We start from the raw sequence: 139,530 nt of genomic DNA on the forward strand, positions 1-139,530 counted from the left end.
ATAAGTTAAGAGTTTGTTTGGTTTGAGGGATAAGACGGTCTATCTTCTTCTCGCTCGTCACTTTTTTGTTTGGTTTGTGAAATAAAATATTTTCCTCTGTTCTAAATTATAAGTCGTTTTGACTTTTGATACATCCATTTTGCTATTTATTTATATATAACACGATTTATAATTTGAAACGAATAAAGTATATTGATAGATATAATTGCTAATAATTAATATATGCATAAAAAATAAATTGATTTCACTAAAATTTATAAGACGAACTTATAATGCACCATCTCATAAAAAGCGTAAGATTATTATACCAAACACATATAATTTAAAATTTGACGGGAGGTTCTAGCGTCGATCAACCAACTGCTAATTGACATTTTTTCAAAAATAAAAAAAACTCGTGAAACAAAAGAGGCAACGAACCAAACAAAACCGAACAAGTCAAACCCGCGGGGATGCACGACCAAAAATGGCGGTGGAGAGGCGCCCAAACCCCGAAGCCTCGACCCAAGCAAAGTGCCACACGGCCGAAGCGGCCATCCTCGTCACGACGCGCCCTGACTCCAATGAATGCGAGTCGCCTACCCCATCCCTTCCATCGTCCCCGACTGCGGAGTCCCGAATGCTCCGCCACCAAACCACCACCTCCACCGACGGCACACGGCAGGCAGCCCCACAACAACGACACCACCTCGAGGCCCCCCACCGAAAAAGACCATCTCACCCCCGGGTCTGGACCTACTCCCTCCCTCGACGCGCCCCTGGATTCTTGACCCGGAACCGGCTAGTTTCGCCATTTCGTAGTCCGATCAAAACCTCCCCAAACCCAACGCACCGGCTAGTCGCTACGCTCGCACGTCGCGCACCCGACCTCCTCCGTTCCTCCTCCCCTACTCTTCCCTTCTCTTCCGCCCGAAGTCTCCACGCTCCTTTTCTCCCGTTTAAAACCTTCGCTTCGTCTCGACTCTACTTGGCCGGCCATTTCCTCTCGCCCAATCCTCGCTCACGTCAAACCCTAGGGCCCCGCGCCTCCTACTTGGAGGGGGCTCAGATCCAATGGGCGCGGCGCCGTCGACGCCGAGGCTGGGCGCGGCAGGCGCGCCGCCGTCGCCCAGCGCGGCGGAGCAGATGTTCGCGGCGCTGGTAGGCGAGAAGGCCTACCCAATCTCCTCCGAGTTCTGGAAGCAGCTGCTCGAGCTGCCCCTCACCCTGCAGTGGCCGCGCGACCGCGTGCTGCAGGCGTGCCACGCCTTCGGTGAGTGTGGCCAGGGCCCCTCGAGATCCACGTCCCGCCTGAGGAAATTTCGCGGCTGTGCTGATTGCTTCCTTGCGCTGTCGTGTCTGATGATGATTTTTACTCCCCCTTCCTTTGAGTGTTTTGATCCGTGGGGCAATGCGGATCATGATCATGTGGTTTGTGTGTCTGGGGATCGTGGTCTGGACCGTGCGGTGGGTTCACGCCTTTGAGGCGAACTGCTAGATTGGTCAGGGCGTTTACGGCATGCTTGCTACGCTGATTTTGTCGTTGGGAGGGTTTTTTAGGTGACGATTTTCTGCGGATTTTGAGGTTTCTGTGTGTTTATTTTATGATGAGGATCCTGCGGGGTTTAGTTGCCGTTCCGGCGAATTTCATACGGGCTTGTTGGAATCGGTGAGACATGTTCCTAATTACTCCGAGTCTAGCCTGACTGGTTTTGATTTTGTTGCAAATTATCCCATATTGGCATGTTCGTAATTTCTGAGTTTCCGTGCGTCTGGCTTACCGGTTTTGTTTTTACTTGAACCAGTTCAGCGAGTAGACTGTGCATCCCTCGTTTTTGGTAAGCTGACCGCTTGAGAAGGAGAGAAGTGATGATTAAATGTGAACATTAGGTGCTAGCTGCCTAGCTCCAATTTGGACATTTGATGGAAACACTGTGATTTACTGTATAATTGATGATTGGTTTTGGAGTTCATGGCGTCAAATGTTTGTGGCTTGAACCACTTGGGACCTACGATTGTGCTTCACGTTCCCAGTAATTAGTGACCTTGCTGATGTGCCAATGCAATGACGATACACTGTACACTGTTTCAATCTCCCACTTTAATTCGCTTGATGCCCTGCTTTAACATTTATATGATTGGATTTTAACCTGCAGTTATCTATTCTTATGGGTGTTAGTTATGTGCACCTGCAGCCGAGAATAACTACCAGACAAAGCATCTTGCAAAGATTTTGATCCATTTGGTTTGGTGCTTGCAAGAGTGCACCTCAACAACTTCTGTATCTTCTGTTGTTTATCGGAGGGCGATCAATGCGGCATACATGTCATCCATATTTCTCAAGTTCATCATTGAAAACGCAAAAACCGACAGTTGGCAAGAGCTATGCCTTGACATTGACAGGAGTGAGAAGGGGTTGGAAAACTTTCCTGCAGGTAATTGATTATCTGCATCCAGTAAGATTCTGTGTCTGGTCTGTTGCAAACGTGCTTCTTCTGTAAGCTGCAATATCTATATTGCTATACGAGTGAATTGGCTAGAATTCTTATGATCTTTGATGTTCCCTTGATCCTTGAAGAAAACACTCTGGAGTATTTTCTGATGAGAGGTGTGCTGGACTATATTGGTAGTGTGGATGTAAGGTATCTTATTCATCACTTCTATATATTAATGTTTCCTGTTTTCATGTATGTTTTATTTATATTTGATCTAACTGTTATTTTTTACTGTATTAAGTCCGGAGTCATGCTACCTACATCATGAACTCTTGAACTTGATGCTAGTTCTTATGTCAACTCAGTTATGTTCTGGACCATCTCCAGAGCCAAAGGATGTGCATCCTTTCATTGATGCAGCTATGCTTCAGGTAGAAGCTGAAACTAGTGGTGCCTCATATATGATAATTTATTTCCAGACATTCTTGGGATAAAATTTGAAGTTTATCTCCATGTGGCCTGTTTCATCTGCAGGACAGCTCAATAGTGGCTTCCGTGGTGCAAAAATTGTTGCTCAATTTTGTAACACGGCCGAAAATTCCTCTAAATGCTTCACACCCTGTTTTCTCTGATGATGGTAGGCCTGGTGTTCTGCAGCGAGTTGGCTCAGCAGCTGGTAACATGGATCCTTTTCTTCAGCGACATTGTTTCTATGAATGAGTTACTATATTATCTTCATGATTTGTGTCATGTCAAATGTCCTAAGGACTATGTCGCCTCCCAAGTTCAGCTTAAATATATTTAAAATATGTCAACAGTCTTTCAGTTTTTTGTACTTCTCATGATGGTTTAGTTGATGTTCCTCCTATGCTCTGCAAGAATCATATTGTCCAACCCTTGTTCCTAATTTGCAACAGTATGCCAGTTAAAGTTATAATGCTCACTTTAGGTCAGATGATGTTAGGATATGTAATATTTTTTACTATTAGTCTATTATGAGATATCTTAGAAAGTTCTTGTATCATTTTAGCCAATGGGGCATTCTTATAATTCTTAGTTTCTACTAAGGGACTCTCTTATCTTGTTCTGCAGCAAATATTGTCTTATTGCCATATTATACTTTCAACTACCTTGTAAGCTCAACTCCTGAGGGTGCGACAAGTCAATTGGCAGATAACAGTTTACTTGTTCTGCTTATCATGATCCACTACCGAAAGTGCATTTCAACTAATGAGTCCATTCCAACCAACAATGTATACACTATGGACTCAAATACCAATGAGAAGGATGCTCCAGTTTTTCATGATAACCCTTATTGCAAGGCATTAAACAGTGCTAAGGACATACAATGTAAGATGCGCCAATACTACAGAGAAACTGTGGCACTAATATAGATCTCTAATAGTTACAGAATGAATTATTATGCAGATGACCGTGCTGATGTTGAAGGAAATGCTCAAGATGGACCTGTTGTCAGGTTGTCTTTTGCATTGTTGTTTGATGCTCTTGGACGGTAAGTAACGATCATCTGCTGTTCCTTAAGATACTGCACATATTTTAATTCATTAGCTGCATGTCAAATTTCAAAATATTTGTGTTTGTTCTAAAATTGTAATGGCAGTGTTCCATTTTCCCTTGAAAAACAAAACACATAGATTATAAATAATATTAAATATTGATCATCTGATAGAATTGTGTCACAACTTTTGATGGTTAAAAATGAATCTACACTTCTCTGCAGTTAATATGTCACATTTATGTTTGACGTGTTTCAGGGCTTGTCTAGGGTCTATTATAATTTGGATCAATCATAAATGTTTTTTATCATATTCCGCAGTACTCAATTTACCTTCTACAGTAGAAAAATATTCTTATAGCATTCTTCATTAGTTTCTATTATCCTTGTTCCTTACAGATGCTTAAATGATGAGAGCTCGGTTCTGTTGCTCTATTCTTTGGTCCATGGGAACTGTGACTTTCAGGAATATGTCCTGGTTCGAACAGACTTGGATACTTTGGTACGTTTTGTTCGCTTTATATCTAACCATTGTTGCTGGAGCAAATGGACATTTAGGTCTGACTGGAATATATTTGGATTAATAAAACATCTGCATCTTTTAAATAGTTTCCTTTGCAATGAGTGTATATTAACATTTATTATGATTTTGATTAGTAGCATATGCACATTGCGTTTTTTGTTTCGTCCTTTTGCCTTCATGAACTGGCTTTTAGTTTGTTAATAATAATTATATTTTATTTTGTTAATGAGACCCACACCCACTTATGTGTTGATATCAATCAGCATAAAAAGGGTTAAAAAACTGATTGTTTTTTATCTAATTAGATAATAACTGCCTATTGTTTAATATAGATTCTTATTGATGCATGCTAATTTCTTTTGTCAATCATTTTAATAGCTGATGCCTATCTTGGAAATGCTCTACAATGCATCAAGGAAGACTTCGAATCAGATTTACATGCTGTTGATTATTCTCCTGATCCTCAGTCAAGATTCAACCTTCAATGCTAGTGTGCACAAATTGGTAAGCAAACTAGTGAACTTGTTAATTTGTTTGTTTGTAAAACTGTTTATAATGTAACGTGCAACTCCAGGTGCTTCCTGCTGTTCCTTGGTACCATGAACGCCTGATGCATCAAACGTCTCTGGGATCTTTGATGGTTGTAATACTAATCCGGACCATCAAGTACAACCTCTCCAAGCTAAGAGTAGGTTTCAGAATCTTTGTTGTTTGTACAGGAAAGTTGAAACTAGGTTTTTGATCTACCAATTGAAAGTTGCCTTTTGAACTTCCCTGCTATTTGCTGCTACAGTTTGTATTTTGCACGCAACATTATTTCTAGTACTAACTGTTTAATGATAAGCTTATATACACTTGCAGGATGTCTACCTTCACACAAATTGTCTTGCAATTTTAGCAAATATGGCTCCTCATGTGCATAGGCTGAGTGCTTATGCATCACAAAGGCTAGTTAGTCTGTTTGACATGCTTTCTCGCAAGTAAGCTAGCCTTTACTCTTTCCCCAGATTTATTTACTTTACTTTAGTGTAACTTCAAGTTGAACCTAAAGTAATCTAGCTTGTTTCTATGTATCGTGCAATAGGTATGCCAAACTAGCTGAGTTAAAAAATGACAAGTCGCTGAAAGTTATATCTGATCAGATGGAAGCAGACAACATCGCAGATGATATGGTAGTCTACATTTATTTTGTTCCATGATGTCATCTTCATCATTGCTTACGTTTCTCTTCTTTTTCTAAATAATTATTTATTTTTGCAGTCTACAGAGCTTCACATATATACAGATTTCTTAAGAATTGTTCTGGAAATAATCAATGCAATCCTTACATATGCATTGCCCAGAAATCCTGAGGTATGTGTTGGCCTGTAATTCAGTTTACTTGACAGGAGGACTAGCACTGCTTCTAACATTTTTCTACAGGTTGTGTATGCTGTATTGCATCGACAAGAGGTTTTCGAGCCATTTAAAAATCATCCACGTTTTAATGAACTGCTTGAGAACATATACACTGTATGTGTTACTGTTTATCACTCATGAACTTTCATAAGTATGCATAAATCTATTTTCCAGATTCTCATCACATTGTATGCTACGAGTGTCTTACAGGTATTGGATTTCTTCAATAGTCGAATGGACATGCAACAATTAGATGGGGAATGGTCTGTGGATAAGGTGCTTGAAGTCATCAACAAAACTTGCCGTTCATGGCGTGGCGAAGGGATGAAGGTAGTACTTTCATCTTCTTTTATTTATGTGCTTATAAAATTATATATTTATGATGGCAAGATCTTCTGGCAATAAGATTGGCTGACAATGTACAAATGAATTATTTTTCAGATGTTTACCCAGTTACGGTTTACATATGAGCAAGAAAGCCACCCTGAGGAATTCTTCATTCCATATGCATGGCGCCTTGTCCTATCACGGGGGTAATCATTTGCTGTTCTATATATGATTCACAATTTTTAGATAGGTCTTTACCAAACCTTTATTTCTACCCCCCGTGGTACCCTCCCCCACATGGGCAAGTGGAAATGCTCCTTTGCCAATGTAGAAATATCTTGATGTTATACATTGCATCTTGCCTTACAAGGATCTCATAAGCTTTCACATGTAAACTAGACACGATTTTTAGATTTTGTCCAGTCTTTAGTGGCCAACTCAATTAGACACTTAAGAGCCTAAGCAATGTCTTAGTTCATGCTCACATGTCATCCTCTATTTCCAAATTCAGCCTGCACTGATTTGTCATAACTGTTTTGTGTATTTACAATTCACAGATTCTCCTTCAATCCCGGCGCCATAAATCTCTTCCCTGTGGAGATTCACCTTGAAGTAAGTTCCTCTCTTCTTTGCTGAGTTGACGCTTTTAATATCAGTCATATATGCTTTGATATAAATTGCAGCACCCAGAGCATCAAATGAATAGCCAAATATGATGCTTACTCTGTGTGCATCTGTTTTTTCAAATAGTATGTGATGTTCTTTTTTTCACTAACATTTTTCTTTCTGCCAAAATGATTCTCCCAGGATGCACCGGCCGGCGAACAAAAGGTTTAGGAAGAATGGTCCGAACCAGAGTTCTGACAAGAACATAAAGTCATATTTTTGTTTCATTGTGGCAAAGAGCACGATGTAAATAGGCGGCATATACCATATACCAGGTAGTCGAATGTACTCATTCTTTTGTATTAAAATAGTTCTGTTGTTTCATAATATGTGTAAGAGGGGAGAGGATGGACGGATTGCGCAAGGGTTCAGATATTGTGCTAGTATAGAGGTTAGATTACTATGTAGAGGGTATACACAATTCTTTCATAAATTATCGTTGTATTGTACCCTTAAGCTGAAAGGCCTTGTAACCACGCTGGCCACTCTTTATTGTAAAGTTATAAACTCTGCGATCTGGTCTTTCTCCGTTATGTGAAGTGTGAACTGCCAGCTCTGCTCTCCGATGTGTCATAAGAAGCATACCACAAGAGTCGTAAAGAGCATCTCACATGTAGCAACACAACTGAAACAGGTGATATATATAGCTCATAGCTCATAACATCTTGACACCAAATTACCAGATCAAGATCACCATGGCACATACGGCAGCATGACTTTAACAACATAGGCAAAGCACAAGCAACCCACACAAACAAGATATTAGATGAGTTCTTCACATAGTTTAAACTAGATAGACATTACCATAGGTTTATGGGTTCGGGAACAATACCTACCCGATGGATATGATATTCAAACCAATGAAATCCAAGGGTTTACATATCGATCCATGCTTATACTTTAGGGAAAATGTCCATGTCCATAGGTTGAGTCTTTTTACACATTGCAAACTCTAAAACCTTATTTGGATGTTGTTGTATTCACCTCAATCCACGTGTTGGTATGAATTGGGGTGAAATTTAGTTTAAGTTTCACTCCAACATAAGTAAATTGATATGAATCCGATTACATCCAATCAAAACCTAAATATTGAAACAACTTCGTAATGTTATTACAACAGTGGAGATTGAGTTTGTATTCCTATGGATCCACATACATGCAACCTAGATACAGTCCAAGTTGTGTGATGCAATCATCATTTAGTGTGTGATGCAATCATCATTTAGAAATGGATGACCGATGGACAATACTCCACACACTTAGCATATTGTATCCAATCAAAGGTATTTATGGTAGACATAAAATCAATCTGATTTGGAAGGCACATGTGAACAATAAATACAAAAAAAATTTACATGAACGCTCATACAAGATATGATACTACCCGTAGATAATCTTATGGCCCGAGCCTGGCCTTGCTGGGCACATGTTATGTACAATGGACCAGTGAGACTAGCCACCACATATGCTTGCTCTCATACTCTACCCTCTCCTTCGTCTCTAGTGCGTTTGTAGGAGACAAGGGGGAGGAGACCCATCATTTTTTTTTGCAGTTTTCTAGTGTCTTAGGGTTGAGTTCAAATAGATTTCGGCAAAATAAGATGATTTTTGATCGGGATCGTGTGTCCTACTATGACTTCGGTGATTGCCACGATGAGATTGCCTTTTCATGCATTGATTTCATTGGTAGGTGGTCAATTTGTGACCTTTATTTGCGAGAAGAGAGATGCTTTTGGGAGCCCCCTACGATGATAGCAACTATGGGTCATCGATCTCATCGCCGATGGTCATGAAGAGAAAATCAAGATCTCGACGTACTCGACGATGCAACCGTCGATATTCTTTCAGCGATTTAGATGTGTTTTGAACTAGTTCTGAAGTGTTGAATCTTGTGGCATGTCCAATATTTTGGAGTTAGTTGTTGCATTCAGCATAAGGACTGCACTTTGGCTCCGATGCTCGAGAGAAGCCATTAGGGAAGAAGACGATGGAAGAATCTAGATAGAATATTATGTATTTTTATTTTATATTTTTTCATGTATAATTTAGGATGTACCATGCCAAGATTTAATATAAAATCCCCCTTCCCTTTGCTAAAAAATTCTACTCTACCCCTGAAAACTGTTTGTGGCTAAGTCCTTATGTGGGAACTAGAAAGCATACATGGGGCAACTCTTCCAATCCGAGACTTTCCAACCATGAGTGGGAACTAGGAAGGATACAACATGGGACAACTCATCTGACCTAAAGGACTTCCTAACTATTAGTGAATACAACATGGGGCAACTGAAATTTTCCCAGCCATTAGTACTTGGAGGGAAGTGGTAGCTACACATGTAAAGAAGGATCATCGATGTTAAATCAATACTCCCCGTTTCCTTCGCAAGAAAAAAAAAGCTATTTCGCCCCTTAAAACCGAGGCTAAGTCCATGTGTGAGAACTAGAAAGCATACAACATGGGGCAACTTGTCCGATCCGAGGATTTCATTAGTGGGAACCAGAAAGGATACAATATGGGACAACTCATCCGATCTAAAAGACTTCCCAAACATTAGAGCAAGGCTAACAATACGGCCGACTTGCTAGCTATAAGGTTCTTTGCATTCTCTCAACCCACTCATATAGTAGTTATTTTTTTGCTATTAATACATAACTCACTTGTTTCTCTCATATAGTTTTGGCCGTTAGCTTACAACCCTTTTCTCTTCTCTCTCCTCCACCTTAGTATTTAGCCAGCCTACAGCTCATTATATTTGCCCTTAGGCTGTCTCCAACAGGATTGACAAAGCAAAACCCATACCCAAAATAGGTGACGCACAGTGCAAAATCATCCTCCAACAAGGTAGGCAAACACATCACCTATTTTGGGTCGAAGGCAGCGCACAACGCAAAAATACGTCGTCCCTTCGCCTCTTTGCGTCGTCCTGCAACGTGGGGCCCACCACCACCGGAGCCGGCAACGCGGCAGCTCCTTGCCAGCATCGAGGGGGATTCCGCCTCGCCACCCCAGATCCGCTGCTGCTGCTCGGCGCCGGGACCTCCGCGGAGTCGCTGTCGCTCACGCGCAGCCGGGTTCTCCGACGACGCTCCCGCTCCCGCCAGCGTGGCGAGCCGAGTCCGCAGCGCCTGCCCGCGGTGAGCCAGGTCTGCGGCGGGGCGAGAGGCTGCGCGACATCTTCCCTACGGCAAGGAGCGGGGCACAAGGAGGACGGCGAGTCGCAGAAGGAGGAGGGGTGGTTGCGGGCGCGGAGAAGGAGCAGGGGTGGTTGCGAGCGCGGAGGAGGAGCAGAGGTGGCGGCGGCGCGTAGAGGAAGAGCAGGGGTGGCCGAAAGATTTGCGTTCTCTCGTGTTCGGTTGGAGAGAGATAAATTTTAGGTGGCTATGCTTTCACTGTGTATGACCCATTTGCGTCTTATTTGCATGCCCATTGTTGGAGTCAGTCTTAGTGGATACAATATGAGGCAACTCGTTCTTCCCAGCCATTAGTACTCGGTAAAAGAGGTAGCTAAGCATATGTAAAGAAGGATCATCGCCGTTAAAAGTAGTGATCTATTTTTTTGGAACCTTTGAAAGGAACACAGCCGACGGATCTTTAGAAACAAACAAGTGACGTTGAGAAAAGGGAAGATATTGAGCAACATAATAGAGGGTTCAGACTTCAGAGCACCTCTGTAATTCTTCACTTCTTCAACCTGTCATCTTTCTTTCTTGTGATCGGCTCCTCACCCGGTTTGGTTTGGGGTGCTGCTTTAGACTGGATTGAATATTGATATTGGTTGTTTTAAAAACTCTACGTTCCATCTTAATTGAAGCAGAGTTCCGGCCACCTTCATTTTTTTTTTAAAAAAAATCCCTAAAATACGATTCCAAGCCAATAAAAAACACATTATCTATTGAGATGCTCAAAAATCCCTAACCAGCATACTAAGTTCTTTATTGGCTTGGCTCAAAGCTGATACATGTAACTCGCTCCATTTCATTGCTTTGTACAAGTAACAAATTAGCTGGGTCGGTCAACATGCACCCTGAGATACTTGTCTAGGACATTCTGGAATATCTGCATTAGAAAAAAAAAATTGTAAAACATGCTAGTATGTTTCACAATGAAAATTCTGCAAAAGGCCTCATTAGATGGTTTCCATTTCAATATAAGATCACCAAATATTTCAACACAAGCAACTCAGCAAGGACTAGTTTGCTTCAAAATTTCCATGATAGGTCAGAAGCACAGATTGATCATATTGTATTTAAGCTAGTAATTGACATGTCAATTAGTTTTCACTGAACAATTAGTAGAGATTGTGACTTAATGATATGTATTGAAAGGGAAATATTTCACAAATGTGTAAGTACCTGAAAAGAAAAGAATTCCTTCCCGTTGAGAAGCACATCCATTGCAGCATACTGGTCGTCAAACACGCTATAAAATTTCTTGTAGAACTCAACCCTGCATCAATCCATTCAACAATTTAGTAGACTTAAAATGTGGTCCAAGTTACAATTGACAGAAGAGTACTGACTGTTCTTCTTTTGTTGTTTGTTGATCCATCTCATCAAACTTCCTAGTCAGTATCTCTGCTCCTACTGGCCCAAACATGTTGAGAACTAAACTTTCCAACGTCCTTGGGAAATTATGCTGAAAATCATAGAGGTTTAGGAGTGCTCGGCTTAACAACAACAAAATATTGTTGTACTTATAAAAAAATTTGTTGCAGCGTACACAGATTGGATGCGAAAGATAATAGAAATGCAAGAATATCAACCGATTGGTTTTTAACTTTGTAATGCATACCACCATTGCAAGCAGCATACTCCGCAATTCAAGTGGTTCAACTGGCAAAATGATTTTTGCAACAGGATCTTTGTCGAAGAGGGATGAATCATCTGCAGCAGCGCTCATCTCTGTTTCGTCTCTTTGGTTGGAAGATTTGTTCTGGGATGTGGTTTCTGTTTTGTCATTTTGGTTAACAACTTCAGCACCATCATGGACCAGTGAGATCAGTTCATAAAGTGCTTGCAGAGTGGAGGGTTCCAGAGTATGCAATGGTGAATCTTTTTGCAAACTGAATAGCTGGAAACCTGATAAATGATAAACACAAACTATAAATTGTTTGTTGTAATAAAAAGGGAATAGGATTCAAAGAAACATGATAAAAATAAATATAAAGATAGCCGTTAACTCAATTCTAAATAAAAAATAGTTGCCGTAGAAACAAATTTATGCTGATACCAAAGTATCAAACCACCAACAACACTGTAGAAGTTATTGAGTCGATGAACAAATTAAAATAATTCATAGGATGAAAATCGTAAGGAGTTTCAGGTGGCTTACAGTACTGACCTGTCAATGTTTTGGCCATGCGCTGAATATCGGTGCGATCTTTGGAATGACCAAAAGGACTCTTCTGCACCATTATGCTCTGTCTCACAAGAAATGGAGAAGGTAAAAAGAAATATTGATTAGAAGAAACGTGGCCATGTTTCACTTATAGGAAATAGGAATAAAGACCCAAATATATGAAGAGGAAAAAAAACACAAGGTGCATGCGTGCGTGCAAAGTAGATGAACCAGCTAAAGTTTAACCGGATCAGATCAGGGAAAGGAGTGAAATACACTAGGTGACTGTAGAAACCAATAACAGACAGAGTTTTCAGATGATGAAGAGAAATGACCTTTTTTTCTTGTTCTACTACAATAAATTGAACAGGGTAACAGGGCATACCATCTCCTGGTCCACCAATCTTCACTAGAAGTCATTTGTAGAGGTAGAAATCCACGAGAGTGTGGAAACAAGGGTAAAATAGTCGGATGTTAGTTAGAAAGAGGTAATATGAAGTAAACATTTAAAACACAAAATACTTGGTTAGGACTTAGGCCGTGTTTACTTCCACCCCAAAACCCAAAATTTTTCAAGATTCCCCGTCACATCGAATCTTTAGACGCATGCATGGAGTATTAAATATAGACGAAAATAAAAACTAATTGCACAGTTTGGTCAAAATTTACGAGACGAATCTTTTGAGCCTAGTTAGTTCATGGTTGGACAATAATTACCACAAACAAACGAAAGTGCTACAGTATCGCGAAATTTTTCACTTCGGGAACTAAACACAACCTTAATTTCATCAATGTCCTTCAGTTCCAAAATCACATTTATCAGGATAAAAAGTCTATCCCTCATTGTCATGTCGCGGCAGGACTATAGCCATTAGTCAGCTATCAGCACCTATGTGGGGCAGTCAGCAGAGCAGCAAGTTGCTCTCGACTGTTATGTCTCTGGTTTTTTTAGTTAGAGGTAAGGTTTGTTTAAAGAGCGTGGATTGTTCAGGGGTATTTCTAAGAGATATAAATCATTCTACACTAGTCTAGTTCTCCATGGGAGGATAGCTTGTTGGAGCTACTCTATGAGCTGACCTTAGATGGTTATCTCTATTAGCACATGCCGAAAAGGTAATTTAAGTGAAAAGTATGTTTTTATCCTTGTATTGCTTACTAAAGCTTAGAAATGGAAAAGGTGGAAGGTCACCAGGAAGTACAAAAATAATTGTACACGTGTCACCATGGACAACCAATCTATGGCTAATTATGTATAAATATTTAGAAGGAAATGTACATATAGCTCAATGAATTACAAAATACCTGCTCAGGATTCGGCGTAGATAGTAGGCATCCATATGTTCTAACATTTGAGTCATTATTCTGGACTTCCACCAAAAGTTAACTGCTATGGTTAAGTCATCACTGTCAACTTGGTGATACCTGTTACAAGAACAAGTGTTAAATGGATTAATGCAGTACTGATTTATCAGATATAAAGGACATAACAAAATAAAAAAAACAGACACTGCTATTCAATATGTGCCAACTGTCACATATAAGTATCTTAGGAGGGAAAAGATATCTCAAACAACATCACTGCATTCTACATTCAGACGAGTTCATATCAGTGTTCAAATAAATTTCAGCTCATAATTGAAAGATGCAGATTACAGGTGACTTGATATCATTTTTCTATTAAAAAAACTCCTAAATATCAGGATCTAGGATGCCAAAACTCAGGTTCAAGTGTTAGGCTCCGAGCCTCATAGTAGTAATAATCAATAACAAAATATAGAGATGTACCATCCTTCTGGTATGAAAACAACATCGCCGCAGTTTAGAATGACTGTTTCAGAATATTCCTTCATGTATCTTGCCCTTGTATACATTGAATAATCTGGCTCCTCCATGCTTACAGAGCTACCAAAAAGATAGCGAGATAAGAAGAGGTATTTTTGACTGCCAAAATTTGAATTGCTAAAAGATAGTTCAAATTATTTAAGCACTTCCTGAGCAGAGGATTTTACCTGTGGTTGGAGGCCTCACCATACACAGGCAATGGATATAAGAATGGGGATGCAGATGGAGGCCACAAAGTAACTGTGTGAAATATATAGGAGCAAGAAACCATTAGCCTAGGTACCTCTAGATAACCATCACAGGGTGCTACAAATAATCAACAACACAAAAGCTACAAAGATAATAATCATTTAGAAATTAGAATGATGGAAGTCCAAAATTAAAATTTGAAAAGGAGAAACAGTGAATCCCATCTGTAGCTGCAGCAAAAGGAGTTTCTTTTTTTTTAAAAATAAAAGGCAGGAGCTCTGCCACTCACTCAATTAAGTAAGGATAAAGAAGTTGTGCAAAAGGCACCCCCTGGTGCAAAAGGAGTTTCTACGCTGTCCTAATTTGATACATACACCAAAGCACAATAAACATGGAAAACATGGGGGAATCTAAACAATGTCAAAGCATTGCGTTTGTGACACTGCCCCAGAATGGCTATTAGAAACAACTGGATTATATGAGAAAAATTCCCAAATAAATTAATTCTTAAGGGTTATGGTCAACAGTACAAAATAACATCAAATTATAACAGATTTTCTAAAAGCATGAGATACAGACCTTTTTTGCAACCAGATACCACACAGAGAAGGTTATGGTGGGGATCGTAATGAGTACTTGATCTCAAGTGGCCCTTATTCATCCAAAAGTTTATTGACGAAAATGATTTTCCTCTCAGAAATATAGGCTGTAGCAGCAAAGAGAAAGAAATTAATAGAATAATGAACTTCGATGTGCAACTTGAATGTCATGTGGAGGGTAGACTATTTGACTAAAAGGCAAAACTAGTTCAGACCTCCTGGATGTCCCCTTCCAAAACTTGTAATGAGCATCTCTCTTTGTTCTCTGCGTTCATAATAGATACCTGCTAAAGGTAAATTGCTAAGTCCATTTCAAGACAACACTAGCCTAATAAAATGTGAACTTGCCTGTGCTAAATAGACTTGGTCCAAGTTCTCTGAGCTGTTCGAACACGCGTCCCTTGAACAAGCTGGCTCCCCAAGCATTCCCTGCTCTTTGGATGAATCACTAGCTGCATTCATATGACTCAGGTAAGACTTGCACGACTGAATGAACGTGGAGAATGAAACAGAAACCTGCATGGAGGAAAAAGTAGCATTAGTGCCTCAATGCAAACAATCCATATGACTGAATTTATAATTTGCAAGTTCAGAGCAAAAACCAGCCCTCTCATGGCTTCTGAGATCCCCATAGAACACATGGCCAGTGTTTGACATCATAGCTTCCACAGCAACATCAGGTCCCACTTTTTCCTGAAGAACAATCGGACCAAGAACGACGATTGAAGTGAAATGTCTAAAAGAGTAATTTTTCAACCCTTATACACTGGGAGACTTGATAACAAAACAACAAGAGCTGGATTGGTAGAAACCAGCAGGTAGTCGAGGCCGCCATGGAGAGGATCCCAACGGGAGGAAGCCGCCCACCCCTTAGCCACGTCGCGAAAGACCTGAAGACGCGATTCAACCACACGAGAACGTATCAAGACCTGACGGAAGCAGAACTTCAGTAAGAGTGTAAGACGTAGGGTAGAAGGATTACCGCGGGGACGTTCTTGGGCTCGACATCGGCCGCAAACTCTTCGGCAGACGGCGGCGAGGAGAAGCGGGCAGCGCGGAGGCCGGCGTCCAGCCTCGCGCCCACGAACCCCGTCTCTTCGCCCATCGCCGCTCCGGAGGATGGAGGACGGTGGTCACGTAGATGAAAAAAAAAAGAAAAAAAAGGTAATAACAAGTGTCCACTAACTGTTGGGCTTTTAGCCGGGCCGCCCATAACCTTTAGACGAATAGTAATAACAGTGAAGTGACACTGTAATTTCTGGACACTTGCCTAGAGTTGTTCTAAACAAAACTTTTAAATTTTGATCAATTTTAAAAAAATATCAAAATTTATGGTATTAAATTAGTATTATTAGATTTATTATTTTTATAAAATTCGTATTTTATGTTGCAGATGTCGTTACTCTTTTCTATCAGTTGCATAGGTTGCACACGAAGCTGGGTTACATATACGTTGTCATCTATATATTTAGTGAAATTTTAAGAAATTTAACTAGTATAGATTTTAGGAATTAATTCTTTGGTAAACGGAGGGAGTATGTCATTACGTATACCCTGACGTAGGCATACATCGGCCTAATATACCCTGACGTATGGAAGTTAATGCCCCCGTGCTACTTTCACTAGATCTAGTTGATTGGAGGAGAAAACTTATTTCATCCCCATTCTCTTCTGTCCCCAAGCTTGAACCCAAGTGCGGTGAAATCCAAGGCAATTGGTGGTGGCGTTGAGGGGCTCTTTCTCTGGCGATGGCACGATGATAAGCTTCACCATTGGTCCAAGAACAGTGTGGTGAAGATAGAGCCCACCATTAATAGCAGTGACGCACATATGAGTATATTTGGTTGGATGATTAACTCCCAAACTCCAAGAAGCCACCCTGCAGCTCTTTGGTTGCTTGGCGCTACGGCCTTATTTAGTTTCCAAATATTCTCAAAATTTTTCTATTACATCGAATCTTTAGACACATATATAGAGTATAAATATAAACAAAAACAAAAACTAATTACACAGTTTGTCTGTAATTTGCGAGATGAATCTTTTGAGCTTAGTTAGTCTATGAAATTTTCGCAAACTACAGACAAAAATTTGCGAAATGGATCTTTTGAGCTTAGTTTGTCTGTAACACTTTCGTTTGCGAATCTTTTACGAAAATTGTTGTCTGTAATTTGCGAGACAAATCTTTTAAACTTAGTTAAATACAAACGAAAGTATTACAGTAGTCAAAACTAAAAAATTTCGCAAGGCCTAAGCCACTTTCAACCGTGTGGCCTGGCTCTAGAAGAATGTAAGGGGTGGCCATTTTTTCCTGGCCAGCCTTCCATCGAGTTCACATCACCTCCCTTCCATCCGGCTCCTCATCGCACGGAACGTCGCCCTTTGCTCCTCCGCTCGCATCTGGTCCACCGCGGACGCGCCGTCTCTAGCAAACCTCCCCGGTGGACCTTCTCGTGACGTCTCTGGCAGTACTGCATGATCTACATGCACCCACCCCATGATCTGTATGTGTAAGACATATTGACATGACATTCTACACATAATTCACCAGAAATTCTCCGGAGTCTCAGCCCCTCCACGTCATCACGGTACTGTAGCAGCCAAAAAAAAGATAAATGTTTCGCAGGTAAAAAAAGGGAGACGGCCGTCTTCACCTTGCGTCCTCCACCTTGTTTCTCTCCGCCCTCCTCCCTCCCAGATTTCCGTCGGCTTGCCACTGATTTCGTTCTCCTTGTTTCCTCTGTATGACGCTTTCCTCTTGGTCACCTCTGATGCCATTGGTGCCCTGATTTTGGTTCCTACCTTCGGTGCCTCGGGTCTCGCGGTGCCGTCAGCCTGACTGTCGCTTGCAGCTTCCATAGGTGGGCTCGTCGGACGGATTGCGCCGCCGTCTTCCGCCAGGCCGGTTCTTGGGTGCCTGCGGCCCGGCGTGCCTGCCGTCGTTGCCTGGCCGTTGCTTGCGGCCTCCGTGGGTGGGCTCACCAGACGGATTGCGCTGCCGTGTTCCGTTGTTCCAGTTCCCGGGTCGTGCTGGCCCGGCGTGCGTACTGTTGTGCGCTGTGTTCCGTCCTCGTACGCGGTGGTGCGGCCAATGACCAGGTTCCTGTTCTTTCTGCTGGATCGATCTCTTCGTCTATTTCTTTCTGGTTTGTGCTCTGCTTCTTCCTAAATTTCTGCTTGTTGTGTGAAATTGATTTCGGATCTATTTGTATACAATGCTTACACAGATCACGCGTGTTTATTGCTCGTGCCTGTGCGTTTGGATGTACTGTGTCAACAAACTGGTTGTTGGATGATTGAATTTGGGGTACCCTGTTATTTTGATGCCATAGTAATATATGTGGATGCTACGGGCAAATGAGTATGGGCTAAAGATAAGGCAGTCCTATGTTCATATGAGGCTTAAAAAAATTCTATTTTCGATAAAAACCTTTGACTTATTCTTCCTTCCCTTGTTCAGCCTATGATGAGAAATTTATACCCATTGCCAACGACATGATCTGATATCTATTCGCTTGTGAGGGACTAGGCATGTACTAAGCATGTCTTGAGGCTCCAAGTTGGTAAACAAATGATGAATGGTATGTTTTTTAGGCTTCAAAAAAAAACCTATCTTCAATGAAAATTTTTGATTTATTCTTCCTTCCCTTCTTCAACCTATGATGAAAAATTTGTACCCATTGCTAAAGGATATGATCTTATGTCCATTCGCTTGTGAGGTACTAGGCATGTCTTCAGGCTCCAAGTTGCTTAACAGATGATGAATGGTATGTTTCTGAGGCTTAAAAAAATCCTATTTTCAATGAAAATTAAAAGATAACTTTTGCGCTGCAGTAACAGAAAATTTACATACGTATACTTTTACCAAATGTATCTGCATGGTGTTCAAGTGGAAGGCAGAGTATTTCGATGTCAACAATTCGGTTGTAGGCTCAAATGGACTAAACCAAATATCGGGTATGAAAGGTGACAATGCATCCCTATCTTGATTTTGAAGGATTATTCTATGTGGTACGCTTATTTTGCCCTGTTCCTCAGATAAGCTGGCTATACTCTAGCCTCTCCTTTTATTTTAGTTTTTTGTATCTCCTATCCTTAAATATTCATTCGAATATAGGGAAACATAAAAATAGTACTACAAACCTAACTATCAGCTCAATAAGCTACATTGGATTCACACACGCTCAATAGCATCCAAATTTGTTGTGATGCTACAATCTTGGTGGTTTCCAACACTATATGTAAAACACATTGATAGTTTGTCAACTAAATATAGTTTTATCCGTATAACATTTCTTGAGTGAGTACAGTGGATTAATTGCTCTACCAACACTAGATGTAATGACATTTGCTTATAGTAATGAGATAGTACCTCATGGAGACACTTACCTAATTCTTATGCATGTATAGAAATAAGAATGTTGTTTTCTGTTATTGCAGAGCATCTCATGATTTATTTCTGCAGCTGAATTGTGTTCTATGGCTTGTGCAGATAAAACATCTAGGGATATCGGATAATGAAACACGATGCAAGGGGAGATGCTACTCGCAAAAACTCAGCTTGTGCTTTATGCTTGTTGTCTGCAGCCTGTTAGCAGCCCACTTACCTGCTGCTGCGAACTACACTTGACCCTTGCTGAGTTTTAATCCATAGAAAACCATGGTGAGGGTTACACAAATGTGCATATTTCTACTACATTTTTCTTTTTTCAAAAAATTGTTTGATCCATTTTCTGTTGTTTATGTTTGCTAAATGCATTTCAGCGCGTCAAAAAGGTAATTTACTATGTTCCAAATGACAGTCTGATATTTAGCAGATGAGTCCAGTTTAACTGTAGTTCCTGGTTACTGAAACCTAACTTGCAGAGTGGATTGGTGACTATAATCTGCCGTTTAGATTTAAAAGTGTTACTGTGTCAGACCAATGGAAGCAGCTCTCCGAATTTATTTGGGTCAATCGAAACACATCATTTATCAGGTGCATGATCATAGCATGCTTGCCGAAAAAACCCAGAACACTCCCATTTCAATTTCAAGGCTGGCTTCAGTAAGGTAATAAGCTTAACATTTTCAGTTCTGCGATTGGATGATTATAGTTGCGTAACAGTTCCCTAATTAGTCTGGTAGATTTTCTAGGCCGGGGTAAAGTACCTTATTTTAGAAGCAATTTATAGGTATAGAATGGCAAAGGTAGTCATTACAATATTAAATAGAAAGCCTTCCTTTCTATTTCTAAGCAGAGTCTCTTGGTTAGTCATTACAATATTTTTGTTGTATTGTTTTAGGAGCGCTGAATCAGTTCCTTGCTTGATTCCTTCTCCTTCTCTAACAGCCTTTTCTTTTATGGTATAAACAGATTTGCAATCTGCCTTCAAAATATTTACTTTTCTTATTTCTTTGCTTTAAAACCAGGAAAAGAAGCAAGGGCATATACAACCACATTTGCTACTGCAAATTATCCATCGCTTAATCAGTCATAGGAGAAAAACCACAACTTGGATTACTTGAGTCAGCTGCAGTTCGTGTAAATTTATTACGTGTGCCTTTTCCAATGTAAACAATATATGCAGTGTATATGTATATATCTCTACATATATATGCCTAACTAAACATCTTGCATACTCTGCAAACCCGCGAGTTACTCTCTGCCACTCGGAGTTCACCATAAGTATTACTAAGATTATGTAATCACTTTGTGGAATATATGTACCCATGTACGGAGTAATGACATATATTGATATTTAGTCCATTAAACTTAATCCTGTTGTGAAAACTGAAAATATTTTTTACATAAACATTTCGGGCGCGCATCCTTCCACTAGTTAACTTAATAGCAAGTAAACGGTCTGACGTTTGGCAACATTTTTTTTCTTGACTATATATATATATATATATACGGTAGCGCTATTGTACACCCTACACCGCAAGTCAAAACTGAGTAGAAAAAATACTGAGCAGTACTGGAGAGTGTTCAGTATTAACTTGTCTAACACACAGGACCACGAAATACTGAACAATACTAAAACACGAATACTGAGCGATACTGAATTTAGCTCAGTACAACACTTTGGTGTAGAATAGTATTCTACACCTAGGGTGTAGAATAGCACTTGTGTGTGGATATATATATATATATATATATATATATATATATATATATATATCCATTTTACAACTAGGTCCTCCGTGGAGAACCGAATTACAACAAGGTCCTATGACCGGATAAGAACAGCAACAACAACGGTGACGTTGACGCCGATGAGTTCGCCGGCGAGGGGCCGCAGGGGCGCCGATGGCGCATACACCCAGACGGAGAGACCGCGCGTTGCAACGGTTGAAGTTGGGCCGACAGAGCCGATGAAGAAGTACTTTCCATACGACCGAAGAGTAATATTATTGTCGTCGCCGGAGGTTGAGGATGAAGCTCGCTGTCGAATCCCGAGAGATGACGAAGATGACGGGCCAACATCGGTTGAAGAGCTGGCATGGAGCCTGGATCGACCGGATTGAAGGCTGCAAGATAGGGGTGGGGGCGGAGGCGAGCTGCGGTGGAAACGAGTCGGAGCTCGGATCTGGCGGAGCGGAGGTAGAGGATGGAGGATCCGAGCCGAGGTGGGGGAAGGCGAGGGGATGAAGGAGCGATTTTATTTTATTCTTGCTTACCTGGGTTGCGATTTCGGCGACGACGACGAAGCCGATGAACACGACAACAACGACGACGACGGCGGTGCTTCCCGGACAGCGAACTCCACAAGGAGCAAACGCCATGAAGGCACTTTGAAGAAGCTACATAAACTAAAACTACTACAACTAGCTATCGAAGGCTGAGGCCCCGCTCCCGACGCGCTCCGGCGAGCCTGCCAGAGGCGGACAGGAGAGGGGGCCTGGAGGGGGCGACGGAGAGGCCTAGGAGGAAGCCAAGTTGGCTTTCGCTTCGCACCGAAGGAAAGGTTCACCTCCGAGCGAGCATTTTTCGTTTGGCAACGACATATCGTCTTCTATTGCTTACGCTAGGAAAAAAATGTTATTGAATGTAAATGGTCAAGCAAAAATGAAATGGCATTGTTGACCAATATAAGGTTTGATTGGTCGTGAAAGGACTTAAACAAGGGTATAACTTAGGGGGTGTTTGGTTGAGGTTGGTAAAGTTTAATATGTACTGTAGCATTTTCGTCTTATTTAAAAGTTATTGTCCAATCATAGACTAATTAGGCTTAGAAGATTCGTCTCGCAAATTACTCTCTAGCTGTGTTTTTAGTTTCATAAATAGTCTATATTTAGTACTCTACGCATGTGTCCAAACATTCAGTGTGACGGACGGTAAAGTCTGTTCAAGGAAACCAAACACCCTCTTAGACTACAAAGATACTTTTAGTCATGTTGTCAAGGTAGTTACTTTCAGAGTTGTCTTATCATAGCCGTCTCAAAGCAGCTCCAGCGTGCATGGAAAGCGAACCGAGGGGAGGAGAGAGAGAGAAACAAGTGAAAGTTCGATTTATACACTAGATGAGTTGAACTATGCGAAAAGATTCTTGGTTAGTTTTGGCTTGGCATGAGAAGAGGGAACAAGTGAGCCATGATGTGTACTTATTTATTATTTGACATGGTTCCATAGAGAGAAAAGCAAACCACATGATGCAACATTGATCTGTTCCCTTGCGGCAATTGAATGGTTGCCTTTGTGACCCGGTAGGAGCATCAGTTCGACATGACGCTGGAGCTGCTCTCAAATAATTGGAGTATGCGATAACTAGATGCTCCGAAATGTGTTTGCACAGTGCTTTTTGGGGAGGATGTCTATATGTGACAACCACCTAGGTATGAAGATAACCCCCCTACCCTACACAATTAGTTTATAGAAGTTTTTTGACAAGCACTCGCTGCGATTGGTTGTGTAAACCAAAATCCTATCAATAAAAAGGAACATATTTCCATAAGTTCCAAAAAAATAAGTTTGTATAAAATTGAAACTAGTAACCAAACCCAACGTGGAAGTACTAAAAAAAACTTATATAAACAAAAAAATCTCAAATATTCTTCGTCATGAGACATAGAGTAATTAGTATTAACATAAAATTCAGACATTAGAGGGTCGACCAAGGTATCTAAATTCTAATAAGTATGAGTAGTAATTAATTCGGCTTGTTTACTCCACTTTCTATCTCTGAGAAGTTCGACAACTAGTGTTGGTGAGTTGTTGGATAGTGCTTCTGGCACAAGATACATGAGTATTATGGGTGGTTTATAGTATTGAAGTCACTCAACCTGACATGTCTTTTGTGGTAAGTAAAGTTTGTCAATATCTTCATACTCCTATTGTAGCTCATTACAGTACAATGAAAAGATTCTAAGATATGTTAGTGGGATAACAATTAGTTATGGGTTAAAAAATATTGGCGCTTTCTCTGACACAGATTGAGCTAGTTGTTGTTTTGATGATAGGCGTTCTACCGGTGATTTCGCTATACTTCTAGGTTTCAATCTTATATCATGGAGTGCTGTAAAACAACCAGCAAATCGAAGGTTTAGTACCAAAGCAAAGCAAAAAAAAGCCAATGCAACATTAGAAATTATATGGGTGCAAACACTTCTTCGTCAGCTATACTTTGGTGTGATAATTTAGGTGCTACCTATCTATCAACAAATCCGGTGTTCTATACCAGAACAATGCAAATTGAGTTGATTATCATTTTGTTAGAGAGAGAGAGAGGGTTCCAGAAAGATTAATTGATATTAGAATAATTTTGATGATCAAGTAGCAAATGGTTTTACTAGGGCTCAATCGATGCTAAGATTACAAGAACTTTGAAACAAAATCTCAACTTATGTGCTACACGATGTATCTTGTCTAGGACTTAATTAGCTAGAGTCCTTGTAGTTATTAACATGCATGTATCTGCGATCATTCAGGTCTTGTAAATAGCTATATATATAATAGAGAGCTGGCAGCCTTTTGGCTTGTGCCATTCCATCAATCTTTACAACCATCACTTCTATTATCATGTGTTGCTCCTTCTCTTAAACACATGAGAACATAGAAAGGGTCGACCTCCAAAATGAAATCATACTAGAATGGTTGTCACATTGACAAATAATAAGGCACGCCATCACCTTTGGACACGGGAAAAACCCCTAACCACACATGATGACCGCTAGAAAATTAGTCGTTGGGGCCTCAAGTTCTAAAAAGCTACTAGATCTACAAGATGACCGCTAGATCGTGCACCTTCTCGTCGTCACTGCTAGTGCGGTTATAGGAGTTTAGGAAGACAGGAGGCCAAGATGGTGGTGGCACTACTTGAGAACACCCTCGTTTCAGTCGGGCCATGCATTCTTATTTGGATGGTTGATTCACCGTGATGATTGTGATGGGTTTAGGAGGGACTTATGGGTAAAGTTACTTCATTTTCCTCTTCAATCCACATTTATTGGGAAGGAAGATTTATCCAAGCAATCCCTTAAGAGGCTTTTGTCTTTCATATTTGAATGCATGTATAGTTTTTTTTGCCAGACCAGTTACAGATGTAGACGCTCATAAACACAAGCACACATTCACCCCTATGAACGCACACACGCACACTCTACCCCTATGAGCACTTCTGAAGAACCGAGTTAGACCGACAAATCTAGAGATGTAGTTAATAGGACGTTGTGCTAAGTTTACCATTTATTTGTAGGTTCACTCACATAAGAATCCTGAAAATCATGGCCAAGCTAAGTAGCACCTACTAGGAAATTAAGAAGCGGTAGAAACAGAAACTTAGAAAAGTCAAGAATGAAATTTCGTACACCTGCTAGTAGCAATTTTCCCATGTATGAAATGACTAGTACATATAATTTGTTGCCAAAGATGAATAGAAATCAGAAGATTAATTAACCACATGAATCAAATTCAAGTTATAGCTAGACGCATGCTACATGTTATCACAAAGATCATGAACAAGTTAAAGAACAGCAAACAAAGAGGCAGATAGCCTGACCAGGGTGTCTTGTTTTAACCCTGTATGCAAGATCTCATGCTTTTTATATTTGATGAGACTGAAACTGAAAGAGGAGCATATATATACCTACGGAGAGCAATCTGAAAGCGAAAGGACCTCTAGTTGAGTTGATTAGGTGGCTTGAGTAGCACTGAATCATAGATCGATGAAGTTATCCTTCTCACCAAAAAGATCTAGTCTAGTAGATATATATACTTTACTTCGTAAAAAAGTTTCTGTGTACATGCTTGCAATTGATGAGGTTTTTGGCTGGGCTCTTTCGGAGGGACTCCCCTGGAGCAAAACGCTCCTCTGATTTCTACTAAAAAGTAGCTACTTCTACAAAACGTTTAGTAGGGCTCCTCCGGAAGAGCTGAAGCCGGAGTTGGTGAAGATTCATACTACCAAACTGGCCCTAAATTCTCTAATTTCTTGATGGGAGATACATAAGAAGATTATATAAATCAAGAAGCCAGATCTAACTCATCTAATCTAATTAATGAAAATGCATAAGGGAATTGCAGATCAACTGAGAAAAAAACAAAGAGGTGCACTGAAGTGAAAAGAAAAGGAGTAAAAAAAGAAAAAAAAATAATCAAAATTCAAAAGCAAACAACGACAGGAAATAATCTGACTATGCACAGTAACATCAGTTACCAAAAATCATGCAGAAATGTGCCACGCTCTTAAATTATTGGGACAAACAAACATGAGGCTGTGAAGACAGAGATCTAGCAACAATTACCGTGGAGAGAATTAACCAGTGAACCACATCGAAGGCCCAAATGACTCGCCTGACCTTAATATACATAGTGTCACTGATCTTTCACCTCTGAGATTTTCTCTCGCTATGCACTTTTTATGCGCAAACCGTGTTAGATCATTTGATCTACCTTATAGATATATAAGCAGGCTCATGGCCGTTGTTTATTTTTCTGTGGTGGTGGTGATGTGGGCGAGGACAGCAGAAATTCACAGGGTAGAATAGGAACTAAGGGCGCGCGCGCAGTCGTCTAATTTTCTGTGCTCCAATTAGCAGGTGAAACTGCGCAGCACGATCTGATCTTAGGCATCCGAAGTTTGCCAGTAAAAGAAATTAAGATCAGATCATGCTGGCAGCTTCAGCTGCTTAAGGTGCACAAATACACCACATCGATGTACATGGTCTTAATTAGCTACTAATACAAGGGATAGTCACTATACGAGAGGATAACGAGTGAGGAGCCGGGTCGGGGTGGGGAGGATTAGGGCACGGGAGCTCCTCATATATAGAGCAGTAGTATTAGAAGCTGAAGAAAAGCAACAAGGCATCTCGATCAGTTAATGTTATATATATAGCAGCAAGGGTTAAAGTTCAAATTGGGAGGGGCTAAATTTTTGGCAGGATTTTAAACTTGGAAAAAAAGCTAGGTGGTCCTATGAGCGGGCATACAGAGGAATATGTCGAAAAACCGATGTTGGTTGTCTTGCATTCGATGCTGATGCTGATGCTCACAGCACCAAGGACCATAGCACAGCATAGCATAGGCCGCTGGGTGTAGCTAGCTAGGGTTTGTACAATTGTATATCATCTGTACTCTTGACACTTTTTGTGCTGCGATTAGCCGGGGCGTGCGCCGCGAACGCAGTGCACAAGGCCAAGTTATCCGTTGCAGCAAGGGTACACGGCACGGTGACCAGCTAAGCTATTACACGGGACCATCCCTGGCCACCTGGGCAGCTGGGAATTAATCTGGCCATTTCCATGGGATCGAGCCGCTAGCATTTCCATGGGATCGAGCCGCTACCTATGTGTAACACCCCCATCAGGTTAGAAGCCTGTAGCTGTAGTGAAGTTAGAGTCCATATAGCCGAGCTTATGTATGGTTGTAGTTGGTAGGTTTAGTACCACTTTGAGAAGTTTAGGATGGTGAGAGTCATATTATAAGTCTTGTCGTTTCAAACGTAACACCTCTGAACCCACCCTTTTATACGAAGCGAGGACGAAACACTACTACAAAAATGATTTTAAGTGATAGTGCCCAAACATTAACGAAGGCGGGCACAAAATCCAACCGCCTCCAAATATGGTGGGCTATTAATAGAGGCGATCACATTTATTTAGTGAGGCGTTCACTATTGCCCGTCTTGTAAAATAGATTAACGGAGGCGGTTAAAATCTAACCGCCTCCTAAAATTTATTTATGGAGGCGGGCGTCTTAAGAGCATCTCCAGCAGACTATCTAAACCTACTACCTATCTTATATTTAGGTAGTGGAGGCAGAGAACACACTCCAACATGCTACCTACTTGGCTACCTATTTTGTTGGCCCAACAAATTCTTCCCTCCACTACCTACATTTGTTGGGCCAACAAATCTTACTACCTAGTCTTCCGTCGTCTCTCTCTTCCCGAAGCGGACATAATCGTTCGACAATGCCCGTGCCCGCGCCTCGCCCTCGCCTGCGCCGGCCCTCACGATGACCCTCCCTGACGGCCGCCCTTCCCAGCGGCGGTCCTGCCCATCGCGGCGACCCTACCTGGCGGCCTCCCCTCTCGACGGCGTGTGTGCTCCCAAGTGCGGCGACCTACTGTGCTTCCACTTCTCTCCCACCAGGGCGCCCTTCTCGCTCCATCTGCCAGCGTGCCTCCTCTCCCACCGGCACGCTGCTCCTAGGCACGGAGCTCCTGCTAGCACGCCCCTTCTCCCCCACCGGCGCACTGCTCCCAGGCACGGAGCACCCCATCGGCACGCGGCTGCGAGGCATGGCGCCCCTCGCCCCTCCCTTCCCACCAGCTCCCAGTCATGGTGCCCTCCTGGCTGCTTCACTTCCTACGGCCGAGCTCCTCCCACCGGCGCGGCTCCCAGGGCAGCTGCAGCCCCACCTCCCATGCTCGAGTTGGTCAATGGCAACAAGAAAGAAGATGACATGTGGGTCTTCTATGTCATAGACTGTTAAAATAAATTTAGGAGCCATGTTTTAGGTAGTGCTGTTGGAGTTGGAGGTAAAATATAGGTAGATAAAAAATAGTTGGCTACCTAAAGAGTCTCTTTAGATAGTCTGTTTTAGGTAGTACTGCTGGAGATGCTCAACCGCCTCCAAAATAGCCTATTTACGGAGGCGGTCGCCTTAAGGTGTCCACCTCCATAAATCAATTTTAGGAGGCGGGCACGTTATAAGGCCTGCCTCCAAAAATAGTGACCCAGCTCTTAGCCTAGAAAAAAAAAACCCATCTTTGCCTTTCGATTGGGCTCATATATAACAAGCACTTAACCCTAGCTTCACTCTCAGTGTCCCGACACTTGACCACAGCGCCCTTCCCCTCCTAATAGAGTGCTCCGCGCCTCTCCCTCCCAGCATCTCACCCTCCCTCTCCTCTCCCTCCCCACTCGATGGAACGCAATGCCCAGCCCTCTCCTCAACTCCCTCCGGCGGTGGCAGGCGCACGGCCCCAACGGCGCAGGCAGAGGCGGCGTGGACATGTGAGTGCCCCTCCCTCTCCTCTCCTCCCTCCAGTGGTGGTGGCTTCTCAGCCCATCGGCACAGATAGAGATAGCGAGGACGCGCACCTCGGTGGTGGAGGGCCCCGGCGGCTCATTGATGCTCCCCCACTCGAGCAGCTACCAGGTCCGTCAACCGCGAGCAGGCTTCAAGCAAAGCAAGTGTGGAGATTGATGGAGGGCAGTCGGTTCTTAGCAGTGAGGAGCTCTCCCTTCCCTCCCACCTCTAGATCCGGTGGTGTATGTCTCGATCTGGCTCCTGGAGATCGGATCCCTGCTGCGGGCATCTAGATTCGGCAAAGGGAGGCCAAATCCCAACGGTGTGCATGGTCTAGGTTCTAGTGAGCGGCTGTAGCGACGGCAGCCCGTGAATGGGCTCAACAAGGCCGTGGATGGTCTCGGCGGGCCTGTTCATGGATTTTTCTTTTTTATTTATTTTTTCTGTTTGATTTACGGAGACGGGCAAAGCAACCGTCTCCATAAAGTCATCATTAACGGAGGCCTTCGATTAGAGGCGGTTGCAATGCTCCCCTCTATTAATAGAAAACATCTGCCTCTATTAAAATTTTTGTAGTAATGAAAGTGTAAAAGAGGTGCTACGTGTATGCAGGTCCATTCCACATGCGGAGCTAGGCCATATAAGCAGTTTTTGGACGCATCAACCCTTGGCGCACGTTGCTCGTGGAGGAGTGTACCAAGATGTGGGGTGTTACATATGGTATTTGGAGCATCGACCTTGTTGCACGTTGCCCGTCGAGAGGTTTGAGGGTGTCAACCCTTAAGGAGGGATGAATGTAACACCCCAGCCTGTTAAAGCCTTATCCTTCCAAATATTGCACCTCCAGGTTAACCCTTTTACACGAAGCGAGAAAAAAGTGTAAGAGAGGTGTTACACATATGTAGGCCTATTCCACGTGCGGAGCTAGGCCATGTAAGTAGATTTTGGACATAACGTTTTACACTATGACTAGGAGCGAGTCAGATTTAGGCTTGTGATCAAGCTAACTTGCACAAACATCCGCTCACTACTAAAGGGTCGATTTTGGGACACAACGATTTGATTAACACAGGTTGACACAAAGTATTCTTACCTTAAAAAATGTGTAGCGATTTACACATATGAGCAACCTGATACTTAGAAAACAACTGCTCTATATATCCTATGAAATCAATTATTAAAGACAAGTCTTTTAAAAAATCATATCGGGGACTACTTAGAGAGGCAGACTTCTTAAAAGACATGTCTCTGTAAATACAAAAGAGAAAACACTAACTTTCCACTGTTGCGCACTCTCTATCATCTCTCTCAATTGCTTTGTCTCCTGAGCAAGTGAACCGACAGCGCCCCTTGCTCTCCACCCTCACCTCTCTCTCTCTCTCTCTCTCTCTCTCTCTCTGGTGGCTAGGACATGATCTCAAGCAACACGTGGAAGTGTCAAGCACGCGCAGTAGTGCCTGACATGGCAAGGAGTCTGCACTCATGTGGATTGGATAGGCGAGGAAGCAGCAGGTTGGGGTCAGGTCTCAAGCTCACCTCCATTGGTGGCAGGTTGACGCTAGGTTTCGGGCTCACCCACATTAGTAGCCGTGCCAAGATGATGTGAAACCACAACGTCAACAAGACTATTGGTAAGTTCGCACTTCCTCTCCCTCTCTTTCCCTCATCAACTCTTTCTCTCTCTCTCAAATCCACATGGGGCAAGGTGGGGAGAGAAGTGACAACAACTATGCAGATCTAGTGGCGGACGAGAATGCTAGTGAGATCTCGAGAATGTGCTGATTTAAAGAAGATTGGAAGGATTGGGGAGAGGGAGAATTTGAGAGAGAAGAGGAACAAATGAGGCCAGCCTCAGCCAGGAAACTGGTTGTGGGCTTGTGGCAATACGAACTGGAGCTCAGTGAAATAGCCTATGGCACTGAGTTTGGCGCCATATGTTCTGGCATCGAGGTTTTACCATGTTGATGACTTGTTAGTATCCATGCAAACACTCGCGTCCAAACTTGGCGCCATAGGTCACAACGTTGAGCCATGTTACTTCGGTAACATGACTCATGGCACCTACCACAGGATCCAAAGATGAGATTTTGACAATTAGAGGTGTAAACATGCATACCTTGGGCATAATTGACTGAAGACCGAATCAAACTAATGGATACCGAGACCGAAGTTTTTGGTGAACTTTTTATGGTTAGTTCGATTATATGCCTCGAGTAACCGAACTAAACAACTAACAGAACATTTAGATTTTGTGTACTTTAGATTAGTGATATAATATTTATTCTAGAAGATTTATATCAATCATCACACTTGTCACTTTGATTAATCCATATGTTGTATTGTTATTTTTCTCTTGAAATAGAAAAAATATTACTAAAATTAGCTACAGTACTATTTAGCACCTGTTTTGTCTAGTTTGGTTACTTTGGTCATGATCGAGACTGAACTGAACTAATTAAGACCGAACTTAGCTCAGTCCTACTAAACTTGCTCGATCCTGAGTTTTGAAACTAACCGATTGTTGAAGAACCGATCAGATCGGTTAGTCAGACCGAACGCCCGGGCCACGACCGTCCATATTGTACATGAGCGGTTAACGTTGCGCGCGATGGGATCTTTGTCTCGTCCCTGATGGCGCTCTGGTACCTGCAAAATGCGGCCGGTGGATAGAGGGATGGATCATTGATCATTCATGCTGCATCGTGCGTGGCATCGACATCGATCTGTGTTTAGATTCGCTTGCCAGACTAACTAATACTGCAGTAGTTAAAATATGGCCCAGTGGGGCCAGCAGTGCTCTATTTAGATGGATTCAGTACGCATAGAGCTCCGCAATCGATCTGCAACGATAATCTTATCTACTGCGCCTGCGCGGCAAGGGCCAATTGCTATAGCTTGATGATATATCAAACACTCCTATAACTAAAGCTTTCCAAAAATAGCAGTGATGGCATTCATGCAAAGAAACATGGGGTCAACACATGTACAGATTTCGGATCAGATTGTAATTAGCCTTACATTCATATTTCATAGTTAAAGCTAAGGGCTTGTTTGTATGCACCTTAATCCATACTTGTTGGGTGGATTAAGGGGTAAGTTATTTTGATTTTCACGATATGTAGCTATAGAAAGGGCTTTGGGGCTTGGAGGAGAAGGTTGACTAGGGTCTTGTTTAGTTCCAAATTTTTTTGGGAAATCGACACTGTAGCATTTTTTTTTTATTTGACAACATTGTCCAATTATGAAGTAACTAGGCTTAAAAGATTCGTATCGTAAATTACAGATGAACTGTGTAATTAGTTATTTAGTTTATCTATATTTAGTGCTCCATGCATGTGCCACAAAATTTGATGTGATGGGAAATGTGAAAATTTTTGCAAAATATTTTAGAAACTAAACAAGGCCTAGGTAGAGGAGGTAGGCGTGGGAGCAGAGCAACAAGGCGACGGGTTACCACTGGCTACGGGCGAAATAGGACATCGGTTGGACCAAGGAGGAATACTGGGGGAGGCACAAGGATGCCCAGACGTCACCAAACGTGGTAGGGGGTGCACAGTGAGATTAGACGCAATGGTTGAGAGGCTGCCACCACTACTGGAGATTGGGCTTTTGCCTAGTGCCCCAGGCACTCGGCAAAGGTCTAATTGTATTTGGCAAAGGCTTTGGCACTAGGCAAAGACTCAGACATGCCAACAGTAAGTGGGGCCGAGTGTCGTAAGGTTGAAGATGACATTGTAGCCATATGATGATGATCTAACAACTCTGAATCATGGCTTGAGAGGATTAGAAAAATCGAGCACCTAAAAAATAGCAGTTCCTATATTCTTCCCTTTGGTTATTGGACCTTTCCTCCACCTTTGGTGAAGAAGGTGTAAGCTAAGTTCAACTTGCGCCTTATTTAGTTTGTGGGTGAAAAAAATTTGGGTGATACATAAGATGTCTCATGAGATGTCAAAAGGATTGTTCGGATACTAATTAAAAAACTAGTTACATAACTTATCTAGAAACCGCGAGACAAATTTATTAAGTACAATTAATTCATCATTAGCATATGTGTTATTGTAGCAATTGTGACTAATCATGGATTAATTAGACATAAAAGATTCATCTCGTGATTTTCATACCAACTGTATAATTAATTATTTTTTAATCTATATTTAATATTTTATGTATATGTTCAAGTATTTGATTGGATGAAGTGAAAAATTTAGGTGAAAACTAAATATGGCCTTAGCAGCAAGCTGTACTTTCTTAGGCTGTCTCCAATAACATATGCATTTGGGAACCCAAACCCAAAATAGGTTTCCAACACAATACCTATAGCCTCCAACAGAGTACCCATACAGAAAACCTATATTGGGTATCAGGGGAGGCATAACCCAAATTTGGGTATCCTCTCTCCTCGAGACCCATTTGCAGAGAGTGTTGTCTTTTAGATCTTGTTGTTGGAGAAGACTAAAAATAGGTATGAAATCTTTTACCTGTAGCGCTACCCAAAGGACAAATGGGTCTTATATTTTAGGTGACGATGGTTGGAGATACTCTTACAGTAACCGTACCGTAAGGTGCGGTCAGCAGCTAGCGCCTAGGCGGCACACCGGCCGGTACGGGTGGGGCGTGCGTACTCTTACCAGATCCATACACGGCCAATGCGTAAGCCAAGCCATCGGAGGGGCGTACACATGACACACATCACATGCAAGCACGCGCGCGTGCCGTGCTTCATGTGCGCGCGTGCATTCCATCCGTGGTCCAACCCCCTACCATCTTGAATGGCAAAACGTACTCATTGGCACTACAAAATTAGTGCTTTTGAACAAATGTAATTAAAGTGGACACTATGCTTCAAAGGAACAAACTTACATAAACAGTCCCTGACAAGTAGGTTCCCGCTTGGGCGCGAAATATATCACAACGTAGATTATGACATATGCTTGTTTAGTTCCGAAAAGATTTCGAATTTTGGTATAGTAGTATTTTCGTTTTTATTTAATAAATATTATCTAATTATGGACTAACTAGGCTCAAAAGATTCATCTCGTGCAATTATTTTTTGTTTTCATCTATGGGGGTGTTTGGGACTGCTCCACAAACTCTGCTCCATAAACTCTACCATAGAGCAGCTCAAAAAAAAACTGGAGTTTGTGGTGTACCTCTTTAGGTGCTCTCACAACTCCACCTTTTTTTCTCGAACTGAGTGCGTAGAGCTGAAACTGTTTGGCTAAAAAACGTGGAGCGGAGCTGAAAAACGTGGACCAGAGTAGTCTCAAACACCCCTTATATCTAATGTTTCATGCATGTGTACCAAGATTCGATGTGACGGGAAATCTTGAAAAAATTTTAATTTTTGGGGTGAACTAAACAAGGCCATAGAGTTTTAAATAAAACAAAGAAAAAAATATTCGTAAAGTAGTCAAATGGATCTAGTAATTCACGAAGCTGGCTGGGGCCAAAACTGAATAGGAAAAAAAAAACTAGGCACATTGGAGCTTCAAAGATGTTGGTGGTCCTGGTCTACCACGCGTCGGTATTCGGTAGTGCGCCGCATGATCTGCCGGCATGTAGGTATGCACCGAAAAGCAACTTCATAGTCGTAATCGTACTAAGTTCTCGTAAAGATGTCACTGATATGCACACTACGAGGCTTAGCGTGAAGTAAAAGAGATTAGTTGCACAAACATCAAGGCAGTCGACTTCCTTGTACACTCCATATATCATTCGTCACGGTTGGATGGCAGATCGGTGAACAGCTTGAGTAAGGCCTTGTTTAGTTCCAAAAAAAATTTGTAAAATAGCAATAGAAACACTTTCGTTTATATTTGACAAATATTATCCAATCATGTACTAACTGGACTCAAAATATTCATCTCGTCAATTCTGACCAAAATGTGCAATTACTTTTTATTTTTGTCTATATTTAATACTTTATGCATGCGTCTAAAGATTTGATGTGACGGGGAATCTGAAAAATTTTGCAAATTTTTTTGGGAACTAAACAAGGCCTAAGAGATTAGTTCTGGTTTCAAAAGATGGTTTTTTAATTATATCGTTATTTCTAAAAATAACAAAATTATTTATATATTATTTTATTATTTTTAGAAAGTACATATATATAGTGAAATTAACCACCTTTGAAACTAGAACTAATCTCTTTTTTATTTCACAACCATGACATTTATGTTTTTTCTTATTTAACACCATACAGTTCTGATATAGAGGCGGACATATGGGTCATTTTGGTGGCCCTACTGTTAGTGAAGGAAATGAACAGTAGTACCAAGTAGGGAAGGAAATTTTAACTTGGTGTTAGATATATATATAACTTCGATTTCAGAAGGTCTTAGAAGGAAGACTGATTTCTTCAATGCCAAATAGATAATTCTCTCAAAAATGAAGCACGAAACATTTTTCTTGTATCTAGCATCATAGCTTTTATAGTTTGAAACTAAAATTCTTCCTAGAATATTATATTTGAGTTTTTGATTAGCTTGTTTGTCTTGAAATGCATTTCAAGATTCTAGAAAAATCATCTAAATCATGATTGACAATGTACTATTTTATCATGCAATTTTCAAGCATATGTGCTCGAGTGAAATCTGAAGTTACTTAGCAAAGCAGACATTTCTCAAAATTAGATTTTGGATACTAAATTACGTACATGACAAAGTTCCTTAATAAAGCAAGTATGATGGGAATTACAAGAAAAAAATACTACTTTTGGAATCATAAATCTAAATGATTTTTTTCTAGATTTTAGAAGCTATTTTAGAGCTGAACAGCTTAACCAAAAGATATTACAACATTCCAGATGGGACTTGTTACATTCGTGTATTGTTCACAATACCTCTCGACTGTGAACAGCCACTGCGCTAGCAGATTGAGCTGGTGATAGAAATCATAATCGTACACATTTTCTCAGGGAAGCATGAGGACTGAGGTGGAAAACAACTTCCGGGCCTCCGGGGAACACCACCAGATGGGCCTTCAAAAGTCCGTGAAGGAGCAGGCTAGCAGCAGAAAGGGAGTTGTAGATCATGATTACACCAAAAACATAACAACATGTCTCCCTCCAACTCAACTGGATTCCAGCTTTAGAGCCAAACAACGAAACAAAGCCATGATAATGCTTCCAAAAAAATCCCTGAGACAGGGAGCGTGACACTGGAAGAATCAAATGTGTCCACAGGCATAACTAAACCAAAAACATGCGCCGAAAGCTTGATTGGTTCAAAGAAATGTGCTCGTTACATCCTGTCAAAGTTTTGTAGCAGCTCATCACATAATTAGCATGAACAAAACCATATGTTGCAAGTGCTATATGTAAACGTGTGCAAGCCCCACGTCTCATACTGATACTTCAGTAACTTCATCTTCAATGAACATGTATATCTGTTAGTGGGGGGAAAAAGTTACAAGAAATGCAAAATTGACGTCCCTAATCTCAATATATAGGGGACAGGGCAGCAAGCAAATAAACATGTTCCTAGTTAAGTAGAGCATAGAGCCATTGTGCTAAATCATGCTCCCAATATGACCAAGCTTTTGTGACTTTCTTTTTTATTATGTATAGCAGAGCCTCTGTGGCTTTTGTACAAAAAGTGTTCAGCTTTCCTACTAAATTTCAGTAGACCCTATTCTAAACAAATCCAGACATGTCGATGAATGATGTAGTCATAATACAATCTGATCACTGCTTTACTTAACTTTTCAAAAATTATTAAGAGGAAATAGTGACCCACAAAGCATGTGTTTCTTATAATGAGCCCCCTGCACTATAAATACTATGAGGCTCACAGGCAACAATATGTCTTGTTGTTGTTCTTTCTAACTGAACTTGAAGTTTCTGCCATCAATCCATCATGGTTTGTGCTGCTCACTTGCACATCCCCTTGTCTTCCATAGAATCATATCTGATAGGGCTTGATCTAACTAATATGTTGTTGTGATTGCTCGTAGTGTTTCAGAACTTGAGCTGCGAAGTGTGGTGGGTACTGAGACCATGGGAAATAACAACGTCACTGGACAACAAGGTATGCATTTTGCTGAATACAATCTGCTACCTAACAATGAGGTTTCAGTGTTTCACTAGTTATCTTTTGGAAATTCTAGTATCAGAAGAGATCATTAATGGAGCTGGCAAAACCGTTGAACCTTCAAATAGTTCAACTGGGCCCAACCGCACAAACAGTGAGACAAGTACGGATAATTGTACCAATTTACACAAAAATTCAGTATATAATGAATCACCACTAATCTGCCTGTTTATGCTAGACAATGAGAACGATGGCACTGAGGATGTCAGCTGGTCAAAATCCTCAAAGGAACCTATCATTACCAATGCTGAAGACATGCAGGTGGCCTCATATCAAAATATTTCATCAGATAAGACTAAAGGCTTAGATGAGAAAAACAAAAGCTCAATTCAGTATAACACATCAACACGAGATGATCAGAGCAGTAACTTACATACAGGTTAGTTCAGTTCTCCGACTCAGTTTCTAGTTAACTTGGTACCCTGCCATATCATTTTCTTAAGTTCAGAAAAGTTCTCCCCATTCCATAACTAGTGAAGAAGCATGGAAATTTCATAAGGTCAGTGGTACAAACGAAAAATAGTCCCTTTAAAAGAATGAAAACAAGCTAGATGTAGAGATTCATAAGGTCAATGATAAAAACAAAGAATAGCCCCCTAAAAAGGAAAGAAAAATTGCAAGATAAATATAATGACTCCAAAATAATACAAATATAGGTACTATCCGCCTTAATATGCATCTTCAACAAACAACTATTTTTAACGAATAAACTTTAGAATCTAAGCACCATACTGCTTTTAGTTCCCCTGCAGCTCTGAATTCTCTTAACAAAAACAAGCAATTTGGTACAGGTGATGAACCATTGAGGAAAGAAGCAACTGAAACAGCCATATTTTCTTCCGAAATAATTGCTCTTGTCAGTACCACTGAAGATGTGACAAGTTACAAGGATAGTTCAATCTCTAATGAAAAAATTGTACCACTTATGCATGGGACTACAGATACAAATGAAGAAACTATCCAAGGCAACTACAAATCATTGTTACAAGAAAAATTAGTAGGTTCACTAGAAGAACAGGAAGAAACTAGCAGTCATGACAATTCCCCCATGGGTGGTAGTCTAGCTGGTGAAGATACAACTGAGAACTTAGAACAAGGATACATTGAGGTGCCAACAGTAGAGGATAAATTGGTGGCAATGCAAGGAGAAACTACATCATCAACTGAATCAATTGTCAGCACTTATCTTGATGCTGATGACTCTGAGATCAAGGAAGTTGTTATAGAAGATAAGTCTGGACAAAGAGAGAGTCGACCAGATGTGCAATTATTAGATGGCACAAACGTAGAGACATCCAAGAATGACAACATGCAAATACAAATAGAAATACCACATGACAAGGAAGAAAACAGAGCAATAAGCAAAACTGCAACAGTAAAGCTTATGATTGGAAGTGATGAGGTACTTGAGGATGATAATAATATCCATGGATTGGAAAATCAGGATGAAGATAACACAACAAATACATTATGTGGTAATCTCTATAATGATGAAGTTGTTGCAATAAATGATCCAGAGCTGGGAAATGAACAAAATGAAAGGGTAATTGGTTCGAGACAGAGTTCAGGTTCTGTTACTACAATAATGGAGCATAATAGCATAGAACCAATACACAAGGAAGAAGGAATTGTTGAGAAAAATATCACAGTTTGGAATCTAGAAGATAATTTTGCAGCAGATCCTTTCAAAAAAAATAATTTTGCAGCAGAGAAGGAACCTGAAGAATATTATGGTAACTTAGTCAGTATTGCTGAGGTCAATGGAAAGGAATTTACAGGCTTACAATCATCTTTGTCAGATCATCATCATATTGTGAATGAAGAGATACAAAGAAAAGACAATGGAGTAACCAGAATAGTAGAGTTTGATAAAGAGTCCATAAAGGAAATTTTAGAAGAAGATAAGGTAAATAGTGTAGAAGGTCTAGGTCTCCATTTTGATGCACACGTAGTGGCAAAGGAGGGAGGAGACTTATCCTATCTACCAAAGGCCATACCATCAACTCCTCTTCCATCACTAGAAGATATTGACAGGGAGGCATATAGAACCAGAGATAAACAAGAAACTATTACAAACCCACAAGGTGACCAGTCTCAGCAGATACTGCTTGAAAAATACAAGGTTTTGAAACTTGAGAATGGTGAGATTCTTAGAAAGTGTATGCAGTTGGTGGGAGATAGCTCGAATGTAGTCCTAATCTCTACTGATGATATCAACCATGAGAAAGTAGATATAGACACTAGATCTTCATATTTTACCTTTGAAGCCAATCACTATCAGAAGGAAGTCACAGAAAGCACTGCAGCTGCAGCCTTTACTGCTCAATGCAATCAGGTGAAAATCACAGCAAGTGTTGATACGGCTACTGAGGAACAACATTCTCTTCAGACATCAACTCCAGGGAGAGAAGCCAGTGAAGTGACTCCATTACTTCAGGGAGCGCAAAATATAGGTTTTTCCAATTCTATTGAGCATCATAGCCAAGTACACATGGAAATCCCCACAACCGACATTGCTGTAATGCAATTTAAAGCTAAAGCTGAGGAAGAATCTGAGAGTAGCCCACTGTTAAGCCCCAGGGAACCATTAGGAGACTTCGGAATACCAAATCATTCTGCAAGATTTAAGAAACCATTTCAGAGCTTGCTGACTAAAGGCGAAGCTGGTATGTGGTCTCCATTGAAGGAACTAGAATCAAACTCGAAGAGTAATACCATGGTTAGTTCACCAAGAAGCAAAGAAAAGCAGAAGGCAAGATCCTCTCTTTTTACCAGTTGCATGTGTTGTACCACTGCTACAAACTGATGTATGTCTCCATGTGTGATTTGTTTTATTCTTCAGTGTTTGGTTGATTGTTTTGTCCCACATGCTTGATGATTGAGTTGGTATAATGAATGATGTATTGCAGTTCCCCAAGATATAAATTTGAAGATATCACGGTTTGTACTTGATTGGGTATATGAAAATTTACACTGGTGTATGTGATGAAATAATGAGAGGAATGAATGGCCCAGGTTCATATCAGCAAACAGGCTAACACATAGCCAGTGATCTAAACAGTTATCTAGATAAATACACCTTGTGATCTAATGGTGCCTCAATTGTGGTCCTGTTCCTGAAATAAGGCATATGTTTATATGATGTCATCATGCCCCAGTTATCTCCCTATTTATTTTACATTTTTCTGATTCCAAAAGCACCATACTTCTACAAATTTATCATGATCTAAATCATGATAATTTTAGACATATAATCAAAAGATAGTTTAGTAAATTCACTTTCTAGTAGAACTAGGGCCGTAGGGCGTCAAGCGCGCTATGCTGCGCCTGCACAATCATCTCTTTTTAGTTCCAAGTACTTAGGGCACATAAGCATTTCCTTTTAGTTCCACGTGTATTAGTGTTTACTTTTTCCATGAATACCATTGCAAGATAACACAGGCTGCTCTTGCACCATGATCATGATGATTTTGCCTTGCATTCATGACAACTTTGAACGGTCGAAATAAAATGATGGTATAAGAGAGACCATATAATAACAGACATATATCATAATCTAGCCTACACAGAAGAACTGAACATGTATCCTAATATAGAGACAATCCTATCCATACTGGTTGTACATTCCTTGCAGCTGCAGGTGCTCTGTAAAAGATATATTCAGTTCTAGAAATAAAAACAGAACAACCTATGTTCATACTAACGTACTCAGTTGCTAAGAATTAGTGAAGCTCATGTAAATGATGTAAGAAGCAATACGAAATTAACCTACATAGCTATGTACCAAGCTATCGAGAAAGAAAGTAACACTAAAGACTCACTGGATCCGGCCTGTACTAACTGTGAACTAAGACTTTGACACTATTAAGATACAGCTCACAAGGTTAACAGCCATGCTATGGAATTAGTTGTGGATAGTGTTAGGTGACAGAGGAACTGTGATAGAAAATGAAGCTAAAATCGATACACATTAATTTAAACTGACTGATACTGTGCAACCAGATCAGAAAAACTCACAATAGAACACACCTCGCTTATGCTCTCTTTGGAGGGAAATGTTCTCTGTGATCAATTAGGAGCACGTACTACAGATGTTACCATATTTATGTATTCCTCTTTGTCAAATTTGGCACCAAAAAATACCTGGGTGAGGCCAATAAGAACCTGATGAGAATCTAAATAAGTACAATAGAGTGAACAAAATAAAGGATTGCAATTGCAGGCTGGCTTACATCTGATGAGAGCAAAAATCCTGTCGCTGCCGCTCTCTATCTTCCTGTATTGACAGCTGTAGAGTAGGAGGGTGAAGGAGCACCTGAAGACATTGGGGAACTGCACCAGCTGTCCCTCATTGGGGTTGGAGATTACAGACCTGACAGAGCAAAGGTAACCAGAGCAGCATTCAGACGCGTTGAAGACAAATCCATGGGACGGTGTCTCCAGACTGGAAGCGGAGAAGCTGATAAAGAAAAAGAAAAGGAAAACTAAATCGATCCTGACGATCCCCGTGGCCGTGGCCGTGGCCGTGGGCCTGAATCGAGGCGCAGGACCTCCCGCCGTAACGCCGCTGCGTCCCCGCGCTCATGGGGACACTACCACTATAGCGTCGCCCTCGCGCCGTAAGGCCTTGTTTAGTTCTAAAATTTTTTACAAAATAGGAATAATACTATTTTTGTTTATATTTGATAAATATTATCTAATCATAGACTAACTAGATTTAAAAAATTCACCTCGTTAATTTCGACCAAACTGTACAATTAGTTTTTATTTTTGTCTATATTTAATATTTTATGCATGCGTCTAAAGATTCGATGTGGCAGAAAATCTAAATTTTTTTACAAAATTAGGCCTAAGTTCGTAACCACACTTCGCGGCAGCAGTGCAACACCAGGCTCGGGAGCGAGCGGGACGGGCACGGCGAGATGGATGCTATGGGTTACATGGGTAGATTCTCCCTCGTCCCGAGAAGACTGTAAATCTCATCTCCACTATCAAATTGAACCAAATATTATTTATGAAGCGTAATTTTTAGACTAAGTATTGAATTGAATGTATTTGATTTTTATAGCAAATATATTAAAAATTATACATGTTGATATTTTCTTTGTAAATCTAGTTAAAATTTAGATTCTCTAGCTCTTAAAAGAATGAGATTTACATTACTTTTAGTATGAGGGAAAGTGTTGGCTTACATATTGGCTTGTGTAGGTAACCAAACAGAGGCATTATAATGGTCTTGATAAGAAATTATGTAGACAACCAAACAGACCCATGCTGGCTTTTGACCAGGTTGGGCCAGATTTCGGTTGTTTGGTTTGCAGGCCAATCCATATAGCTAGGCTCTAGGAGCCCACCCGTACATTTGAAGCCAGGCCCAGAAAGAAACTCGGGGTTAGTGTTTCTTCTGGAGCCAGGCTCCGTCCCGCTCTGCATGCGGGCGCTGTGGTGGGCCCGCTTGGCCTTGGTCGGCCGCCGAATAAAAGGGGAAGCTTCATCGCTTGGCTAGGGTTTTAGGCTACTGTTCACTTATTTCCTCTCTCGAGCCGCCGCTCTCGGTCGCTGCCTCGCAACACTTCACCTCAGGGGCTCCCCGTTTCCCGCCTCCTCGTTGTTCCATCCCCGGCGGCGGAGGTCGTCAGAGTTCCTGGTAAGGCCCCGTGGCACTGGTGTGCGCCCGCACTCTCCCTCCTCTTCCCCTCTACTTCATGGCAACCAGTGCCCCCTGGCAACGATATAGGCCACGGCAGATGTCGGCGTCAGTGGCGGGCTGGTAGTCGCTCATCGTCGAGCACGAGTGGAGACGTCAACCTAGGGATGGAGTGCTCGAGGCTCGGCGAGAGGGACGCGAAGGGGTGAATGGGAGGCTTGACGAGAGGTGAACAAATGGGTGACCGATTCGAGATGGACGACGTCCGACTTTTTATTACAATGAAGAAAGGGGGAGGGGTAAGGCTACCAGTTCACCCTATTGGTGAAGCCACCCAACAGGTAAACCAACAACCAAACACGCATAACTCGGCTACACTAGGTTAGCCAAGAAAAATTACATCAAACCAAAAACTTGAAAATGAAAATCATGCCAGGGAGAGCCTAATAACCAAAGAAGCCCATATTGGCTATATGGGGCAAGTTCGGGCTGATCTAGCTACACTGGGCTATCCAGGCTACCTGGGGCTACAAACCAAACACACCGTATATATTTTTGTTATTTTGATTATTAACCTTCTAGTTATTGTATATTATTATTTCACCTAATTGAGGTTTCTTCTTGATTTTTTTGAAATCATCATCCCTCTAGTTGCCCTCTCAATCCTATATCGGTAGACGCGTTTTCAACTTTTTCGGACAGTCTCACTTATATTGGAGCGTAATGGTAGTGCTCTTAGTAGAAAGTTAAAAAAATGAAGGACTTAGATTAACTCCAGTCCAAATCTCTAAATTAAGCCCTTAAATTTTTATTTACAAGCTATAATAAAAAAAGTAGGAGCTCAAATTAAGACCAAACTCCAATGGAAAAAAACAGATCAAGTCCTTATCTCACATATTTTTGTCTTGATTTATGGGTGGGAAGAGGAAACTGGGTGGGATCTACTAGATAGGGGTTCTAGATATGACGAGCTGAAACTATAATTTGAGAGGACATGTAAAATGGAAGCCCAAGTAGGAAGTGAGTTGAAGTTGATTTTTTGATCAAATTCTAGATTTAGAATAAAGACTTATTTAGGAGGTGGGTTGGAGTTGCTGAGCTCCAAAAATCTTGTAACTTTTCAAGTGTCATTAAAATCAAGCATGTTTTTTTGGATATGTTATCATAGCTTGTAGTTCTAAAATTGTTTTTTCTCGTAATGTTATTATATTTGAATTTTCGGTTAAGCTGCAGCCTGCTGTATAGATTGGTAGATTTAACAATAAAATCAAACGAATGTGCTATGGTCAAAAATCTTAATCATAGGTCTGTTTTTTATATAATTTCTAGGCATATGTGGTCAGTTGAAATTTAAAATCTCGATTCCGTATTTCCAGAAGGCAACGTGTCATATAATCCTATCTAGCTCAGTACTGTACATTCCTCCTTCCAACCTCGGGCCCGCCCGTCCTGAGGTCCGAGCTCGATGCAGCCGATCCGGCGGCGGCACCGAGGCTTTCCACTCCTCTGTCTCTCCGCCGCCCTCCTCGCTGCCGCCACTCTTCTCCCCGGTGCCGCCGTCGCTGAGGGCGTCACGCCCTCCGAGGCGCGCCGGCTCCGCGATGAGGTATGGCCGGCCCCTCAGATCCGCCGCTCCTAACTCTTCTACACATTGCTAGTTCCGTAGCTCCGCCCCAAGTTAGTGCTTGAGTGGTGATTTTAGCGTGTAGCTAGCTGATTTTGTAATTTCGGTTGATGATTGAGCGAATTTTCTAGCTTGCTTACATTCATTGTCTGTTAATGTCTGATGCGAGTTGATCAGATCGCGGTTTTGTTATGCTGCTATTGCACAATTGCTTTTGTTCATGCTTGGTATGTTTTACCAATTCTGGTAAATGGTTCTACTGATCATGTGCTAAGCTTGTAGGCGTGTCTCAATTGTATATGTCACACTCATTTGAGTAGGCTGCTAGTTACCATGTCTGTGTCACAGTGGCTGGCCTTAGCAATAAAGACCAGGATACCAAAGAATAGCTACTTCGTGGATCTTGAAGCTGATGTTGGCTGGCTGTGGTTGGTCTAGCGATCGGTGAAAACTAGGGCAGAAAATTAAGGGCACAAAGCTATCAATGCTGGCCATCGTAATGGAAAATAGCAAAAATAAAGGAGAATTTCCCAGTTGAGATGCTAATTGAACTCCATGCTTAACTATATGGCAGGCCGCACAGAACTAAGTAGTTCTTCAAGATTTTCTTCATTCAAATCTCATGAGCAAAATAAGAAACCAGCGTCTTGTCTGGTTTCTACTGTTTCTTGTTTTGGAGGTGAGGGAGGTATGCTTCAATTACGTTGCAGGACCATGAGCAAAATAAGAAGCCAATGTCACTTCTCTTCATTTTGTAATCCAATTAAAGATGCTTAAAGTAGATTTCTAATTATACTTCACTAGTTGTCTAATCTAAGTCAATGCGCTAGATCCTTTTGAATGTGCAAATAGCTGCAGGTGAAAACTTACCTGACAATATTAAAATGCTGGTCTGCTTGCAAATCGCTTCCTGGGGCAGATGGTCATATTTACTCAAATAGTCAAGCGTCCAGTGAAGGACGGTAAGAGCCGAGGTCTGGAAGGATTTGTGGAGGAATGATGAGTGACCAAGGGTGGGAAACTGGAAGTGTAGTTAATAAGCCCTGCTTCCTAAGCATTTCTTAGATAACTGTGCTAGTTAAATTTCTGTCATTAAAGGCCTTGGGTAGCCCAAGAGTTGTGCGGGTACCCAGGCAGCTAGTCTGTCTAATTAAAGCTCTAGTGAGCTGTTTGTAATCAATGCAATATCTGTCTTTCTCTATATATATGAAGGAGACGCCTGGGGTTAGGGGCCTCAAGGCTAATCAAAATCTGTGTTACCTCTAACATTTGGTATCGGAGCTAGGTTAGACACCAGAGAGCCACGATGCCAACTCCTCACCTCCTCCACCCATGTCGACCTCTGCTGAGCGTGTTGCCAGGCTCAAGGCCGCGCGTTTGAAGGCTGCAGAAGAAGCAGCAGCGCTGGCAGTCCAGGCAGCACAGCAGGCGGCGGCTGCTGCAGAGGCGGCAGCAAGGACGGCGCAGGAGCTGCGGGCCGAAATTGCTGCTGAGAAGGGAGAAGAAGAGGAGGAAGAGGAAGAGGACTTGAGGAGCCAGAGGACTCCATCGCGGGACAGGCGCCGTTCGCAGTCACCACTGCGTAACAGAAGGCGTCGTGGCGGCGGCCGCTATGAATCACCGCAAGGCAGGGTGGTTTACCGCGACTCCGGCAGCGGCACATCATGGCCAATGCTGGACAAGACAAATTACTATGAGTGGAGCCAGACGATGAAGCTCAGGATGCAGGCGCGCGATCTCTGGGAAGCTGTCGAAGGAGGCCCAGTGCAGTACCGCGACGACAGGCGAGCCTTGGAGGTGATTGTCGCGTCTGTGCCCAAGGAGTTGGGGCTCTCGCTCCTTGACAAGGCGACAGCAAAGGAGGCATGGGATGCCATCGCTGCGACTCGAATCGGTGTGGACAGGGTCCGCCGAGCGACGTTGCAGCGGCTGCGTCGGGAGTGGGAGAACATGGATGTCAAGCCTGGCGAGTCGGTGGAGGATTTTGCCCTGCGGCTGTCAACTCTGCACCAGCAGCTTGTTCTTCATGGTGACAGGGACATCGACGAGAAGCGTGTTGTGGAGAAGTTTCTGCGCACGGTGCCTGCCAAGTACGCGCAGATTGTCGTCGCCATCGAGCAGTTCCTCGATTTCGAGGCACTCTCGCTTGAGGAGGTGACAGGAAGGCTCAAGGCGGTGGATGAACGTGAAGCGCAAGCTGTGACAGAGCCGGTGTCCGTCAACGGCAAGCTGCTGTACACCGAGGAGCAGTGGCGTGCGCGTTTGAAGAAGGAGAAGCAAGGCGCAGAAGAAGCTGGCGGTTCTGGTTTCAAGAACAAGCATGGCGGTGGCGGCGGACGCGGCCGTGGTGGTGGACGCGGACGAGGCAGAGGTGCTGGCCGTGGTGGCGGACGTGGAGAAGGCAGAGGCGCTGGCCGTGTTGGCCCCAACACCTGCCTCAACTGCAACCAGGAAGGCCACTGGGCACGTGAGTGTCCCCAGCCACGCCGTGAAGATGCAGAGCGCGGCGGAGGGGGAAACCGTGCTGGCCGCGGTGGTGGCAACCGTGGTGGAGGTCGTGGCGGCGGAAATCAGGCTGGGCAGCGTGGTGGGAACCAAGGAAGGCATGAAGCGCGCGCCCAGTACGCTGAGTGCGATGAAGATGGTGCTCTGTTTCTGGCACATGGCTTCATCAGCCTGGAACAGAGCACGCCGGCGCACAGCTACATGGCGCAGCACGTCGAGCTCTCTGAGCCACGCGCTCGCGCCTACCTCGGCGTGGACGAATAAGAGGTGGACAGCGGCTGGTACCTGGACTCCGGCGCGACGCATCACATGACCGGGCGCCAAGAGCTCTTTGCTGATCTGAACACTGGCGTTCGAGGAACGGTCCGGTTCGGGGATGCGTCGAAGGTTGAGATCAAGGGCGTCGGGTCTATTGTTTTCCAAGCCAAGACCGGTGAGCAGAGGGTTCTTCATGGCGTCTATTTCATTCCAGCGCTGAAGAACTCTATCATAAGTCTGGGACAGCTTGATGAAGGAGGGTCCAAGGTTGAGATTGATGATGGCGTGCTTCGCATCTGGGACAAGAGTCGCCGTCTGCTCGCCAAGGTACGCAGAGGGAAGAATAGGTTGTATATTCTGCATCTTGAGGCTGCACAACCTGTCTGTCTCGCGGCACGCAAGGATGAAGAGGCGTGGCAGTGGCATGAGCGTTTCGGCCATCTGCACTTCGATGCACTCCGGCGACTCAGCAAGGAGGAGATGGCGCGCGGGATGCCGGTGGTCGACCATGTTGAGCAGGTGTGTGACACCTGCGTTACCACCAAGCAGAGACGGCGTTCCTTTCCGGCTGCAGCAGCATACCGTGCCCAGAATCAGCTTGAGCTGGTGCACGGTGACTTGTGCAGTCCGGTCACGCCAGCGACACCGGCGGGCAACCGCTATATCTTGCTGCTTGTCGATGACGCCACCCGCTTTATGTGGGCTGTGCTGCTGCCATCCATGGACGCAGCAGCAGAAGCAATCAAGAAGGTTAAGGTGGCAGCAGAGGTGGAAAGCGGGCGCAAGCTGAAGGTCCTGCGCACTGACAATGGCGGTGAATTCACCGTCGCAGAGTTTGCTGCATACTGCGCTGATGAAGGTATTAAACGGCATTTCAGTGCCCCTTATTCACCGCAACAGAACGGTGTTGTTGAGCGCAGGAACCAAACAGTGGTGGCCATGGCACGAGCTCTGCTCAAGCAACGCCAGATGCCCTCTCGGTTTTGGGGGGAGGCTGTGATGACGGCTGTACACATCCTGAATCGATCCCCGACGAAGGCGCTGAAGAATGTCACTCCTTATGAAGCGTGGCATGGTCGGGCACCAACAGTCGGCCACCTCAAGGTCTTTGGCTGTGTGGCTTATACCCGGCGGCTTACTCAGCTTCGCAAGCTCGATGACCGCGGAGAGGCTAGCGTGTTTATCGGCTATGCGGAAGGGGCCAAGGCATACCGTATCTATGATCCAGTGTCCCAGCGTGTGCGTGTCAGCCGTGATGTGGTGTTCGACGAAGGCCGCGGCTGGGACTGGGCATCACCAGCAGTAGGCACACCAGAAGCAGCGGGCAGTGAGTTTTCTGTTGAATTCCCATGGGCGGAGGAACTCCCTGAAGCAGGAAGTTCAGCGTCGCCTTCACTATCTCCTTTGCCACATCCTGCATCGCCTGGTTTCTCTCCGGTGGATGCAGGAGAGCCTGCAGCAGAAGCAGAGGAGCCCGCAGCGGAGGCAGAGGCGCCTGCGTCACCCAGAACACCTACACCAGCTCCAGCAAGTCCTCAGGTTGAGCATGTGACTCCCCTGGAAGATGATGATGAAAGGGTGGATGCCTACCATGACGATGAAGAACTCCGCTATCGGAAGATTCATGACATTATTGGTGATCAGCCAACCCCTCCGCCAGCGCAGCGGCTGTTTGCAGAACTGAATCTCACCCATTCTGGTGAGCCTACAAGCTATGAAGAAGCCAAAGATGATCCAGATTGGCAAGCAGCGATGAAGGAGGAGCTGAGATCAGTAGAGCGGAATGGGACTTGGGAACTTGTTTCTCCCCGTCCTGGTCACCGTCCCATTTCACTAAAATGGGTGTTTAAGCTGAAGAAGGATGAACATGGAGCTGTAATTAGGCACAAGGCAAGACTTGTGGCCCGTGGTTTTGTGCAGCAGGAAGGAGTTGACTATGAAGATGCTTTTGCACCAGTTGCAAGGATGGAATCAGTGCGTGTTTTGCTTGCCTTAGCAGCACAAGAGGGATGGGCAGTACATCACATGGATGTGAAGTCTGCATTTTTGAATGGAGAACTCCAGGAGGAGGTTTATGTTACACAGCCTCCAGGTTTTGCTGTAACAGGAGAAGAGAAGAAAGTGTACAGGCTGCACAAGGCCCTGTATGGCCTGAGACAGGCTCCTCGGGCATGGAATGCCAAGCTTGACTTCACTCTCAAGCAGATGGGTTTTGAGCAGAATGTGTATGAAGCTGCTATGTACAGAAAGGGATCAGGTGACTCCTTACTGGTAATTGGAGTCTATGTTGATGATTTGATCATCACAGGAGCCAATCAGCAGAAGATTGAAGCTTTCAAGGCAAAGATGAAGCAAACCTTTGAAATGAGTGATTTAGGTCTTCTGTCCTTCTATCTGGGAGTTGAGGTGAGACAATCAGAAGGGAACATCACTCTGAAGCAAACCCATTATGCTAAGAAGATACTTGAGCTTGGTGGTATGGCAGGTTGTAATCCAGCCACCACACCCATGGAAGAAAGGCTGAAATTGAGCAAGGAAAGCACAGCAAAAGAAGTAAATCCAACTCAGTACAGAAGACTGGTTGGCAGTTTGAGATACCTAGTGCACACCAGACCAGATTTGGCTTTTGCTGTAGGGTATGTTAGCAGATTTCTGGAGAAGCCAACAACTGAACATCTTCAGGCTGTGAAGAGGATCTTGAGATACCTGGCTGGTACACTAGATCATGGGCTTTGCTACACCAGATCAACAGGCAAAGCAAGGTTTGTGGGTTACAGTGATTCAGATTTGGCTGGAGATGTTGATTCAAGCAAAAGCACAACTGGATGTTTGTTCTTCCTTGGAACCAGCCTGGTCAGCTGGCAGTCTGTCAAATAGAGAGTTGTTGCTCTGTCCAGCTGTGAGGCTGAATATGTGGCGATGACAACAGCTGCAACCCAAGCTTTGTGGTTGTCAAGACTGTTTGCAGATTTGTTGGGAAGAAAAGTTGAAGTGGTGGAACTCAGAGTAGACAATAAGTCTGCTCTGGCTTTGGCAAAGAATCCTGTTTTCCATGACAGGAGCAAGCATATTAGAATCAAGCATCATTTCATCAGAGATTGTGTGGAAGATGGTAGCATCAAGACAGAGTTCATTCCCACTGCAGATCAGCTCGCTGATATACTGACTAAAGCTTTGGGCAAAACCAAGCTGGAAGAGATGAGGAGCAGGATTGGGATCAAGGAGATCAAGATTAATTGAAGCAGGCCTTAGGGGGAGAAATGTAGTTAATAAGCCCTGCTTCCTAAGCATTTCTTAGATAACTGTGCTAGTTAAATTTCTGTCATTAAAGGCCTTGGGTAGCCCAAGAGTTGTGCGGGTACCCAGGCAGCTAGTCTGTCTAATTAAAGCTCTAGTGAGCTGTTTGTAATCAATGCAATATCTGTCTTTCTCTATATATATGAAGGAGACGCCTGGGGTTAGGGGCCTCAAGGCTAATCAAAATCTGTGTTACCTCTAACAGGAAGGAGTGAGTCTGGAGTCACACTGGAAGGAGTGAGTCTGGAGTCACACCAGGTGACCTGCCAGCATGCGATGGATGGTGCAGGCAGTGCTGCTGCATGGGTGAGCCATTGAGGGCTGAGATAGAGAACAGGATAGGTGCTGCCAGGGTTGTTGATTTACTCCTGCCAGCCCTTTGCTAGCTAGGATTGGCGTTGGGGAATCCCCGACCCCGGTGGCGTTCCTCTGCTCAATGGGAAGGAGAGAGGAGGTGAGAGCGAGCCAAGAGTGAGGCAAGAGCCATGCATGTATGCCTTGGTACTGGGAGTTGGTGTTGGGCCAGACAGTTAAATGGGCTGATGGAGTGATTTATAGCCTGGGAGACTGGGGCCATTAGTTTGGACAGGCTGAAATATTTGGGAGTTAACATTTGCTAAGCGAAAGACTAGGGCCTTGGGCCTAGTGACTGGTCTGCCCTGTTAGCTGGGCTAAAATATGAACCCAAACTATGAGGTGCGGCTGCGGCCAGTACAGTTCTCCGAGATGGATTCTCCAAGGAACTTGATTTCCACATAGATATATCTTCCATATCATTCTTTTGCGATAGCATGTGTTAATTTGGCAACTGATCATATTCGTATTGTCTTTGATTAACTCATACCTACAAGGACAAGCTAGCCTTGTTCTTGACCCCTTATTTTATGGCAAGATTTATTTGCTTAGACACTGGCTTAAAAATAACATATTTCATGTAGGTGAAGGATATGTTCTATCATGCGTTTGATGGGTACATGAAGTATGCTTTCCCACTCGATGAGCTGCGACCCTTAAGTTGCCAAGGTGAAGACTCCCTTGGTGGTTACGCGCTCACTCTTGTAAGAAGATGAGATTTGTGTGTATTTCATACAATCTGTCACCATCATGGACCTGCCATCATTCATGAAAATTTGCTTCATTGACAGATCGATTCTTTGGATACCTTGGCTTTACTGGGTGATAAGGAGAAATTTGGTGCTGCTGTGGAGTGGGTTGGTAAGAATGTCCGCTTTGATATTGTAAGTAAACATGTGGACCATTAAGTCAATTTGGTTTTACTAACCAGATATTTCAGACTGAATATTCACTAGAATCAAGTAACTGTATTGGATTTGTTTTGCCGATAGATGACCAATTCTTGAGTTTGCATCTAATGTGAATGGATAGATGCTAATTAACAATTATGCATCCATTTGCTAGTCTCTGATTGGCAGCAAGATCGTTAGGTACTAACTGAAAATACTACTTATGTGTGATGTAAATATTTAATACAACGATGAGTTGAAATCTCATTTCCAAATTTGCATGTATTAAAACCTTTGCAAATGTGGTTACACTATCTTTACGTCCTTTTAGCCAAATAAATACTACCATAATTCTCTCATCTGATAGAAACTACTTCAGCTCATTTTCAGTATCTCCTGTAGATGTTTGAGAAAAAGTATCTCCTATTGATTGAACAGTTTATAACTTTGCATGCAAGAACTTGTATCCTGTTGGGTTTGTGAAATTTTTTTGCTAAATTAGCTTGCTCTACGAGCCATATTTGGCAATTTAGAATATGATAGTGTAACAGTGCACATTCTTGAAAGTTTTAGACTTATAACTTAGGTGAGTCATGATGATTATATCTGTTGCAGTATATGTTAAATTTTGCATTTGGGAAGCTCTGCATTAATAATCAAATGGTATTCTTGAAATATTATCACTGTAGCTTCTAATCTAGTCCGTTCCAATTGTAAGTCCTTTTAGCTTTGTACTAAGTCAAAGTGTCAAACTTGTCTAACTTCGACTAAGTTTATAGAGAATTAATATCAACATCTACAATGTCAAATAAATGCACTATCAAAATAAATTTCATGGTGCATCTAATGAATCTAGTTTGATGTCGAAGATGTTTGTGCATCTTTTTATAAATTTGGTCAAAGCCAAACAAGTTTGACTTAGGACAAAGCTAAAATGACTTACAATTTGGAAAGGAGGGAAAACTCAAATAAAATTGTTCTGTATGTATTGAGAAAATTTAAGTATGTGCCATTGAATCCCATTTGAAAGATTCTCTTGGTATATCCAATTTTCATGTGTCTTTCTTCTGTATCGAAACTAGTACTAATCATGCTATTCTATTTATGCAATATTCTATTGTTTTGGTATTTTTAGTTTTATGCGATGTAGCTGTTTTACTGCTTGATTAAATGTTAAGTGTATAGGTTAGAACTCAGAATGCTACAACGTTTAACAGCCTATTAACACCACATTTTTGTTTGCAGTATATGCTGCTCGAACAATAATGTTTCCTTACTATGTATGCAGAATAAAACCGTCTCTGTTTTTGAAACCAACATACGTATCCTTGGGGGTCTGCTATCAGCTCACCTGATTGCCAGTGATTATGCCACTGTACGTCTGTTCTATCACGTGCATTCTTTTTTTGTTTGCTCGTAATCTCTTTAACTGGCTTCCTGATAGGTGCTATTCACTAGTCAAAAAAAAAAAATGCTATTCACTGGGTGCTTTACACTTTTTTTTCTTTTTTAGTACTGCTGCGACATGAAATCATTACTGAAGTTGCACTGCAAAACGAAAGCTAATGTAAGATGATATTGGGGAAAAAAAGTGGCCATGGAAAGTAGTCATCCCCCTGGGCTCTGGCTTTATCTTAATTAATACAAAGGAGTTTGAGACCCTGTAAGGAAGTACTCATGCAACCTGTGAGTACCTGGGTTCAATTTCAGGTTGGCAGCCTCTCAACTGGAGGCTCTACCACTGAGCTATCACTCAGATGATATTGATGTGTCATATGTCAACATCTATTGCCATTGTGAATGTGGTTGTATTAATGGTTGAAGGTAGGCAGGTCCATTGGTACTCAAAAGTGAGCCATAATACTAGCAAGCTACCTTACCCACAGTATCATGCCAACTATTGTGTGTGCATAGATGAATAAGACATGTTTCTAAATCTGTAAAACTTAACAGGGTTAAACCAACAGATATCTAAATGTATTTTTGAGTGTTTCAGCCTTCGTATTTTATTCATGCCTAAGACTTGAGAAGATTCCAGAGTTATTATGTGAAAACAATAAAATTAGCATAAATGCATAATGGCTATAGGGGGTCAAAACCAAAAAAATACCGTGAACTGAAATTTTTCTGCTTCTTGTTATTTGGATCCTTGTTTATTAAGAGTGCTTCTTGGGCAAAGAGATTTTTGAAGCCCAGTACAGTTCAAGTGGTCCAATTATTGTAGCTTCTCATTGACAGGGTATGAGAATCCAATCTTATGATGACCAGTTACTTCATTTAGCTGCTGACTTGGCTCAGAGGTTGTTGCCCGCATTTGACACTCCTACAGGTTCATTACCTTTTCTATTATTATAATCTTCCTGGAATGACTGGCTTATATCTTGCATCAGACATTTGATTCCAATTTTTTTTCATGTTCTTTGTTGTAAAATGATTGTTTCCACTGGTCGGGAATTGTCACTTGGCGATACTGGAATTACAAACACACAACTGCATTTGATGCTTTACTCTAATGAAAACATAAATAAAAACATTGCTTAGTGATGGAAAGAACTTCATGATAGTCATATTAACTTGTCTTTCCAAGTTTGCAGACTGAAACTGGATGTCATATAGGTATAGTTATATCATATGTGGTTGTCTCATATTCTCAGTAGTTAATCTGATTTTTACTGCACTGCTTCAATGGATGTAATTGTTGGAGACAAGATTTATCTAGGAAAGGTGGTTTGCAAAATGTAAATCATGGAAGTCATCATTTCAATTGAAACCTGCTTGTACCTGAACCATTTTGGTACTCTTTACTGACACAATCTGGGACATAAATCTGTTCTGAATGTTGTTCAATATCATACATGGAGTAATTTGCTAAATTAGACTACTGTTCCATCCAACTACCATATGAAAATTCCTCATGACACTGACAGTTTGCAGGCCAGGCCAGGCCGAAAAAAGCCTGATAGTTTTTGGGCCTAAAATTCGTGCCCATTAATGGCCCTGACAGAGTTGGCATGATGTTTTTGTGCTGGGTCTGGATGGTCTGACTGCTATTTTCCAGCAGAAAAATAATTGTAGAAATTGTTTCAATCTGGCTCATTTTTTCACGGGCCTGGTTTCCTCTGCCCAGGTCTGGCCCTAGAGCAGCCAAGGGCTGGGCTTGGGCCAGGTCAGTTTTGTTCCGGTCATTTGCTTTACAGTCAACTTGACACAAAATACCATTTTACCTTTCTAACATCATGTTATATTCTTAATTTCCTATGTCTTTCCTGACTAGTGTTGTCTTCGCAGGTATTCCATTTGGATCTGTTAATTTAATGTATGGAGTCGATGAAAATGAAAGCAAGGCAAGCTTCTTTCTTCCTCCCTATTGCTAGCTGTAGAGCTTGGCAAACAGAAATAGTTCTGCATACCTATTAATGATTTTGAACCTTGAATCTGAATATTGATTTTGGAACCACCTAAAAGAACATAAAGATTGTACGCAGTGCTGAAAGGTCCCACACAAGATAGAGTCTGGGGAAGGTAGTTTCTAGGTTGCCTTGCTCTTGTTTATTTTATAAGGAGGCTGAATGGAGAGACTACCCAGTGATACCCAGTGCTGAAACAACTAAAAGAACACTGAAGTTTTGAGACACCTGTCTCACATTTTTTTCTTTTCATCGCAAAAAACATCACCCTGTCAATGTCACCTAGTTTTCTATTTGTGCTCAAATGGGCATAAGCAGTTTTGAGTTTCACTGCTGAGAGGTGACACTCTATGTTATTCCAGATAACATCAACGGCTGGTGGTGGTACTTTGACACTGGAATTTGGCATATTGAGTCGCTTGACTAATAATACTGGTAAGTCTTAATATGTGTAATTGTGCACTGGTTTAGTGACAGCACTGGTTTACCGTACATTTTCTACATGTACAAGGATCTAGGACTGTCTTTTTTTTGTGGTTTATTTTGACCAGTTAGTATGCAGGGGATATTTTATGCAAACTTTTCAAATAGCAATGGCAATGTGTGAGTGTAGACTTAAAAAATGCACGTGTATATCTGTCAGAGTACTCTGTATTAGATGATCAGAACACAATACTGCATACCTTTGACTATTGACCATGGGCAAACTTTATAACCGAAGATAAGTTATCATGCTTAACATAAAATGTCCTCTACAGTGTACAGCTTAGATAAGTGGTTATGTTCTTGGTCTGTTAATTTCATGCTTCATTTACATTGGTCATGTATCATACTTAAACAGAAGAAGATGGCCTCTGAACAGTGATTTTGGTACTCATTATTCATCTGTTGTGCCATAATTTTGAAGTCCTCTACTTCTTTCTTGCAGTTTTTGAGCGAGTTACAAAAAAATCAGTGCGTGGAATATGGTCACGCAGATCAAAACTCAATCTTGTTGGTGCCCATATAAATGTCTTTACTGGTGAATGGACACAGAAGGTTTGGTTTTGTCCTTTCAGTGGTAGTTTTAAATTAACTGGTAGCATTCTCCCGTTAATATTTTAGCTCCGTGTATTTCGTTACATGTTTGGAGCCATGCAGCATACTGTCAGTGATGAATATGTTGAGATGATGACCTGCTATTGTTGGAATATAAGTGAATTGCCCACCTCTCCCCATCAGTTTAAGCTTTTGGGTTGAACTGGTTGGTGCATGCAACTCAATATGGTATCAGAGCCAGAGGTCTCGAGTTAGAATCCTGGTCAGCGCAATTAAATAAAATAATTGCTGCTCGCTCCTACTCCACGTCTGAGGCCTGAGGGAGCCTCCACGTGAGGGGGAGTGTTGGAATATAAGTGAATTGCCCACCTCTCCCCATCAGCTTAAGCTTTTGGGTTGAACTGGTTGGTGCATGCAACTCAATAGCTATTTCTTTTCAAGAAAGCACTAGCTGCTAGGCAGGCGGTGATGCTTGGACAGTTGGCCTAGAGTTTAGTTGTGGCCTAGGGCTGTTGTACTTTTTGAATCGGTAATGATACCTATAAGACGTCCGTCCGTCCGGACGTTGCTGTCCACTCATTTTGTTGCTCTCCCACGCCTTCTCATCCACTCATTTTTTCATCTCTACTCTTCTCTCACATCTCGCTGCCACTTCCACCGCTCGCACCATGCGGCCGCACTTTCTGCCATGCGCGAGCCGCTACCACTTCCACCGCTCGGACCATGCGGCCGCACTTTCTGCCATGCACGAGCCGCTCCTCCCTCCTTTTCTCCCTCCGATCCCTCCCCGCTGCGACCCACACGCCATCCATGCCGCCGGAGTAGAGCACGACGGTGGCAGCTTTCAGTGAGCGGCGCAACTCCCTTCCTCCCTGCTCTTTCTCCCTCGCTCTCGTGACCTCCATGCATCTGGAGATGGAGACAACGACGCGGCTCCAACGAGGTAGGTGGAGAGGGATTTGGATCCGAAGCCTTTCACTCCCTTTTCCCTCTCTCCTCTTGTGGATCTAGATCTGAGCCCTCCTCTGCTCCTCCTCCACCTCTTGCTCCTTCTGCTCTTCCTCTGGATCTAGATCTACGGGATATTGTGTTGGCCAAGGTTTCGGCGAGCTCTTGGGATTCAGTGCTCGTACGTGTTGTAATGGTGTTCTCTGGTTTTTTGCAGTATGTTTTTCAGGTGATGTTGCAGTAGGATAGGGTTCCGGCGAGCTCTCGGGTTCAGATCTCGTCATTGTTGCAATGGTTCTATCTAGACGTTGCAGTAGGTTTTAGTCGTTGTTGCAGTTTTGTGTTTTGAGATGTTTCAATTGCTTCAGTCTGCATGTTGTAGTAGTTTGTTTTATGTTGTTACAACATTTGTTCGGTGTTGTTGTAGTACTATGTCCATGGTGTTTTAGTCGCTCCATCCAATGCTTTAATCTGCACTGTTGTATTAGTTGTTGCATCTTGTTGCAACAGTTGGTCGATGTTGTTGTAATACTATGTCTGTGGTGTTTCGGTTGCTCCATCTAATGCTTCAACCTATGCTGTTGTATTAGTTGTTACATGTTGTTGCAACAGCCGTTTTTTGTTGTTGTAATACTATATTTATGGTGTTTCAGCTGTTCTATCCAATACTTCAATCTGTATGTTGTAGCAGTTGTTTGCATGTTGTTGTAGCAATTATTCTTGTTTGTTGTAATACGATGTTTATGATGTTTCAGCTACTTCAACTTGTTAGTTGTAGCAGTATGTCAGGTGTTGTTGCACTATTATACATATTGTGTTGCAGCGTCAAGTATGGGGATAGGTTGTAGGGACGAGTTAGCGGCAGGCAGATCTGCTAGGGGCCGACAAAGCGAGGGGCAGAGGCGATCCCATGCTCGTGGGGACGGAGGATGGGCTCCTTGCGCGAGGAACGGACGAAGTGCGGTCCTCTGTGCGGGGCAGGGGTAAGTTGGTTGGGAGGGAGCGGATAAGAAACGGTCTTCCGGACGGGATGAGTGGGGCAGAGGTGAGTTGATTAGAGGCGGATGAGATTTCTTTTTTTTCTGTGGCGCGGGTGGGGGGGCTCGGCGTCCGGACGCGTTGTTGGCGCCGGACGTCCGGGCGCTAGCATCTGGGGTAATGTCTTGTTCAAAAGGCATATTGAAATTAAGAATATGACAATATCATGCATCCATGAGTTCTGTGGCCATAGTCTGCCATTCTCCACCTCTCATTTGTCCCAGTTTTATGAGTAGATAAGTGCTAGACCCCTATGAGAAAATGCCTAGGTGTTGTGTGAGTTGATTTTGCTCCACCTAGTGCCTAGGTGGCTAGGTGCCACGAATCTCCACCTAGCAAACTAGGCTTCACCTTTTCAGACAGAGTTGATAACCCCCATGGACTGAAACCATTTTGTTATGTATCCAAGATGTTTGAGTTTTCTTCCTGACTGGTTACATGACTATTTTACTAATGTAATTGTCGTTGCATGACACATAAGTATATCAATATATTTTTTAAAAATGTTTTTATTTTCTGCAATGCTTAAATTTTAAGTTGATTGATCATCATGAACTATTGTTAATGACGTGATTTTTCTCTCTGGTTGTAGGATGCAGGAATTGGCACAAGCATTGATTCATTCTATGAATATCTTCTAAAGGCAAGGAAGACCACCATGTTTATTATTTTTGGCGTTCATATTTGTTCATCCCAGTGCCTTAATCATACTTTCATTTTTTTTAAAAAAAAACTTCACATCCTTACAAAGAATTCAAGGTATGCTGTACTGAATTACTGATAATGTCATAAAATGAGTTACACTGCAGGTCCTTAAAACTTGTGCGATATTCTGAAGTTAATGAGCGTGAGCCTAGAATTTATTTATAGCCAAGATTGTGTTTATGTTACCAACAATTCAACACAACTCCGGGGAGCACAGTGTGCACTAAACAAATCTGTGGCTATAAATGCACGATTCTCAGGTTTCTTACTTGAGCTCTCAGGTTTCTTACTTGAGCATAGCACGCAAATTTTAAGGACCCAAACATAATCTACTCTCTCTCGACTAGTCTCAGATTAGATTATTGAAGTTATCCCTGATATATATTCTTTGCTAGAGCTTGGACAAAACTATGCTCGTCACCTAGCTTTGTTCATTCTTCCTTTTCTTTTACTATTTACTATCAAACATTTTAACAGTTAATTTTGTATGCCAACGTTCAACAGGCGTATTTATTGTTTGGAGATGAAGAATACCTGTATATATTTCAGGAGGCTTACAAAGCTGCCATGCACTATCTCCATCACGATCCTTGGTAACGATCCTAATTCCTATTCGTTGCAGTTGGGTTATAGAATATAAATCTGGTACTGTTGGATTCACATTTAAAGGTACTTTATATGATATAAATTTATGGTCATAGGCAATGTAGTATGAAAGGTAATGATGGTCAAGTAAGTCTTTGATGACCACATCTGGTCAAACTGTGCCTTACATTTTAAAAGGTGGGAGTATTTATATCTGTAGCAGAAAAAAGGTGCTACATATAAGCAACTAGGTTTGTTTAGCTCTGTGGTGATGCTCCCGCCCTTGTTTAAAACCAAAAATGAAAATTCCATCACAGGTACGTGGAGGTCAATATGAACTCTGGTGCTACTGTTTGGCCACTCTTCAATAGTCTGCAGGCATTCTGGCCAGGGCTTCAGGTTTGGTTACATATATTTCTGATAATTGTTGTGGCTTTGTTGCACATGTTTTAGATGATTGCTTATGCTGCTTAGATTTAAGGTCTTAGCTGGAGATGTTGATCCTGCTATTCGCACACATGCTGCCTTCTTCAGCGTCTGGAAAAAGTATGGTTTTACCCCTGAAGGTTTTAATCTTGCTACATCCACTGTCCAGGTAATGAAACTGTTAAGCTATAATAGTCAAGGGTATTAGCATAATCTCCTATCTAAGGCTTGCCATTTGCCTCTCATTATACCAAACAAAAACAAATTTTACCTAACCTTGTGGCAGTACGCACTCTAAACCCTTGAACTTCAAACTCTCATATTAGACCTTACTACAGGAAAAGGATTGTAGCAAAATTGTATGAATCGATTGAAGTTTTCCTTTTGGCCTGTGATAGCTGGGTGCACAAAGTTGAAGGACAGAAGAGAGTTACTGATTTATACTTGCACTAATATTGCCATTTTCAACATTTCATAGAATGGACAAAGGAGCTACCCGCTACGGCCAGAGTTGATTGAAAGCACATATTGGTTGTTCAAGGCTACCAGAGATCATAGGTGTGTCTTTCTTTACAAGGTGAAGATATATTTGGTTTTGTTGTATAAGAAATTTATTGTTTAAGTTGCAATCTTCCTTACTGTTAGAAAGAAAAGGACAGTTTCTGTCAGTGCAAGATTCACTAAATTTTAGATTTTATTTAGGTTGTTTATTCAAACTTGGGCAAATTTGCCCTAAACATTCGATGACATTTTAATCTGTCATTTTCTACCTATGTCCTGCTCGTACAACCCAAGATAATCCTGCAATTGTGATTACCCTTGACCAATGTCTGCTATGTGGCTATGCCAAAAGTCAAGTCCAGTCTAAGCACATGGTGATTAAGTTGCAGCACTTGCATTGCCAGTTCATTGGCTGTTGTTTCAATTGATTAACATGAGCTGAAAATTCCTTGTGTAATTTCTTTAGTATTATTGGTGTCTGATCCATTTGATTTTCGCCTATACATACACAACTTGCAGACTTTGATACTCACTTCACTCAGCTGTATCCTACCTATATTCTATGCCCTGGCTTTAATGTTTTATCTTTATATTAATGCAGATACCTTGATGTTGGAAGGGACATATTAGCAAGCCTTCAATATGGTGCTAGATGCCCTTGTGGCTACTGCCACATAGCAGATGTGGAAACCCACAAGCAGGATGATCACATGGAGAGTTTTTTCCTTGCAGAAACGGTGAGCATCCCTACAGCAAATGCTGCTGCCAATTTTACCTTTGATGATATGATGCTGGTATGCCTGCAATGTTTCTGGCAGTGGGATTGTGTGGGACATGCAGTGTGGAACTCAGGATCTATAAGACCTTAGTTTAAAATAGATGGGATCAGCTATATTAGCCTTAGTATTTTGCATAAAGATGTCAGGTGTCATTGTGTCAATTTAAGGGTTTACTATGCTCCAGTTTGTACAAAATATCTCTAAGTTTACGTAATTGCAATATACCCCTACTTTTGCACTTTTCCGAAAGTTCAATAAGTATCCTATTATGACGAAACAAACTCCTTGATTTGTTTCCATTTTGAGTGCTGGACAGAAGTTCCAGCTCAGAATAATTTTGTTTCAAATTCCAGCAATTCCTTGCTAATTAAGCTGCTAAATTTACTCCATCCCAAAAGGAGTACACTTCTTGTTTGTTTCAAGTTTGACCAAACCTATGCAAAAAGGTACTAACATTTATGATACCGAATAAGTACCATTAGATTAATCATGGAATATATTTTCAGACTAAACCTATTCGGAGACAAAAATGATACTATTTTATATAAACTTAGTCAAACTTAAGAAAATTTGACTTAGACCCAAACTAGAAATGCACTCTTTTTTTGGGACAGAGGGCATAAATACATGGCATTTTCCTTTATTTATCCTTTATTGCTGAAATCTAACTACCAGCACATACCAGGTCAAATATCTCTGGCTTCTTTTTGATTTAGCTGCTGGCCCTGACAATATTGTTGAAAGTGGACCATATAAGTAAGTACGACACCAGAATCCAGTAAGTTCAGGTGTTTATTCAGACTTATTCATACTTACAGTGTATCATCGGCTCTGCAGGTACATATTTAGTACAGAGGGTCATTTGCTACCTGTTACTCCTGAGATAGCCTTGGTAGATGAACATTGTTCTTATTTTGGAGCATTCTGTAATGGTGGTGCCGACCATGGATATGGTGCTAGTGCTAGTTCTACTAAGCATCAAAATGGAAACTATACCCAATTAGATGATATTCAAACCCATTCCAGTCTCTATTCAACGTCCAACGTGTTGTTTAAGACAGGAGGTTACATCAAGGTAACTCTTATGTGGTTCCTGATTAACATTTTTTATTCCTTGGTCACTGCATATGTAACCTTTGTTGACAGAAAATGGAACAATAGTGGATTACAATGTGTGAAGTCTAAGCTATTTTAAAGAGTCTATTGATGTGGTCCATGAGACACAGAATGGTGCATATGGCATCCAACAGGTTGCAGTTATCAATTAACTGGAGTTAGAAAGCAATGAATATACAGCAAGGAGGGTGTAGTTTTCTTTCTGTCTCAGTGTGGCGTATATGGCATCTGAAGCTAGTTTTCTACCTTGATCCAGTGTATTTGGTATTTTGTTACATGAACAAGAGCATCCTGTTTTCCTGGTTTTATTCTTTTTTTTTATTGAATTTTGAATGCTAGTCTTGCTAATAGAACCATCTATGTTTTTGCCTCTTCATCTAATAGATTAACACTAAATGCATGCACAAAATTCAGATTGTGCATGCGATTAAATTATGTTTATTTTTCTTTTCTCCAACCTTAACATATCCTTTTTGATAGGGAGTTTGTCCAGGATTGACTCATGCACAGAAACTTGGGATATCATACTCTGATGGAGAGGATAACTTTATAGAGCAGACTTCTGAAAGTCGTGAGCATCATGGTGAATCTGCAGTAGAATCTAGCATCCAAGACCAATCAAGTTCTATTATATTAATCTCTCACCCAGTCACAAGCCAACAGGATGAGGCTTTGGAGAGTGGGTCTGGAAGTCAAGATCATGGAAACATTGTTGTAACTTCTGATTCTGATTCTGATTCTGATTCCACAAGCCGTGATAATATTGTTGGAGCGAACACTGAAGAACTTATGGAGGACATTGAGGGCACCTCTGGACAGGACAAAAGATGAAGAGGTTGCTCAGAGTGTTGAGTCGAAGATATCAACTGACCCTTTGTTCATGTAGCGACCCATTTCTGTGGAATCTCCAGGGTCAATAGCTTGCTGAATGCAGAACAAGTTAGCAAGCAAGCAAATGGCTGGTAGACGCTTCAGTATCTTGTCCGATTCTCAACATCTGAAAGGAGTTCTTGAGATGATTGGGCGCCATATTGTTGCGTTGAGGACTGACTTTGAACGTGGGAAATTGATATTTACTTTCAGATAGTAGTATATTACAGGGTGGGCATTCACTAATTTGTTCTTTTCTGTATTGGTTACATAGATATTCTTTTGATTAATAGAGAAGGTACGAATTTTGTACACCAGATGCATATGAAGAGACACTGCATACAACATGGGATTTTTTTGGTTGTAGAACAGATCATAAACAGCAAACGAGTTTTAGTGTGCAAGCTTACAAGACTTTATATTCGAATTCAGGGATTTGAAGCTAACATGCTCTTGATTAGGCATGGGCGTGGCGTGGGCATGGACCGATGGGTAATGTTAGTGTCCACTGCCACTGGCCGGAGCCTAGCCAGGATGCAGTGTTGCTAGGTGCGGGATTGCAGGGCTGGGTTGGGCTGGGTCCGCTGGTGAAAGGCTGACTCAGTTTAGATTGGTCAGGGTCGACAACGGTGGAGTCGGTCGGCATCGCCGCTCGCTTCGCCGGCAAAGGGTGGAGGGAGTAGCAACGGATGCTGCTACACCAGTGGAAGAACTGTGGTCTGGGTCTGGGGCTATTTAGAACCTGTCTGGCGGGGCTCAAAACGGTTGTTTTTCTTGAACGGATCAAAGAAGGCAAAATTTGCTGTTGCTATTGCTACGTGCGTGCGTAATCTCCACGGCCGGATCAAAATATTATTACTTATAATCCAGCTGCTAACATCTCGCAAAAGTGAAGCTTAGATACAAATAGCCATGTCTGAAATTACACCGGTGGCCGCCACCACCATGTTTACATGCAGATCCTTTAACAGCAGGAGAGGGTGGATGGATGGATGGATGGATCTAGAGCGAGAGGCCGGACTCCTCGTCCTCGTCGAGGTCGGAGGTGTAGACGGTGTAGAGGGACCAGATGAGGCCGAAGACCCCCAGGAGGATCCACCCCAGCAGGTTGTTGCTGAGCCCAAGGCTGAGCCCGGTGCCCTCCGTGGACATCCGCTCGTCCACGAGCGCCAGCGCGGGCCCCGCCGACGCGGTCACCGCGCCCGCGGCGGCGAGCAGCGACGCGCCAGCGGCCTTGGCGCTGACGGCGGCCGCGTCCTTGGCGTAGCTGCACCGCACCCTCTCGCTCCTCGCCCTCAGCTGGGGCAGCCCTGCGGACAGCGAGGAGCTCCGGCGTGAGCATGCAACGCGTGAAACGCGAGAAAAAACGAATATATATATACTGGCCGTGTGCCGTGTCGTACCTAGAGCGTTGGGCCTGGCGATCGCGGCGCGGGCAACGACGGTGGTCGCCGCGGCGGCGCTGACGGTGGCCATGACTGCTGCCTCTGGATCTCTTTTGCTGGATAGTGGAGTGTGGTGCTTTTGCTCTGTGGCTCCCGTGCGCCAGTTGGCGGCGTTTCCTTTTTAAAAAAGGCGAATACGAAAGAGATTATCACGAACCGCTGTGGCTGCAAATCGTCTGCCGCCGCTAGGATTGGGTGAGGCACGGGATTGGCTATCCTTTTGCACCCGCGGCCTATCCACTCGCACCCAATCGGGTTGAGCCAGCTGGACCCCGTCGATGGCCATCTGGAGTTCTGGACGTGGAATTCAGGGTAGCCAGGTGGCCTGGTGACTGCTGGCTGGGCACCAGGCACCAGCAATGTTGGTTTCAGTACAAATAAAATGGCTCAAGTAGATAAGTTTATTTCTGGTGGCCTCTACAGTGCCTTTCTCCTTTAACGGTCACTTTTATTCCCCTCTCTCTCCCTTCTCTTTTCTTTTCTTTTCTTGCAAAGGATCACATTCTCTTTTCTCTCTCACAAAAGAAATGTCTTTCTCTAAGTATATGAAGCTTTTGCAGTTAACTATAACAACTGCAACTTAGACTGTCCCCAACACTCCACTCTAGACGTTGGCTTTAGATTTCCACATCAGCAATAATCTGTTGTAGTGGCAATGATGGTACTTTGGAATAATGTCTCTCTCTCCCTACCTCAACGGCATTTGATCTAACGTCGGCAAAGGGCCATTGAGAGTTTAACCTATCAGATATGCTTCAGATCTTAGTATTTGGTGTGCTTATGAGCGGCGAGTGACTTTTGTGATCTTCAAAGTCTTGTCCAGTTAGGGTGTTTGCAGGTGTCCTTTTTCTTGGTTGTCTTGTCAGTGCAATCTTCAAGTTTCGAGAGACAGTAAAGGTTCAAAGGAAGAAGACAACCAATTTGGTCTTTAATGTCCTCTTATTCTTTAGAGGTCATTTTGTATCTTATTGTCTATTTTTTGTACCAACCTTTGTTTTTCTTAAGATATATAAGATGAAAGATACTTTTCCTCTTGAGTATCTTTATAAAAAAAAGACTATGACAATTACAAAGTGCCTGCCTTCCCTTTTTATAACGTCACCACTTTTGGGGAAGCCCTTTGGAACTACATCGAGCTGTTAGACTTTCACCTCGTGGCGAGTTGCTTTTGGATTAAAACTTAGGGGAAGGCAGATAAGCTGAAGGAGACGGTTTTCTTTTAGCTTCTTTGGGGAATGGTTCAAAACTCCAAAGTAGCTCGATTCATTATTTATTCAGCTGGAGCATGCATTTACACTCAAATAATGTTTGATAAGCCTTGACGTTCCACAAGGCATGACCGCCGCTTAAAATTTTGCCGACGACTAGCTTCAGTTTGTGTGGCCATTCACAAATACTCCCTGCACATCTCGCTTCTCAAGATTTTTTTTTTCAATTCAACTAAATATATAACAAAAAAGTTATAATATTTATAATGCATAATAGTATCAGTAGATTAGTTATGCTGTATACTTTCATAATAAAATAAAATTATTTAGAGATATAAATCTTAATACCATTTCTATAAAGTTAATTAGTCAAACTATCAAAGTTTCGTAACCAATATTAGTTATCATGGTATGAATAGCGTTCCTCAAAATAAACAAAAAAGGCATCCATTATTGTGATTGGAAGATAATATTATGTCATAGTTTTTACACATTTGTCTAACTGTAAATCCATGTTTTTGCAGCCGAAGCAACCTAAAACTTGGGCAAATTCGGCCAACAATCAGTTAAATTATACAATATGCAAGCTTAGTCATAAAACTTATATTAATAGTTTTGTATCTAAAGCACCTCTAAGAGACTAAGATGATATTAACTTCTTTTAGCAATCGATAACATTATGTAGGAGAAATTAAGAGTCAAAATCTACTCGGTATGACTATTTTTTTTTTGAACATGCGAAGGCATGTATTTCATTAAGCAGAAAGAGAGTCCGTACACCCCACAGTAATCCGAAGATTACCGAAAAGAGCCCTACGTCTACTGGAGAAAGCCAAGAGACTACATTGCAGAGAGGAAGAGCGCTACAAGGATCGACAGGCGCGCGCTAAGAACGCGAGCGATGGCACACCAGGGCCGAAAGGCGTCGAAACCCGGCCGCGATCCAGAGGTCGGCCTCGTCGAGGATCGCCTGCAGGAGCAACGCCGGCGAACGGGGTGTCTCACCAAAGGTTCTCGCGTTCCGTTCTTTCCACAGGAACCAGCCTACCAGGAAGAAAAGCGAGTCGAAGGCGCGGCGCAGCACCTTGGGCAGCCCCTTCCTAGAGTCCATCCACCAGAGCATCGCTGAACACTCCCGGACTACGATTAAACCATGCAAGAAGAACGCCGCGAGGCAGAGCTGCCAGACTTCGCGACTGAAAACACACCCAAGCAGCAGGTGGTCCATCGTCTCGTCCTCCTGGTCGCAAAGGATACAGGCGCAGTCGTCTTGCAAGCCATGGCGCCAGCGCCTATGCGCCGTCCAACACTTGCCATGCATTTTCTAGTAACAATAGATGCTAACTTTCTTTTAGCAATCGATAACATACTGTAAGGGAAACTAAGAGTCAAAATCTACTCCGTATGACTACATTCTAATCAAAATATGCTTACCATTCCTAAATGGAGGGACTATCCTAAAGTTCAAAAGAAAAGGCACTTACACCCTCTATTCTAAACTATAAGTAAAATCTATAGTTTTGATTAACTTTAGAAAATGTGCCAACATTTCCACGCCAAATCTATAGTTTTGATTAACTTTATATACACAATACTGTATGTCTTAAGAGTGCATTTGTTTGGTATGTAGATGTCAATATATATTTCTATAAATTTAGCAAAAGTTAGATAAATCTAATTTACAACAGATCCAAAGTGACATATAATTAAGATTAGAGAGAATATACCGTATACGCTTTTTGGCAGGCTGTTTTTTTTTTTTTTTTTTTCAAAAAAGAACTTTTGCAGGCTGAAGTATGGCTAAGCTAACTTCAGTCCAGTTGATTTTAGGCTTCGACCAATGTCCGTGTGGCCTGCGGACCGAATGGAAGTGGTGAAGCCCAAATCACTCGTTTTCAGTCTTCTCTCTCTCTGTACTCACTCGACGGAACGCGTTGGCAATGCGGTGCTAAATAGTTATTTTGAGCACACCAGGCAGGCCACGTCGCTGACTCGCTATTACCATGTGAGTACGTACGTGAGGATGGATGCGACGGGGCCAGCGAAAGCGAGTTGGAACCTACCTCAACGATCGATAAATTAAATAAATCAACAAATATATAGTACTAGACACGGCTTCGGCGACAAATTAAAGACACCTGCACGCGACGACGCGCGAGTTCTTAATAAGCCATTCTTTCACCGTGCACGGTAACACACGCGGATGGAATTCACTTTGCATATTTTTTTTATAAAAAATAATAAAAAGCAGGATCGGAACCACACTAGCTTACGTACATGTTACAATAATACCGCGGGGCGGCATACGCTGCTTTCGAGTGCTAGTTAATTCGGTCATTAGATCCTTCTCCAATCGACCCACGCTTTCAACGTGCCCGCGTCGATCGCGTTCGCCGATCGGTCAAATTAAACAAGCCGCGCGCGTAATAACGCCAGTTTGACACCTTGACTTGTTGCTGAATAATCTTCCACTGGATCGCCGGTCAGTTTCATTCGTGATTCGTGCTCGTGCGGTGCGGCCTCGGAACGTATATAAGCGCGGGCGCGCGTGGCGCCAACAACAACGCCATGCAAGCAAGCAAGCAAGCGCGCGGCCATGGATCCGTTCTACTTCGGCCCGGACCAGCAGCTGGACGCCGCCGCTGCCGCCGTCGTCGACGAGGACTACTACCTGCAGGCGAGCCTAGGCCTGGTCCTCTCGCCGCCGGCGCCGCCACCACCAGCGGCGTTGTCCTTGCCAGGCAGCGCATTTGAGGCGTACCACCAGCAGCGGCGTGTGCCGGCGTTGCTGGAGCACTACTCCCTGACGATGAGTGCGCGCGGCCGGCGGTACAGTGGAGAGCAGAACTTGCACCGGAGGATGTTCAGTTACCTGAGACGCGTCGTCGCTCATGGTCATGGCGCCGCCGCGGCCTCCACGGGGGGCGCCGACGTGGTGCCCCCAGCGTTCCCGGCGCCCGCGGACGAGACGACGACCACCGGTGGGGTTGGGCCGTCGTCGCAGGCGCCGCGAAGCTCGCGGTTCCGGCACATCATGCGCGAGCGGCTGCGGCGGGAGCGCCTCAGCCAGGGATTCGCCGACCTCCACGCGCTTCTGCCCCTCGGCGCGTCTTCAAAAGTTAGTCATCACAACGACACACACACACACACACGAACGTCGTCACGAGTGCTTTTCGTCGGCTTGTCAGCTCAGCTTTGCCGGCGCGACATGCATGCCTGTTGCCTGAGAGCAAGCAAAATAACCTGTCGATGGCTGTTGTGCGCACGCATGCACGCAGGGTGGCAAGAACGACATCGTCGGCGCGGCGGCGGGCTACATCAGGGAGCTGGGGGCCAGGAAGGAGTGGCTCAGCGCCAGGAACGAGGTGCTCCTACAGAGGGCGGCGACCGCGACCCGCTGGAGGGGAGGCGGTGGAACGAGGCCGAGTAGTGTCGTCGGCGGCGGCTGGGGCATGGTGGTGAAGGTGCGAGCCGAGAGCCAAGACCACTCGACGGCGGTTGATGCGTTCGAGAAGGTGCTCCAGCGGCTCAAGGCCATGGAGGAGCTGCAGGTGACGGCAATCCGGTCGCGCTTCTGCGCCGGAGGCATGTGGATGAACGTCGGAGTGGAAGGCCAGGTACGTACGCGCCTAGTTTTTTTTTTCTTTTTCGTGACGATCATCACTCACTCTAGATGTAACGTATACTACGTTAGATGTGAAATATTCTCCTGAAATTGGACATTGAACGTACGTTTGCTCTAGGTCAAACCCATGTGAACTTGCTGTAGGTCAAACCCCCATGTGACCTTGTTGACCCAAGAAATGTTCAGCTCCTTGACAAGTCAATGCACCATTTCCTGTTGAATAGTAATACGTATCGAAACCTCGCAAAACCATTTTAAGTAGTGATTATCTTTTGAGCATTTTATATATTTTCGCAATCAATTGATTTGATGGTTGTAATCACGCGTGGATCGAAAGTAAACTGTTTTTGCATCGTCGGCGACCTAATTGAAAGCTATATCGGCTTGCATTTTATTTATATATGTTGCCAAGTGAAGACTTGCTTCTCTGAATGTTCTTTTCTCTGTCGCCGCTTGGTTACTAATTTTGATGTATCTTGTACATGAAGGTATCCACTCGTGAGGTGGACGTGGCAATAACAAACGCCTTGATGGAGCTGGAGGGGAACGATCCAAGAAGCAGCAGGCCAAGCTTCCGGTGTCAAGTCGAAATAAGTGGCCAGATGGGTTGATGTTGTTTCGTTGTCGATCAAATCGAGCAGCAGCTAGAGATGATTTTTCTTATGGCATCTGCCAAAGCATAAGGTAGACCAGTCACCAGTGCATCCAGCAGTATGCTAAATTAAGGCCTGTTTAGATTGGAGATGAAAAATTTTTGGATGTCACATCGGATATGTCGGAAGGATGTCGGGAGAGGTTTTTAGACATTAATAAAACAACAAATTATATAACTCGTCTGAAAACTGCAAGACAAACCTATTAAGCATAATTAATCTATCATTAGCACATGTGGGTTACTATAGCACTTAAGGCTAATCATAGACTAATAAATAGTCTTAAAAGATTCGTCTCGCGATTTTCAACCAAACTGTGTAATTAGTTTATTTTTTTATCTATATTTAATATTCTATGCATGTGCATGTGTCCAAAGATTCGATGGGATGGATGGAAAATTTTTTGGTGAGAAACTAAACAGAGCCTTATACTACTGCAACAACTTCAAGTCTAGTCATTCAGTAGCCGATCGACTTTAGCAAAGAATAATATATAGCTTATTCGCTTGGCTAAAAAGTCATAACAGAAAGTATTCACTGCTAAATAGCTGACAGATAAACTCAAGGAAAACACATGTTCTGCAATATTAGTGTCTTATAACTGATGATCGACTTTTGTGTTTCGTTGATTGTATGAGAAGATAGGTGAATGTGTTTAGTTACTTATTACGTACTCTCACATTTCTAAATTATAAGTCATTTGGTACATCGATTTTGCTATACATCTAATATATAGTATATTTTTGTATCAAAAAGGTCAACTTATAGTATAGAACAGAGGGGGTACATTCCAGAGGATGGAAATATATGGTTTTCCATTTATATTATAATAAAAAAGATACACAAGATTTTTAGAAAAAAAACAATAACTCAAAAGTTAAATATGCCAAAACACCTAGCATGCAACATCCCACCAAAATCTCAAGTCCTGAAATTTGAATTGAGTTCCAAGGTAAACAGGGTGCACGTCAAAAGGTCAAATCCAAAGTGAAGTTCTTCCGTAGTACAAATGTACTCAGGTGAGTGAGTGCGATGGAACTAGGCAAAACCTGTCATTAAAAGGATTGTTTCAAGGTTCACGATCAGTATATATATTGTATACATCTCCTTATTCCAGTGTTCAAAACTTGGGTACAAAAAGAGATGATATAATAACTAGCTTAATTACACACAACTAGCTAGTCCAGCAAATCAGTTGGGCGCGCGGCTACTACGGCGACGGGAAGCACGCCTCGCTGTCGTAGATGGCCTCCTTGAGGTGCCGCTGTATGGACGCCCTCACCGGCGACGCCACCAGGTCGTCCCACACCGACCCTGCGCCGCCCGTGGGGTGCCCGTCCGGGTACAGCTCGTGCACGCAGTTGGCCTCCTCGTTGATCCGGCTCACCCGGTCCAGCAGCCCGATCTCCTCCACGTCCACCAGGAGCCGGCTGTCCTTGTCCTTCCACCCGATCAGCTGCAATGCACCGCAATATATATATATATATATATATATATATAGAAAGCATGCATGACACACTATATATCAAGCGCCTCGAACATCGAAATCGACTTGTGTGTGTGTGTGTGTGCATGTAAAGGACCGGCGGCCGGACCTTTGCGCCGGCGACGGTATTGGTGCTGTAGAGCCTGGCGTTGTCGACGAGGTCGCAGTACTTGCGGAACGCGCCGGCGAAGCGCTTGTGCGACTTGAGCTGCGAGTTCACCCGCACGGCTCTCCCAGATATGATAGCTCGCCTGATTCCCCTGACGACGGCGAGGTAGGCGTCGCAGACGATGCCGACGAGCTCGATGCGGTACGGCTTCCTCGCCCTGCTGACGGGCCTTCTTCCCTGTCCCTGCTGCTCGCCGCCGTCGTCGTCGTCGTCCTCCACGGGCTCCCAGTACTTCTCCGTGGTCGTCCCGTCGGCCGCGACCTTGTAGCCGACCCCCATCCGGTACCGCTGCCGGTGCACGGACCGCGCCATGGCGATGGTCTGCCGCACGAACGGCTCCCACGACAGGGTGCCGTCCATGATCACGTCCCGCCCCTCGTTCAGCGCCGTCACCAGCAGCGACGCCGCCGCGTCCGTCGACGACTGGTGCACCTGTACGTGTATATATATGATGCAGTAATAATCAGTCACCTCGATCGCGCGGTGCGGCGAACAGGCAGAACACAGCAGCTCCGATGGACGACGACGTACCAGCTCGGCAGTCTGCAGCATGTCGGTGTGGTGGCCGCGCGAGCTGATGGCTTGGTAGATCACGTCCGACTCCTTGAACGCGTCGGCCTCCACAACCACGGCGTTCGCCGCCGCTTCAGTCCAGAACACCCTGCATGGCATGGCATCGGATCTCAGCCTCAGGGGAGAGTCTGAGAGAATTTGGTTAATTAATTAGGTTTTGAAAGGGAACGACACCCACTCCTTCATGATTTGCTTGAGCACGGTGCTCTTGCCAGCGCCCATGCCGCCGCCCATGAGGAGCAGCACCGGGCTGCGGTCGCTGTGCGCGGCCGGGACCATGACGTCCGTGCCCGGCCGGCAGTGTTGGTCGTGCGGGCAGTGTATACCGATGGCCTTGAGCTCCTCCACCAGCGTGGAGAAGAGCCTGGTAACCTTCAGCTCTCTCGTCACCCTCTCAAACCTCATCTTCCTGTGTAAGAACCACCAACAGATTTCATTTCTCAATGCATGAGCGGTCTAGCTTTAAACTTGTCTCATGTGGTCTCAAAATGCATTTTCAGGTACCTAATAATTAATCCAAAGAGACGCAAAATTGAGGTTTGATCCATGCATATTATCGGTAAAAAAAAGAATGCATCAAAAAGGAAAAAGAAACATTGGTATCTAGTCTAGTAGGATATATGTTTCACATTTTGTGCCGGATCGATCGGATAGGCGTACTGTAATTACCTAGTGGCCTCCATTACCATTCTTTTGAGTTTTCTTCTAGGCTGCTCGTGGGTCAGCACCTATTCATATATGCAAGTGAACCCAACACGATCGACATTAGCATATGCATGGCACACACAAAAAAAAAAGGATCATATATAGATTCCTAAAAAATGAAAGGATCATCTTGTTGTTACCTGCGTGATTATGTGGGTTGCAAATTTCCAGTGGAAGGAGAAGTAGCCGAGGATGCATTTGTCCAGCTCCTCGATGAGCTGCACGAGCAGGGCGTCCGGGTTCATCTTGTTGTGGAAGAAGGCCAGCAGATTCTGTTCGTAGCCCACGGTCTTCTTCAGGTAATCGTACGATAGGGTGCACAGGTGCGGGCACTCGTTCAGATCTTCGAAACCGATTTGCGTCGCTGGAAAAAAAAATCCGATCTGTCACCATCAATCATCAATGTAATAACGTACGCAATCGCAAAGAACAACAACAAAAAAGCGTTAGCTAACAGGCTGCGCTGCAGTGTAACGGCCGGCTAGCTGCATGCAGGCGTACCGACGTAGTGCGCGAACGTCTGGATCTCGTGGACACGGCCGCCGGCGGAGATGTTGAGCAGCGGCACCACCACCGGCTTCGTTGTCGGGCTTATCGTGTCCTTCACCGCGGCTTCGTCGTGCTCGCCGCCGCCATTGTCCGTCGGTTGCGCGACGCGGTCGAGGCGATCCGGCAGATCCACCGCGCGCAACATCATGAGCCCATCTACCGGCAGGACCTACGCGGCGTCGTCGCCTGTGTGTGATCGGGAAATGTGCGTGCGTCCGTCCGTCCTGCTCTCTCTCTCTCTCTCTCTCTCTCTCTCTCTCTCTCTCTCTCTCTCTCTCTCTCTCTCTCTCTCTCTCTCTGAGATGCAAGCTTGAGGCTAGAATCGAGAGAGAGGGAGAAGGGTCTGGTCTGGAGGCTGGGGACGGGGATCCAAAGGGTGCGGAGGTGCGAGAGCGAAACGAGTGCATGCAAATGCATGGGACGGGCACGGGCCGACAAGGTGTTCGGTTCCCTTTTGATCGATCCTTTGGATTGGACTTCGGTTACCGACAGGACGGACGATGGACTCGAGGACGCGGTAGTGCGGTACGTACTGCCGAATGCTGGACCGTATAGATGGCCAAACGGGCCACAAGGCACGAGCACGGAACGGTACGTCGCGGCACGGGCACGATTTGGCACGCGTGCCTGCCATGCCGTGCCTGACGTGCTATCATGCCAGCCTCCTAGCACGAGCACGACACGGCTAGACCAGTACGAGCACGAGCACGACATGGCTAGACCACGGAGCTCCCCGGACGGATCTTAGCAACGAGGATAGAGACGAGGAGGAGCATGGAGGACGAGGCGACATCGAGGGTCAAGAAGGAGGAAGAAGCGTGAAGACAGACACCACTCCGTCAAACTCCGTGTGGCTGTGACGACCACCGGCCACCGGGAAGACGAGGGCTAGAGTTTCGCCCTTCACGGCTCAGCGATGGAGAGAGGAGAGACGAGAGAGCGAGCGGCGGGGAGAGGAAAGGAAATGAGCACAGTGAAGCTAGGGTTTCGCCCCCCTCCATATATATAGTCGGCCGCGTAACAGGAATAAATGGACGGAGGAGATCGCTTGGGCGAAGGGATCCAACGGCTCCCGTGCCTGGAGCGGGCTGATGGAGCGGGCCGAGGCCGTGCCGGCCGTTGGAGCGGGCCGTGCCCGTGCCGTGCTGTCGTGTGCGGCTTCCAGCACGGGCACGGGCACGGGCACGGGGCGTGCCGTGCCAGCACGGACACGAGGCAGGCCCGGCCAGGCCGTTTTCGGACCGTGCTTTCTCGTACCGTGCTCGTGCCGGCCTGTTTAAATCGGCCCGTTTGGCCATCTATACTGGACCGTTCCCTCTTCGCGGAATGCGGATGCCATGCCATCGACTGACCAGCGCGCGGGAAGACGATTAACCTGTTCGTTCGTGCCGAATCTGTCAGTCATTCAACAATTTTTTTCTCTCACAACAAATCAACTATTTTCTACCATGGTCAGGAGGGATGAGATGACACGTCTCGCCCCTCCCTTGGCTTCCTCCGCTGTAGCAGCAGAGGAAATGCGTTTCTGCTGCCGCGCGACCAGTGAATGCAACGATCATGTGTTTCGTTGCTCGCACCAGCAGACTCAGTGCTTCTCCGCTGTGGTACTGATGAATCCATTGGTTATCTCTGAGGCTGTCGGTTCTTTGGACTGAAAGAAAAAGAACCGAGTCACGTTGGAGAATGAACTCGTGCCAGATTATTATTTGAGAAACGAAGCCAAGGTCGTGGGCTGTTCTGCTTGTGCGGGAAAGCATGAGAAAAAGTAAGGACGAAATTTGTTCTTTACTACGGAGTACTATTTTGCAACTGGGAGCAAACATCAGCAAGCATGCAGCGACAATTATGTTTATTCGACACACACAGGACCCACAAGCACAGAGGTCGTGGCCGCCAGAGGACGGATTCGAGCAAATCCACCAAGTAACATGAAGGGTAAAGATGATGGTGTATTTTTGCATCCATCTATACTGCCTGCATTTGCTTATATTTACAGGCAAATAAACACACTATATATCCCCGCGAACGACCCAGATAAAGGAAAGCAGTGGTTAATGATAAGTAATCTTATTTCAAGTTTCTTCCCCCCCCAAAAAAGTTGTACAATTGTACAAATCTGTCAGTGCCTTCCTATTTACAGATAATAGGATATCACACAGGAGCTCATCCCATCAAAAAAAAAAGAAGTCAAGTGCTAGGCGGGGCGAGGTTCTCCTGAACAAGCGACTGGGGATCGCTCCGCCGACCGCACCGGTTTCGCCTGCGCCGAGGGGGATACTCGATGCCCTGCACTCCGGGACTTTGTCGAAAAGTCCACGAGCGAGGTGGAGGCCCTAGATGCGTTGTTCCCAGCGTTCAACGGGCGTGCGTGCGAGCTCTTCCAGGAAGACTCGTAGGTCTCGATGTCGAGCACGTTTTGGTTGACCCATTTATGTAATATCGGTCCACACAACTCTTTGCTAGGTCGGTCCAGCTGTTGACCACCTAGCGCGCTTGTTGCGCGTTGGTGCACTGTAAACTCTTTCTTCTTAATATAAATGATGCGTAGATCTCCTGCGTATTCGAGAAAAAAAAAAGAAGCTGATGTTACAACCGATAAATATGATAATCCTGATACTGTAGAAGTGGACATACCAAGGGTGGTAGCCATAGCAGCGTCGCCTTTGCAGACTAACCGCAAAAATCAACACTATACAACTTATCGTGGTGAAATAATACATGCCTCATCAACTGGCTCATAACTTTCCATTAAGTTAATTAGTAGGAGTGTAGGACGGATAGAAGCCTTCCAACTGTTCCATTCTACGAACGAAGTAGCTCTCTTTCTCTTAGCTTCACACTCAGTTCTTCCTTTGACGGTAGCTTCCACTCACTCTTCATTGCAGCAGACCACCATGCCTTCAGCTCATCCTATAGAATTCATCATATAAGTCATTTCCTATATATTCCAACTGATGGGATGGGACCAAAACCATTTCATGTCACTAGTAAATAGGAGCTACTGGAAAAAGTGGTTAAAATTTGAGAATGGAAGCAAAGAGATTTGGGAGAATTGTCAAGTATTTGATATGGTGTCTATTGTTAAACATGTTCCTTTTCCATTGTACACAATTTGCTAGGCATGCATTATATTAATGTCTCAGTACATAACAAATTTAGTATTTATTAGTGTTTAGATGGAATAAATGTATTTCACTGATTTTATTAAAGCATTTTTCAATACAGATTCAACCAAAATAATATGACTTTGAATAATATCATTTGATGTGTATTCTAGAAACAATTCAGAAACAAGTGACTGCCGCACTTTGTCCAGATGAATAAAGCAAGAAGCCATCCACCACAAGAACTGTTGGAACAATATTTCACAGCTCTCATAAGGCACAACACAACAGACAATAATTAGCTTTACTCTGTTCACTGCCATGAACTGGATACAAACTGGTTCATTTTTAATGTGGTGCTGCTGTGTTTGGTAAACTTTCAGTTATCACCCAACTAAGTCGGTCAAAACATCAAACTTCTATTTGACAGGTTGTAACATACCTCATGGAAGTCATGGTTGGATACAAAGCGAGAATCTACTTGACAGGTTGAATTTCTGATGGTTACAGAAAGGCGACTCCTATCCAGTGCTCCTGTAAGACATGCATACCATTTATTCTCCTTTTCCATTTAACCACTGTTTTTCTTTCTTTTTTTAGCAATGAACAAATGCTCTGCATGGAAGAAGAAGAATTTTCCAAATTCAATCACCAAATTATGGCAACTTTTTAGTCATTTACCATTCAGGCGGGCAACATGGTATCCTGTGCCACCCAATGCTTCCTCCCATTTACCAAATCGCAATCGGACAAAAAAGCCATCTAACGTAGTGTGCATGATCGGTGATCTCAGCCATCTGTCATGGATAACAAACACAAAAAGGATCAAACATGAGCTTTCAGCTTTTAGGATCTAATGGAACTTGAGCTAAGTTTCCACTATGGATGAAACAGGTGCTATTTCTCATGAAAAGCAACAAAATGCTTATCTCAAAAAATAAAAAACAAAAACATGGCTTTATGTACTCAGAGATAATGCAAGTTCTTGTCATTTTTATGGCACACTAGTCTTTATGAACCAGGCAGTAGCAAACACTGAACTAACCATAACCACACAAGGTACTCCCTCAATCCCAAAAAGGAAGTCATTATAGTTTTGACCTAAGTCAAACCATCATAATACGGGTTTCTAAACCCTTTTACTCTTCTTAATCGATGATACACACCTCTCTTGCGAGCTTGAAGAAAAAAAACATCACAAGTCTGACCAAGTTTTAAGTACAACTATTTATGATACCACAACCAGGTGGGGAACGCCTCCCCCCGTTGTTATTCAAAAAAAAAAAGTATCATCAGATTCACCATGAAATATATTTCATAGTATGCCTATTCAGTGTCATAAATATTACTCAATTCTACAAACTTGGTAAGCTTAAGATGGTTTGACTTTGGACAAAACTAGAATGACTTCCTTTTGGGGATGGAGGTAGTATCTAACAGTATATAGTTGTCCACCGAACGTTCTAAGAAATCATTATTTACATGTTCCCCTTTCATACAAGAATATAAATCACCTGAATGAAAATATACATGTTCTTCATAAAAGCATACACGTGCTTCATAGAAGGCACATAATTGAAATGATCGAGAAACCCAGTGGAGTACCTTATGATATCTGAGCGAGACAGACGAAGCCTATGTAAGGCACCAAAAACAACACTTGATTCATCACAGACATCATTAGGCATAGTGCCATAAGGTACGATTTGCTTGTTATCTGACGGACCCGCCATAAAATCTGAGACTCCTCCCTTTAATTTTACTTGGCTTCTGTCAGTATCTTCAGCCAATGTGTTCAGTTCTAAATTAGGCCGAGTTGCAGATTTTCCAGCTGTGTTCCCTCCATGATGCTGATGCTCATGCTCAGATATAAAGTTTCCTCTTGATTCTTTGTTGCTTAGACACAACTGTTCCTTGCCTTTGTCACCTAACCACAAAACTATTCTTCCGTTTCTGCTAGATGATTTATGATTTTCGTGTCCTGCCTCTACTTTATCATGGCTGCTGTAACTAACAACAAAAGAGTTAGTTTTGTGGTTTCTCAGTTTGGGACTTCCACGGTCACATGCGATAGCCAGCCTTACTGCAGATGTGTTTGCATGTCTAAGTGCATCCAATCTCTTTGCAAAAACAGAAGCCATTGTTTCAGATTGCTTAGGTTCCTCTGGAGGCGTTGCTGGACATTTACTACTTGTTACACCATCGCTGCTTCCTCTCTCCAAGTTAAAATTCTGAAGAGGTGGACAACACAACTTGTCACCCACAGCCTGTGGATTAACAGCATTTTCTACATTGCATGGTGTTGCCTCCATCAATTCCACGGATGCTTTTGGCAAAAGCCGAGTTACCCACAAGCTTTCCCTCAAACCACCTTTATTTTGTGTTGCATCATTTGAGCAGGCAGCTGTGCACTGATTTTTTTTACAGCCACTGTCAAGAGTTTCTCTACCCATGCCAATTTGTTTGTCCAACATAGAATTGCTGTCATTTAATTCCAGAGTCAGTCTATTGAACACATGCCCAGCATAGTTGCTCTCTGGTTGATGACAATTATCTCTTGAAGTTATCATAACATTATGAGTATACAGGGACTGGAAGAGCGAATTGAAGCCAACAGATTGCATAGGAACGCTGCTGTTGTTTTGAAGTGGCTGGGAAGGTGCTGCAGATCCCTCTCCTGTACTTGCTGAAAACTTCTGATCAAGTGGAATGGCAGCAGTGGCTCCATCAAGCATGGGTAACCCATTCGTAAGTGATGACATCCAGTTGAAGAAAGATGTACCACATTTTTGCAATAATCCTGAGCAAGAACTTTCATTGTCTTCTCTTCTAAATCTTTTGTTTCCAGAAGAAGGCATTGTAGCTGCACAAAACTGTGCATGCTTCCGCTTTGGGGCTTTTGTACTTGTACAGCTCTCGATGCTCTCATTGCTGTCATCACCCTCCATTGTATTGTTACCATAATTGCTGTCATTGTACAGAACTTTTTCTTTGTCTTTCACAAGTTTTCTGGAATTAACTCCAGGCACTGACTCGCATCTTGCAACAGCATTAACACCAGATGCTGACTCACCTCTCGCAACAACAGGCTCATCCTTATGGCTTTCCTGCAGAACCGGATCTTGGCAATTGTTATGAGAAGGAATTTCTGGTGCATTACTAATTACATTGTTGTCACTGCCCAGGCTTTGAACATTTCTATTGCCTTGGGAACCTACCAATTTGCCTGAGACCTCTACTGCATCACATGAAATTCCTAAGGAAGAAGGTAACATTGGATTCTCTGTGTTCATTGACAACATAGGTTCTTTCTGACAAACTGCTTTTACTAACCGAGCACGCCATGCATTAGTTGCCCAAGATCTTTCATTGCGGACAGTGGTTGCACAGCAAACCTGGTTTTCTGAAATACTAGGCATGACTTCTTTTCTGGAGGCTGAACCTGAAAAAAGCCATGATAAATTTGTTACGAACAAAAAATAACAAACTTGTCTTAATTGACTTTCGAAAAAATTAAGTATTACTATGGGAAGCATCCTTGCAATATCTTGTGGGACAATTCCTCGCTTCCATGTCCTCCAGCTTATCCAGGCAACAGTTTTCCAACTCTTCTTCCCCTTCGTTCATGACATTGATCCCTTCACAGCACTCTACAAGTTTAGCTTTCAACAAAGTAAAGTCAGATAATAGAAATGAAAACTTCTTAACTTTTTAATCCTATTTGGCCAAAGAAGTTGAGCTACTACCTATTACATACTCCCTCAGTTCCAAATTATAAGTTGTTTTGCCTTTTCTAGATACATAGATCTTGCTATGCATCTCGATATATGTTGTGTCTAGATACATAGCAAAAACAATGTACCTAGAAAAATAAAGCCGACTTATAATTGGAGCGAGGGAGTACATATGTATTACGTGGCAGATGAAACTTCAAAATCTAATATAACAAATGATGGGCAACAGAGTTCCCTAACAAACCTTAAAAAAGAGAAGAAACTTGGCTTGATTTTGAGGTGTAATTTGTTCTGATTATGTTAACACAGTGCTCTTTATATTCATTGTATTAGACCCTTCTAGCATGATGAGCAGCTAGCTAGACCAATAAAGAATTAGCAAATTCATCTCTCTGGGCAAAAAGATAAAAAAAATGTCTTCAAACTACCAGCTCTCTGAATTAAATTATGTCTTTTAGACTTACTTGAATCTTGCTCCTGCGATCTTATAGACGTAGATTGTAGGGCATCAACATTTGTAACTCTGTTGGGGCTATCCATCGTTACTCTCACTGAGCTATCACTACGAATTCGTAGTTGTGATGGCATCTTTTCTGACACCTCTAGGTTATCATATATGGTATCACCACTCTTTACACCCGGACCAGAACCACTGTGTTGAGGTGAAGATATTAATATGCTCAACGTATCTGCATTCCAACGAAGAGAAGCCTTCCTTGTGCTTAGACTGGACGCCGCAATTTTGATGCTCAATCCCTCATCCGGAGACCACACCAGCTCAGAGAGGGGGCTCATGCCGATTTTTTGGACTGCATTTACACCTGCACCTGAATGTCGACAATAATGGGCCTTCAGAAAAATATATAATATATGAATAGTCCTCTGCATATTTTATAATATAATTTATAGTTTGCTTGTGCATAGAAGAACCGGGAAAGCAAGATAGCACATGACTGTAAGTACAAAGTGCAAGGAAGCATGAATGGTCCCTATATAAGGCACATGATGTAATTCCTTTTCCTTGCGTGTAGCAAAGGCACTATATGTTTGTTGTAAAAAAATACTCATGTATGTATATGCATCTGATTAGAAACTATTCGATGCAGTAGCTGCAAAGCTTTGTGTCTGTTTGATCTCTTGTCCAAAGACCAAAGGCACATATGACAGCATCACTGCCATCATCAGAACAATATGGTGTTCTAGGAACCCCATGATTCATGACGTGAGAAAAACAGACGCACCCACCTAAAAAAAGGAAAGCACCATCTACGTACGATCGTGCTTGTTTCTGCTAAAATACAATACAGAAAAGTACGGTGAAAAATTTGCGTGAAAGCTGAATAAGCGACCGCATAATAATAATAAATAAATAAGTAAAATGATCTAGCATGATGTGTGAGACAGCAACGGGCGCACCTCTGGGAGTAGCGAATCACTACCATCTCATCTCACTGCATTCGCCCCATCGCAGCGCGCCGGCCGGGGCCTTATTAGAAACACCACACCGGCACCAGAGAAGCGGGCGGGCGGCGCGCACCACCTGCTTTCGGCTGCGCCGAGCTGCAAGGCCTACTACAGCTACAGGGCAGGAAGGGATCGCGGCGAAGGGCGGCCAGGGGCCGGGCGGGCACCCGGTCCGTCGAGCGTCCTGGCTTGGTGAATCTGGGAGCGGCGGCCGAGGAGGGGGTCCGTGCAGGAGCGCAGCATGTCCGCACAGCCAATGGAGTGAGGCCAGAAGACTTTGTTTTGCATGCGTGGGGTGGGAGGAGGCTGCCGCGGGGGACATGAGGCGGAGGCTGCTCCACGTAGAGGCCGCGCGGGACACAGGCGCCCGGTGCGCTGGGTCTACCGGTGCATGGGGACAGCGGGGGGGTTTCGGGAAACCCGGAGCGGCGCCGCGCCTCCGGCCTCTCCCTTTCCTTTTGTGGCCAGTGGGCAGTGGCCTCTGCTGGCTGTGTGCTGTGCCGCTCCGCTCGCCGTGGACCGTAATGCGGAGATCGGATGGCTCTGGCGCGTTGCGGTGGTGGATCCACGGACGGCAGCCGCCGGAGGCCCGGATGGTGGTGGGGTGCCGTGCGGAGGCAGCGGGCCTTGATGAGCTGTCCGTCTCGTGGTGGGGTTGCGCGAGGCGCGGAGGGGATTAGGATTGGGATTTGCCGGATTGGGTTGGGCGGGGCGGGAATGCGATAGGATGCTGATGGGACGGGACGGTGGCCGGGGAACAGAGGGGCTCTTCGGCTCCGGTCGTTCGGACCACATCCTTCGTCCGGCAGACTCCCGCCTGAATTTCCCACGTGAGAAGTTTGCGCGTATATGCTGCCCGAAATTTTTGGCTGATGGCACGCGAATCTATTTTTATTAGCCTTTTTCCCACACCGTGATGTGCTATTGTACAGGTAGTACATAAAGCAACACATTCACGTTAGTTCTGATCCATGCACGTAATGTTTTTAAAATGAACTAAAAAAAAGTCATAACTTCTTAACCAAACATCCAAATTAAATTCTGATTGCACTATTAGATTTCTTACAATAAATCCTTCAAAATACGATCCCACATGAATATATTTAGATAAAATTTAAAAATGAACATTTATCTTATGAAACTAGAACATTTCTATATTGAGAAGAGATGATATTCTAGATTCAAAAATAATATTCCGTCTTCGTAAGAAAAATGTTCTCAGTTTATAAGAACATTATTCAAGTTTTAGATTAATGAAATTAATACTGTAATGCACATAAAAATAAATACATAACATAAATAAAAATAATAAAATCTATAGCATAGCGTAAGAAAAAAAATAAAAACATATAATAGAGAAAAACTTAAAATACTATCATATGAATACTTTTCATTGTATACTGAGTGATAAATAAAACACTTTGAGTGAACATCACTAAAAACACCATAAAACACCACCGAAAAATATTATTAGTTTAAAGGAATAATATTCTAGTTTTAGATTCATAAAATTAGTATTATAATATACATAAAAATAAATAAATAACATAAATAAAATAATAAATTCTAGAGCAAAGCATAAGAAAAAATAAAAACACATGAGAGGGATACATTTCAAAATTATATAATATATTATATAACTTCACATGTGTACTAAGTGAATATGACTTACTACACCATAGAACATAATTAAATATATTGTAGAACATCGCATATATGTCACGTGAACATAAACAAATACAGTATAGATCATCACATTATACTAAGTGAACATCACATTAGAAGATCATATATATATATATATAAATAAATAAAATGATTAAAATAATTAATTAGAGTAAAACAACCAAGAAGAACCATACACATAAAAAAATAATTAACAAGTGATAAATATATAAAATATTTGAATAACTTAAATAAGGACGAACATCACATGTGCACTAAGTGAACATCACTAAATACACCATAGAACATTACTAAATACATTATAAAACATCACATATATATTACAAGAACATCAATAAATAAATCATCGAACATCACATGTATACTACGAGAACATCATATGTATATTATGCGAATATCACAGAAAAACATCATAGAACATTACATATATACTACATGAACATAAGAAAAAATATCACACAATATCACATGTATACATATGAATATTAAAAAATAACATGAAAACATCTAAATCATAATAAGAAAATAAAAATATAATGATGCATAAAGAGAAAAAAAAATAAATGTATCATGTTCTTTTTATTTGTTTCTTTTTATACACATGAACATTTAAAAAATAACATGGAACATCATATGAAGGTAAAAGAATAAGAAAAGAAAGAAAAGAAAAGAAAAAAGAAAATAAAGAAAAGAAAAAGAAAAAAAAGAAAGCACATAAAAAACATAATTAGAAAAGAAAAGAATGCAAGCAAACAAAAATAAATTAAAATAAAAAATAAAATAAAAGATAAAATAGAATGTGCAACACGAGCTAGTAAAGAAGAGAAATAAAAGAAACATAAAAATGGAAAAATAATAAAGAAAATAAAATGGGAAGCAAAGAAAAGAAGAGAAATAAAAGAAACATAAAAATAGAAAGAATAATAAATAAAATAAAAAATATAAAGAAAAGAATAAAAGAAAAGAAAAAAAGGAAGAAATAAAAGAAAACATACGCTAACTACTTAGACGCTGCCAGAAAAAAGAAAAAAGAAAAGGGAAGAAAAGAAAAGAAAAGAAAAGAAAAGAAGAAAAACTTACGTAACTACATACCGCCGACGGAAATCAATCTCGTGACCAGCTTCGCGGGAAGTCATCGCTGCCTGAATGTGCGGGAAGCGGGAAGATTCGCGCGGGAAACGTCTCCCGTCCGAACGTTCGGACGGGGTGATTTCCGGGGGAACAGGGAGAGCCGGAGAGGATCGGATAGAGAGGAACGCCGCGATCGCGCTCCGGTTGGACCTCTCCCTTTCCGTTTTGGAAAGGCACCACCAATAGCAGAGCCGTTGCTCTTAAAGAATTATGAATTTTTTTTTATTAAAACTGTACATATTTGTAGCTCTACCGGTGGTAGCAACTAAAAAATAAGTGTAAGAGGGAGACAGAAACTTAGGGCTGTTTGGTTGCTAACCACAGTTTGCCACACTTTATCTTAGACAAGTTTGACTAAGTTGGCAAGTGTTTCATTGACAACTAAGTTTAGGCATGATTCTTTTGAGCTCCACATGTCATAGAGTTAAAAAGTGTGGCAAAATTCCTTTAGGCATGGCAAAGTGTGTCAATCAATTTGCTAGTCACACTTTTTGTGGCTTGACACACTTGCCTAAAGTTAGTTGTAGTAAACTATGACTAGCAACCAAATATCTCCTTAGAGTGGTATTGAAAAACAGGCCTAGTCGGCTTAACCGGTTTTCCAAAACTAGCTAGGTTAGTCGAAAATGTAAAATCGACTTCAGCATTATATTCTTCTAGTCAAGATAATCAGAATGTGTATGTAGATGGTCTAAATGAGGAAACTACGATATCGGAAAGATATTGAAAAGACCTACCACGTCAACCATTTTTGGCATGCAAATCCAAGTTTGTCGTCATATTTTAACCCCTATATATATATAAGGTTCATGGTCAATTGAATTAAATACAATCGCACAAATCAATGTCTTTCTCTTTGCACTACTTTTCAAAGCTCTAGCTTGTTGTTCATCTCTTGATCTCTAGGCTTGTTGGCCGACATAGGTCAACCTGGCGATATTTACGCCTTGACAAGGTTCTCATGGTCGTGAGTTTTGATGGTTTCTTTACTATTGCCTAAAAACTAAATGTTCATCATCACGAAAGCGTGATAAGTATCTTGCAATATAACATGTACCAATATATTCTCACTGTTGGGTACCATAAAAAAGGATACCCAGATCAGGACAACAAAAAACGCAAAGGACAAAGCAAATTATCCGCAATCGCCAGGGCACGGGCCCCAGATCATCTGACTCCTGAAACTCAGGGCCAAACCACGACTCGCCCGACCCCCTGGGCCTCGGACGCAGACACCGTCTCGCCCGATCCCCTCGGCCTCGGGCGTAAGTTCTGTCTCGCCCGACCCCCCAGAGGCTCGGACGCAGACACCGTCTCGCACGATCCCCTCGGCCTCGGGCGTAAGTTCCGTCTCGCCCGACCCCCCAGAGGCTCGGACGCAGACACCGCCTCGCCCGATCCCCTCGGCCTCGGGCGTGAGTTCCGTCTCGCCCAACCCCTCTAAGGCTCGGGCGCCAAACGACGCTTCACCTGACCAAGGCAAGGCTTCCGACGCACGACGCCCGTACCCACGACGTGACAGGCGCAGTGGCTTCTGAATCACAGCAGGGCATGACGGCGACTATTCCAACCACCCTGCTCACTGTAGCCTTACCTCTTTCACTATGCAACCTTACCTCTTTCACTGTGGTGTACTGCCTCACAGTAAAAGAGGAATGAGGAAGGTTAACCAGCGTCACTGTTAGCTGTCTTCTCCCACTATTAACAGGATGATCAGCAGTACCACCGATCCGACCCCCATGACTCCTACAGGGCTCGGTAACCCTCCACAGAAGCAGCCATGCTGCCAGCCATCTCTCAAGGACAAGATGGACAGGCTTCAACAGGGTCGGGACTGTGGCTTCACCATTCTACAGAGGAAATTTACTCATGTAAATACCTGTCTCCCCTTGAGGCTATAAAAGGGGAGCCAGGGTTCACTACTAAGTGAAGAAAGTTCATCCATACACACGATCAACACACTCACTCGCAGAGTAGCCGCCAGCGCTCTGTCGACCACAAAGCCGAGACTTGGGACCTAGCCCTCTCTCGCAACCTCCTTCTACCCCCTACTACAAGCACCTTTGGGTGCAAGGCAATACAGACCCTCGATCTCAGTGGACGTAGGGCATTCTCGGCCCGAACCAGTATAAATTCTCTGTGTTCCACTTGCATCACCATCCAGGCTGGTAGTCACGCAATTTTACACTTGTTTGTGCCTAGACCACGAGTCTAGACGCCGACACTCACACATCAAAAGCGGAACTAGTGAGTTTGGCCAATCATCATTATGAAGTGACTTATGATATTAATTTCAGCAATATATGTAACAAAATGTTGCATCTTTTTATTTATTGGTAGCAAATTCACAATATTATTATTATTATAAAATATGATGATGAATGAGAGAATTGGTTGTTCTTTTACTAGTTATCTAGGCAATTACTTTCAATCCACATATCTTGAACAATGTGCCACTAGAGTGGAGGCTACACTTACTATTTAGAATCTCATGCAAACTTAATGTTCATAGTCAGGCTTTATATGTTGCTCTTAACTCTACTGAATAATTCAGCACTGCATTTTATACAAATGGTACTACTTATGTTTTGATTTCATATGTTTCTAGTAATTTCAACCGAATCAAATTCAACAAACATGCACACATCTCCCACATGCTAAGCATAATGGAATATTGGCAAAAATCAAGATCTAAGGATCAACTTGTGCAAGAAATAAATGATAGAATTCATATGATGTTTTGGTCCTTTGTTGGAAAAATAAAAGAAGGTACACTCACTACAATAAAGTAACTACCTTCTCGAATTTATTTGCTAGAGGTACTATCATTAGGTACTTTATCTACTTATTATTCTAATTTTGTTTCTAATTGTATTAGTGATTTGAAAAATCATGTGATAACTGCATTGTTAACCATGAACAAAAGTTAAATAAATGATTGTCAATTGATAAAACTAGAAAAGATCCATTTTTGGATATGAATGATAGTCCAGTTATTTCTAAAGATAAAACAGAGCATTACTTGTTGTGAATCCACTGCATCACAAGCAACAAGTCTATCTTTATAAAAATGGTGAAGCCCAAGCTAAAGGGTTGTAGGCTTGTAGCTCTATCTAGTTTATGTTATGCCAGTCTTGATCAACAACAACTAATAGCCAAACAATGTTTAGTTGATGAAGCACATCAAGATGTTGAAAGATCAAACCCCTTGAGATAAGATGTTAGAGTGGCCAGCAAACGGTGATTCCATCTACCTTAGAAAAACCGGCCTGGTTGATTTTAGTAAATCGACCTAGCTTATTTGTGCAAAGCCTGCAACAATTGGTCATCCTCTAGAGATGAAGCGTGGCATCATGCAAATCAAGGGTACATTTCTTCAACGTGTTTGGCAAGGTACAAAGCAAAGTATTTTACCTAATTTTCTACCTAATCATACATTTTCAATTGATACATCTATATCATTTTTAGAGCCCCAATAGGCCAATATGGACTAAACATAGCAAATCGACAAGTAATGACATGCGACAAATGTTCATGCCAAGATCGTGCCATTTTGCTTTTTTTACTTATTGTATGCTTTCGCTTTTACTTTTTCAAGTTGTGCACCTTTACTTTCCTAGAGTACTTGATATGACTGGTTTAAGATGTAATACTTTTATACAGAAAAATAGTCATATTAGATAAAACCTTACCGCACACCTAGATAGACACGATCATGTTTCTTTTAGCAAAAAGTTTAGTATGAACCTCGATTAGTTTTTTTAAGTGTCATAAGTCATCCTGTCTCTTATATTGTGTTTGGTTTGGAGACAATATGGAATAAGATAGTACTGTCTTTGTTTTTTGAAAGAGAATTATTTTGGCTTGTGTTTGGTTGGAGTGATAGAGTTATTCTAAAACTTTTTTCGTTGAAAGGATCTAGTGAGATAGAGTGGATGCTAGTTTTAACATCGTTAGGCACAGTAATCCGTAGGTCCACCTTCCATTGTTTGGACGTATGTAATTAGGAATCGTCATTCGTCACCAAGAGCCTGTCATGTCTTGTTGGAGAGCTGCCTAGCCTTCGAGGTGCTGCCAGCTTGTATTGAGCTAGGGAGCCTTTGGGGCGCCAACGCAGAGCTTGGGGCACTGTTGGGGAGCTCGTGTCGAGCTAGGGAGCTTCATGCACAGAGAAGCCTGTGTCGAGCTAGGGAGCTCGCCTACGCCGAAGAGCTCACCCATGTCCTAGGGCTCGCCGTGTCCGGCCATCTCCTCCCAGCGACCTGCCTAGCCACACCCTGCCCCAACATCGTCGCTGGAGAACCCAACCACCTAGGGAGAGGAGATGGAGAAGCACGTTGTGAGAGTGGGACAAGGTAGTCTAAATTCTATAGGATATTCTACTTAGGACATCTCTAACTATCTCTATCTCCATGAGTTTCCCAATTAAACACATAGTCTCGTCCTGTCCTACTTGATTCTCCCAACTAAACACTACCTTAATATTAGCGCTCACTGTTTCCCTGCAAGTACTTTTTTTAGATAAACCCATACAACAATACATATTGTTTCAGAACATTAAATCTCAGTATACAAAATTAGTAGTGATCAATGTTTTAATGAATTGACTGCTGGCACCCAAAAATATCTTAGCCTTCCAATTTCACATTATTCCATTCAATTTGCAAGAGAAAAATCACATTATTCCACCTTCTGTCCGTGGTCAACCTGGAGCTGGTTAACTGTTTCCGACATAACCTTTTGTGAACACACACACGACTACAGGACTCAAGGTCTGTTTAGAGTTTATAAGATTCTCCATCACATTTAATCTTTAGATACATGTACGAAGCATTACATATAGATAAAAAAAATAACTAATTTCACGGTTTATCTGTGAATCATGAGATGAATCTTTTGATCCTAGTTAGTCTATAATTAAACAATAATTAACAAATACAAACGAAGGTGGTACAGTATCGAATAAAAAGAAATTGATCTAAACACGCCCTCACTGTATCAACAAAAGCGTAACCGCGCTGCTACGGCCGACGGGAATCTTTTCCTGAGCATGGAGACGACCTGGCTGTGGCTCCAGCACGCCCGCCCGCCTAACCAGGGTTTTAAGTTTCAACGCACGCTAATCACTCGCTCAATCCTTTGTTTATTCCACTTATCTACAGAGCTAACGCACTGGTTAGCATTCAACCTACTCTGCCTTTCGTCAAAAAAAAAAAAAAAACAACCTACTCTGCCGATCCACGTCTGCAAACGCACCGAGACCTCAACCACCGCCAGCCTTTCGGCCGAGGCCGGCTCGCGTCGCTGTCCGGAGTCCAGTCCGGGCCAGCCCGCGGCCCCGTTTCCGCCCCCGGCGTGGCGACGCCACCGCCCTCATCAGCGCCGCCACCACCTCGCCCCGCTTTCGTTTTTGGCTCCTTCCGCGGAGAGGCCAGCCGGCCAGGGAATCAATCAAACAACACTCCTCCTCCTATATAGAGAGAGCTGGGAACAAGACGGGAGGCAACTGGTCTGGTCGGTGCTCGCCACCTTTAATTTCCTCCTCTGCTGCTGCTACTAGTTTAGCAAGCTTGCTCAGCCACCTTTTTGGACGCTCGCTGCTCCCGACAAGACCGCCCTCCATCCTGCTGCCATCACAGATCGGGATCTCGCGGGGGGGCTGCGATTCATTCGCCAATCGCCAGGTGCGTTCTTGCTCATCCTTGACTCACTGACTCCATGCCTGCAGGTCTGTAACCTTAATTCTCCCGTCTATGTCATGGTCAGCTCTCGTCGGCTCGTGAGCTTCTTTGTTTGTTTCAGTTCCTTCTGGTAGTGGATTGGATGGTTGTGCTATTGATTAGCTACTTGAAAATCTTTTTGGTAACTTGGAGTCCTCGGCCCGTTATGTTGGCTAGAACCGTCCGGGTTCTAGTTTTGATTATGTTAGCTGAGTCTAGCTACTTGGTTCTGTGGAAAGAATGAATAGCTTTGAATTCCCTGACATCTTTAGTCCAATTCCCATGCTCCCTGGCGTTGTCCTTACAGAAAACTTCTGATGTGTTCGTTAGGTACTACTTCCTGTTCAAGTATTCATGTGGCATGATTGGTGCGCGTTTGTTTGAATTTATGCTTTCCAATATTCTCTTGGTGGTCGGTATCTGTCAATTTCCACTGAGTTTGGTGCACGGCGCTTTTAGTTTATGTATATCCAGTGGTTTCCAGCCTTGTGTTTGGGCTCCCTGCCTTTTATCTGTCTATGATTAGCTTTAATAGCTCACCAAAAATATTCTCAGGGCGGTTGCCTTGCTGAGCTTTGATACCAATTGCTCACATGGGTTCTTGTCATTTTTTATCACGCAATAGATGTCACATACTTCTAATAACATCACACCGCACACTTCAGTTTGTTCTTTAACTTGGTTTGGTTCTTTGCAGCTAGCACTCCTACTCCAACGCCACCCATCTCCGAGTCTTTGACAAGTCTTGACAGATTGGAGCAACTGTTCTGAAGATTTGAGACACTGTTGGAGATGGGTACAAGGATGCCAATCTTACCCCGACTATCGAGCACACTGTCCACGGCGTTGCTTGAGTGGATCTTGATGCTCCTGCTGTTCATCGACGCGGTTTACAGCTTCTTGGTCACTAGATTCGCCCGTCTCTGCAGATTACCAGCGCCATGCCCTTTCTGCTCAAGGCTTGATCACGTCCTGGGCAACGAGAAACCATGTTTCTATAGAGAGTTGATCTGCAAAACTCACAAGACGGAGATTTCATCCTTGGCCTTCTGCAGTCTCCACCAGAAGCTCGCGGGAGCCCAAAATATGTGTGAAGGGTGCTGTGGGAAAGTCACCCATGATGATAAAACAGATGAGACTGTGATGGATGCCAATGTACTTTATAGCAAACAAAGAATTGATGATGCTTTGAATTCCCCTCGTGAAAAAGTTTGCTCGTGCTGTGGGCAGCATTTTAAGCAACGGACTGTAGCTTTGTCCTCTAGAAAGACTGCAGAGCTAGAGCCTACTGGAGCATTCGGCTCACCAGAAATTTACACAGAGTATTCTGTAGTATGTCAAGTGGACGAGCCTTTGGAGCCTAAAGATATATACCACCAAACTGACTACAGGTCTAATGAGCGAGATGATCTGCTACAGATGACATCTGACTCTGAGATTGAGGTCCCTTGTGCCAATGATGTGAAAAGTTCACAATCTCGTGAAGCCAGTGTTGTGGACGAAGACTTACAAGAAGATGCAGCTTGTGAGCAACCCGTTCTTCCTTCCCCTGTGGTGATCAAGGAATCTGAAATAATTGTCAAGAAGGAGCCCAGTGTTGAAGACACCTGCAATACATCTTTGGCGTGTCCTGCTGTGGATGATCATCCAAATAGCGGAGGTGATGTGGACCGGACGGAAGAAAAAGAAAGCCTATCCAGAAAATTGGCATCCCGGCATGATCCTGTACTTGTTATAGAAAATTCAGGTTTAGAAGGTAAATTTTGCTTCACAAACTGGAACGATTGCCTCTACTGCCACTTCTTTTCAAATGATAAATTATATGATTGGGTGAATAATCATGCAGATGCTGGTATTTCACAAATTCCAGTTATGCCAAGTGATGAGCTACCACAGGTTCCTGGTGAGATTGAACCATCTCAGAGCACAAGTGAAGGCAACGCTGATCCATATACATCTCAGTTCACAATACTAGAGGAGCACTATGCTGTTTCAGAAGAAGGAAATATAAAAGGTATGTTCTCTTGATTCTTGATTACAAATGAAATGTTGTTTAGCATTTCTCCACTTAACCCTAACACAGCAAAAATTTGCTAGGTATTCTGGAACAAGTTGATGTGCCAGAAATTACTGGCAGATCAAGTGGTGAGTTTCATCAGAGAATTGCGTCAGCAGCTGATCCACATACAAATGAACTGGTGCTAGAGAACGCTCATCATGGTGCTTCAGAAGACGCAAATCAGAAAGGTTTGGTTTTTATTTCCCATTGGCTTTATATAATTATACACCTTTGATAATTATACCTAAATAAAGGACTTCATGTTTCCTCTGTTAGATAATTGCGGGGATATCCATGTTTCACAAGTTAGTGCTGGTTCCAAAACATGTGGTGAAGTTAATAAAATTGAACCCACTGGTGACATGGGGGCACACAAACTGATAGTCCAAGATCCTTCTGGTAGTGCTCCCAAAGATTTAATAGATAAAGGTTAGTAAACATGAATTATATCCAACGCAAACATTAATAAAATTGGTCCTTACATTAAGCTATTTTGCGCAGATTATGTGGACGAACCTCATATATCAGCAACTACCGTAAGATCAAGTGGTGAAATACCTCAAGATCATAGTGCCACCGAGGAATACCCAAAAACAAGTGACAGTGTTGTTGAAAGGAGACCATCTCTAAGCACTCAGATTAGCATGAATGAAGCCTATAGACTTGCCATTGGCAACAAGGGTAGCTTGCCATCCCCTACCTTGACGGATGTAATCCTTGGAAAGGACTCTACTTCTAGCATAAACGAAGAACTGAGACTACTGCTATCACAGCTCTCAGCTTCCAGGGGGCTTGAGGCACCATGGGTCGATCCAGGCCCTAGCCCACGTGCATATGGACGTGGTGATGAGTTGGTGGTGCAGAACATTACCAATAGAATTTCACTTGAGAGGAATGCTTCCGGTTTGGAGTCTCTAGACGGAAGCATTGTCAGTGAGATGGAAGGTGAAAGCACCATTGACCGGTTAAGACGACAGATTGATCTTGACCGGAAATCAATACACCTACTCTGCAGAGAACTGGAAGAAGAGAGGAACGCCTCAGCCATTGCTGCAAGTCAAGCTCTGGCTATGATCACCAAGTTGCAGGATGAGAAGGCTGCAATGCAGATGGAAGCTTCGCATTACCAAAGGATGATGGAAGAGCAAGCTGAATATGACAGTGAAGCGCTAGCGAAAACTAACGAGTTACTCGCTGAAAGAGAACAACAAATAGAGGAACTGGAAATTGAGCTCGAAAACTATAGGAGACAGTATGGAGGTGGAGCAATAGAGGAACGAGGCAATCAAGCGGCTTTTAAACAAGAAAATAGGGATACAGCTATGCTTGACGTTGGTGATCTTGAAGATCCTTTGAAGCAGGGCATAAATTCCTTGGTGAGTTTGGAAGAGGAGAGGGCATATATAGCAAGTGGTTTGAGAAAATTGGAGCAAAAGCTCCAATTCTACTCCAACAACAGTGTTTCTGTTGATTTACCCAGTCCAGATGTTAAGGATGACCTCTCTGACAAAGTATATGTCATAGAAGACTTCTCGTTAGACCGCCAGGAAAGCTCGATAGAGAGCAAAGAAGCTGGCTCATTGACAACTAGTGGGAAGATTGATCTAGATGCAGTGCAGGAAGAAATTTCAAAATTGAACAGAAGACTGAAGACACTAGAAGGAGATCGCAGTTTTCTTGAACATAGCATCAACTCCCTCAGGAATGGCGACGAAGGTTTGATGTTTATACAGGAAATTGCTTGCAATCTGAGAGAACTGCGAGCAATTGCTATTGACAAGAAATAGAATTTACCAAACTGTGTATAATAGTCATTTTCAAACTTATTTGTGCGATAGGTATCTTCTTTCTTTCTTTCTTTCTTTCTTTCTTTCTTTCTTTCTTTCTTTCTTTCTTTCTTTCTTTCTTTTTTTTTTTTGCGATTGCAATAGGTATTGAATCAACATATGAATTGTGCATCATGTGTATCATCTAAATGAAAAGAAATTCTTCTTGTATGTAGGCACCAGATATTGTTGTAATTATCTTGAAGGAAATTCACAGGAAAGGAATTTTCGATGCATAGAAGGCATATAATTTTCAATCATAATTGGTGTTACAAACAAAACCGGATAGGCTGAGACGTTCCGTAAGTGCCTGGTAGTGGACATGACCTGGTAAGCCGGTAGGTGCATCCTTTGTTCCAAGATGTTTGTTTTAACTTCTCTAACTTTAACTGAGTTTATATTTAAAAAAATAAATCAAACATACTTGCTCTATTCTAAATTATTTACAAGACATTTGAACTTTTCAAGGTATATTATTACTATGCACTTAGATATACACTAAGTTTAGACACATAGTAAAGAAAAAAAACTAGGAAAGTCAAAATATCATATAATTTAAAATGAAAGGAGTATTAATTAAGTTATTATTTATGAATTGACTAATAAATTTAAGTAACTTTGACTTACGACAAACTATAATAATAACGTATACGCGTTTTAAAACGTCTCTAGCCTCCAATTTTTGCAGCAAAGGCTGACTGAAAATGTTTCTCGTCCTGCAGTTATCAGACGCAGATGCCGTAAAAATAATCACATCAAGCTTCTTTCCCAAGAAGCCAATCATGTCATTATGTCAAAACACATTTTTAATAACATGCCAAAACACATTAATCGAAAGAAAGCACTATAAAATTCCGCGAACAATAGGCGACAGGGCTGCGATATGTACGCTTGGCTTGTTAGCTGCAGACCTGCAGTCATATGCTCTTCGAACCACAGGAATAACGTACAAGCACGAGATAGGCTGAATGCAGGTAAAATTTTACATGGTGTATTCGTTCTTTCCTATTTTGAACTTGAAACAATTCAAATTAAAGGACATGGCGAACTTTAGACTTGGCACCATGGTTTGTTACAAGTATTATTATGGGTCGTATACAGGCATCACCATTGCCCATTGGCACGGCGATACATATAATCTAAATATTCCCCATTCACCCTCCCACTAGCTAAATTAGTATACTCTCCCAACTGCTGTGGAAATACATTAGAACTATTTCCAAGGTTCACAGCTGGATTTGGATGGTTATATGGCCAACGCTGCGGTGCAGTTGAGTCCAACCTTCCGTTGGGGTAAGCATCCAACCTACGCAGAGCATTCTGCGTGTCATAGGCCCTCCTGTAACCCTCGTCATAGTAAAGGTCGGTCAAGTCAAACCGGACAGAACTACTTACGGAAGCTGTTTCTGAGTCTGCCATATTGCCTCCTGAAGAAAAGGGCAAACCAAATGTATGATACTCATGGAGGGGAGAGACTGCCATATGCGCACTGCTTTGGTCTTCATCAAGCAAGTCATTTATAATATCAATGTGAGGGAATTCTTCACCCACTGAACCATACTGCTGGCGTGAAACAAAGCTTGCAGCAGGTATCTCCCTCTGGAGCTCCCTACTCTGTAATCCACCCAATCTGGGTTGTTCTGTCCCACTGCTGCTTAATTGCTGATAAGAAATATCTTTTGAGTGGTGCACATGCGCATCACAATTGGTCATTTGCTGGTTAGGAACATCATCTTTCCATGTATGTCCGTTAACATCACTGTTACCTTTCCATGAGTGCCGGTTATTAAGGGCTTCTGCCCTGCTAGGCCCAAACACGAAGCCTTGCTTACCTGGTAATTGGTCATTCCTTTCGAAAGGAGCCATGACTGATGTTGCCATCGCATATGCTGACCATGGCTGTGAAACTGCAGTATTTGGGCAAACAGAAGTTGATTGCTCAAGAGTTGCTGGAGTAGTATCAAGATGGCCCTTACCAAGGATTGCATTTCGATATGTCTGTGTTACATAAACTGGGGCTGGAGGTGAAGGCTCATTGTTTGGCCGTTCAGACACAGTCAGTGAACGTGAAAGCAACGGAGAAACTTGGACTGATGGTGTAGGTGGCATAGTTGATCTTGGTACCTGTAGCAGAGGTGCACTTGTAGGCCTTGACATTGGCGTAGGAGTTCCAGGTACAGAAGCAACTGAAGCCCTCTCAGAAACCGTATCTTCTCGAGTCTTGGAGATAGATGTGGACAGAATCTGTCGCGATACTGAGTTATGTGAGGCAACTTCATCAGCCTGGGGTGCTGGTGATTTGGGGGCAGCTTGTATGTTAGCAACTTTATCAAGCTGTGATGTAGAAGATTTTGTGGGAGCTGCTGCTTTAGCAACTGTATCAATCTGTGGCAATGGTGATTTGGGTGGAGCTGGAGTAGCTTTAACAACTGTATCAGCCTGTGGCACAGGTGATTTTGGGGGAGTTGGGGTAGCCTTATTATCAACTAGTGGTGATCTTGAAGGCGTCAGAGGAGCTTTATTGATTTGCTGGCTTGAACTTGATACATGTTCTTCACACAAAACTTGCTCAAGTTTACTTGGAGTGGGACTGACAAGCACAGATTTGGTGTTCATGGTGGATGTTGCCGTTGCTGGAACAGCTTCATTGCTGTCGTCACTTGTGGCTACAGGTACAGCCTTTGGAAGTGGTGCATCAATATTTGCATCATTAACAATTACCGAGGATTGCTCTGGCCCCTTCAGAACCTGGGGAGTCTTTTCTGAGTTAGATGAGGATGCTAAGGATGAACCCACTGTGGCCTCAGCAGCTGCCTTTTTTTCCAAGTGGGCCTTAAGCAGTTCCTTGCCCTCAATTTCTTTCTGAAACAAACATAAATGCAAACAAACAAATCAACTTTTTTACTGGCAGCTAAATAAAGCAGCAGGATAGATGAAAGATAGAAGTGCTACAGAATATGTATAATCTTAGTATAAGATTAATAAGCTTCGAACCCAGGATATGAATCACCAAATTCTTTTTTAGGACAACTACCAAGTAATATGCTACAAATATAGTCACCAAATATACGCTTTCAGAAGAAACAAAACATCTAGAATGCAATCTTCATGTATCCAGCTACAGCTATTCACAGAGATGGAGGTGGTCAGTGCTTTCCGTACATATACAAGAGAAAAGGGAGAATTGTTGCTCTGATAATCAAGTGATATGTGTTATATCGCCAAAACATATCCACAGTATTAGAGCAACAGCTCTGGTGTTTGTCCCTGCAATTGAACTATGTAGCAATCACAATCAAATTCCAAAGCATCGTATTTATAGCACCACAGATCTGCATCTTACATTTTGTATATTTCCTAGAAAAATCCTTGAGTTTTCTACAAGTACTATAATTCAGTCAAATACAATGAAAATCTAAACCAGAAACGAAGTAATGTTTTTTAGCGAAAAAAAGTATCTCAAAAAGATGATCTAAAATTCCAAATTGAAAATCAGCAGGTATATCTTTAGTATATCAACAATGCAAACCAGACTCAGGGGTATAAAATTATGATAAAGCTAAAATAAACTTAAAAGAGTGTGCTCCAGTAAGGCAGATCCATCCTAAATTAAAGTGAACATTCAATAATAATTAAAGCATAATTATAAACAGTGCCCAATGCTTTTTGAGAACAGCTGCTTCACCTCATGTAGTCTTTGCCCAAGCTCACGAAGCCGATCTTTTAAGGTGAGTAGAGCAGTCTCCTGGTCACGCCTTGGAGCTGGACCACAGGCAGACATGTTGCGGTCTGAGCAGCTAGATGAGGGAAGGTCATCTTCATACTGGGAAATGATTATACTGCTGATGCCCCTGTTGCGCCGACTTCTTCCTCTGTTGCGCCAAATTGCGAGTTATGGTAAATTATTAAATCTAAGCTGCCAAGAGAAATATTGCGAAGTTTGGATGAAATGCTAACTGACCTATTAGGCGTTATAAGACTTGTACTGTCTAGCAAATTATTTATTTTGCCTCGTATGCTGTTCACAGCAGCAGACACAGATGTTACCAGTGTCTCGATGTCCACAGTAGAATCGTCATCTTTACATGTCTGTGAATTGTTCATCTCAATACCAACATCATTCATTGCATTCACAGGTAGTATAATCTTGTCACACGTGTCAGTTTGGCATACCTCTGTTGATCCACTTAGTTTGTCTGATAAATCTGAAGCACCTTCTCCAAAGTTATCAGCTTTAATCACAGCAGATTGCCCTACCTGCTTAGAGTCCTCCCTGTCATGATTTGTGCTTCCATCCTGATGCCTTTCTAGAAAATTTGAATCAGATTTCTCTTCTCTTTCCTTGTCCTTGACCTTACGATTGTTCTTCTTTTGTTTGGCCTGAAATTCTTAGTGTAAGCAAACAAATTTATAAAATGTCACTTAATGCAAAAGAAATGGCGAACTGAGCATTAATAAGAAAGATGCCAGTAAAGTAGAGGCTCGAAAAATCACTAGTTCAACATGTACTATGGTACCACCAAAAAAAGGGTTCTTGACATGCAAAGCTTCCTGGTAACTTGATAGAAGCATCTCATGATAACTTTGAGGACCTTGAGAGCTCAGAATTTAGAGCTAATGTATTTTACGGATACAAATAAAACATTAATCCAAATTACATGGTACTTGATGTGTTATGGGGCCATGGGCTTAGGGCCATCGGCTACATGGCAAGGTAGAAGCAGCATACAGAAGCAGTGCACCAACCAATAGCAGCTCGCATCCAGGAACTAGCAAGCTGGATTAGCATGCACACATGATTTACATGATAGTTGGCTTCAATGCATGGCTAGCTATAGTTTACTAGATCCATACCCATCTGTTAGCCTTTTTTTGTGGAACTTTTTTTTTTACGAAACCCCATCAGTTAGCCTTATCAGTCTATTAGTACACATGCTACAGATAGATCTATATATACAAAGCATGTCATTTCCTTTAAAATAGGCAAGAAATAAACTAGCCTCAGAACAACCAGAGCCTCCTGCCACAGGGATGAGTCAGCTGCTGACAAGAGATCTCGCCATTATTAGTACCCCTGGCGGTTCAGGGCATCCAAATTCCCCTGGAGGGCAAATTTGCCTCCACCCTCCACCCTCAGTCCTCAGACCCTGACCTGAACCCAGTCCATACCATCATGTTTTTTATTCACCTTTACAACTCATTCGCCAGAAGAACAGTTGTCTTCTGTGGCTTTATTAATTTAACTATATATATAAAGCAAAAGTATGAAGTTTGCTTAAAGAATCAAAAAATAATAAAATCTAGGAGTCACTAATCAGAGAGGACTGTGTAGGTATTGGCTAAGGAGAGCAGTTTAAACTTGACCAAATAGCCCTGAGTTGACACTAGAATTTATATGTGCTTAAAACATGATGATTCTAGTCAAAGGAAATGTGTAAAATGCAGCAGCAGTCACTTTCAGCCCCCATATTGTTTTTTCTTTTCTCAGCCACCCACTGAGAAAATTGATTGGTTTCAATCAATTAACACCAGGAAGTCATCACAGTAAATTGCCAGTAACAAAGCAGAGATGGTGAACCAATCTAGGCTTGAAACTCTAGACAACGACTAGGAAACTTGCCATGCATCAAGCCATCAAAACAAGACAAGACACATCGGTCATTAAGAATCCTAACAGGAAAATAATAGTTCCATAATGCACAGATTCAAGTAGCTGGATGTTCTTCCAGTTAGGGAGCGTTCAGTTGGATGGATATCCCTGGATGGGATGTGGCCATCCATAGATAGGTGTTGTCTGGTTCATGAGCAAGTTGTCCTCCCAGATGCTGGATAACCTTGCCACTAAAAATTTGCCGAACGAGCTCATCCATGTTTTCTAATCTTTGTCTTTAGTAAATAAATTAAGGATTATTAGTATATTATATTATTACTTAGTAATTGTGATGACAAGATTAACTTTGATAAGTGTTAATATGGTTGGTGCCAATTAAGGTAGTAGTAGTGCTTATTAACATATTCTAAGTTTAATTAGATATTATCATGACAAAATTAGTGTTAGTGTATATTTAATAGTGTATAATTAGTTGTCATTATTTTTAAATAATAGATACAATTAGTTAATTATTCTCACCCATCCAACCAAGCAGAAAAATGGCTTGCCCCATCCATCCATCCAAACAAACAACAAGCATTGATAAACCCACCCTCAGATCCTGGGTGGCCATATCCCATCTAACTTCGTCCTCAAACCAAATGCACCCAACAAACTTGTTCAAGCAAGCTACAGCAGGTCAGCAGCAATGATTTCATCAAGTCACCCTGATGCTAACCACATTATATTGAATCAGGAATTAAAAAAGAAGAGTGGGCGCACAGAACCACAACAAGAACGCAACCTGTTTTTTCTTTGAACGCTTATCCTTTTCAGTGGCACTGCCACGCTTCCCCTTCATCTCATTTTCAAGGAGCTCCTCTTCACGAATAAGCTCCTCTTGCCTCTTCAAAGCAACAGCTTCTTGATAGGCAACCTCAATCCCACTAAGCAATGCATGAAATAGTAGTCAGGGCATGTCATGATACTGGAACAGAATGAATCAAATTTTGTGCATATAACATTGGTAAATAAAGAACACACTTTGATGCAGAAAAGCAAAAGTTCATTAAACAACTTCTAGATAATTGGCGGCATGAACCTTCTGGTTGACGATGTCTAAACATGAGATGATACCAGAAGAAACAAAATGGTTGAAAACATTCATAGTCTGACCAATAAAGCAACCATGTGGAGCTAAGAAGGTAGTAAAAACCAAAAAAAATACCTAAATATATGAGATAGAACAAATATTTCAAGTATCTTCTGACCAAGCTCAGTTAGACGCCTTTCTTCACGCTCAATAGAAACTTTGTTGATTTCTCCAGTACCACCATCCTGGAAGGATGAGATTGAGAAGGAAAAAAGCTAAGCAGCAAAACAATAATTATATTGTGCAAAATAATGCTACCAATTTCAAGGCATAAAGACCACAAGCAGAACAGTTGACAATTAGATTTATACCGCCACTTATATTACTGGAAAATGGTTTCAGTTTTGCCTTCCACCATCAGAGGTAGAACTTCCAGGACTGATTGCGGAATGTAGATTACATGATTTTGGAGTTCTAGAAAGTGAAGAATTCAAGGGGAATAAGCAAGCTTGTAACAAATCTGTTCGTGAAGCAAATATTGCATTTATTCAAGTGCAACCACCTGGAGAGTGACTAATTTAAGTGAGTAATTAGCTTTGAGAAAGAAATCAAAATTAATAATACAAGAAATTATACTATGATGCTTTCAATTGACACCAGTCTCTTTAGGTTATGAACTTATTAGACATCACAACTACCTAGTGTGGGTGTGGCCACACTTGCGACGGATGTTCTAGCTAGCAAGTAAAATAGATTAAATACTGGATGAGAAACAGGTGGATAAATTTTGAGCAAAACAAAGTTAATTCATATCAATGTGATGAAACTAAACAGATGCTAATGTTGTGGAATCATGATAGAATTCACTTGGGGGAAGAAAATCCAATCTCAATGATACCTAAGGGATCGGATTAATCATATAACAATACCTACCTTGGCACGGGTTTGGGAACATTTGTCATCTTTTTGTGACAGAGATTGACAAGACAAGGGCTCTAAAGCTGCCCTCTCAAGCAAAGTTATGAAGTCACCAGCCAAAACAAACATGTCCATATCAACATGGACCATAGGCGCTGATAGCTCCTCCAAGTCCATTGAAGTTACTGTTCCTTTCTTGCCATTGCTACAGGCCTCAAGTGCCTTCAAACCTGTATACAGAGCATCCATAACTAATGTTGAGGTCACGTCTTTCTCAACAAAAAAATGCTTCACCACTATTTTCAATATGATGTCGCTCTTCTCTCTGGACATGCGATGTTTTGTTGTTGGGTCAATCGCAAGCCAGAAAGCACGGAAACTGCAACAGAAAGAAGGGTCAGCATACATTATAAATTATATACAAAAAAATGGCAAGTATTAAACCATTCTGTGTTCACAATATTCAAAGGCCCATTATCTGACCTGGACCACCTCATGTCGTCATCAATAAGCCTGACAAGTTTCCTTCTGCGTTCGTGAACAAAACGTCGGTAAATTTGCTCTATGTTTGTCATGTAGACACGGAGCAGTTCTCGACGATAAGGGCGATCAAGGCAACGAAATGGTCTGTCTGCTTTCTCTCTCCAGTATCCAAAAACAAAAGAGATAACAGTTACAATTTGTTTTTGTGATCAACTGATGAGAACTCAACATCTCTCTTTTTAAGATCTTTGAGAAGTATAATCTCATATCAAGAAGGATTTTTTTAACTCAGTATCAAGAAGCAAAATTCTCAGACCTAGCTGAGAACATAATAGGCGCAGAAGCCACGGTTTAAACAATAGTAAACATGTAAAGAGAGGGCCTCAAACATAAGGAAATCTCAAATCTGGATGAAATGCAACAGATGAGAGCTTATTGCGACTAAAAGAAGTTTGAAAGAAAGTTTCTACTAAAGTACTAAATGAGCAATTACACCTTGTAGCGTAATAAAGTTAGAATTTTTAATAGGACAAAATGACACAAGAAATCCATGTTTGAATTATCAAGAAGAGCACAAACTACCCCAACAAGATCATATCAATTCCAAATGCATCATATGAACATCACTGGTATTTTAAAAGCATGGTAATCAGATTTCTTTAAAAATCGTTATGAAACTACCTACCTGATAACTTGAACTTGAGCTATGATTTCAAGAACATCGTCAACAAGAAAACCATCTTGAATCTTTGATAGCTCCATAAACTTTTTCCACCCCCAATCATGTTCCTTCTTCCAGAATTTGTGCAAGGTGTCTGCAAAGTTACTTCGTCAACTTCTGAAGCTGGCTGTTTTTCTCAGAAGGAAGAAAACATCAGTTCAGCTCACCTGAATATTTAACTTTCTTCGGATCAAGGTTGCCTACAGCTATAGTAAACTGTGCAAAATGGCTCCATCCTTGAAGCATCAAGACCATGATTAGGAGGCAAAAGATATGTGGAGGACAAAAGAAAGGATAGGCAACATAGTAGTATCAAACCTGGGAGAAGTTTTTCATGATCAGCAACGCAAAGAAACAATGACAAGTGATTGGAGACATCGCATCCTTGAGGGTAAACTAGAATATACCTGCAAAATGAGCAAGAGATAAACTTATAGAGCATCCAAGCAGTGCGCATTACAAACTGAGCTGCTCAACAATTTATAATCCCAAATACAGAAAAAGCACGACTACTGGAAAACGATAGCGATTGTTAAGGTATAATAGTCAAGGGTTTTCCCCTCTTGTGTCTCCCATGTACTCTATATATAGTCCCTATTGGGCCTCAATAGTATGATCCAGTTCAGTCTCCCTTTATTCGCAGCAACTCCAGTCTGCGTGATTCCTCTGTGCGCCATTCGTCGGGGGAGTCCGCGCGCCGTCCGCACATGCCTCCGCCCATCGCGGATGCCCTGCTCATCATCACCCTTCGCGAACAGCTACGCCCGCCACCGCCTGACATTGCCATGCGAAGCCTGCTCGTTTAGGTTCCCCATAGAATTGATGCGGCCCCGCGGGGCCATCTGTCTTAGTCCATCCGTCTCTGCCCACTCTGACTGGAATTGCTGCAGCTTTTCACCCGCCCCTGGTTTGATATCATTTGTGCTGCTGCTAGTGTGTTGAGGCCCTCTCCTAAATTCCGCTGCGTCGCTGCATCAGTTGCATAGGTGTCCATCCAAGTCCAAATTTTACACATCACAATTCGTCTAGCATGTCCACATATTTTGTCAAATCAGCCAACTTTTTTTCTTTTCTTTGCTTAGCTGAGTCCCGTTGATTTAGCTAATCATCATTGATGCGACTATGCCCTCTTAGTCTCTTTTGTAGCCATTTTGCTACACTTCATAATCAAAGGCCGTTTATTTGTCATCGTCATCATCATTCTATCCTATCCTACTGCTTGCCGTTTTGCAGCAGTGATCTCTTCTATTCTTCCTTTGGCTTGATTTGACACATCTCTTTATTCTTGTCGAGTTTAAAAGTCTCCAAAGTAAGGTTCATATATGAAGAGTTGAAGTACTGTGTTGTGAAGACTCGAGGTATTTGCTGAAGTACGTGTTGTGAAGGCAGTAACCTCTTGTGGAGATCACTTTCTACATCGACGATGTTCAAGAGTTGCACGCTTCGACGACATCTTCTATTTTGGATTTTGGTGTAATTCATTTCTTTTTTTTCAAGTCTAATGCATCGTGTCAACTCTCCAAATGAAACAACATTGCATTCACGTTGCATTTGAGAGGGGGGTGTTAACTGCTAAGGTATAATAGTCAAGAGTTTTTCCCTCTTGTGTCTCCCATGAACTCTAATATATAGTCCCTATTGGGCCTCGATAGTACGATCCAGTTCAGTCTCCTTTAATCGTAACAGCAATAACAGCATGGCACACGGAAATAAGATGATTTGCACTTTACATAGACTAACTGGTTCAAGGATCATAGAAATATGGTGGAACTAGAGTGCAGAAGAAAAGGTCTAGGGACTAAAAGGTGACCTAATACCATGCTCTGCGCCCTAATTTAAGTTTTAAAGCAGTAGATAAAATCATTGAAAGGATCCCAAGAATGCAGTAAAACCAAGTAGAGAAAAACCACGATATTCCAGCAAAGATCAACATATCACATATCAGCAAGACAAATATAGAAAATATCATAAATATAAGAATTTATGTTATTCAGAAAAGGTTGAAGAAGCAATCAAAAATCCATGGAAGCTGATAAAGGTCAAAAAATAGTAACAATAAATAACTGATAGCAAAAGCATCCCTTCTTAAGAGTGACTGAAACTTAGGCTTCTGAGTTTGTAGCAGCACTGTCTCAGAATAAAAGCGGTACAGAATAGTGGTATACACATAACTCATGCTGTGATACATTTCAACTTAATGGTTTTAACACCTCTATAGTTCCATCACCAAAATTTAATAAATAATGAAATAATAAAATGGCCAGATCCTAGCAAGGCCCTGGTTACATCACCAGAATGAAAGCTAATTTATGGTTAGTATGGAACTTCCATGTCGTCCTCAAAGGTTGTTGCCTTGTGGGAAGAGCATATGGAAAACTTGCTTTGTAGCAAGTCATAAAGGAATGCAATATATGGCATTTTAAGACACTGATTTACCCAATTGCACAGAATAGTAGTTAGGCCCATAGAATAGCAAATACAAAAATCAGTGTGATAACTGATGTATGGAAACATGGAGTGAATATTACGGCTTCAAAAACTGAACGATAAGGAATGTTTCAAGTAGCAGGACAGCTATTGGTAATGATGTTGTAGATCATCAAACAGGTTCTGAACCATTTTTGAACTTTCTATAAGACAAGGTAATCAAAATAACAATTATATAGAGTTAATTCTTTCCAGTTTGCAGAGATTTATGATTCCTATCACGATTTAATGTTCAACCCTAACAGTGAGGGCACTAGGGTTTTGAAACCATTATGAACACATGTGACAGTCACACAAAACAGTGAAGAAACATGAGCCAGAGAGCACTGTACTGCAATAACAGCAATGATTTATACATAATAGGCCACATGTAATGAAGTACAACTAAGAAAAACATGTTAATATAGACTAATAGCATATAAAAACAAAGCTAAAACACAGACATTTCAAAGTGCATTCATCACCAGACCAATAAGAAAACTAGAAATGAGGAATGCAGAATGCCACAGCAGTATTGGGAATATTTGATCTTACCACTTGTAGCCACCAGCTTCAAATGGTTCACTTTTCATTTCTCTCTTCTTCTCCTTTGAAAAGTTTTCAATTTTCCAAGTATATCTCCCAAATAAATCTGAAGGTCTAGGCCCTGAGATCACAGATATGCTCAAAATGAAATGACACTGCAACATCCACTCTACTAGTAAATTAAAACAATTCAAAATGCCACCAAAGGGAAAAAGAAACACATGTGAGGAAGTGATAACATCAAGCAGTGTGTCAAGATGTGAACTAAGAACAAGCACTTATGTTTGTCCTTTAATCAACCAGGCACAAATACTGATGCGAAAACGCTGAAGCTAACCACAGACATTGTTCGAAATAAAATCACTTTGATTCTCTCTTCAACAACACAAGTAGCTAGTAACACAAGTTTGTACTATACTGATGTTATAGCTTCACACTACAAGCTTACACACCTTGCTTGATCTTCACAGACAAGCTATACTATCACACATACACACAAGCTTACTACACACCATATGCTAGCTTGATCTTCATGACCAAGTTTTCTCTATATCCCAAACTTTGTACTATACAGGAGGGTTCCTGCCCCTTTTATGGTTTCAGGGTTGGTTACTACAGCACTGCTACAGGAACTGACCTAATAGTACACAGCTGACATTACCCTACTTGCTAGCTAAGCAAACAGCTGTTACAGCTAGAAGAAAAGGCCAATTTGCTCTATTTTTCACCTCCAGCAGTTTGATTGTTGCGTTCTGCAGTGGTAACCTTCAAGTTGATTAAATCAACTAACAACTAGTTAGTACTAGAAACTTCAGAGCTGCTGTTTTCATGTAGCTCTCTCATCCAGGAACCATCTAGGCCTACACAAACATGTCTAGCACTAATATGCCTTATGACAAGATTAATCCTAATTGACATGGTTATATGTAAGGGGTCACGTTATAAATAACAACATCCTACATCAATAGGTAATTAGATTATATATGGGCATTGGAAAAGAGTTCTCAGGGATTTAAATGTAATAACTTCGTGATTTCTTCATCACATGGATGGGAAAAAACTGCATGTAGCAATTACCCAAATGGTATACAGGTTACCGCATAAAATATTTGAGCTAGTACCCATGGGATTACAATTTGAGACGAACTGTACATGAGCACAAGCACAATGCAGAATGCTAAATAACACTTGTAAACCAAACCAAATCCCATAGCATACTGAGCAGCCCCATCAAGGTTTTGGCCAGTACTAATCAATTACACAATATTCAGTAACTTGCAAACCTCTCAAATATAAAGGTAACAACAAAGTACTCTAAAATATATACTTTGCAGCATCATTTCTAGGGCATTCAGTATCAGTTTTAACCAAGAGAACGAGCAACTTTAGAAGCTCCAGCGATATGCAAGACTGATGTTAAACTAACACTAAGTGCCGAGTAGCTAATTTACCATCTGACTTATCATCTCTTATAGAATAGGGTGCACTATTTCAAGATGTAACATGAGAAAACCCCCAATTAAAGTGGAGTGAACAGAGTTAAGCATTTGATTTGCCAACAGCTTTCCTGTTCTACCATCTGAAGTTCTGGTATCAAACATTTCAAAATTTAAGTTTGTGTTTGATTCAGGATTACGAGTGAATTGGATGCTTAACCACAGAAAAGTTGTGGATTCAAAAGAGTTAACTGAATTAAGGTTGAAGTGTTATATCATAATCCAAGATTAAGCTGACCCACAAAAAGGGAAAACAATACTTCGTACAAACTATACTTCCTGCAAGATGCAGAAAATAGGCCAAGTTAACCTAGCTACATTAGGATAGGTAACCTAGTTATTTAGTCCCGAGACACCCCTTAAGATCGGGACAGTACAAAAATCCAAAGTGCAATACTCAACGGGGAGACTGTAGTACTGGTAAACTCTTGACATTAGAAGTGGAGCACAGGAACAAATTGCAAACAAAAGAAGTAAACCACGATGTTATTTTATGCTTTCTTCAAACATCAAGGAACTTATAAACCTTTCAGTTCAGAGGTTTGAATCTATGCCCATACTGACACACTGTACCATAATTTCCAGGCATATACTGACAGCTCTGCGTCCATGGATCATAAGCAATCAGTATAGACTCCAGTCCTCAGAGAAGGGTATCTATTTTCTTTGTTGTGAATTGTGATGATGATATTCTACTTTTTATGGATTTAATATGTTAGACTGTAATGCCAGCAACAGGTAACATCAGAAAACTCAAAGGCAGGTATCACGCACCAGGATCATCGTCTTCACTATCGGTGTCCCAAAAGGGGGGGGATGTTGAAGGGATCCCATTATCAACATGCTCACGGGAGCGCCACTCAGAAAGGGAATCAGCAGAGACACTGTGATCCTTGTCCCCCAACCCACTGGTGCTTGCAGCAGAATCATCCATTGTGACAGCATCAGCCATCAGCAAATCCTCGATGTTCCAACAATTGCCTAAAGTCACAGCTGCATATAGAAACAACAAGGACAAATTCACACTAAATATAGTAAAATTACAGTCTGAAATCAACAAATTCAAATGTATGATGACCTCTCAAAATTCACACTGAATCAACTCCAGAATTGCAAACTAAGCAACAGCATCCCATAAACGTGGCATAGGATTACAACAAGGCTAATAAAAGGACCTTCCGTTTCATATGCAACCCCACTGAGTTTTACAGGAATAAACTGGGTAGAGTAGAGAATCAAGCTAAAGTTACTCCAGCCAGGGGTGGACTTGTTGTGGGGCATAAAGGTTCCACGGGAAACCCCTTTTGGAAACCAAACTACACTGGCACTTACTTCGGCAACTAGAAGTCATGCGGTGTCAAGGGGGGCAACTGATGTTGAATTTAACTAAATCCACGGATCGATAATGATGGATTGGATTACTCGGCCACCACGCAGCAACACATCAATCCAAAGCAAACCTAATGGAGATTGGGGGAGGATACGAAGATTCGATTGAAGATGGAACTAACTCATCCGAGCAAGCTTAGGATTACTTCCAAATCCGCGTCGGCATGGATCTCCACGCCACTAGCACGACAAGGGAGCGGCGCTACGGGGGCGGCGGCGGACTGAGCTGCGGCAGGCGTAGGATCCCTCAGAGAGAGGGGTGAGAGGGACCGGCGGCCTAGAGCCGCTCGGCTGCGCCGCGCTGTGTTGGTAGCCTAGGTCTACTACACCTGTGAAGCCTAGAAGAGCAGAGCTAAACCTGCGTCCACGGCGGCTAACTGCGACCACGGCGAGACGGAGCTGAGGCGGCGGTTCACGCGCTTCTCCCGCACGGCGAGGGGGGAGGAGAAATGGAGCAGACAGGGGAGAGAGAAAGAAAGAGTATAGTATTTGGATTAGGAGCTAGGGTGTGATGTGTGTTTCTTCCTCCCGCGGTCAGCTTGCTGCCGCCGAGATGCGCGCACCCGTGCGGCGGACCGCGACGGATGGCCGGATGGGGACTACCGCAGCAGCAGAAGGTAGCAGCGAAAGTACACACGCAAACAGCCGGGGGCCGTCAAGGCATCTCTGGAAATTCTGGTGTCTGCAGCACATTTTCTATCCATTGCCGACATGAAGTCCATGGGAGTAAAATTTATTACAAAATAAAATTACCATAACAACTACTACCTCTATCATGAAAAAAATACAATTATAGATTTATAATAACAACTCAAATTTACTTTAATTTAAGTTTGGCCGGATTTATATAAAACAACGTTAATATCTATATTTCTAAGTAGATTTACTATAAAATATGTTTTATAATTAATATAATAATACTTATCTAACTTCATGGATAATAATATTCTAATTATAAATTTAACTAAATTTAAATTTATTTGACTTCTAATAAAGTTATTGATTTAAAAAATTCATAGGATAAAGTGCCACGATAGGAGAAAATTACAAATAAAATGGGCTGTGGTACATAGGCCTTGTTTAATTCACTCCAAAAATCAAAAAGTTTTTAAGATTCTCTGTCACATCGAATCTTTCGGCACATGCATGAAGCATTAAATATAGACAAAAATAAAAACTAATTGCACAGTTTAACTGTAAATCTCGAGACAAATCTTTTAATCCTAGCTAGTCTATGATTGACAATATTTACCACAAACAAATGAAAATGCTACAGTAGCGAAATCCAAAATCTTTTCACATCTAAACAAGGCCATAGTATCGCAAAACTATGTGTATGCTCGAAATTGTATGGGGTATGATGATACATTAGTTTTGCCATACATTCATATGAGGTATTTTAGTTTCCATGATAATTTTTTATCAAATCACAATATCATGATATTTTAGTGTGTTAGATCCACAATTTTGTTATATGCATGTCACTTCCTATGCTTCAATTGTAATTATAATTTTTCTTCAAGTTATTTCTTAACTTTGATCAAATTATTAAAAATCTACTGATATCTACAACATCAATTAGTTTTACATAGATCTTAATGTATTTGTTGTAAAAATTTAGATTAGAAATATAGGAATTCAACTTATGGTGAAACTAAATAAACTATTCAATGGATAAGTATTGAACATTGAACACTCCAATCTTAACTTTTTAGATTAAACAACTATGGGGATACGCACTGAGTATAGTTTAGCCAGTTAGATTTTGGTGGGAACCTGTCCACCTATTTGAAGGTCTTCGTATGAGTGTTTTATTTCTTTAGATTTACTTTAAGATTTGATATTATTATTATTTTATGGCATACGATGTGTTTGTGATGCCTGAGATAGTAGTTTTTTTAAGATATTCATCATAGGATGTAATGTGTTTATGTACTTCATCCGTCCTAAAAATATATAAAATTTTAGAACAGTATAGATTTATAAGTTATAAAAAAATGATATTTAAAGTACCAAATAGATGTTACTAAATTCATATAAAATATTTTCTATAATATACTTATGTAATGTATATTAATTAATATAATTATCTATATATTTAGTTGAATTTCAGGCAATAATCGAGAATGTTTTTTTAATGGAGTTAGTATATTTATATTTTATAGGGATTTAATGTATGTATGTATGTATGTATGTATGTATGTATGTATGTATGTATGTATGTATGTATGTATGTATGTATGTATGTATGTATGTATGTATGTATGTATGTATGTATGTATGTATGTATGTATGTATGTATGTATGTATGTATGTATGTATGTATGTATGTATGTATGTATGTATGTATGTATGTATGTATGTATGTATGTATGTATGTATGTATGTATGTATGTATGTATGTATGTATGTATGTATGTATGTATGTATGTATGTATGTATGTATGTATGTATGTATGTATGTACTCCATCCATCCCAAATTGTAAGTCATTCCAAGAATCTTGAAGAGTCAAAACGTCTCAAGTTTGACCAAATTTATATAGTAGAATAATAATATTTATGATATTAACTAAATATCATTAGGTTCTTCATTAATTATATTTTCATAGTATATCTATTTGATGTCACAAAATTTTGTATTTTTTTTATAATTTTGGTCAAACTTGAGATGACTCTCTAAGATTCTTGAAATGACAGCAGCGTCTTTCTCCGAACTGTGGGATAGAAATACGGATCGTTAACAGTAGGACTGGAGAAGAGAGGTGACACTACTGAAGGGATTTCCGGATTCTGAATCCCGTCGTCCTGTCCGGCTCTCCCCTTCCTTCCACAGTTCCACCGGTCTCTTCTCGCTTACATTCTCCACTGCGGCCGCCCGCGCTCGCAGCACTGCAGCAGGGAGCGCCCCGCGGAATTGGGTTCAGCATCCTGCCTGTTCGTGCAGCAGCCGCGCGCCAGCTCGTCCCTCCATGCGAGCCTGTTCGTGCTAGAGTCCTGTTCGTGCTAGAGTCCGGGCGCCAGCGCGGAGTCCGTCCATGCGAGCCGCTCGTCCCTCCGGACGGCCGGCACTTTTGAAGCCCGGAGGCCCCTTCTTGGATCCACGGTAAGCCGCCACTGGTGTTTCTTGCACATTTTTTTTCGTGTATGCACAAATGCGCCTAAGAACAGTTGAACAACTCCGCGAGCTCATGATGTTGTTGTGATACAACCTTCATACTCTGGACTGTGCACCTGGTATTTCAGTTTTGCTTACCTTAGCAGAACCGTGGTGGTTATAATTCGTGGAGTTCTGCGCACCATATCATGCTAATGATTATAATTTTCGTTATCATGAGTTCCAGGATGCATCCTGGATTTTTCTTGGTAAAATATCAGTGCCAAACTAAACTTTCTTCAGTTCTTGTGCAAGTTAATCTGTCTGAATGTACTGACCCTGTCATAGCGATTATTCAGGAATCAGAACAAGCAACTGCTCTAGTGATTGCAAAACATACCTGCGAAAACAAAAATATATTATGAAGATTCTCTCGTAGCTGTGTCGTTAAACTCTATTCCTCTTGACGAAACACGGGCTATAACCCTGATCACGAAAAAAAATACAGTTGAACCCAGGAGAACAAGAAATCAAAAAAACCTTTTGTTACAATATGATTGTCTTTGAAGTCCTATAAGCAATGGCCTAAACAGTTACCCATATTGTTGAATGATCTGGATAGATGGGATGTGTTTGACCCTAACAAAATCTTCACTAAGTTCTCCCAATCTATCAGTAAACGAGCTTGGCATGCCCACCAATCTCAGTCTCTGCAATGTAGTAAGAGACTGCAACCCAGTAGGAACTGTTGCTAGATTTTCACATGACATGATCCACACTTCCTGTATACAGGGCATGGCTCCTTCATCGACATCCCATTCCTCCAGCTCCTCAAGTTCAGTTATGATAAATATTTTCAGGTTTGGAAAGCCTGGACAGCAGCATCTCATCACTTTTCCCTGGTATGCTTTGTTCAGCTGGAGGAATAGCAGATTTGGCAATTGGGCGAGAACTGAAAGTGGATCTTCTTCCAGTTTTGAGAAGCTCAAGCGTAGCTTTGTAAGCTTATCTAACTGAGTGAACCAAACTGGCAATTTCTGCAATGGTCCAGCTATGTGCAGCTTCTGTAGACATGATGAAGGCTTCAATGTTGCAATGTCAAGAGGTCTGATGGCATCACCTGAGAAGATGGATAGGTATGATAGTTCTTTCATATTGTTTACTGAAGAACACAGCTTTTCTGCATCCTCATTGTTTAAGTCCTCTACAGAAAGCTTTTGAAGCTTAGTAAGGTTTGCAATCTCATGAACAACGGTTGCACTTGCTTGCAAACCAGTTAGTACTTGGAGTTCACCAAGCTGGGCAAGTCCTGTCAGGACCTTGATGCTTCTGCCATCTTGCTTCATCTCTAGGTTTCTTAAATTCCTCAAACACTTGATTTGAAATGCAATTATATTTATCCAAGTCTTCCTGATATCAAGAGTTTGCAAGTGATAGAGTTTCTGCAGTGTTCTTGGGAGCTTCTTCAATTTTGTTCCTCTTAGCCCAAGATACCTCAAGTGAAGTAGTCCTCCTATCTCTTTTGGAAGTTTTAGCACATTGGCATTTTCTAAATCCAAAATTCTTACCAGTTTAAATCTCTTTGCAACAATGTTGCTTTTCAATACAACAGGTGCACTAGCATTGAACATGAAAACAGATCGCAATTTTTTCTTGTGTTCTTTGTGGAATTGCACATGAGATGTCCGTAATGAAATGCGCCGAGCACTAGTGCTTGCACCTTTATCATGACAAATGACAGAAAAGTTTCCATTTTCAGACAGCGAGATGGCGAGATCGTGAACAAGATCATGAACTCTGCATGCTTTAACTCTCCCGCTGCTGCTAATGACCGATGTTTCTATCATGCTTCTGTCAATGAGCTCCATGAGGTACTTCTCTGCAGTTGTTTCAAGTGTTTCGTCATTTTTCTTTTTCACAAACCCTTCAGCAATCCATAGTCGAACTAATTTCTTCCGTGAGATCTCTGAGTCATATGGAATGACAGAAAGCAGCAGAAAACATGGCTTCAAAGGGTGTGGAAGATCCTTGTAGCTTAAAAGGAGTGCTTGGTGGACTCCCATTTCACCATTGCTTAAGTCCTTCTGAATACTCTCCAAGACAGAAGTCCATTCGGTATTTTTTTTCTTCCTTGACATCATGCTCCCTGCAGCAACTATAGCAAGGGGCAAACCAACACACTTCCTCACAATGTCCTTAGCGGTTTCTATCAAATCATCAGGGCACACCCCATCTGTCAAGAATGCCTTTCTGCAAAACAAATTGTAGGAATCTCCAAATGTCATTGGCTGAAGTCGATGGACATCGCTTCTCACATCGATAACTGATGTAGCCACGACAACGTTGCGTGTTGTCATAAGGACCCGGCTCATGCCATTCTTAGGCAATACCAGCTTGATCACATCCCAGAGCCCTTTCTCCCAGACATCATCAAGCACAAGCAAAAACCGCATACCTCTGAGGCCACTCAAGAGCAGTTCTTGGAGTTGCCCCTCACTGAGAGAGTTTGCCTCGGCAGAGGGGATCTTCACCAGCCCCCTGGCCATCTCACGAAGGACACCTCGCAGCTCCATCTTATTTGAAACATACACCCATGAACTGCGATCGAAGTGCCTCTTCACATCTGGGTGGTTGTACACCTTCTTGGCAAGCGTGGTCTTCCCAACACCACCCATGCCAACCAAGGACATGACGCTCAGCTCTGATTCCTCACCCAAAACATGCTGAAGCAACGCGTCCAGGTCTCTATCTAGGCCTACAGTATCTTTGTCATGAACTAGGGGAGACGAGGTTAAGAGACCAATGATCTTATCACTGGAGTCTTCTGGGTCGTTGTTGTTGGTCAGGTTTGGGTACTCAGACCGACGGCGAGAGATGTCGCTCAGCTGCTTCTTGATGCGCCTGATCTGAGCCTCGACTTTGCTCCATGCTCTCAAGTCACCGAGGATGCTGCAAGCACGCACCTGATTAGCATCCAGGACATCGAAGACGTCCTCCGAATCAAGCATGATGTCCCTCATCTGGTGGACCCATGCTTCTGTGGTCGCGCTGCCATCGCCGCTGCACGTCTCCACCTCGTGCAGGAAAAGCTGCATGCTGTGGAGCTCGTCGCGGAGCCAGCAGACATCCTGGCCTGTGGCCAGGAGGCGACGGCCATGGTCGGCTACTGTATGCGTAAGCAGGGATGCTATGCCATGGATCAAGGAAGCAAGGATGGATTCCGCCATGGGGAGAATACCTTTGGTACAGGGAAGGATGTAACACTAACACAGTCGACGACTTGCTGCTTCATAGTCAACGTCAACCCGCTTGTGGTTGTTGTATAATTTTTATTTTCATTTGAGTAGATATTTAATTTTCCCACTTGCATACGACTTAATTATTATTTTTATTCCGGCGAGCTGCCCAAGAATAAATTAGTTCGTACAGAAGCATGCGTGTATTGGTGTGGAGGAATATTACATGCTATATGAATGATAAAATAAATTAAAACAATTTTGTAAAAAGAAGTTGTAGCAATAACTTTGTTATTGATGATAAATAATAATGGTCTCTTCAGTTCGATGTGCAAGGCTAGGTCTATACGGATTATGAGCAATTACTGTTTACCAAAAATGCAAGGCTTTGCAGGCCATCCTCAGTGCAAGTTTCATAGTTCAGTTTCTAACAAATTCATATTTTAAAAAATAATGCAGAAGAGTTTGATCCCCATGAAACTCTCTACTCTTAGGCCATCCTCAACGGGAGTTTCATGACACAGTTTCCAACACATCAATATTTTGGAAACAGTGCATAGGAGTTTCATGGGGATGAAACTCTCTCTACTCCCATGAAACTCTTATCATCTCTCTCTTCATTAATATAGCGCCACATCAGCATATTTAATGTGCATGAAACTCTAATGAAACCCCATTGAGACTGGTCTTATGAAAATCTTATTATCTATCTCTTCATTAATATGGTGTCATATCAACATATTTATTGTCCATAAAACTCCAACGAAACTCCATTGAAACTGCCTTATAAAAGCTACTGTTCCCCAGCAAAATACTACCACTTACTCCCTCCATTCTAAATTATAAGCTATTTTAAAAATCTCGAAAAATCAAAGCATTTTTCTATCCCATCGTGACTTGTTGGATTTCAATCATTTCATCAATTCGTTTGTGTCAACACAACAATATGCATTGACGTTAGCGAAACGGAGAAACGATATTCCATTGAAATTCATATACATCCAAACGGGATATTACATGGGAAAAAATAGTCCGTTATTTTTACCGCTATAGTCCGAAATAGCTTGAAAAAAATTATACCGCTATTTGCATTCATGCAAAATTTTACCGCTAAAGTATGCTAATTACGGTTTATAAAACGCTAAACACCTTGACTTTAACTCGCTATTTAAAACATGAGATATTAGTGAAGTGAGTACCAGTAGTAATCGTTTTTCTGTACACGTACTAAGGTTAGGACGGAGTTCGCAGGTCTGCATCGGCACCGTCATCCATTGATGACTCCCAGCGTCCGGATGCATCCTAGGCGTGCAACACGGCGACAAGCAGGCTGCCCGAGCCCGGAGGCATGCCACCCTCACCCCTCCTCTTAATGAAATACGGGTGAGTTATTCACCTGGTCGAGAAAAAAAAAAAGATTGCAGCGCTGGTCGTCATCGTACAGATCGAGTTAACGGCCTGCTCCAGGCCCAGCAAGATTAGACAACCAAGCGACGGCATTCTGCCGAGCCCGCAGCGGCTCGCCAATGCTAGGACAAGCTCAGTTATAGGGCCAGCCTGAACATATAGCATAGATGTTCGTATAATACGGTTCTTGGCTTTAGATCTCAAATAATTTTAAAACTAATCAGATGTATAAAAAAATACTAACATCTATATATGATATCGAAGCATTATTAGATCAGTTATGAAATAAATTTTACAGTAAAACTATTTAGAAATAAATACTAATAGTATTAAATACATTTAACTAAATTTTACAAAGATTGGCTTGTTCTAAATTAAAAATTATATTTCTTTTTGAACATAGTGAGTACTGCAGTGGAATGTGTCTGTGCAGATTCGCATATAAACATATGTGTTTACATATTTCTTATTACGAATTGAGTGGTGGAGGGAGTAGCAACGTATGGCCTTAAAAAACAAAAAAAAAACTGCGTTCCGGACTGACTTGATGCATGACCGTTTCTGTCTATGCGTGTTGTTCGCTCGGACTTATCCGCCGAACCTGTCAATTATTCAGTAATATTTTTCTCCCATAATAAATCAGCCAACGGTACTTTCTTATTAGCCAAACATCACTGTCGAGGTCCAAGGCGACCACTGATTCTTCTTTTTGTTTTCGTACTCGTGTCATCATATTCGTGTTATTCCCCACCAATCGGGGACATGTGATGCGCTGCTGAAATATGGTCCGCAATCTGCCGTGCCAAGGACGGGAGTGACTCAACGAATCAACGGATGTCATGCTACCGAGCCTCTCGCGGCGTGCGGTTCTAAGCGTTCCGTGTTGGTGCAGGACCAGGAGCGGGAGTAGCCATCGCTGCTCTTCTTCGTTCATGGTTAGCCTAGAAGAGAAGACGGTGAACTCAACTGAACAGTTGTGAAAAGCCCCGCGTATTGTATTGGCTCATGAATACTACTTACTACTCCATCCATCCCAAATTGTAAATCATTCCAAGAATCTTGAAGAGTCAAACTTTTCTAAGTTTGACCGAATTTATATGATAAAATAATTATTATTATAATACCAACTAAGTATTCTTAAATTCTTTCTTAATTATATTTTCATAGTACACCGACTTTACGTTACAATTCTTAGTATTTCTCTCTATAATTTTGGTCAAACGTAAAAATGCTTTGACTCTCCAAGATTTTTGGAATTACTTACAGTTTGGGATGGAGTATTAGATATCTGTTTTAAAAACATACCGCAACTTTGAATTTTAGGCCTGGTTTAGATCTAAAAGGTTTTTGAATTTTGACTTTGTAGTACTTTCGTTTGTATTTGACAATCTCCTACAACTAAAAAGAATAAAAGGAGAGCAACTTTGGTTTGGTGTAACCTCGGTGTCATCTCCCCTTGCGATCCCGCGTATGGCTCCAAAAGGAAAACAAATCACGCACTCGCACGGAAGTCATGGCTCCAAAAGGAAACAACTAACCCTTTGACAAATTTGGAAGCGTGCGACAAATCAGCAACTACATAATCTACACCGCAAACGCCCTCGCGAGAAACCTCGCCGCCTCCTGCAATCGTGCGCCTCCATCGTGACCGCGAGACTAGGCGCTCAATCATGGACATGCAGGCCATCTCTTCCTCCTGATCCGCCGCCGTTGTGCTCTGGGAGGTCGGGCAGACAGCAGCGGAAGTCCACAAGCCGTGCGCCAAACGGACCACGTGCACGTGCACTTCCATCTTCCAACCATCCTGCGAGGAGCACAACCGTACCAGGTCCATCCCTTTTGTGCTCTCAGATTGTTGCCTTCAGCAAGGTTTTTTGTACAGTTGCATATTTACATACACTTGACCCTTTTTTTGCAACAAATTTGCATACACTTGACCTGAGAAAAGGATTTGAAAATAATCAAACATTCATGGTCAATCGGGAGATGAAACTATCGTTGCTTTTGGATACACTTCAGGCAGGAGTTCATATTTGCCCAAACAAATAACATCTCTTATAAGAACTATAAAACTACATAGGCAACAACGCTATTGCAGTGAAATTTGCTAACAGTTTCCATCCCATTAACTGCTCAATTCAGATGTTTCGTAACAATAGATGATGTAAAGGAATCTAACTTTTGTTAGGGGATTAGAGTGCCAAATTCTCTAAAATTTATAAGTTATTTTATCAGACAATCATGCCAAATTAGGTGCTAAAGAGATATATCAGCGCATGAGCTAAAAAAATCGGAGAGCAGAAATAAAGATAGGCAAACCACTCTTTGAATAATATAATATACTTAACCAGCAACAACGCCCTTCACAAGTAAAGTACTCTATTATTTTTCCTATCTCCAAAGTAAGTGGAAGATATAGAAGGACTAAGGTTGAACTAATAATTAAATCTCTTAAATATTTATTACTATCCACGTACTGATATTCAAACATCAGACTTCATCTCCATCATACATCTTCAAGGGTTATGCATTTAGACTTTGCATTTACTAATTTGCAAAAAAAACTTAAAATGTGCTATCCAATGGTTTTGCATTTAGACTTTGCAATTTGCATAACTTGACATTTAGAGGTCTAAACTTGGCATATATGCCAAGCCCCCCAGGCTTTGCAAACCGTGATCGTCCCCACACCCACACGACTCGGGCTGCGTTTCGTCCACCAGCGCGACTCCTCCACGCGTGAGCGCCATCAAGTTTTCCCGCGTAGCTTTGCCGCAGAGGATCAGGACGGGGCGAGGTTCAGGACGAGCGAGGTTCAGGACGAGGCGAGGTTCATGACGGGTGAGGACCAAACGACGCGGCGCAAGGACCTGGACGGGGCGACGACGGCTGAGCGAGGAATACTGCGATACGAAGGCGCGCTACGCGCGAAGAATTATCGGCAATGAAGAAAATCGCGCACCAAAACAAAAACCTTCCGAGGAAAAATAGTGTGGGTCCAAAATTCCCTCAAATGCCAAGTGAAAATGCAAAACCATTGGAGATCACGCCTTTTTATCCTTGCCATTTTTATTTGAAACTTTGCAAACTCCATCAAATGCAAAACTAAAAATGCATAACCCTTGGATATATATGAAGGCATGAAGCTCCACCGAGCATGGTCAAATGGCAAGATAGAATAGGTTGCTGAGTTGCACATGTATGAGAAAAATGAGTTGATAATATAGGAATGAAAAGATTGAAGTCAATCATACACCGTTCCCAGTTCCAAACCAGCAAAACCACTACTCTTAGTAAGGAATATATCATGTTTTTCTCCAATGCTATGTAAGCATGTAGATAAAAAGGAAACAAATAGCTGCAGTGAGCGCTTAGTGCAACTATGTGGCTGCAGAAAGAAAGGCAGACTAAATCATCGCGGATTAGAAATTATATTTCGGCAACAAAACACAGGTCTGACTAGGGGGTTGGAGGTGGCAAGGGTGTTCAGAGGTAAAGAAGGAACATGACTTTTTGTGGAGAGTCAGGACCATCCTTTGTCATCAAAGAAATCCATTCACCTTGACTATAGAAACATAATTCTTCAATGAATATAGCAGAAGTTATGGCTTTCTGAATATTGGTATGTCAGTTTTGTTATTACACATATTAACAGAACATGGAAACAATAAACAGGTTCCATTATAGGACAACTGGAATTAAAGGATCAATACCTAAACTAACCATATTAACTACACCACACTATGATATCAGGATGCATAGGGATTTGTAATACATATGCACCTATTGCTATTTGACCATGAGGACTAAGCATTTGTGAAGTGCCAAGATGCAGGTTGTGGTTGCTGATCGGATCAGAGAGCAGAAGAGGCTTGCGGCTTACCTTCTCCTGCAATTCTTGGATCTGCTGTAGCAGTGCTTGGAGGAAACGAGCGAAGAGCAGTGGATCTGCCTGTGCACAAGCAAACAGAGCTCCTCGTGGCAAGCTCGAGTGGTAGTGACGGAGGAGGCAGCGCGCAGCGCGGATAGGTGCGTTATTGAGCTGCAGCGTAGGGACACGGTCGAGGGCTGAGGAGGGGAAGCAGTCTGGTGTGACCTCAAGTGGCATCGTGGCGAGCTCGGCGGTGGCAGAGGGAGCGTGGTCGGTTGGCGGTGAGGGGTCGTGGACGAGGGAGATGGAGGGGATGAGGTCGGCAATGGTGGAGGGCCCATCATCGCCTCATCAAAGGGGAGGAGTGAGAGTGGTGAGAGTGTGAGGCAAGAGAGACAGAGTGGGGTTGGGATCAGGAAGGGCCGGGGGGTAGATTAGGTTGCTTCTCCTGTTTTTTTTGTAAGGCCTCTATTTAGACCTTGTTTAGTTGGTGAAAAATTTAGGTCTAGCTATTATAGCATTTTCGTTTATATTTAACAATTATTGTCCAATCATGGATTAATTAGGCTCAAAAGATTCGTCTCGCAAATTATAGATAAACTATATAATTAGTTATTTTTTAATCTATATTTAATGCTCTATATATGTGCCGCAAGATTTGATGTGATGGAGCATCTTGAATTTTTTTTGAATTTTCGGGTGAACTAAACAAGACCTTATCTTAATAATAAAAATTAAGTGTTGTCAAAAAATAATGATTAGTAGGTCAACACAGAGATCAGATAATAGCCTAAAGATCAAGTGATGGTTAGAGATATTTTTCACAAGTATGGATGGTTAGAAATATTTTCACAGTCTAAATATTTTAATTTTTGTTTATGATAAATAATATTATTTTAGCTTTAAACATTAATAAATTGTTTATATGCAAGGCCATACTTGCAGAAACAAGGTAGCTGCAGGTATCTGACAGTTTACACTCTACAATAAGATTGTTTTGATTTTATGTTAAAACTTAAATTATACTTTAATTGTACATGTATCATGAAGAAGGATTTACAAAACAAACGTTCTGATCATCTCAGTTGAATTATATTTTAATTGTTCATGCATCAAACCTTTATCAACCTTGTGCATGCTGGAGCTTTGGTCAGACAGTAGCTATAAGAATATACTCTATTTAATTATTCTTTGCAAATTATATGTATTGTTCATGATTCAAATTTTGTGTTTTTGAGCTTCCTCGAGTTATTGTTGACAGATCCCCTGATCTGCGTATAGTTTACATGTTGCAGGGTTGTACTACACTTTTGCATTTAACTTGCACTATATGGTTATAGTGAATGTACATATTCTTGGATGGAACGAGGGTATCTTTAAATAGTAATTCATTTATGAAAAGAGTTATTGTTGCTTTCAATAATAATATTTATGATTTAACTATTTTTATATATTGCTAACGGTGAATTTTGCCATAGACATTCAAGTGGATACATTATTCTACAGTGTGGAATAAACCTAAAGCCACACATATTTATACGTGTGAGTATAACATACTTTTGTTTTAAAGTTTTGTGGGAGATGTTTCAAGACACGCAGTATTATCCATGTGAAAGGTATTAATATTTACGTATATACTCGTACATGTGTATATGATGGTATGGAGATGCAGAGGAACTTATTTATAGATTTATTGACGCACAAAAGAAAATGTATGTCAGAGATTTATTCCTGTTGATATAAAAGATTATCTTAGCCGCATCACAGAAATATTATAAAGTAAAGTTTGTGAGCCTGCGACATCATACTCACGGTGACTGTGTTGATTTTTAAAAACCTTGATTATTTTTTATAGTATTATTATCTTATTATGCGATTCATGTGTTTTTAATACAAATTGTTAGGTATCCCGTAGCAACCCACGGGCACACTACCTAGTAACTATTTAACCATAAACTAATTAGACTCAAAATATTTGTCTCGCAAATTATAAATAAATTGTGTAATTAGTTTTTTTTATCTATATTTAATGCTCCAAACATATGCCACAAGATTTGATGTGATGAGAAATCTTGAAAAGTTTTAAAATTTTGGGGTGAACTCAACAAGTCCTTACTATCTCCAACAACACAAATCTAAAATAGAGACCCATTCAAACTTATAGATCATGCACAGTAAAAGAATAAACCACCCAAAATCTTCTTTCTCCAACAGAGCACGCAAAATCCACCCGCACCGCTCCAGCCGCTCACCCGAGCTGCTCCAGCCGCTCGCCCGAGCCGCTCCGGCCACTCACAGTAGGCACGATGCGGACCTCACCTCGCCCCGGCAGTTGTGCCCCGCTCCCTGCCGCGGACATGCCCTAGCCCCAGGCCAGAGTTCCTCTTCCCCAAGCACCCGCCCCCGCCCCTCTCCTCCTGGCCGCCATGGCCGTCGTGGGCAAGCTCCTTCTCCTCCGTCTCCAGGCCCAGCTCGAACCCCAACAACCCCACACCACTCACCACCACCATTGTCACCGTCCTCGTTCGTGGCCTCGGCCCGCACTAGATCCACAACCCTGTGGCCCTCCCCCACCTCGTCTGTGCCAAATGTAACGACCCAGAAATTTTCACAAATACCAAAATTACCACCTGAAAATTTTTTCTAAAAATAACCCTTGCTTGGTGAGTTCATACTAGAAGAAACCCCCCCTGTAGATGCACAAGTAGAGCCTATTTAGTTGTTGAGCATATGCATATTTAATTCAACGCGTGATTTGGCCTCTATTGATTTTATGTGATGAGAAATAAAATCAATAACCTTTATTTAAATAATGAATTCTCTTCTAAAGCCGACCCTTGGCTTGTGCTCATGAAAACCCTAGACCCCTAGAGGACCCCATTTTAGGGTATGTACAAGTTGGCAACTTGTATATGCAAATAGGGATCAAGGTGTAGATAGTGTAATTATCAGAAATAGGAAAGGACTTAGGTTAGGGCTGGGAATTAGAAAACTGGCCTTCTGGCCCAAGCCAGCGCGCGGCCCAGCACAGCCCCGCCCACTGCACAGCGCCCCGGCCACTCCCGCGCGCGGCCCGGCGCTCGCCTACCCGCGCCCGCGCATAGCCAGTGGCCCAGCCAGCGCGCGGCCCAGCTCGCGCCCAGCCCGCAATCGGCCGGGCGACCCGACAGCGCCCCGGCCACTCCCGCGCGCGGCTGACAGGCGGCCCCCACCTGTCATCCCCACCTCGGCGCCCTCCTCTGCTTTTCCTTCCCCAGCGCCTCTGCACCATGGTGACGCCACTCGCGTCCCACTTTTGACCGGACGGGCGCAAATTGGAGATCGCCAGTGCGCTCGCAACCACTCCCACAACCCCAAGCCCTAGTTTAGGGGACGCCGAAGCCCTACACGTGTCCAGATGCCGTCCCCGCCGTCTGCCGCGAACCATGATCGAGGTCGGCTATAAAATCCGATTCCTCGAGCCCTAGCACGGCCCCCATCCACTCCGCCGCCGCGCTGCGGCCTAGACACCACTCGCCAAGCGCCACATCAGAGGGAGGAGCAAGGAGGAAGAGCGTCCGTGCCGTCGAGCCGCCCAAGCCGTCGGGGCAAAGGAGATCGCCGCCGCCGTCTTCTTCCTCTTCTCCGCGACGGTTTCTTGGCTCGGCACTGCGAACACCGGCACGGCCTCGACTCCCCACTGCAACGCCAGCCATCACCCTCGCCACCCCTGGTATGTTCACGGTCCCCGTCTTCGTGCACCACCAAACCGGGCGCTCGCGCCATGGCTGCCGTCACAAGCACGCACAAAGCACCACCTTGCCTTCCCGTACCCCGTTACGCACCCGCGCGCCACGCACAGCACACACCCAGGTCGGGAACAAGTCCCGGCCTTGCCGAACACACCCCCCCGGGACCGGAGCGAGAGCACCGTGCGCGTATCCCGCGGGCACGCCTCCGGCCGCCGGCGTGAACACACCCCGAGGGAATCCAAAAACGCCGCCTTTCACGTACCTCGCACCCGCCCCGCACTCACGCTGCTTACGCGCTCAGCACGGCGCGGCGAACGCGTCCGAACCAGCATGCCCACGGCCGCGAACACCACGGACTCGCGCACTCATGGAACGTCATCCGTTCCGGCCGCTGCACACCACTAGAGGGTCCCAAACCTCCCCTAGCACCTTCGCCAAGCTCGAGAACGCACCGTGCGCGCGTCTTTACCAAGAAAGGGACGTGGAAACGCCGGGGACGAGGCGCGGTCGTGCGATCGCCATGGCCGGCCCCCGCCCCGACACGGAGCGCCCCAGGACGCTACCGTCGGCAAGAGGGGGAAAGAGTGACGCCACCCGAGTCGCGCAGAAGGAACGAAAGTCGTGGCACTGCTTAGAGTGGAAGAGCAAAGGGGGGAGTACACCGGAGCACCGCCGGAGCATGGCGCTGCCCATCGGCGTCGTGGGAGAAGGGAGCAGGGGAAAGGAGGAGGAGAGAGCCTCCTGGCTGCACCCGGCGCGCCCCGGCGCGCCGTGGACCGAAGAGGAGAAGAGAGCGGGTGGACTAGGTCCACGTAGACCTAGCCAACGGACCACAGACCCCGCTGCGCACCCGTGCACCCGCGCGCCCGCCCCCTGGCCGCTGGGCCGAGCCCAGCACAAGGCCAAGGCCCAGCAGTGCCACCCAGCCGCAAGAAGGCCGACGCCGGCCCGCTACCTCGCCGCCCCCCCTGGCCACTCGCGTCCCACTTTTGACCGGACGGGCGCAAATTGGAGATCGCCAGTGCGCTCGCAACCACTCCCACAACCCTAATCCCTAGTTTAGGGGACGCGGAAGCCCTACACATGTCCAGACGCCGGCCCGCTACCTCGCCCCCCCTGGCCGCTGGGTCGGGCCGAAACCAAGCCCAAGCCGCAGGGTCAACCCCCTGACCCTTTTTCTTTTCTTTTTCCAAGTTTATAGCTTGCATAAATAATTTAAAACCCCCAAATGATTTCCGAAAAATACAGACCAAGAATCTAAATTCTTCTAAAAACGAGCTCTACGTCTTAGGCTTATTCATGAGTGCATTTGGTTCTTTCGATTCTTCTATTGGATTTTTGTGATATCTATAGGAGTCGCTTATTGCGACCATAGGTCTCGTTTGACAGACCCAGAGGAGCCGACGACTGAGGAGTACGACCCTGACTACACTGAGGAGCTCGAGGACGACTTGCCAGGTGCCACGTCCCACCCAACCTCGTAGAATCCTATTAGTCATGCTATGAATGTAGAAGCTAGCGTTTTACTTTTATGCAATAATCTGAGATAGGATGCATGGTAGAAATGCTTGTGAGCCGTTACCTTGTCGCAACCTACTACCATGGCTTATTCGCAGTTAGGATAGAAGCTTGCATCTTACTACTGGTACCCTACTCTGCATTATATCTGTGATGTGATGCTTGGTGGGCAGTTGTTGGGTTGGTTAAGGCATGGAATGCCGATATCAGAATTTGGGGAGATCTTGGCGTGTGTTTTGGGTGTGTAGTGAGGGTTGAGTCGACCGAGCAGGAATGTACGACGAGTCTTGGGACGAGTCTTGCCGGGAGATGCTACCTAGGCGTTTCCCAAGAGAGATGCCTGTGGCGGGCACACGTGACAGGGAGAGGTCCCGTGGGACGAAGCGCCGGGATGGGAGGTGATGTTTAGCACGGGGTGACCGGATGTCCCGTGGAGCGGGGCATCGGCCAACCCCACGTGAAGATGTCCTGTTCGGTCCCCCTAAGGACTCATGAGTTCTGGGAACCGGTTCGTAGGAAGCCTTGCATTCCCACTCGCCTTAGCCATGGAACGGGACGGATGTACGACCAGCTAGGGCGGTGCCACTACTACTAGGTTGTTAGCGGAAAGTGTAGGGAGGTACGGGCATGGGACCCACACCCTCCTAAGACAGCGTAGTGACCTTGGGGGCCCGGTACTACGTCTCACATTCTCAGCATGCCGGTGGTACTCCGGCATGGCCCCAGTCCTGAGTGGTAGGGTGGCATCGTGTTTAGTTGGAAGGCAGCCCGGTATCAGCCTAGACGATGTACAGCGTCGATGATGGTGATCTTGTGGGTAGTGCAAACCTCTGCAGAGTTCTGGTTGATCGATCGATACATATGCCGTTCGCGGCTATGGACCTTTCCTATGTTTCCGCTTCACTTGACTAGAGAGAGGAGTCCTTTCTACCTTCCCCTGGGTTTGTGTTGGATCCGACAATGGCCGCTGAGGCAAGGTACGAGCGGGAGTCGTCCTTGCCGCCTAGAGAGTGAGAGTGTGGTGAGATGTGTGTGCTGGGATGGGAGAATGTGAGAAAGGAGTTGGTTTAAAAGTTGACTTATTATTATTATTATTATAAAATTTGGACTTATTTCGCATAGGAAGCTACAGCCATATATTAGGTCTTTTTGATTCATCCCCTTGCATTCCACCTACAACAAAGCTCGCAAAAAGCATAGGGTGGGAGCCAGTGGCCAGTACAAATCGTACTGATACTTTGGCAGCAGGTTCTGAGCCTGAGTACGACTACGCGGGCGACGATTGGGAGGAGTAGATGTCTCATTCTACGCTCAAGTTTGGAGGATCCGGAGTTCACGCCTTCGCTATCTACCCGATGTTGTTCCGTATGCTGTGTGTGTGAGTGTGATTCCGCCAGGTGGCGATGTAATAATGAGTAAACCCCTCTTGTACTCTCTTTTGTTCGTGTATGACTTGTATAACAGCTGAAATTTGGGTATTTGGAATTGACTCCTTCGCGTGTTAATTTGTTTTACAATTCGAATCTGGGGATTTCCCTTCGTGGAAATCTAGATCGTTTCAGTTGGTATCGGAGCCATACTTGACCCTAGGACGAGACCCTTAGGATTGGACGACAAAAATCAGGAGTGAGACTTGTCTTTTCGGCCTATATTCGCCGACCTTGCATCTTTTGTGCATGGCTTAACTTTACATCTATTCTTTCACCACCTAAAATCTCACTAAGTTCATCTCTAACCCTATTCTTTGGGTAAATGCAGAGCACCATGTTGATCGTTGAGATGGCTGTGGACGCCCGGCAGTACGGTGGTTTTGTGCCCCTGCTGTACGACGTGCTGACTGAGCTTGGAGTCCCTACCGAGCCGATCCGCTACGTCTGTCGTGGAGAGGCGGGACCGGACGGACACCTTCAGGGTCACATTGTGATCAACCTCACCGTCCCCGCCAGCACGACACTTCCTGGAGTGACAGCTTTCCATGAGTTGTCGATCGAGACTTTTGTCGCCAACTGCGTCCAGGCCGTGACTCGCCAGGCCCTCCGCCACGTCGTTCAGGACACGTGGGAGCATATCCAGGGAGGCAGATTCCGTCTACTTCCTCGCGTCCTGGACCTCACCTACGTCGAGGGAGCCACCGTCCGAATGTTGGCTGCGGACCAGCTCGCTCAGGAGGAGACAGACCCCTGTCTTCAGTTCTCGGGCTGCTACATCTTGGCCCAGGATCGCTACATCACGGCGGTCGAGACTCAGAACATGTGCTACCGAGACCTGATGTTCACAGCCGACCACGTCATCGAGATGGAGCAGGTGAAGAAGATACTGAGGGACGCTATCCTAACAGAGCGCCACAGCCATGACCGCCTGGAGGACTTCAGCCGAGCTCGCGAGGTTGCCTTCAGGCAGGAGATTCAGGAGTGGCAGAACAAGGCCAGGGACTACGAGCTCCGAGGCGACCACTTGGACGCTAAGGTGCTTGAGCTGGAGGACCGACTTGAGCGCCAGCGCGTGCTCTTGGGTGAGTTCCGTCATAGGGAGAAGGAGAAGATCTTCAGCAAGCTGTGCCTGGAGACCCGCTACGAGCGTATGTCACAGGAGATCGAGATGCTGAGGGCTGAGTCCACCCACAACACTCGTCACCTAGCTGAGCTCATCAAAACCACAGAGTACTTCAGGGACAAGGCCCAGAGGACCCGTCAGGCTTGGATCACTTCTGACAACAAGCGTGTCAAGGAGATCGCCCGTGTCTAGGAGCCCCTCCCCCCCAAGATGCGCAAGGAGGCGTGCAAGCACTCTTTCCGTCCTGTACCCACCACCCTCAACCTCACAGCTTGCCCTTCTGAGCACTACCCTGAGGCACCGAGGACCATACAGCTCGAGGCCACGGAGGAGTATGCCGGCCGACTTCACCGTACTGACGCCGAGCTCGAGGCTATGGACAGGGACTCTGAGGAGCAGCTCCCTAGCTCTCGCCCCACCACACCACCTTACGTCCCTACCTAGTAGAGTAGAGTAGTCTTTCTAATGATGTGCCCTGCGTGGCAAATAATGCGACATGTAACTCACTATCTGTAGTAGAGCGGAATGTCCTGTTCTTTTGGAGCCTACCTGCGTGTAGAACGATTCCCGCGAGCCCTCTGGTGTAGTTGCCCAAGGCATCGCTGTGTAATGAACTCATGTAATGAATGTTTGGGTCTTAATGGATTTTATCGATGTTATTTGCTTCTTTGTATGAGTGTTGGATAGAATGTTTTATGAATTAAATTACCTAATTATCTAAACACTGTTTTAACACATTAAATCATGACCTAATCCGTGCAGAGAGATGGCGTGCCGCCGTTCTGAACGCCTCAACGTTCGTTCCCCTTCATCCGAGATGGAGTACCGCGGCCGTGGGCGTGGGCGTGGTCGAGGAGCTACCTCTCCTGCCCCCAGACTCGAACTGGAGGGGGAGGAGCCCGCCCCAGGAGAGCCTGCCCTAGAGGAGCCCCACAGGAGAGCTAGGTCCCCTTAGCTCGGGGACAATGATGCACCACCACCGCCGCCACCGTCTCTGTCTGAGGTGATGGATCGCCAGACTCGCCTTCTCGAGGCACTGGCGGATGGCATACTGCGTCGTCCTAGAGGAGGTCCACCCAACGACTTCCAAAGGAAGCTAGAAGGCTTCCTCAAGCTGAGGCCTCCTACGTTTGACTGTGCTGACGATGATCTCATTGCCGCCGAGGACTGGCTGCGTGAGATCGAGAAGAAGCTGGACCTCACCACTTGCACAGATGAGGAGTGTGTGGGAGTCGCCGCTCACCAGCTCACTGGCGCTGCACGCGCATGGTGGGACAGCTACAGTGACACCCACGAGAACCCCGGGGGCATAACCTGGGCCGAGTTCACTGAGGCGTTCCGTGAGCAGCATGTGCCTGAGGGTGTCATGGACGCCAAGGTGGAGGAGTTCCGCAACATCTCCCAGGGCACTCAGAAGGTACAAGAGTATGCCACTCGTTTCACCCGCACCATGAGGTATGCTCTAGATGAGTCCAACACTAAGAAGAAGAAGATGTACTTCTTCAAGAAGGGTTTGAGTACGCGCCTCAAGGTGGCCCTCTCGGGTCACACCTGCTACACCCTCCGGGAGATGATCAACAAGGCCCTGGAGATGGAGAGGGACCGCCTGGAGGCCGATGCTCAATACAAGGAGAAGAAGCGCCGGTCCGAGGGTTCTTCTCGTGGCCCGGCACCCTAGAGGCCACGTGCTCACGTGCCCCCTCCGTCGCGCCCCCGCTCTGCTCAGGGTGCTGCACCGGCTCCGAGTCAAGGAGGTGGTACCCACACCGCCAACTACCACCGCCCCACTCAAAGCCGCCCTGTGCAGAGTACCAGCACGTGGAAGGCCGCTGCACCCACCTCCACAGGCAGTGTGCCTTTCGCTTGCTTCAACTGTGGTCAGCCAGGCCACAAGGCTGCCCACTGCCCTGCGAAGACTGCTCCACCACCTGCCCCAGCTTCGACCAGGCAGGCACCTGCTCAGGGTACACTTCGCAAGCCAGCTGTGGGAGCCACCCGCGGCCGTCTCACACACCTGACAGCGCAGGACGCTCAGGACGCCCCCGACGCGGTGTACGGTATGTTTTTGGTACAGGGAGTTATGGCATCAGTTCTATTTGACTGTGGTGCAACTTGCTCATATGTATCCTCTAGATTCGCACGAGAGCACAACCTACCCGTGTCACCACGGAAGGTACCCATAGACACCATATCCCCTTTAGGCAACCTCAGATGCACCCAAAAATGTCAGGGAGTGAGTATCACCATTGAGGGTTACCCTTTTCTAGCCGACCTCACCTTACTCCTGTCAGATGGACTGGATGTCATCTTAGGAATGGATTGGCTGACCCGACACAAGGGAGTGATATCTTGTTCACCGAGGTATGTGGAGATAACGCACCCGAGTGGTCGTGTGCTTCGATGTGAGCCTAACCATGAGAAGAAGGCGCCCATGTTATGTGCCTTAGAAGCCAAGTCAGTTGAGGAGGTGCCCATAGTAAGTGAGTACCCTGACGTGTTTTCAGAGGAGTTGCCGGGTATGCCACCTGACAGAGATGTGGAGTTCGTGATTGACCTTTTGCCGGGTACGGATCCCATTGCTAAGAGGCCCTACCGCATGTCAGTCGATGAGCTGGAAGAGCTCAAGAAGCAACTCAAGGAGTTGGCAGATAAGGGGTACATTAGACCCAGTGCTTCACCATGGGGTTCCCCTGTCTTGTTCGTGAAGAAGAAGGATGGTTCCATAAGGATGTGTATTGACTACCGGAACTTAAATGCCGTGACTGTCAAGAACAAGTACCCTCTCCCAAGGATCGATGACCTATTGGATCAGCTAAAGGATGCCAAGTTCTTCTCAAAAATCGATCTCCGATCCGGGTACCATCAGATGAAGATCAGACCAGAGGATATACCTAAGACAGCCTTTGTCACAAGGTATGGGCAATATGAGTTCACTGTCGTGTCCTTCGAACTCACGGATGCCCCGGCTTACTTCATGAATATGATGAACAAGGTGTTCATGGAAGAACTAGACAAGTTCGTTGTTGTGTTCATTGATGATATTCTTGTCTATTCAGCCTCTGCCGAAGAACATGAGCAGCACTTGAGAGTAGTTCTGGAGAAGTTGAGGCAGAACCAACTCTATGCCAAGTTCAGTAAGTGCGAGTTCTGGCTTGAAGAAGTCGCCTTCCTTGGGCATGTTCTCACAGCTGAGGGAGTTGCAGTTGACCCAGCCAAAATAGAAGCCGTGAAGGAATGGGAGCAACCCCGTAATGCGACTGATATCCGTAGTTTTCTGGGTTTGGCTGGGTACTATCGCTGATTCATTGAGAATTTCTCTAAGATCGCCAAGCCAATGACCAACCTCCTCAAGAAGACCAATGAGTTTGAGTGGACACCTGAGTGTGAACAGAGCTTCCAGACCTTGAAACAGAAGCTTACCACCACCCCTGTGCTAGCCTTGCCTGACATTCAGAAGGACTTCGTAGTCTACTGTGATGCTTCGAGACAGGGACTCGGATGTGTTCTGATGCAGAGTGGGAAGGTCATAGCATATGCGTCGTGACAGCTAAAAGACCATGAGCAACGCTACCCCACCCATGACCTTGAGCTGGCAGCTGTTGTGCATGCCTTAAAGATCCGGAGACACTACCTGATTGGCAACAAGTGTGATATTTACACTGATCACAAGAGCTTGAAGTACTTCTTCACTCAAGAAGATTTGAACATGAGACAACGTAGGTGGTTAGAACTCATAAAGGACTACAACCTGGAGATCCACTACCACCCAGGAAAGGTAAATGTAGTTGCTGACGCCTTGAGCCGCAAGAGCTATTGCCACAGTCTGTCCATGGCGACCATACCGTCGGAGTTGTGTCAGGAAATGGGAGGTCTACAGCTAGAGGTCATACCAGAGGGCTTGCTCAGTGAATTGCGAATACGCTATGATCTAGAAGAACGGATTCGGGAGGCCCAAAAGAATTGTCTCGTGATCCAAAAACTCCGTAGGATCATGGAAAGGGGTACGTCTCCTTGGTTTCACGAGGACGAACAAGGGACCTGCTGGTGCAAAAACAGAATCTGCGTGCCTCACGATAAAGCCTTGCGAGAGGAAATCTTGATTGAGGCACACGACTCCAAATACAGCATACACCCTGGCAGCACTAAGATGTACGCTGACTTGAGAAAGATCTTCTGGTGGAAGAACATGAAGAAAGACATCTTCGGTGTGACACTTGCAATAGGGTCAAGGCAGAACACCAGAGACCAGCTGGGTTGTTAAAACTGCTAGATGTACCAGAGTGGAAATGGGAAGGCATCTCCATGGACTTTATCGTGGGTTTGCCTCGATCCCCGAAAGGCCACGACTCAATCTGGGTGATAGTTGACCGACTGACCAAGGTAGCACATTTCATACGAGTCAAGACAGTCTATCGTACCGAACAACTGGCAGATCTATATGTGGACCACATTCTTAGACTCCATGGCGCACCTACCAGCATCATATCAGACCGAGGGCCACAATGGGTATCCAGATTCTGGCAGAGTCTGCACAAGGCCATCGGCACCCGTCTAGACTATAGTACCGCATATCACCCACAGACGGATGGTCAGACTGAGAGAGTGAACCAGGTCCTTGAGGACATGCTCAGAGCTTGCGTACTGAAGTATGGGTCAGATTGGGAGAAGAGTTTATCTCATGCAGAGTTCTCCTACAACAACAGTTATCAGGCCAGCATTCAGATGTCACCTTTCGAAGCCCTGTACGGAAGAAAGTGTAGAACCCCGCTGATGTGGTCACAGGTGGGAGAGAGAGCATTCTTTGGCCCTGATAAAATTAAAGAGGCCGAAGAGGGAGTCGCCCAGGTGCGAGAGAACTTGAGGATCGCTCAAAGCCGATAGAAAAGTTACGCTGATAACAGACGGAGAGACTTGGAGTTCTATGTCGGAGACCACGTCTACCTCAAGGTCTCACCACTCCGTGGCACCTTTAGGTTCCATGTGAAAGGGAAGTTGGCACCCCGGTTCGTGGGTCCCTACCGAATCAGCAAGAGAATTGGTAAGTTGGCTTACAGGTTGGAACTACCCGAGGAAATGTCAGGAGTGCACCCAGTCTTCCATGTCTCCCAATTGCGTAAGTGTCTAAAATTGCCCGAGGAAGAGGTACCTATCGAGACACTAGACTTACAGGAGACCCTGGAATATCGGGAGTATCCAGTTCGGATCCTTGACCGAGCAACCAAGGAAACAAGGAGTTCCACCATTCACATGTGCAAGGTGTTGTACGTGGAGCAACCACACAGAGAGAGAAGCCACTTGGGAGAAAGAATCCGAGATGCAGTTACGTTACCCCTACCTCTTCGAAAGGTACGTCACACCTTAAATCTCGGGACGAGATTCCAATGAGGGGGAAGGACTGTAACGACCCAGAAATTTTCACAAATACCAAAATTACCACCTGAAATTTTTTTCTAAAAATAACCCTTGCTTGGTGAGTTCATACTAGAAGAAACCCCCCTGTAGATGCACAAGTAGAGCCTATTTAGTTGTTGAGCATATGCATATTTAATTCAACGCGTGATTTGGCCTCTATTGATTTTATGTGATGAGAAATAAAATCAATAACCTTTATTTAAATAATGAATTCTCTTCTAAAGCCGACCCTTGGCTTGTGCTCATGAAAACCCTAGACCCCTAGAGGACCCCATTTTAGGGTATGTACAAGTTGGCAACTTGTATATGCAAATAGGGATCAAGGTGTAGATAGTGTAATTATCAGAAATAGGACTTAGGTTAGGGCTAGGAATTAGAAAACTGGCCTTCTGGCCCAAGCCAGCGCGTGGCCCAGCACAGCCCCGCCCACTGCACAGCGCCCCGGCCACTCCCCCGCGCGGCCCAGCGCTCGCCTACCCGCGCCCGCGCATGGCCAGCGGCCCCGCCAGCGCGCGGCCCAGCTCGCGCCCAGCCCGCAATCGGCCGGGCGACCCGACAGCGCCCCGGAAACTCCCGCGCGCGGCTGACAGGCGGCCCCCGCCTGTCATCCCCCACCTCGGCGCCCTCCTCTGCTTTTCCTTCCCCAGCGCCTCTGCACCATGGTGACGCCACTCGCGTCCCACTTTTGACCGGACGGGCGCAAATTGGAGATCGCCAGTGCGCTCGCAACCACTCCCACAACCCCAAGCCCTAGTTTAGGGGACGCGGAAGCCCTACACATGTCCAGACGCCGGCCCGCTACCTCGCCCCCCTGGCCGCTGGGTCGGGCCGAAACCAAGCCCAAGCCGCAGGGTCAACCCCCTGACCCTTTTTCTTTTCTTTTTCCAAGTTTATAGCTTGCATAAATAATTTAAAACCCCCAAATGATTTCCGAAAAATACAGACCAAGAATCTAAATTCTTCTAAAAACGAGCTCTACGTCTTAGGCTTATTCATGAGTGCATTTGGTTCTTTCGATTCTTCTATTGGATTTTTGTGATATCTATAGGAGTCGCTTATTGCGACCATAGGTCTCGTTTGACAGACCCAGAGGAGCCGACGACTGAGGAGTACGACCCTGACTACACTGAGGAGCTCGAGGACGACTTGCCAGGTGCCACGTCCCACCCAACCTCGTAGAATCCTATTAGTCATGCTATGAATGTAGAAGCTAGCGTTTTACTTTTATGCAATAATCTGAGATAGGATGCATGGTAGAAATGCTTGTGAGCCGTTACCTTGTCGCAACCTACTACCATGGCTTATTCGCAGTTAGGATAGAAGCTTGCATCTTACTACTGGTACCCTACTCTGCATTATATCTGTGATGTGATGCTTGGTGGGCAGTTGTTGGGTTGGTTAAGGCATGGAATGCCGATATCAGAATTTGGGGAGATCTTGGCGTGTGTTTTGGGTGTGTAGTGAGGGTTGAGTCGACCGAGCAGGAATGTACGACGAGTCTTGGGACGAGTCTTGCCGGGAGATGCTACCTAGGCGTTTCCCAAGAGAGATGCCTGTGGCGGGCACACGTGACAGGGAGAGGTCCTGTGGGACGAAGCGCCGGGATGGGAGGTGCTGTTTAGCACGGGGTGACCGGATGTCCCGTGGAGCGGGGCATCGGCCAACCCCACGTGAAGATGTCCTGTTCGGTCCCCCTAAGGACTCATGAGTTCTGGGAACCGGTTCGTAGGAAGCCTTGCATTCCCACTCGCCTTAGCCATGGAACGGGACGGATGTACGACCAGCTAGGGCGGTGCCACTACTACTAGGTTGTTAGCGGAAAGTGTAGGGAGGTACGGGCATGGGACCCACACCCTCCTAAGACAGTGTAGTGACCTTGGGGGCCCGGTACTACGTCTCACATTCTCAGCATGCCGGTGGTACTCCGGCATGGCCCCAGTCCTGAGTGGTAGGGTGGCATCGTGTTTAGTTGGAAGGCAGCCCGGTATCAGCCTAGACGATGTACAGCGTCGATGATGGTGATCTTGTGGGTAGTGCAAACCTCTGCAGAGTTCTGGTTGATCGATCGATACATATGCCGTTCGCGGCTATGGACCTTTCCTATGTTTCCGCTTCACTTGACTAGAGAGAGGAGTCCTTTCTACCTTCCCCTGGGTTTGTGTTGGATCTGGCAATGGCCGCTGAGGCAAGGTACGAGCGGGAGTCGTCCTTGCCGCCTAGAGAGTGAGAGTGTGGTGAGATGTGTGTGCTGGGATGGGAGAATGTGAGAAAGGAGTTGGTTTAAAAGTTGACTTATTATTATTATTATTATTATAAAATTTGGACTTATTTCGCATAGGAAGCTACAGCCATATATTAGGTCTTTTTGATTCATCCCCTTGCATTCCACCTACCACAAAGCTTCGCAAAAAGCATAGGGTGGGAGCCAGTGGCCAGTACAAATCGTACTGATACTTTGGCAGCAGGTTCTGAGCCTGAGTACGACTACGCGGGCGACGATTGGGAGGAGTAGATGTCTCATCCTATGCTCAAGTTTGGAGGATCCGGAGTTCGCGCCTTTGCTATCTACCCGATGCTGTTCCGTATGCTGTGTGTGTGAGTGTGATTCCGCCAAGCGGCGATGTAATAATGAGTAAACCCCTCTTGTACTCTCTTTTGTTCGTGTATGACTTGTATAACAGCTGAAATTCGGGTATTTCGAATTGACTCCTTCGCGTGTTAATTCATTTTACAATTCGAATCTGGGGATTTCCCTTCGTGGAAATCTAGATCGTTTCACCAAAGACATCCGCGTCTTCATCTCTGGCCTCCACTTGCGCCTTCGGCTACGAGGACAACGTCTACAACGACGACAAGGATCAGCTCGCGAGTGGGCTCCGGTCATGGTGTTGGGACTGCTCTAGTCGTGGAGACGCAAAGAGCGAGGAGAGAAGACACATATTTGCCTTCATTGTCGGAGGCAACGCAAAATGGGTGTTGCTTTTGGCTGCTCTATTGGAAAGTATTTCCCCCTCCAAAAACATGTGCAGCACTCATTTTGGGTATAGGTCACCTTTGTTCCTATCCTGCTGGAGATAGTCTTACTATGTTGTGGTATAAGTGTGCGCTGCAAATATGTGAGAGCTTGAATTCTATTTGGGCCTTGTTTATTTCCCAAAAGTTTTGTAATTTTTTTAAGATTTTCCGTCATATCGAATCTTGCGGCATATGCATGAAGCATTAAACATAGATAAAAAATAATTAATAGCACAGTTACCTGTAATTTGTGAGACGCATCTTTTGAGCCTAGTTAGTCCCTGATTGGACAATATTTATCAAATACAAACGAAAATACTACATTAGTCCTTTATTGGATAATATTTTGGATTTGACTATTGTAGCACTTTATACAATTATTGTCCAATCATAGACTAACTAGGCTTAAAAAATTTGTCTCACAAATTACAAGCAAACTATACAATTAGTTATTTTTTATCTATATTTAATGCTCCATTTATGCGTCAAAATATTTGATATTACGGAAAATCTTGAAAAAAATTTAATTTTTTTTTTGGAATTGGCCTTAGCACTGGTATTTAGGCCTTGTTTAGTTCAAAAAAATTTTAGGAAATCGAAATTGTAGCACTTTCGTTTTTATTTGACAAACATTGTCCAATCATAAAGTAACTAAGCTTAAACAATTTGTCTCGTGATTTACAGACAAACTGTGTAATTAGTTTTTATTTCCATCTATATTTAATGCTCCATGCGTGTGCTGCAAGATTCAATGTGATAGGGAATCTTGAAAAGTTTTGGGTTTTTGGGTGACCTAAACAAGGCCTACCATAGAGCAAAAAATAACTTTTGCCACATTCATATTTGACTCCCCTGTACATAATCAATCGCAGCAGTGATCAACCACTCGCATTTGTACATCAATCAACCGGAGCTAACTAATACTAACAAGAAACTAAATAATCCTGTATGGTTACTGCTGTAGCTACTATACCTAAACTAAACGCACCTACTAATTAATTATTAGTAATGCACCTAGCTGCTCGGTTTTTTTTTTCACCATCAAACAGCCCTCATTCTATCAACGGCTACGAGTCGGCCACGAGCGGCGTCGAGCCGGGCGGCCGGAAGATGCCCTGCCCGGTGGCCAGGATGGCCCTGGGGTCGAACTCGGCCTTGAGCCTTTGGAACCGCTCCCACCTGGCGGCGCCGAAGTGCTCCGCCCACTCGTGCTGCGCCTTGTGGTTGGGCAGGTACTGCTTGGCGCTGATGCCGGCCTCCGCGCAGAAGTCGAGGATCCGCTGGTTCTGCCGCACCAGCGCCTCCAGGCTCTCCGGCGCGCCCGGCAGCGCCGACCGCAGGAACGCCACCAGGTAGAACACCTCCTCGTCCGGGGTCACCACCGAGCTCCTCGGGTCCCACCTGCACGCGCGCACCAGCAAACAAGCACACACACGGTCAGCTCACGGTCCAGTACACATTTCTTTCACAACTGCAATTGCTAGGTTACCTAATCGACTCTGAAAAAAAAAAGGTTTGGAATATGGACAGCAGAATAAGTATGGAAAAAGCAGCGGGTTTTATAGCAGGATCGTCTGATGATTCTGATGATACGGCTTTTTAGGCTGGTTGTGTAGTATACTTATTATGCGCTGAAGCTGAAAAGCAACAAACAATTGGTGCATCTACCTGGCCACTGACGCCCAAAACAAACAAAGTAAAAGGCGATCGGGTCGGGTCTCGGCTAAGGAATTCCAATTCTGACCGCGCCCCAGCTCGTTGCGCCCTGGAAAGCTCTCCCTCCCGGCGCCGGTTTAAAAATGGCTGGTCGGCGCCACCAGCCGCGTCCGAGATTGAATAGGGCCGTGTCGCGCAAGTGCGCGGTATGTCCGCGGCCATCCATTCAATCAGGCGCCAGATTCGGCTCACGCAGCTCGGCAATTGATTAATCCGCTGTGTGCTGGTGATTTGTGTTGCGTGCGTGGCGCCCAATCATGGCACACTCGATCGCGACACATGATGAGAGCCCTGAGCGAGCCGCCGCCGCCGCCACCTGCGCTGCGCGTGCGGTGTGTGCGCCCTGCGCCGCATGTGAGGGAGCCGGGCGGCGCCGTCGGACGGCGCGGGAACGTGGCGTGGCGGCTCATGTGCTGTCCCCGTGTCCCGTGCGCTGCATCTGCATGTGGGATGGGTGGAACGGAAGGTTGGTTGGAAGCGCGGGCGGGGGCCGGGGCCGGGGCTGGGACGGCGACGGGCGACCGCGACGCGCCGCCCTCCGCGCCCGCGCGCACGTGGTGGCAGATCGATGAGCTAGCGCACGCAGCCAGCCAGCCAGCCAGCCAGCCAGGAGATGATGATGCGATGCGTCTCCGAGGAGGAGTAGCGCTTGACTTGTGATTCCTGTGTGGTGTGGGTTGACTTACTTGTGCTTGTTCATGGGGTAGATGAGGATGGGGCCGCCGGCGCCGGCGGTGCGTCCCCCAAGCACGCCACGGAAGACGCCGCGGTCGAAGTCGGCGATGCGGGACGCCGGCACGAAGAGGTTCAGCCACGGGTGCGGCACCTCCCACATTCCCTTGGCGCGCAGCTTCAGCTCCGCCTTGTGCACGCGGTCAAGGAAGTCCACGTACGGCAGGTCCGTCGTGAACACCGTGCCAGGGAGGAAGTTGAGCTCGCCCAGCAGCGCATCCACATCCTGAATCCATCAAAGACAACAAAAATTCGAAATTTCCTTTTAGTAACGTACTTATATACGTATTGCTTCTCCGTGCTGCTGTTTGCTACTGCGGCGGCGGCTGCTGCTGCTGCAAGATACTAAAATATTGCTTTGCCGATGGAACAATATCTAGTAGCACTCTACACATCTGGGCTTCAATTAGTATATACTATACTGCTATTATTATACGGCCTAAACCAGCTATTACAACTAACTGAAAGCATGGCTCTCCAATGATTAGCTCCTGGCTCGCCGCCCTAAAATGGGGGCGGTTTCTTTGTTTTCATTTCCCAAACCGAACCATGTCAGAGCACGTCATATAAAGAAAGAAAGGCGGCGGCGAGGGCGAAGGCGACGGCGGACGGACCTGGTCGACCGACCCGGCGGTGTCGTCGTCGTAGTTCTTGGTGACCTCGAGGCAGTAGAGGACGCCGGAGTGGTGCTTGAGCGAGCTGAGCTTCACCGGGTTCTGCGGCGAGAAGAAGGAGGACCTCCAGTTGTTGATGAGGCCCTCGGCGGCGACGACGAAGCCCTCCACGTAGTCGAACCGGCGGCCGCCGCTGCCGCTGCCGAGGGAGATGAGGCGCTCCTGGTCCGCCGTGAACTCGGTGAAGTTGGAGTAGAGCGCCCGGATCCACCGAACCTGCAACAACCAGCCATGCATTAATTCCGGACGTTAATTAGCTTCAATTCTCCTTAGATTACATACAGTCCCGATTAATTAGCACAGGAATAAAATCTTGCGAAAGATCCCAGGAGCTAGACAAAAAACCGGACGAGATGACGACGACGGCTAATCGGTGAGCTGA

The 139,530-nt window shown here is 43.6% G+C and overlaps 13 protein-coding genes and 2 long non-coding RNA genes across 31 annotated transcripts in view; 7 read left to right on the forward strand and 8 right to left on the reverse strand.

Annotated features, from left to right (window-relative positions):
- Positions 830-7,383, forward strand: LOC8079277 (dymeclin). Of its 2 annotated transcripts, XM_021457484.1 has the most exons (19): positions 830-1,252; positions 1,785-1,817; positions 2,175-2,414; positions 2,558-2,621; positions 2,716-2,845; positions 2,949-3,090; positions 3,507-3,764; positions 3,843-3,927; positions 4,330-4,432; positions 4,832-4,957; positions 5,028-5,141; positions 5,315-5,433; positions 5,538-5,625; positions 5,714-5,806; positions 5,876-5,965; positions 6,062-6,181; positions 6,293-6,384; positions 6,736-6,790; positions 6,986-7,383. In XM_021457484.1, the coding sequence occupies exons 1-19, from the start codon at positions 1,054-1,056 to the stop codon at positions 7,013-7,015; spliced, it is 2,181 nt and encodes a 726-aa protein (XP_021313159.1). In that variant the 5' UTR covers positions 830-1,053; the 3' UTR covers positions 7,016-7,383. The 2 variants fall into 2 exon arrangements, with proteins under 2 accessions (XP_021313159.1, XP_021313160.1); XM_021457485.1 differs by lacking the exon at positions 1,785-1,817 and having other exon boundaries at positions 831-1,252.
- On the reverse strand, positions 10,380-15,988 carry LOC8072142. Of its 2 annotated transcripts, XM_021457879.1 has the most exons (15): positions 15,795-15,985; positions 15,625-15,702; positions 15,419-15,505; positions 15,161-15,328; positions 15,028-15,096; positions 14,793-14,919; positions 14,192-14,264; positions 13,968-14,084; positions 13,485-13,604; positions 12,568-12,586; positions 12,186-12,264; positions 11,637-11,923; positions 11,365-11,480; positions 11,198-11,291; positions 10,380-10,901 (listed from the first exon to the last, which is right to left on the reverse strand). In XM_021457879.1, exons 1-15 carry the CDS (start codon positions 15,915-15,917, stop codon positions 10,845-10,847), a joined length of 1,614 nt encoding a protein of 537 aa, XP_021313554.1. In that variant the 5' UTR covers positions 15,918-15,985; the 3' UTR covers positions 10,380-10,844. The 2 variants fall into 2 exon arrangements, with proteins under 2 accessions (XP_021313554.1, XP_021313553.1); XM_021457878.1 differs by having other exon boundaries at positions 11,365-11,923; positions 15,795-15,988.
- Positions 17,291-20,526, forward strand: LOC110433549. 8 transcript variants are annotated; one of them, XR_002451022.1, is made up of 6 exons: positions 17,291-17,908; positions 18,037-18,775; positions 19,302-19,472; positions 19,574-19,585; positions 19,676-19,861; positions 20,222-20,526. It is a non-coding gene; the product is annotated as an uncharacterized LOC110433549 (long non-coding RNA). The 8 variants fall into 8 exon arrangements; XR_002451019.1 differs by having other exon boundaries at positions 17,306-18,390; positions 18,499-18,775; XR_002451018.1 differs by having other exon boundaries at positions 17,315-18,576; positions 18,700-18,775.
- LOC8079278 lies at positions 35,828-39,352 on the forward strand. The gene is made up of 5 exons (XM_021455385.1): positions 35,828-36,130; positions 36,225-36,298; positions 36,378-36,464; positions 36,540-36,740; positions 37,153-39,352. Exons 1-5 carry the CDS (start codon positions 36,027-36,029, stop codon positions 39,165-39,167), a joined length of 2,481 nt encoding a protein of 826 aa, XP_021311060.1. The 5' UTR covers positions 35,828-36,026; the 3' UTR covers positions 39,168-39,352.
- On the reverse strand, positions 38,455-40,949 carry LOC110433390. The gene is made up of 3 exons (XR_002450808.1): positions 40,594-40,949; positions 40,391-40,504; positions 38,455-38,976 (listed from the first exon to the last, which is right to left on the reverse strand). It is a non-coding gene; the product is annotated as an uncharacterized LOC110433390 (long non-coding RNA).
- On the forward strand, positions 43,411-62,715 carry LOC8072143 (alpha-mannosidase I MNS4). Of its 2 annotated transcripts, none has more exons than XM_002456382.2 (17): positions 43,411-43,614; positions 50,631-50,750; positions 50,838-50,930; positions 52,225-52,311; positions 53,175-53,265; positions 54,225-54,280; positions 54,706-54,778; positions 55,272-55,381; positions 57,960-58,010; positions 58,577-58,665; positions 58,975-59,056; positions 59,139-59,252; positions 59,562-59,641; positions 60,186-60,321; positions 61,049-61,119; positions 61,201-61,438; positions 61,960-62,715. In XM_002456382.2, the coding sequence occupies exons 1-17, from the start codon at positions 43,474-43,476 to the stop codon at positions 62,308-62,310; spliced, it is 1,983 nt and encodes a 660-aa protein (XP_002456427.2). In that variant the 5' UTR covers positions 43,411-43,473; the 3' UTR covers positions 62,311-62,715. The 2 variants fall into 2 exon arrangements, with proteins under 2 accessions (XP_002456427.2, XP_021313275.1); XM_021457600.1 differs by lacking the exon at positions 43,411-43,614 and adding an exon at positions 44,240-44,311.
- LOC8072144 (photosystem II reaction center W protein, chloroplastic) lies at positions 63,173-63,935 on the reverse strand. The gene is made up of 2 exons (XM_002458533.2): positions 63,753-63,935; positions 63,173-63,659 (listed from the first exon to the last, which is right to left on the reverse strand). The coding sequence occupies exons 1-2, from the start codon at positions 63,823-63,825 to the stop codon at positions 63,352-63,354; spliced, it is 381 nt and encodes a 126-aa protein (XP_002458578.1). The 5' UTR covers positions 63,826-63,935; the 3' UTR covers positions 63,173-63,351.
- On the forward strand, positions 67,554-69,530 carry LOC8079279 (transcription factor BHLH148). The gene is made up of 3 exons (XM_002456383.2): positions 67,554-68,120; positions 68,281-68,619; positions 69,116-69,530. Exons 1-3 carry the CDS (start codon positions 67,599-67,601, stop codon positions 69,236-69,238), a joined length of 984 nt encoding a protein of 327 aa, XP_002456428.1. The 5' UTR covers positions 67,554-67,598; the 3' UTR covers positions 69,239-69,530.
- On the reverse strand, positions 70,345-73,157 carry LOC8072145. The gene is made up of 7 exons (XM_002458534.2): positions 72,715-73,157; positions 72,354-72,577; positions 72,178-72,236; positions 71,687-71,917; positions 71,467-71,596; positions 70,876-71,367; positions 70,345-70,736 (listed from the first exon to the last, which is right to left on the reverse strand). Exons 1-7 carry the CDS (start codon positions 72,908-72,910, stop codon positions 70,491-70,493), a joined length of 1,578 nt encoding a protein of 525 aa, XP_002458579.1. The 5' UTR covers positions 72,911-73,157; the 3' UTR covers positions 70,345-70,490.
- Positions 74,705-81,366, reverse strand: LOC110433584. 4 transcript variants are annotated; one of them, XR_002451064.1, is made up of 8 exons: positions 81,017-81,365; positions 80,065-80,427; positions 79,391-79,528; positions 77,472-79,308; positions 76,548-76,663; positions 76,309-76,400; positions 75,397-75,672; positions 74,705-75,315 (listed from the first exon to the last, which is right to left on the reverse strand). XR_002451064.1 is itself a non-coding variant. In XM_021456007.1 (7 exons), exons 2-7 carry the CDS (start codon positions 80,393-80,395, stop codon positions 75,565-75,567), a joined length of 2,622 nt encoding a protein of 873 aa, XP_021311682.1. In that variant the 5' UTR covers positions 80,396-80,427; positions 81,017-81,365; the 3' UTR covers positions 74,798-75,564. The 4 variants fall into 4 exon arrangements, 1 of the variants encoding a protein (XP_021311682.1); XR_002451066.1 differs by having other exon boundaries at positions 74,825-75,315; positions 79,391-79,516; positions 81,017-81,366; XR_002451065.1 differs by having other exon boundaries at positions 74,825-75,315; positions 75,485-75,672.
- LOC8079280 (myosin-binding protein 1) lies at positions 89,171-93,724 on the forward strand. The gene is made up of 6 exons (XM_002456384.2): positions 89,171-89,565; positions 90,299-91,357; positions 91,448-91,615; positions 91,699-91,848; positions 91,937-92,089; positions 92,162-93,724. Exons 2-6 carry the CDS (start codon positions 90,394-90,396, stop codon positions 93,445-93,447), a joined length of 2,721 nt encoding a protein of 906 aa, XP_002456429.1. The 5' UTR covers positions 89,171-89,565; positions 90,299-90,393; the 3' UTR covers positions 93,448-93,724.
- On the reverse strand, positions 94,349-108,769 carry LOC8072146 (MATH domain-containing protein At5g43560). 4 transcript variants are annotated; one of them, XM_021456613.1, is made up of 14 exons: positions 108,311-108,505; positions 107,574-107,792; positions 105,313-105,424; positions 102,610-102,698; positions 102,459-102,527; positions 102,256-102,385; positions 101,571-101,729; positions 101,103-101,466; positions 100,305-100,414; positions 99,882-100,023; positions 97,660-97,866; positions 97,448-97,575; positions 97,172-97,358; positions 94,349-96,348 (listed from the first exon to the last, which is right to left on the reverse strand). In XM_021456613.1, exons 1-14 carry the CDS (start codon positions 108,312-108,314, stop codon positions 94,591-94,593), a joined length of 3,678 nt encoding a protein of 1,225 aa, XP_021312288.1. In that variant the 5' UTR covers positions 108,315-108,505; the 3' UTR covers positions 94,349-94,590. The 4 variants fall into 4 exon arrangements, with proteins under 4 accessions (XP_021312288.1, XP_021312287.1, XP_021312286.1 ...); XM_021456612.1 differs by lacking the exon at positions 108,311-108,505 and adding an exon at positions 108,547-108,769 and having other exon boundaries at positions 97,448-97,866; XM_021456611.1 differs by having other exon boundaries at positions 97,448-97,866; positions 108,311-108,507.
- LOC8079281 (disease resistance protein RPM1) lies at positions 111,726-114,758 on the reverse strand. The gene has a single exon (XM_002458536.2). The coding sequence runs from the start codon at positions 114,508-114,510 to the stop codon at positions 111,877-111,879; it is 2,634 nt and encodes an 877-aa protein (XP_002458581.1). The 5' UTR covers positions 114,511-114,758; the 3' UTR covers positions 111,726-111,876.
- Positions 128,606-129,277, forward strand: LOC110433749. Its single transcript, XM_021456311.1, has one exon. The coding sequence runs from the start codon at positions 128,606-128,608 to the stop codon at positions 129,275-129,277; it is 672 nt and encodes a 223-aa protein (XP_021311986.1).
- LOC8085661 (cytokinin dehydrogenase 5) overlaps positions 136,837-139,530 on the reverse strand; it is a 3,942-nt gene continuing 1,248 nt past the window's right edge. Inside the window, exons 3-5 of the mRNA XM_002458537.2 lie at positions 139,089-139,364; positions 138,429-138,700; positions 136,837-137,427 (exon numbers count right to left, since the gene is read on the reverse strand). Coding sequence (XP_002458582.1) covers positions 137,094-137,427; positions 138,429-138,700; positions 139,089-139,364 — 882 coding nt within the window. The 3' untranslated portion in view covers positions 136,837-137,093. The remainder of the gene's footprint in view (positions 137,428-138,428; positions 138,701-139,088; positions 139,365-139,530) is intronic.

This window comes from Sorghum bicolor, chromosome 3, assembly GCF_000003195.3.
Source record: "Sorghum bicolor cultivar BTx623 chromosome 3, Sorghum_bicolor_NCBIv3, whole genome shotgun sequence".
In the NCBI taxonomy this organism is placed as follows: domain Eukaryota; kingdom Viridiplantae; phylum Streptophyta; class Magnoliopsida; order Poales; family Poaceae; genus Sorghum; species Sorghum bicolor.

Excerpts from the sequence above, each read along its gene's own strand:
- LOC8079278 (XM_021455385.1), top strand. The coding sequence starts at position 36,027 with ATGAGCCCCCTGCACTATAAATACTATGAGGCTCACAGGCAACAATAT. Across the intron at positions 36,131-36,224 it reads TCTGCCATCAATCCATCATG|TGTTTCAGAACTTGAGCTGC; the intron begins GTTTGTGCTGCT and ends GATTGCTCGTAG. Across the intron at positions 36,465-36,539 it reads CCGCACAAACAGTGAGACAA|ACAATGAGAACGATGGCACT; the intron begins GTACGGATAATT and ends TGTTTATGCTAG.
- LOC110433749 (XM_021456311.1), top strand. The coding sequence starts at position 128,606 with ATGGATCGCCAGACTCGCCTTCTCGAGGCACTGGCGGATGGCATACTG.
- LOC8072144 (XM_002458533.2), bottom strand. The coding sequence starts at position 63,825 with ATGGCCACCGTCAGCGCCGCCGCGGCGACCACCGTCGTTGCCCGCGCC. Across the intron at positions 63,660-63,752 it reads CGCCAGGCCCAACGCTCTAG|GGCTGCCCCAGCTGAGGGCG; the intron begins GTACGACACGGC and ends CGCTGTCCGCAG.
- LOC8079280 (XM_002456384.2), top strand. The coding sequence starts at position 90,394 with ATGGGTACAAGGATGCCAATCTTACCCCGACTATCGAGCACACTGTCC. Across the intron at positions 91,358-91,447 it reads AGAAAATTCAGGTTTAGAAG|ATGCTGGTATTTCACAAATT; the intron begins GTAAATTTTGCT and ends ATAATCATGCAG. Across the intron at positions 91,849-91,936 it reads AGAAGACGCAAATCAGAAAG|ATAATTGCGGGGATATCCAT; the intron begins GTTTGGTTTTTA and ends TTCCTCTGTTAG.
- LOC110433584 (XM_021456007.1), bottom strand. The coding sequence starts at position 80,395 with ATGAGCCCCCTCTCTGAGCTGGTGTGGTCTCCGGATGAGGGATTGAGC. Across the intron at positions 79,309-79,390 it reads TTGCAAGGATGCTTCCCATA|GTTCAGCCTCCAGAAAAGAA; the intron begins GTAATACTTAAT and ends GGCTTTTTTCAG. Across the intron at positions 76,664-77,471 it reads TCTCGCTCAGATATCATAAG|ATGGCTGAGATCACCGATCA; the intron begins GTACTCCACTGG and ends TATCCATGACAG.
- LOC8072143 (XM_002456382.2), top strand. The coding sequence starts at position 43,474 with ATGCAGCCGATCCGGCGGCGGCACCGAGGCTTTCCACTCCTCTGTCTC. Across the intron at positions 43,615-50,630 it reads CGCGCCGGCTCCGCGATGAG|GTGAAGGATATGTTCTATCA; the intron begins GTATGGCCGGCC and ends TATTTCATGTAG. Across the intron at positions 52,312-53,174 it reads TTGCCAGTGATTATGCCACT|GGTATGAGAATCCAATCTTA; the intron begins GTACGTCTGTTC and ends TCTCATTGACAG.
- LOC8072142 (XM_021457878.1), bottom strand. The coding sequence starts at position 15,917 with ATGGGCGAAGAGACGGGGTTCGTGGGCGCGAGGCTGGACGCCGGCCTC. Across the intron at positions 14,920-15,027 it reads TGGAAGGGGACATCCAGGAG|CCTATATTTCTGAGAGGAAA; the intron begins GTCTGAACTAGT and ends TTGCTGCTACAG. Across the intron at positions 13,605-13,967 it reads GTTTTCATACCAGAAGGATG|GTATCACCAAGTTGACAGTG; the intron begins GTACATCTCTAT and ends TTCTTGTAACAG.
- LOC8072146 (XM_021456611.1), bottom strand. Across the intron at positions 102,528-102,609 it reads TCATGAAAAACTTCTCCCAG|GATGGAGCCATTTTGCACAG; the intron begins GTTTGATACTAC and ends TGATGCTTCAAG. Across the intron at positions 100,024-100,304 it reads GTTCTATCTCATATATTTAG|TGGGATTGAGGTTGCCTATC; the intron begins GTATTTTTTTTG and ends TGCATTGCTTAG.
- LOC8072145 (XM_002458534.2), bottom strand. The coding sequence starts at position 72,910 with ATGATGTTGCGCGCGGTGGATCTGCCGGATCGCCTCGACCGCGTCGCG. Across the intron at positions 72,578-72,714 it reads GACGTTCGCGCACTACGTCG|CGACGCAAATCGGTTTCGAA; the intron begins GTACGCCTGCAT and ends TTTTTTTTCCAG. Across the intron at positions 71,918-72,177 it reads ATGGTAATGGAGGCCACTAG|GAAGATGAGGTTTGAGAGGG; the intron begins GTAATTACAGTA and ends GTTCTTACACAG.
- LOC8079279 (XM_002456383.2), top strand. The coding sequence starts at position 67,599 with ATGGATCCGTTCTACTTCGGCCCGGACCAGCAGCTGGACGCCGCCGCT. Across the intron at positions 68,121-68,280 it reads CCCTCGGCGCGTCTTCAAAA|GGTGGCAAGAACGACATCGT; the intron begins GTTAGTCATCAC and ends GCATGCACGCAG. Across the intron at positions 68,620-69,115 it reads ACGTCGGAGTGGAAGGCCAG|GTATCCACTCGTGAGGTGGA; the intron begins GTACGTACGCGC and ends TTGTACATGAAG.
- LOC8079281 (XM_002458536.2), bottom strand. The coding sequence starts at position 114,510 with ATGGCGGAATCCATCCTTGCTTCCTTGATCCATGGCATAGCATCCCTG.
- LOC8079277 (XM_021457484.1), top strand. The coding sequence starts at position 1,054 with ATGGGCGCGGCGCCGTCGACGCCGAGGCTGGGCGCGGCAGGCGCGCCG. Across the intron at positions 2,846-2,948 it reads TTGATGCAGCTATGCTTCAG|GACAGCTCAATAGTGGCTTC; the intron begins GTAGAAGCTGAA and ends TTTCATCTGCAG. Across the intron at positions 4,958-5,027 it reads ATGCTAGTGTGCACAAATTG|GTGCTTCCTGCTGTTCCTTG; the intron begins GTAAGCAAACTA and ends GTGCAACTCCAG.